Source organism: Coregonus clupeaformis, chromosome 13 (assembly GCF_020615455.1).
Source record: "Coregonus clupeaformis isolate EN_2021a chromosome 13, ASM2061545v1, whole genome shotgun sequence".
Lineage (NCBI taxonomy): Eukaryota > Metazoa > Chordata > Actinopteri > Salmoniformes > Salmonidae > Coregonus > Coregonus clupeaformis.
In genome coordinates, this window is record NC_059204.1 from 35,970,671 (window position 1) to 36,104,458 (window position 133,788).

Here is a 133,788-nt window from a genome sequence, read left to right on the forward strand (position 1 = left end):
CAAAGTAGATGTCCTAACCGGCTTGCCAAAACTATAGTTTGTTAACAAGAAATGTGTGGAGTGGTTGAAAAACGAGTTTTAATGACTCCAACCTAAGTGTATGTAAACTTCTGACTTCAACTGTACACGCACACACACACACCTGTTCTGAAAGGCCCCAGAGTCTGCAACACCACTAAGCAAGGGGCACCACCAAGCAAGCGGCACCATGAAGACCAAGTAGCTCACCAAACAGGTCAGTGACAAAGTTGTGGAGAAGTACAGATCAGGGTTGGGTTATAAAAAAAATATCTGAAACTTTGAAGATCCCACGGAGCACCATTAACTCCATGATTAACAAATGGAAAGAATATGGCACCACAACAAACCTGCCAAGAGAGGGCCACCCACCAAAACTCACAGCCCAGGCAAGGAGGGCATTAATCAGAGAGGCAACAAAGAGACCAAAGATAACCCTGAAGGAGCTGCAAAGCTCCACAGCGGAGATTGGAGTATCTGTCCCTAGTACCACTTTAAGTCGTACACTCCACAGAGCTGGGCTTTATGGAAGAGTGGCCAGAAAAAAGCAATTGCTTAACGAAAAAAATAAGCAAACATGTTTGGTGTTCGCCAAAAGCCATATGGAAGAAGGTACTCTGGTCAGATGAGACTAAAATTGAGCTTTTTGGCCATCAAGGAAAACCCTATGTCTGGCGCAAACCCAACACCTCTCATCACCCCGAGAACACAATCCCCACAGTGAAGCATGGTGGTGGCAGCATCATGCTGTGGGGATGTTTTCCCCCCCATTGGCAGGGACTGGGAAACTGGTCAGAATTAAAAGAATGATAGATGGCGCTAAATACAGGGAAATTCTTGAGGGAAACCTGTTTCAGTCTTCCAGAGATTTGAGACTGGGACGGAGGTTCACCTTCCAGCAGGACAATGACTCTAAGCATACTGCTAAAGCAACACTCGAGTGGTTTAAGGGGAAACGTTTAAACGTTCAAAGCCCAGACCTCAATCCAATTGAGAATCTGTGGGATGACTTAAAGATTGCTGTACACCAGCGGAACCCATCCAACTTGAAGGAGCTGGAGCAGTTTTGTCTTGAAGAATGGACAAAAACCCCAGTGGCTAGATGTGCCAAGCTTATAGAGATATACCCCAAGAGACTTGCAGCTGTAATTGCTGCAAAAAGTGGCTCTACAAAGTATTGACTTTGGGGGGGGGGTGAATAGTTATGCACGCTCAAGTTCAGTTTTTTTGTCTTATTTCTAGGCATGTTGTGTATATCAAATGATACAATCCCCCCAAAAAATCAATTTTAATTCCAGGTTGTAAGGCAACAAAATAGGAAAAATGCCAAGGGGGGGGTGAATACTTTCGCAAGCCACTGTAATTAACTGGATTGACAAATAAGCAGAGAAATAAATGTGTACAGTTTTATTAGATTAATTACTACTGTGACAACTTTTTGTTTTGTCTATTTTGTTTTGCGAGATTGGCTTCAACAGGATAAGTTAAATATAAAAAGTATTATTTATTTGATCTTTGTTGAATAAAATTAGTGAGCCATGGATGTATTTGTGTGTATTGGCCATACATACAGTATGTGGTATTTATTTTACTACAAGTAACCTTAGTTGTTTTTATCTAAACAAGTAGACAAGAGTTATGACAGAATTTTCCTGTTTTCAGTCCGTATAAGACGATGTAGCACACATTCACTACTCCTGCCCACTCCTCCCCTCAAACAACCTCAGCATGGCTCGTCAGGCTTCTATCAAGAGTTTCAAAAATACATTATGACAATCATCTTCCTACTTTACTTCAGGGCACGAAGGTGATCTGCTGATAGGTTTAAACTAAATAAGATTTGAGCTCAAATTTTAAATCATATCTAAAGAGTAATTGAGCTTTAAATAGTCCACTTACATTTAAAGCTCATTAGTGCCACTTGGCTGGTTGAAAGGGTTTTTCTCACATTTTTCAGACGTGTGTCACTTGAGGTAAGCAGGTCTAATGAATATGACTGCGAGAGTGCCCGACTGCCTATTCATGTCAGTAGATTTGTTTTGAAGAGGAATTTTATCAGGAAGTACTACCCATTCTTTATAAAGATGTGTCCCATTTTAGACGATGCAAAATAACTCCGATATCCTGGCCCAGAGAATGTTTATCCTTATATCGCATTAGGTCTACGTCACCATCAACCTCTCAGTGTTCCCACTATCTGAATCAATGCCAACTCTATTTATTGACCATTGTTATGGAATAGGTTAGGTAGTTTAGACAGCACACTACCACACTCCATTCCCCCGGTAAGGTTGCTGTCTCCCTGGGCACGGTCCTGATTTCTAGTATAAATGCACACATTCAGTCAGATTACAGACCATGTAACTAGGTCTAGGACCCCTAGACAAAGCAAGTGCAACAATATCCGTAGGCAGGACTGGGGAGTAACGGATTACATGTAACTGATTACAAAAAACTAACCTAATCCGTTACCAGCAAATATATTGTGATCAGATTACGGATACTTTTGAAAAACTAGATGATTACTTCAAGGATTACTTTTAAATTCAGAAAGGATGTTTACGAAAAAAAATAGGGCGTGTGCTGTGGATTTATTTAAGATACAATTTGAAGTGGTAGGGTTTCAGATGTTTTTGAAAGTTGGGCAGGGGCTCTGCTGTCCTAGCTTCAGGGGGAAGCTGGTTCCACCATTGGGGTGCCAGAACAGAGAAGCGCTTTGACTGGGCTGAGCGGAAGCTGTCCTCCTGTAGGGTTGGGAGAGCCAAGAGGTGGCAGAACTGAGTACTCGGGTTGGGGTGTAGGGTTTGAGCATAGCCTGAAGGTAGGGAGGGGCAGTTCTTCTTGCTGCTCCGTAGGCAAGTGCCATGGTCTTGTACTGGATGTGAGCTTTGACTGGAAGCCAGCGGAGTGTGCGTAGGAGCAGGGTGACATGGGACAACTTGCGAAGGTTGAACACCAGGCAGGCTGCGGCGTTCTGGATAAGTTGCAGGGATTTTATGGCACAAGCTGGGAGTCCAGCCTACAGCGAGTTGCAGTAGTCCAGATGGGAGATGACAAGTGCCTGGATTAGAACCTGCGCCGCTTCCTGTGTGAGGTAGGGTTGTACTCTACAGATGTTGTAAAGCATGAACCTGTAGGAGCAAGTCACTGGTTTGATGTTTGCAGAGAACGACAGGGTGTTGTCCAGGGTCACGCGAAGGTTCTTTGCACTCTGGGAGTGGGACACTGGAGTTGTCACCCGTGATGGAGAGGTCTTGGAGCGGGCAGGAAGAGCAGCCCCACCGTGTCAAGGTTGAGCTTAAGGTGGTGCGCCGACATCCAAGTTGAGATATCTGCCAGGCACGCACACATACGTGTCGCCACCTGGATGTCAGAATGGGGGAAGGAGAAAAGTAGTTGAGTGTCATCCGCATAGCAATGATAGGAGAGACCATGTGAGGATATGGCTGAGCCGAGTGACTTGGTGTATAGAGAGAAGAGGAGAGGGCCTAGAACCGAGCCCGGTGGACACCAGTAGTGAGTGTATGTGGTGTAGACAGATCCTCTCCACATCACCTGGTAGGAGTGGCCTGCCAGGTAGGATGCAATCCAAGAGTGTGCAGAGCCTAGGACGCCCAGCCCTGAGAGGGTGGAGAGGAGGATCTGATGGTTCACAGTGTCGAAGGCAATGGATAGATCTAGGAGGATGAGAATTGAGGAGATACAGCCCACTTTAGCAGTGCGGAGAGCCTCCGTGACAGAGGACAGCAGTCTCGATTGAGCAACAGTCTTGAAGCCTGACTGGTTAGGGTCAAGAAGATTGTTCTGAGATAGTGAGAGTTGGTCAGAGATGCTCTAGTTTTTGACGTCAGTGTTGGGAGGGGACTGGGAAAGGGTGAGGTCAAGAGGCAAGGAGGAGAAAGAAAGAGGTGGAAAGAAATTATTGAAGGCAGACATCGGGAGGTTGAAGTCACCCAGTATGTTGAGCAGTGAGCCATCGTCAGGAAATTAGCTTATCAAGGTGTCATTGGGGAACTCTAAGGGAACCTGGTGGGCGATAGATGACAACAATGTTAAGCTTGAGTGGACAAGTGACAGTAACGGCATGGAATTCAAATGACGAGATGGACAGGTGAGTGAGGGAGAAAAGAGAAAATGTCCACTTAGGAGAAACGAGTAGCCCTGTGCCACCACCGCGACGACCAGATGCTCTCGGACTATGAGAGAATACGTAGTCGGATTAAGAGCGAGCAGCTGGAGTAGCAGTGTTCTCTGGGGTGATCCATGTCTCCGTTAGGGCCAAAAGGTCTAGGGACTGAAGGGAAGCATAAGCTGAGATTCTTGACCGCAGATCGGCAGTTCCAAACACTGCCGGAGACCAGGAATTCCACATTGGTTGCAATCTCCATAGGCAAACATTGGCAGTAGAATGGCCTTACTGAAGAGCTCAGTGATTTTCAACGTGGCACCGTCATAGGATGCCACCTTTCCAACAAGTCAGTTCGTCAAATTTCTGCCCTGCTAGAGTTTCCCCGGTCAACTGTAAGTGCTGTTATTGTGAAGTGGAAATGTCTAGGAGTAACAACGGCTCAGCCGCGAAGTGGTAGACCACACAAGCTCACAGAACGGGACCGCCGAGTGATGAAGCGCGTAGCGAGTAAAAATAGTCTGTCATCGGTTGTAACACTCACTTCCGAGTTCCAAACTGCCTCTGGAAGCAACATCAGCACAATAACTGTTCTTTGGGAGCTTTGTGAAATGGATTTCCATGGCCGAGTAGCCGTACACACGCCTAAGATCAACATGCGCAATGCCTCTATCTATCCCTGTTCTCTCCTCTCCGCACAGGCTATACAAACGCCTCACACCGCGTGGCTGCTGCCTCTCTAACCTGGTGGTCCCTGCACGCACGACCCACGTGGAGTTCCAGGTCTCCGGCAGCCTCTGGAACTGCCGTTCTGCGGCCAACAAGGCAGAGTTCATCTCAGCCTATGCTACCCTCCAGCCCCTCGACTTCTTGGCGCTGACGGAAACATGGATTACCACTGAAAACACTGCTACTCCTACTGCTCTCTCCTCGTCTGACCATGTGTTCTCGCATACCCCAAGAGCATCTGGTCAGCGGGGTGGTGGCACAGAAATCCTCATCTCTCCCAAGTGGACATTCTCTCTTTTTCCGCTGACCCATCTGTCTATCTCCTCATTTGAATTCCATGCTGTCACAGTCACTAGCCCATTCAAGCTTAACATCATTGTCATTTATCACCCTCCAGGTTCCCTTGGAGAGTTCATCAATGAGCTTGACGCCTTGATAAGTTCCTTTCCTGAGGATGGCTCACCCCTCACAGTTCTGGGTGACTTCAACCTCCCTATGTCTACCTTTGACTAATTTCTCTCTGCCTCCTTCTTTCCACTCCTCTCCTCTTTTGACCTCACCCTCTCACCGTCCCCCCCTACTCACAAGGCAGGCAATACGCTTGACCTCATCTTTACTAGATGCTGTTCTTCTACTAATCTCACTGCAACTCCCCTCCATGTCTCCGACCACTACTTTGTATCCTTTTCTCTCTCGCTCTCCTCCAACACTACTCACTCTGCCCCTACTCAGATGGTAATGCGCCGTCGCAACCTTCGCTCTCTCTCTCCCGCTACTCTCTCCTCTTCCATCCTATCATCTCTTCCCTCTGCTCAATCCTTCTCCCTCCAATCTCCTGATTCTGCCTCCTCAACCCTCCTCTCTTTCTGCATCCTTTGACTCTCTATGTCCCCTATCCTCCCGGCCGGCTCGGTCCTCCCCTCCTGCTCCGTGGCTTGACAACTCATTGCGAGCTCACAGAACAGGGCTCCGGGCAGCCGAGCGGAAATGGAGGAAAACTAGACTCCCTGCGGACTTGGCATCTTTTCAATCCCTCCTCTCTACATTTTCTTCATCTGTTTCTGCAGCTAAAGCCACTTTCTACCACTCTAAATTCCAAGCATCTGCCTCTAACCCTAGGAAGCTCTTTGCCACCTTCTCCTCCCTGCTGAATCCTCATTCAACTGAGACTGCTCTTCTCTGTGTCACGGAGGCTCTCTGCACTGCTAAAGCTAACTCTCTCTCCTCTGCTCTTGTCCTTCTAGACCTGTCTGCTGCCTTTGATACTGTGAACCATCAGATCCTCCTCTCCACCCTCTCCGAGTTGGGCATCTCCGGCGCGGCTCACTCTTGGATTGCGTCCTACCTAACCGGTCGCTCCTACCAAGTGGCGTGGCGAGAATCTGTCTCCGCACCACGTGCTCTCACCACTGGTGTCCCCCAGAGCTCAGTTCTAGGCCCTCTCCTATTCTCGCTATACACCAAGTCACTTGGCTCTGTCATATCCTCACATGGCTTCTCCTATCATTGCTATGCAGACGACACACAACTAATCTTCTCCTTTCCCCCTTCTGATGACCAGGTGGCGAATCGCATCTCTGCATGTCTGGCAGACATATCAGTGTGGATGATGGATCACCACCTCAAGCTGAACCTCTGCAAGACGGAGCTGCTCTTCCTCCCGGGGAAGGACTGCTCCATGATCTCGCCATCACGGTTGACAACTCCGTTGTGTCCTCCTCCCAGAGTGCGAAGAGCCTTGGCGTGACCCTGGACAACACCCTGTCGTTCTCCGCTAACATCAAGGCGGTGACCCGATCCTGTAGGTTCATGCTCTACAACATTCGTAGAGTACGACCCTGCCTTACACAGGAAGCGGCACAGGTCCTAATCCAGGCACTTGTCATCTCCCGTCTGGATTACTGCAACTCGCTGTTGGCTGGGCTCCCTGCCTGTGCCATTTAACCCCTACAACTCATCCAGAATGCCGCAGCCCGTCTGGTGTTCAACCTTGCCAAGTTCTCTCACGTCACCCCGCTCCTCCACACACTCCAATGGCTTCCAGTTGAAGCTCGCATCTGCTACAAGACCATGGTGCTTGTGAAGGGAAATCTTAACACTACAGCATACAATGACATTCTAGACGATTCTGTGCTTCCAACTTTTTGGCAACAGTTTGAGAAAGGCCCTTTCCTTTTTCAGCATGACAATGTCCCCATGCACAAAGTGAGGTCCGTACAGAAATGGTTTGTCGAGATCACCCAACATCAGCGCCCGACCTCGCTAATGCTCTTATAGTTGAATGGAAGCATGTCCCCGCAGCAATGTTCCAACATCTAGTGGAAAGCCTTCCCAGAAGATTGGAGGCTGTTATAGCAGCCAAGGGGGGACCAACTCCATATTAATGCCCATGATTTTTGGAATGAGATGTTCGACGAGCAGATGTCCACATACCTTTGGTCATGTAGTGTATGTGTATCACACTGCTGCTCTCTCAATTATTCAAGCCTTAAGGATTGTGGTGGTTGTGGATGAATATTCACAAATGTATAGGTGTATTTTAACCCAATAATGTTTGAATTAAAGAAGTGTAGGCTACGCTGCCTATCAATCATGGTTTTTGCGACCAGTGGACAGCCAGTGAACATTGTGCTCTTGCAACAGCTGCATAGCGCAGATCCTAGCCTATAGAATACAAGTTGGAGGGAGTTCCATGGTGTTGTGCTCCATACATACTGTGAAAAACTCATTTAATTTAAGAAGACCATGAGTAAGGCTTTTTTTTTGCTAAATCTAATTCGTGCTGATTCACAAAAAATCAAAAATGTCTAACGGACAAAATCGTACACTTTTGATAGACAAATTATTGAGATATCAAAGTGTCACCCATAGAGATCCTATAAAATGTATTAAGTATTCTAATTCCTAATTCTATGGTGTCACAAACAAAAACATACACAATAGGCCTAAATGCAGCACATGGCATTCGTTTTTCACGTTTTACAAATAGCACTTTTCGGTAGTGCTCAAAGCATGCCATTCCATGAGAGCAGAATTTGTTCTCAATCATGTTTTGAAGCAATGAGCCCGATCAATCCTCTGTGACAACAAAAACATAAAACAACAGAGTAGACTAATAAGTCCTTCGTTTTTGGGTTTGCTCAGGTAAAACAATTTGACTAATCTACAGTATATTTCCATATTTCCAAGTCCTATTCTTGAAGATCAATGGGTATTTCATTAATTGGAATGACTGGAAATCTGACAGACTTTGGTTTTTAATGCAAATATCTTAATTGTTTTATTATCTGTATTGAAGTAGAAAGTAATGGGTTAGAAGCCTACATAATCCATAAAGTACAATTATACATCCATTTATGGCCAGCTATGTAAACTCTAACAATGATTTATCTTGCAATAGATGTCGTTCAATTAGTAATATTCATTTGTCTTCTTCTAATGCCTCTTAAGGAGAAAGTAATCTAAAGGTAACTGAAAGTAATCAGATTACATTACTGAGTTTGGGTAATCCAAAAGTTACATTACTGATTACAATTTGGGACAGGTAACTAGTAAGAGATTACATTTCGAATGTAACCTAACCAACCCTGTCCGTAGGCTAGTTATAGGTTTCGTAACATCATTATAAGTTATGTTGATGGTTTACTCTACCCTATTGGTAAACAATTGAAAAAACAAAGCATGTATGTATATGACCCCAATTTAGTTTCCTTTCCCATGGCAACCAATGTGTCCTATGCAGACTAGAATTGGCAGTGTTGAAAGAGTAGATTGTTTTGGTCATGGAATATGGCGGGAAGGTTGGATTCAAGTTCAGATAATTTTTTGGCTGGTTTGTTATTGTGCCGACATAGTGAGTGTTGATTGCTGTCCTAAAGCATTTCATTTGGTTGAAAGATTGTTGGAAGCTAGGGGGAAAACTTGGAAGATGTGTATTTTGCTCAGTGGATTAAAAAACAACTTCCTCCTCAATGTCTGTTGCAGTGCAGAAACACAGGGGTGCTTAGTACTTGGTGACCATGCACCACTCCTACCCATAATGATGTCTTTGTATCACAGAAAGTGCCTTTGGCTTTCTGTCCAAAACTCTGCTAGGACCATTTCAATGCACACACTTCTCCCCAAGCCGAAAGAGAGTTTCATTGTGCAAAAGTATGACAAGAATTGTAGCCCGGGTTAAAATAAACAACTCTATCCCCAAGCTATTAAACAAACACTTGTCGTGACAACATCAAGTTGCAAGTGAGGTTCAGACCAAGTCTCAAAGTTCTCCTCCCCCCAATGTTGTTCCTTCCCTTCTCTGGATATGCGTATAAAGTCTCAAGATTCCCCCAGACAAAAGTCCAAAGACTAAGAAAGGGCCCAAGTGTTTTGCTAGAAATCTAACAGGCACAAGCAGACATTTTCTAATTTTCCTCTGGTTCCTGACTGCTTAAATTACACAAAGTTATTCGTTTGGCCTTAGCAATCAAAGCAAATCAAGAGTCCACACTCTGAAAGACAATCTGTGTTTATTGGCCTTGGTAATGCCGACATTCCAGCTGGTGGCTCCATCCCGAATCCTGATCCTGCTCCACTGACTTTCCAGTATTAAAAGTGTATGCACTCACTAACTGTAAGTCGCTCTGGATAAGAGCGTCTGCTAAATGACTAAAATGTAAAATGTAATGAACTCAGCAATATGTCACGAGGGCCAACGGTGGAGACAACGTGCACCCAGAGTACTGCAAATGATCTATGAACTCGCCTTATATTACGGACCAACAATTCATCAAGCTAAGACCCCTCTTTCTACTTTCAAATCAATAAGTCTCATACTGTATATGGGCAGAAAGATCAATACACAATTAATTGCCGGTGTTTTCACACTCAACATCTGTAAAAACAAAAGGTGTTTAAAAAATGTTTTTAGGGGATGGGCAGTTGCTATGAATCACTCATCGTAGTCGGATCAAATGAAAAATTCTACTAGCTTTCACAAGAACACCTATTCCCTAGGACTACTCTTTTACATGAGCTAACAGGCCCTGTTGAAGTGAAATGCACTTAAAGTGAACATGTTGGCTAGTGTTACACGTCTCCAAGGTACAGTGGTTTCACAGTGAAGTTGGTTGCCTCAGCCTGGTCATGTTCAGGGTTTGGTCTTGGCAAGAAACGAGGCTCCTGGTTTTTAAAGTGCTGGATATCTTACATGAGAGAATGAGGAGACAGATCGAACCTGGCAAACAGGAACAAATTATCTGTAATTTTTTAAGGCTCTTTTTAAACCAAGCCATGGCCACACACACTCTGACAGCCCAGAAGGAATAGTCCTCTTCTCCTTACAAAGTGCCTGATGTTTAGGTGAGGTCCAACAGGGAAAGGAGAGACATTGAGCATCCGCTCAGCTATGGAAACTAAACATGACTCATCCAAATGCAAAAACAATGTTCAAGTGTGTGTCTGAGTGCGAATGTGCGTGCATGGCCGTGCATGCGTGTGCACGTATGTGTAAGTGTGACAGGTTAAAGGACATATTCATAGCCTGTTATACACTAAAAAGTATTAGTAAGTTCATGGTATGTAAGGATCTTAAAATATCTAAGGTTAAAAAGATTATGCATCCAGTACTAGTTCATAGAGATTGATAAAATGCATAAATGTGTTTAAAATCCGTCAAGAGTCAAAGGGTTAATATTGTAAGAGGAATGTGTAAATGTTATATTGACTACTTTAGTTTGTGGTGCCTAATTTAAGGGTAAAAGTGTTCATCTGTGATCTACTAAATGCTCTTAATCTATGAGCCTGAGATCGATTGCTCTGGTCTCCACCCAACTTCCTGGGGGAATCGCGGTCTTTTTCTCATTACACTAAATTTGTCAGTGAGGAACATAACTGCGTCACGTTCGTGATTATTTCTTCCCTTTTTCAGGTACGTTATTGATATGAAACGAGTTAATTTGAATGTAATAACTTGCTAACCTGTGAAGAGAGTTTAAGGTATGTGTTAGTAACATCTTGAGTAAGTTAGAGTTAAGTTGAAGAGAGTTATTAGGTGCGTGTGTGACTGTAATCTGCTTGGTTGCAGCGATATAGCCGTACTGAGAGTAGCTGCCATTTTATGCTAATTGTGAATGAATATGTGCGTTGTTAATAATATATTTGGGGTTATTTGTATAATGTGTTTCGAATACTTTGTTGACATGGTTGATAAATGTAGTTATGGGTTACTGAGCTAAAGCTACTTTGTGTTTGACAGTTATATTGAAACATTTGTATATGTTTTAGTGAATTACAGTTTAGTGCTGTTGTGACTTGAATAAGCTTTGTACCCTGCAAATCTCTGGTTCCTGTAGATCTGTTGTTCTGTATAATGTGGTATTTTTGTAAAAATTACACTAAATTTGTCAGTGAGGAAACATAACTGCGTCACGTTCGTGATTATTTCTTCCCCTTTTTCAGGGGTGTAACATTTTGGAGGCTCCACTGAGATTGCTGCTCAGATGTCCGGCTTCCACATCCTGGTCGCTGAATTCCGAGCCAGCTAAATCCCTACATAACAACCCAGGCAGGCTGCAGTGAGGAAAGTGTTGCTGTTCGAGGAGCTGGAAGTTGGGGGTTAAGTACGTGTCGACTCGAGGCCGTTGAGAGACCATCAGAGACAGTAAGGACCACCTAATTCAGAGTCAACTCCTGCACAGTAAAGGTTCCTCCTGTCCTGTCAACATGACAACCGCCTTGGAAGAACTACAGGAAGAGGTAGTAGGAGAATTGCAAACCCTGACTAAAGACAAGTTACTAGACGTATGTGATTTCCTTGACATATCAGGCGAACAGAGAAGAGATGTTCAAGACAAATCCCGCATATCACTGATGACTCACATTATGATGTTCCTTGAAAGAGAGGAAGTTGCAGAGTTAGAAGATGACGGCATGTCGGAATTATTGTTACTTAAAGACAAAATGACAGAGATGATCAGTGGCATAGATAGCAAGACAGGGCAAACTGACCATGATATTGAAACCGCCAGAACACATCACAGAATAGAGGGACTGAGAACTGTAACCCCACAACAAGGGGTGGGAACTGAGCAGAGTACTGCAGACCAAGCCAGTGATTCTCTGCGCCAGCCCCAACCCCTGCCCATCTTCAGAGGAGCATGCAGCTCTCACCCAGTGCACAGCCCGGCTCATACTGGCGCAAAGAGTTAAAAATTTCTGGTCAGATAGGTGAACCGGGCCAGAAAGATAAACTGACTTTTTCCAGCCTTGCCCATCAGATTGAGAATGGACTTAACAGAGGCTATCCTGAGGTAGAAATAGTAGACGCAGTAATCAGGGCTATTTCTCCAGGCTCACAGCTACGCAGCTACTTGGAAGGTAAACCCCAGCTAACTCTTCCCACACTTAGATGCATCCTGCGTTCCCACTTCCAAGAGAAGAGTGCAACAGAGCTTTACAAACAGCTAGCTTCAGAAGCACAGCATAGCAAGGAGACCCCTCAAAGCTTCCTGATGCGCGTCTTAGATTTGAGGCAGAAAGTACTATTTGCGTCCCAGGAGTCAGAATCAGGGCTTAAGTATGACCCTGCTCTAGTCCAGCGCATGTGTTTACACACAGTCCTTACAGGTCTCCAGAGTGACAGTATCAGGATAGACATGCAGCCTCTCCTGCTTGATAGCGAAACATCAGATGAGGTTTTGCTAGAGAAGCTAACATTGCTTGTGCTAATGAGATAGAAAGACGAAACAAAAAGCGTTTTAATGCCCACAGCCTGCTACAACTGTAAGTGTAGTTCAGTTAGAAGATACGCCATCTGCAAAGTGTCCTGTAAAGGAAGCCAAAGCTAAGATACCCGCAGAACTGTTAACAGAGTTAGCTGAACTTAAGACAGGTGTAGCTTCCTAAAAGGTCTCAGTGCAGAGATTGCTCAGATTAAGGAGACATTACAGCAGCCTATGTTTCAGTCATCGCTTATGCCCATGCCCCACTTCCAGTTAGGAGGCCAGATAGGGACCCCCAGCCACCTGTTTCCCAGCAACAGTATTACAGCAACTACAGTCAGCCCCATGCACCTGACCCTGCGCAGTATCAATATGCACCTAACCTGTATACCAACCGCTCTGCTCAAGCTCCAAGGAGGTGTTTTGTCTGCCAGCAGGCCAGAACAGATGCACGCTGCACACACTGCTTCCGATGTGGGAGTGGAGAACATTTTCAAGCTGGATGTAAAATCCGGGGAGTCAGACCATCCAAAGAGGCCCCTTTAAACGGGGAAGGGTTACCGCTGAGGGACAAGTGTTAACCATAGCTACCAAAAAGTCCCAGAAATGTGCAAATTGTGCCAGAGAAGAGTCATTTGAGAACCTGAAACAATGTTCATCATGTAAAGAGACACTGTACTGTTCCAAAGGATGTCAAAACCAACATTGGACTAAACATAAGGAAAAATGCACTCACCTGAAAATTGACTCTACCTGTGAAAAGCTTTCCTGTACAGAAGAAAATGCCCACTCTTTACCATCCCTAGCTCAAGGTTGCCACCCCATAAGGTCACCTCGCTAGTCGGTAGACAGTGCCTTGTTGAGTGTCACCTGAATCGCCACCACCTCCAAGCTCTATGGGACACAGGCTCTCAGGTATCGGTCATTGATGAACGATGGAAAGCGGAATCTCTCCCAAACGCAAGGCTGAGGGATGTTTCAGAAATTCTGGACTCACCTGATGATCTAAGATTGACGGCAGCAAATGGGACTGAAATGCCGTACCTGGGATGGATTGAAACAACTTTTCGGTTAGCCTCTGAAACTGACCAAACGAAGGAACTGATCATCCCAGTGCTGGTAATGAAAGGCTGTCACCTATCTCATCCCATCATAGGTTTCAATGTTATTGAGCACATCCTGACAAGGACCGAAAAGACTAAACGGTACAGTACAGTGAAAAAAGCTTTCCCAAGCCTCAAAAGAAATAAGGTTAGGGCTTTTATACAGGCTGTTAGCGCAGAACAGACAGATGAATACGCAGTGAAAACCAAGAAAGAGAAGGTTGCTGTACCAAAACACAGTAGCATTCAGATTGGAGTGCCGTGTAAGCTTCCCGAGCCTTTCAAAGACGACATGACAATGCTTTTCCAGCCAGACCTGAACCCGCAGTGGCCAGATGAACTTGAGTTCTTTGACACACTAGTCAGAGTTAAGAAAGGTGTTTTTCCAGTTGTCATGCTTGATGTCTCTAACCCCACTGACCACGACATTGCCCTACTAGGGCGCATTCCATAATCGGTACAGTACAAACCATTATGACTGTGTTACCTGCCCAAGTCTTTGAAAAAGCTGTCACCCCAGCCACAGTGAATCACACTAGTGTTCAAACTCCATGTACTGCTACTGAACAGTGGGATCCACCAGTAGGTTTAAGTCACCTAACCGAAGAACAGAGAGAGGTTGTTAGGAAAATGCTTAGAGAAGAGTGTCACTCCTTCTCCAGATCAGACAATGACATTGGCTGCATTGAACGATTGAAAATGACTATTTCTCTAAAGGACTCTGAACCAGTCAAGCGCACATACATGTCAGTGCCCAGGCCACTGTATCAGGAGATGAAGGGTTACCTTCATGACCTCATAGCCCAGGGTTGGGTTAGGAAGTCAAACTCTTCATATTCTTCACCTGTCGTGTGCGTTAGGAAGAAGGACGGGACCCTCCGGTTGTGTATAGATTACAGAGACCTGAACAGAAAGACACATCCCGACCGCCAGCCCATCCCTCGGGTCCAGGACATCATGGACAGTTTAGGTGGTAATTCCTGGTTCTCCCTTTTAGATCAGGGAAAAGCATATCACCAAGGGTTCATCTCTGAAGAAAGCAGATCACTGACAGCATTTGTGACCCCATGGGGACTCTATGAGTGGATACGTATGCCATTCGGCCTCATGAACGCTCCTGCAGCTTTTCAGCGTTGTATGGAGGAATGTTTGGAAGGGCTCCGGGACAACATCTGCATTCCTTATCTGGACGACACGCTAGTTTTCAGTAAAACTTTCGACAGCCATGTGAATGATGTGCAAAGGTTTTGCAGCGTCTCAGAGAGTATGGCATCAAACTCAAGCCAAGTAAGTGTGATCTCTTTAAACCCCAGGTCCGTTATTTGGGCAGAATAGTGTCTGCAGACGGCAGCAAAGTTGACCCAGCCGATTTTGAAGCAGTAAGAGCATTGAAAGAGATCAGACCACAGACTGTGGGCCAGCTCAGAAAAATGCTTGGTTTACTCACTTACTACAGACAGTACATCAAAGACTTTTCTAGGAGGGCCAGCTGTCTGTATGACCTCCTGAAAGCAGATTCAGAGAAATTACCTGACCACCCACGGAAAGCAAAAACAAAGAAAGTAAGTCATGTGGTGCCCTCAAACAAGCCAATCCTGTGGACTGACCAGCATCAACAGGCACTTGAACAGCTGATTGAGTGTCTGCTTCACCCACCAGTCTTAGGTTTCCCTGACTTCACTCAGCCATTTGTTGTACACACTGATGCGTCACACCAAGGCTTGGGAGCAGTTCTTTATCAAGAGCAAGATGGGAAGCTTAGGGTCATTGCTTATGGCTCTCGAACCTTAACAGCAGCTGAGAAGAACTATCACTACCACTCTGGCAAGCTAGAATTTCTAGCTCTAAAATGGGCAATCACTGATAAGTTCCATGATTATTTGTACTATGCTCCGACCTTCACTGTATACAGTGATAACAACCCAGCTGAGCTACATTCTGTCTACTGCAAAACTGAACGCAACCACTTCCAGGTGGGTTGCAGAATTGGCTGATTTCCACTTTACAATAAAGTACAGGCCAGGCAGAGAGAACGGTGATGCAGATGCTTTGTCAAGGATGCCACTGGATGTAGAGTCACTGATGAGAGAATGTTCTGAGGAGCTTCCACCAGACACCATTGCCGCCACTATACAAGCAGTAGAGGTACAGAAAGAGCCTTTTGTGCCTTGGTCAATTTCAGCTGCATCTATGTCAGTATCAGCTGAAGGTGAGACAACTACAGCAACAATCAGCTCGATCCCAAAAGAGGGGATAAGAGAGGCACAAGAGTCTGATCCGGTCATCCGTCCTGTGCTCGATTTCAAGCTGTCTGGTTCCAAACCGCCAGTTAAAGAGCAAAGGAATTCAGTCCAAAGACAAAATGCCTATTCAGAGAATGGGACAAATTGACAATCGACAGTGATGGTATTCTTTACAGAATCACTACAGCCCGCAAGCAGTTAGTTCTACCAGAGCAGTACAAAGGTAAAGTGATGGAAGAGTTGCACAATAACATGGGACACCAAGGTACTGACCGCACTGTATCACTAGTACGTGACCGCTTCTTCTGGCCTTATATGCAATCTGACATTGAGCACTATGTGACTAAAACTTGTAGCTGTGTCAAGCAGAAAAAGCCAGGCCATGAAACAAGAGCTCCTCTGACAAACATTGTGACAACACAGCCATTTGAACTGGTATGTATAGATTTCCTCCATCTCGACAGATGCAAAGGGGGATATGAGTACATCCTCGTGATTGTTGATCATTTTACACGTTACACTCAAGCCTACGCCACCACATCAAAGTCAGGAAAAACTGCTGCAAATCTCATCTTCAATGACTTTGCCCTGAAGTTTGGGTTCCCCTCCCGCATCCACCATGACCAAGGGGGAGAATTCCGAAAATCAGTTGTTCCATCAGTTAAAGAAACTCAGTGGCATGGCGGGGTCCAGAACAACACCCTATCACCCGATGGGGAACGGTCAAGTGGAACGAATGAACAGAACATTGTTGCAAATGCTAAAGACACTAACTGAGACACAAAAGTCAAACTGGAAGGAGTCTCTAAACAAACTGGTTTATGCCTATAACTGCACCCGTTGCGAAGTGACTGGCTATTCACCATTTTATCTTCTGTTTGGGAGATCACCCAGGCTTCCAGTTGATATGTTCTTTGGATTGTGCACAGAGGCAGGTTCCAGTAACCAGCGAGACTACGTGGAGAACTGGAAACGAGGAATGGAAGAAGCATACGCCATTGCAAAAGAAAATGCTCAGAAAGCTGCTGAAAGAAGTAAGAAGTACTATGACACTAAAGTTAGGAGTTCAGTGCTACAGCCTGGCGAGCGAGTTCTGATTAAAAACCTGACACCAAGAGGAGGACCAGGCAAACTCCGTAACTATTGGGAAGATCAAATTCACACAGTAGTGAGACAAATGGGTTCAGACCTGCCGATTTATGAGTTGAGACCAGAAAAGGGTAGGGGGACGCTCCAGGGTCCTGCACAGAAACCTGCTCATGTCCTGTGACTACTTACCTTTTGAGAGACAACCAGAAATGACTAAAGATGACAAAAGTAAGAAAAAGAGACATCAGCCTGGATCACAGCCTCTAGATTCTGATGAAGACAGCGGGGATGAATATGACCTTCATCATGAGCCGCTACAGGTCCCCACATTTCCTACAGTGCCTGAGAGGTATGCTGAACCAGCGAGAGAGTCGGAAAACAGGCCCCCCACCAGTGAAACAAACAGTTGCGGTGCCAGTTCCTGATATGCTACCAGCACAGCCGCTTGTTGAAAATCAGCTGGAGGAGAAAACAACAGTTAAAGAACTGCCTGCTGAGGAGATGAACTTGCCTGCTGAAAATGTGCTGGATGATCGTCCACTAAGTGCCTTTCCTTCATTAACTGCTGCTGCTGAACCGGAGGAACCAGCTTACCAGCTGCCACAAAGAGAGAGACACCCTCCAAGACGTATCACCTATGATCAGCTTGGTATCCCTTCCTGCTACAGTATCCAGCCACAGCCACAGTTGTTCCCTGTCTACCCTGCACCAGGACTGGTTCCATGGCTGCCATCACTACAGGGATATTACCTTCAGCCACCCTACATGTATGGACTTCAGCAAACTTGAGGCCACAGACAGAGTTGACATGTTTGACCATGGACTACTGACTGATTTCACAGACTTTCACAAGACAATTAGCAGACTATGCATATAGATCATTAAAACTGATGGACTGTTGACAATAGTATGAGAAAAGACTGCTTATGGACTGTTTATACAGCTGGTCAACAGATATGGACTGTGAATATAACTTCTTGGTTCTATTTGAACTGTGAACTTTGACCTCTGCTCAAGGACTATCTTACAGAAGAGGATTTTCTACGTCCAGTGCTTATAGACTGTTTAAGAAGACAATGTTGGTAATGTTGGGACAACATTTATTTTGTCGGGAGAGTGTGACAGGTTAAAGGACATATTCATAGCCTGTTATACACTAAAAAAGTATTAGTAAGTTCATGGTATGTAAGGATCTTAAAATATCTAAGGTTAAAAAGATTATGCATCCAGTACTAGTTCATAGAGATTGATAAAATGCATAAATGTGTTTAAAATCCGTCAAGAGTCAAAGGGTTAATATTGTAAGAGGAATGTGTAAATGTTATATTGACTACTTTAGTTTGTGGTGCCTAATTTAAGGGTAAAAGTGTTCATCTGTGATCTACTAAATGCTCTTAATCTATGAGCCTGAGATCGATTGCTCTGGTCTCCACCCAACTTCCTGGGGGAATCGCGGTCTTTTTCTCATTACACTAAATTTGTCAGTGAGGAAACATAACTGCGTCACGTTCGTGATTATTTCTTCCCTTTTTTCAGGTACGTTATTGATATGAAACGAGTTAATTTGAATGTAATAACTTGCTAACCTGTGAAGAGAGTTTAAGGTATGTGTTAGTAACATCTTGAGTAAGTTAGAGTTAAGTTGAAGAGAGTTATTAGGTGCGTGTGTGACTGTAATCTGCTTGGTTGCAGCGATATAGCTTCGTACTGAGAGTAGCTGCCATTTTATGCTAATTGTGAATGAATATGTGCGTTGTTAATAATATATTTGGGGTTATTTGTATAATGTGTTTCGAATACTTTGTTGACATGGTTGATAAATGTAGTTATGGGTTACTGAGCTAAAGCTACTTTGTGTTTGACAGTTATATTGAAACATTTGTATATGTTTTAGTGAATTACAGTTTATGCTGTTGTGACTTGAATAAGCTTTGTACCCTGCAAATCTCTGGTTCCTGTAGATCTGTTGTTCTGTATAATGTGGTATTTTTGTAAAAGATTACACTAAATTTGTCAGTGAGGAAACATAACTGCGTCACGTTCGTGATTATTTCTTCCCCTTTTTCAGGGGGTGTAACATAGGCGGAGGAGAGGACACAATGACTTTCAGAGACAGCAGCATTGCATGAGCCTTCTCTGCCGAAGGCCACCCATCATGGCTGTGACAGGTCCTGACTGTGATGTTGCTGCAGGTGTCTCCTCAGCAGTCCAGCGTCTGGGAGAGGAGCAGGAGGCCTGTCTCCCACGGCCACATATACAGCATGGAGCTGAGCAGGTCACAGCCTGACTGACTGTGTGCCAGCCAGCACCCCTCCTGCCTGACCTGCCTCCACCACATGCAGATGTAGGATCTTAATTTGATCACCCTATTGCAGGAGAACTGAGGCTTAAAAAGGCTTCTGAAGTTTGTAATTTCCACCATTAATTATAATTCGCATTTCCTGTTGCTGCAGGATTATTTTCCTGCTGTAGCAAACTGGCTCAAATTAAGACCCTACATCTGTACTGGCTGCAGGCGTTTCCTTCTATGGCAAAACTAAACAGCAGATATGAGAACGTGGACATCCTGAGGGTTGTGAGCGGAGTACAAATGGAGCCTGGACCAATAGGAGACTGGGAGTGGTTTTAAATTCATGCAACTATTCACATGATATGACTGACATGACTAGGATTTACAATGACAACATGACATACAAATATAAGACAAATCTATTTATGGACTTAGATTTCAGGAAGACTTTCTAGATCAAAATTGACTTTGTCACAGTCTGCAAGAGCCTATGGGTGTCCAACTTTACCCTCTGTGAAGCAATATAAATATCCAAAAACACAAACACCCAGTGCATAGAGGGATGACCTCACCCTGACAAGAAATGCATGCCTCTGGTCTAATTTTCTTTCAACAGGATGCACATGGAAGCAATGTTTTTTTGCCATTGAGTTTAAATGTCATTGCAAAATGTCCTTAAGCTCAGCTTTGGTATTTGCTCTGATACATATGAATAAAGATATTCCCCACCTGCCTTCCACCTGCGGAAAAAGTTAGCCTTTTCTTAGTAATATCATTGCACTAAACATCAACATGATGCAGTAGTGTCCAATGTGGAAGTAAGCAATTATGAGGCCATAATTAAATGTAAGCACAGTATAATGAGGCCTAATGGGCACAAAGGAAACTGTTTGTTTGGTTGCTGTAATCACAAAGACAGCCCTCCAGTTCTGCCTACAGGCTCTAAATCCCAAGGAGACCAGCCCACTGGCCCTCCCATTTCTAAGGCTCTGCGCCTCAAAAAGCAAACAGGCCTGAAATCACTGGTGTCACCACAGAGCCCTCCCTGGAAACCGACTCCAACAGCTCTGAGATCACTGATAATATCAAACAGAAAAATCGCCCCTTTGGAAAATTATCTAGGGGAATTCTGCAGTTGCAGGCAGCAGTTTTCTGTGTTCGCTGTACTTTCTAACAAAGCAGTTAACCATCCGAGGTAGTTTTTATTTTTATTTTTGTTTGCACCTGAACCGGTGGTTGTAAATCTCAATTACCTTACATGCCTGTGCACATGGAGGATAGCAGAACCAATAATACTGCCAATTTGTAATGAAAGTGAGAGTTGGTTTTATCATTTAGCCTTTATTCTTACTTAAACAGTTCAATGCACGCATGTGGAGTAACACCTGGGAAAGCATAATGAATAATACAAGGCTTTTTAGAGCATCTCTATACCCATGGATCCTTGCCTGCTAATGAGCAGCTCAGCCCTGAAGCAGGAAGAATACTAAAAATAGTTTACTGATAGTTTTACTGAAAGATGCTGATTTTACTTTTTACAATATTGATATTGGTTTTGCTTTGTGCAAGTTTAATAGATGAATCAGGCTTTTTCTTCTCAATTATTTCCAAGTTTTGAATGATCCATACTCTTCTTGATGAAAATATTTCCATCACATTCCACAAGACTCACATGAAAAAATACTACAGTTTACTATAGAATACTACAGTACTTACTATAGAATTCTGTAGTAAACTGTAGTATACTATACTACACACTGTAGTATCCCTCGATCATGTGTAGTACTTACTATAGAACAGCGGTCTCCAACAGGTCAATGGCAAGCTACCAGTAGCTTGCAGCCCACCTATGAGTAGCTTGCCAAACAATTCTGATAGTACATGTGTTGCACTGAAAACTGTCATAAACAAATCTCACAAGTATCAGACAACACAAGCTCCCAGCTACTATCTAATCAACACATTGGGTGTTTCTCAAAATGCATACTACCGTGCTCCGTGCACGCAAATTGGAGCACGGGAGGGTCAGAGTATGAGTCCAAATCAAAGTAGCTATGCGAAACGGAACACGGAGGGCACTTCTCGAATGCATACTCCGTTTCTACATATTTTGAAGCATGCATCGATGCAACCATCAGCGGAAAATATGCAAAGAAATATGACACAACCACGTAAAAATGACGCACATTTTCTTGAAATCAATGGCGGCCATTATTTGAGCTGAAGCTGTTTTTTGTTTTTTTATGGGGTAGATCAGCTTTAATATTGCAGATAGATTGTAACTTCCATCAATGTAATTGTCTGCATCACTTCCAATCCCCCATGTTTTTTTTTCTTTCACATATATATATACACACACACATGCATACATACATACATACATACATACATATCCTTTAAAAATATATATATTTCCCTTTATTACTTTCCAACCCCACCATCCCCTCCCTAATTGGAGTAAACTAATGAACAACAATGCTTAGGCCTCTACTTCATGCTTATACATACTATATACATTTTATGGACACAGTCACTAATTATATTGTGTTTGAAATGTTGCCTATTCACATCTCATATGTTGCCTGACTACAATATTTCATCTTGATACGTTAATAAATACATTCTGCTTACTAGGTTGTAAACCCATAGTAAGTCAATAGAGCTAACTGGCTAGCTACTATTGTTAGATAGCCAGATAGCCACAAAGAATTGTTAGCTAGCTACCCACGAAGAATTTACATCTACCTTGGATAACATTGGTTTTAGGTCATATTTGCCTGTTATACTATCTGGTTAGCTACATTATTATGATTCACATTACATTTTAGTCATTTAGTAGACGCTCTTATCCACATACATTATTTTATCGAACCCACAACCCTGGCGTTGCAAACGCCATGCTCTACCAACTGAGCTACATCCCCTGCCGGCCATTCCCTCCCCTACCCTGGACGACGCTGGGCCAATTGTGCGCCGCCCCATGGGTCTCCCAGTCGCAGCCGGCTACGACAGAGCCTGGATTCGAACCAGGATCTCTAGTGGCACAGCTAGCACTGCGATGCAGTGCCTTAGACCACTGCGCCACTCGGGAGCTAGCTGATAGTTATGAAGTAAAACGTTTGCTTTGTGTATATCTTGTTTAGTCTCTATTGTTGCCATTGTCCTGGCTGGAAGAAGGTTCAGTGAATGGGGAGATACAGCGGGAGTGTGAGTGCTTCTCAAATGAAATGTGTTATGCCTTCACCACACTCTCGGAGAATGCACTTGGAGCATGAGAGTGTGGAGCACGGTAATATGCATATTGAGAAACACCCAATATCACTCCATGTGTAGCCAGCTAGTTGACGTGATAACCATATTATGGGTTGACAGAAATACTTTTCTCAAAACCTTCTCAATTCAATGTTAACTGCAAAGTAGGCTTACCTGGCAGAAGTATATCATTTGTATCTATTATTTGTTATTTGCAAACTTTGCCATGAAATGAGCAGCACCAGTACAGAACCATCGCTAGACCGGCACATTAGACAGCACATTCCTCACTTGCTAGATGCGCAATTAAAGGGGAATTACACACACAAATTCAAATTTCTTAGTTTTCTTTCATACCTAAAATGTTTTCTTCTGATGTAATTTAAGCATTGACATGGACTCACAACATCCAATTTCGTTGTTTCTCCAGGAACAATTGTGTAATTGTTAAGAGTGAACCTAAAAACATCTAAAACCAGGAAAAGTAAAACTCAGAAAACATAATTTGGGAAAATATCCCAAATGAATCACAGATTTTATAGGGCCCCCCCTAAGAGTTTTTTATTAACCATTATTTTACCAGGTATGTTGACAGAAAACATAGTGCACTACTTTCTCTTGTACACTAAGGACTTGGGGAAGAGTTGCAGGGGAGAGGAGAAGAGAAGAATGTGCCTATTTGAAAGATATAAAAAAATGAGTAGCTAGCGACATGTCACATTTTTTTTAAGTAGCTCTCATGCTAGAAAAGGTTGTAGACTACTGCTATAGAATGTTGTAGTATATTGTAGAATATTATAGGGAAAAATCACTGTAGTAAATATTTCAGTAAGGTCCGCAAAAACACTACACTTTTTTAAATAATAGTAAATACTATGAAGTATTTAATTTGCATATACCCTGCCCATTCCCATCCCCCATATCCCAATTTGTGCCCTTCCCTTTTTACAGCCTTATTCTAAAATGTATTAAATTAAATGTTTTGCTCATCAATCTACACACAATACCTCATAATGACAAAGTGAAAACAGGTTTTTAGAATTTTTGCAAATGTATTAAAAATAAGAAACAGAAATACCTTATTTACATACATGTAAGTATTCAGACACTTTGCTATGAGACTCGAAATTGAGCTCAGGTGCATCCTGTTTCCATTGATAATCCTTGAGATGTTTCTACAACTTGATTGTAGTCCACCTGTGGTAAATTCAATTGGTTTGACATGATTTGGAAAGGCACACACCTGTCTATATAAGGTCCCACAGTTGACAGTGCATGTCAGAGCAAAAACCAAGCCATGAGGTCGAAGGAATTGTCTGTAGAACTCAGAGACAGGATTGTGTCGAGGCACAGATCTGGGGAAGGGTACCAAAAAATGTCTGCAGCATTGAAGGTCCCCAAGAACACAGTGGCCTCCATCTTTCTTAAATGGAAGAAGATTGGAACCACCAAGACTCTTCCTAGAGCTGGCCGCCTGGCCAAACTGAGTAATCGGGGGAGAAGGGCCTTGGTCAGGGAGGTGACCAAGAACCCAATGGTCACTCTGAAGGACAACCGTCTCTGCAGCACTCCACTAATCAGGCCTTTATGGTAGAGTGGCCAGACGGAAGCCACTCCTCAGTAAAAGGCACATGACAGTCCGCTTGGAGTTTGCCAAAAGGCACCTAAAGGACTCAGACCATGAGAAATAGGATTATCTGGTCTGATGAAACCAAGATTGAACTCTTTGGCCTCAATGCCAACCCTCATGTCTGGAGGAAACCTGGCACCATCCCTACGGTGAAGCATGGTGGTGGCAGTATCATGCTGTGGGGATGTCTTTCAGCGGCAGGGACTGGGAGACTAGTCAGGATCGACGGAAAGATGAACGGAGCAAAGTATAGAGAGATCCTTGATGAAAACCTGCTCCAGAGTGCTCAGGACCTCAGACTGGGGCGAAGATTCACCTTCCAACAGGACAACGACCCTAAGCACACAGCCAAGACAACGCAGGAGTGGCTTTGGGACATGTCTCAATGTCCTTGAGTGGCCCAGCCAGAGCCCGGACTTGAACCCGATCGAACATCTCTGCAGAGACCTGAAAATAGCTGTGCAGCGATGCTCCCCATCCAACCTGACAGAGCTTGAGAGGATCTGCAGAGAAGAATTGGAGAAACTCCCCAAATACAGGTGTGCCAAGATTGTAGCATCATACCGAAGAAGACTCAAGGCTCTAATTGCTGCCAAAGGTGCTTCAACAAAGTACTGAGTAAAGGGTCTGAATACTTATGTTAATGTGATATTTAAGTTTTTTATTTTTAATACATTTGCAAAAATTTCTAAAAACACATTTTTGCTTTGTCATTATAGGGTATTGTGTGTAGATTGATGAGAAAAACATTTAATTTAATACATTTTAGAATAAGGCTGTAAAAAGGGAAGGGCACAAATTGGGATATGGGATGGGAATGGGCAGGGTATATGCAAATTAAATACTTCATAGTATTTACTATTATTTAAAAAAGTGTAGTGTTTTTGCGGACCTTACCATTTTAGAATAAGGCTGTAACGTAACATATTTCTCCAGTAGGTTTCCTCAAGGAGAAAGCCTTTCACTACAGTATACTTCAGTCAGCAAAAACACCACAGTAAATACTACAGTATACTGCAATCTGCAAAACTACATTAATTACTATAGTATATACTACTTTTCTTTTACTACAGTATATATACTATCGATAACTGTAAATACCACAGTATACCACAGTAAATACTGCAGTATTCACTACAATAAAGTCCGCAAAAACACTACAGTGAATACTATAGTATTTATACCATTGTATACTATAGTATTTTTTTATGTGGGCATCGTGCCACAGTTACATTTCAAAGACCTCAAAGAGGGCAGTGTTTCATGTGAAACCCTCGTGCTATGTTCTTATTGTGTTTCAGAGCCGTGTAATGGAGGCTGCTCTGACTGAGCTAATGGTACAGACTTGGTGCTCTAGCTGCAGGCTTTTCTATTTCAATACTAACTACTCTGCAAAACACTGCTTTGCCATAGACTCTCTCTAAAGTGCATTTACTGTATTATGGCATTATGTGATTTTCACAAGTCTTTTAGGCCATAGATAGAGCCAGAAGAGCATTTTCTTTTCTTTTCTTTATTTTGAGCTTGTCGTCCTCTACCCATTGCACTCAAAATGATAAACGGCTCAGCCTCTGTTTTCCATTTTTCCAGAGAAGGACTGTGTCATTACTCTGTGTTGGCTGGGTGGTGGTGAGACCCTGTGAATTTTGTGCTGGCACATTAGTCATATGAGACAGGAAATGCAGTTTCTCATATTCTGTTGACGTGTCAAATGTACTTGCTTTTTCACATCCAATGAAGCTGAGCTCAAAAAAAGAAATGGATTTACACTGACATTCTGTTCAAAAATCCACAAACCGATATGACATGGTGCAGCAGCAGCACATACAGAAGTCCAGAACCTGCTCTGTCATTGACTAGACTAGTTCAGAAAGGAAAGACTGTTACTGCCATCTAATGGCTCAAAGAGAGAACTTTTCTTGGCCAGTTATTGCTTCAATTAGTTCTTATTTCTGAATATGTTTTATTTCAATGTTTAGTTGCCTCTAGTTTCACATTTAGCCTTTTGGTATCCGCAAATGCTTATTTTTTATATATCATGGTGTCTCAGGAGTCATTAAGATGGCCCCTTAAACTTCAGAATGACTTCAGGCAGTCACCCTCTGATTTTCTTTAGGAATGTAGTGGAGTAAAATTATAAAAAGTAAAGTAAAGTACAGATACCCCAAACAACTACTTAAGTAGTACTTCAAAGTATTTTTATTTTACACCACTGTATAAAACAATAAGTTACAATGGCCTTACATTAATTGAGAATAGTTGGAAATCATAATATTTTACAGACATTTTTTCTAAATATATATAACTATAAAAGCTCAGACCTTTTCTCTTTCTTAAGTGTCCACTCTTTCACTTCTGTTATGAGTGAAATATGGTCTCTATCAAAGGGCCGCTCTTGAAATTTGTACACTGACAGTTTATTTAGGGCAGGTTATCTCAGTGTGCAGCGACGTAATTCTTAATGGCACAGGGTTGTGTTGCGTGACCCAGGTCACTAGTCCACTCCAGACAGTGGGAAGAACTGATACAATTCTAGGAGGGGTAATGAATTACAGTTTAGGGCAGATGAGTGGCTGCTCTTATGATGTAATTCACCCTAAGTCCCCCCTACCTGACAGGCATGACTCATCCTGACCCCTGACCCCTGACCCTTCAACTCTGTTATTCCAGGTCCAGTCAGAGAGAATGTGCTGAGTTGCAGGAAGCCTTATCTGCTAAGCCTGTTGAGTGTTTGTTTAAAGGCATGTCAAGGATGATCCGGGAACAGCTAAATGAAAGTAAGAATGTATTGGGATAGTTCTAAAGGGATTTTTATTTTCCCTTAAACATGCAAATATTGTGTAGGCATATACAAGTTCCAATTAATTCATGTTTCAATATGTTAGTAAATTATTTCATTACCATAGGCATTTTATAACACAGTTACTGTAAATTCAAGTATCTAATGTGTTCTAGCTAGACTGTACTGAGTTGTACATTATGTGATACTATTTCCGATTGAGGGAATGAATGTGAATGTTGAGTTAGTTTTTCCTTGCTTCACCACAGCAAAGAAAAGGGTAGCTCTGTTATTCAACATCCTTTCCCACTTATAGAATGGCACTGGGTGGGGTGCAGCACTGGATAAAAAACTAAAACAATGGCTGCCCATGTTGTGGTTGGCAGGCGGAACACTATCATTATCAAATCATTTATGTGACAACCGCCTGCCATCGACCAACATAGGGAGTATGATGAAAGCTATCATTAATAGAAGACCACAAGATGGTTATTGTTGGCCTTTTTGATTACAGAGGGAGTCAGCTTGTCGTTGGAGTTGTTTTTGATGAAATGAGCTAAATCCTTGTTGGAGATGGAATAAGTAATGTTGCCAGTCATGATGGCTGATACTTTACATAAAAAGACAATGCATTAGATTGTCTATTTTATAGAATCTGCATTATTACAAAGTGCAAAAACATCCGTTTTGAGTTTTGATTAGAGCTTGTCTGCAATCATACATACAGTTTTAAAAATCTTCTGTGCACTGGCATCCATCTAACAATTCCCATAACTCTCATTAATGTAATAACTAGATGTTGGCTCCAGGTACTATGGCTGCTGGTCTGTCGAGAAGCAGCCTGGCAAACGATTCATTTTGCCAAGAGCAAGATAGTTCTGCTATTTTTCATGGGGCTGCTCCACACAGTATGTTCAAATGATATATAGGTTTACACTACAACTGTGATTGTATCTATTTGTCCATACATCTTAATTGTTGATAAATAGACATCTAGTTTCACAGATACAGTACATTTCTGAGTAGCATATTTCATCTCAGATATTTTAGTGTAGGGGCTTATGTGGATCACACCAGTATTTTCACAGGTGCGGTGTTATCACCTGAGACCTGGAGCTATCACAAATCAAACAGGCAGAGACTGAGAGCTTTGGCCCTCAGAGTATAAGGGCCTGAGGTGATTCACTCCATGGCTTAGCACTCTGGCCTATCACGTTACGCCAGCTCTCCAAACATACCAGGGCCATCTAGGCCTGCCAAAGGAAGTGTTATCTTACCTCACAGTTCAGCAAGTTTGGACTCCTCCACTTTCAGTACCCTCACCATCCCCTTAGCCTTCAGCAGTCTTTAAGGACTGAATCAGGATCAGCTTCTGAGGGACCTCTGGAAACACAAAACTCTGCGGCAGCTTAGACAATAATCAGGATCTGGGCTGAGACTGATACTAGCATTATGCCAGGCAGTAGTGGCTAACCCCTGACCTTGGAGTTTGAGACTGATCATTGGTGCTCTTGGGAGAGGCAGTGTATTATTCTAATTGAGGAGCAGAATACTGTTGATCTGTACATACAGGACAGTCATGAGTCTTCTTCTCGAGGGATGGATTACTCGGTCCTCCCAACTCAGGCAGTCACCCTCTCCATTACACTCAATCCGTGTCCTTCTGACACGCAGGGGGCAAATAACCAATCAATGTCCCCCATGATTTCGCCAGCAATGCTCTGCTGTAACCCAAAGCCTATTGACAAACATTAGAGGACTGAATGTTCTCGATATATCTATTGACTGGATGTTCTCAGTGACGTGGGGAAGTTATTGACTGTCCACTGATCTGATCCATTGCTATTGGCATTTTCTATTTTGGTTTCTGTCCGTTATTAACCAAATAAATATTTACTTGTTTGTCCAGTAATTTGGCCATGTGTGGTTGTGTTTGGGCCCGAGGTTTGTTATGAGTGAGACCCTTGAGTCTTTAAGAGCAACTTCCTGAGAGAGGGAGTCGACAGCCACACTGACGGCAGGATGCTGCAACAAAACACCCAGAGTCTTCCATCATCACCAACCCACTAACCACATCGCCACAGAAACCAATGAGCCCTTAGCGACAATCAATGGTATTATGGCGAATCAAAACATAGGCCGTCTTTCATCTGGAGTCGTATGCATAAATAAAGAAGTGCGTTCACCCGCTAGTATTCTCAACAGAGGAGGTTGGTGGCACCTTAATTGGGGAGAACAGGCTAATGGTAATGGCTGGCGCGGAATAGGTGGAATGGTATCAAATACATCAAACACATGGTTTCCATGTGTTTGATGCCATTCCATTTGCTCCGTTCAGGCCATTATTATGAGTCGTCCTCCCCTCAGCAGGCTCCTGTGACTTAAGTATGTTTATAATCTGGGTTAGATGACATATCTAATGGCAATGACTTAGCAGACCATTCCCACTGGGCACACACTGGTTGAATCAACGTTGTTTCCATGTCATTTCAATGAAATTACAATGAACCAACATGGAATAGACGTTGAATTGACATCTATGCCCAGTGGGTTTACTCTTTATTCCCCAACAACAAAATATGTAACACAACACCACATCTGACAATAGTGGAGGCATAAAAACGCTACATCATTGTCGCTGTCATTGTTTGATATGGAAGTAGTCTATAAAGAAATAAAAACTACCATAGTAACCTCTTTAAAGAGAAAGCACCTCTAAATCTAATCCACTCAAACATCTTAACTAGTGCAGCTAGAGGGTGCCTGGTTGAGTTTCATCTATATTAAGCTTTTACTCAGCAATTGAAGCAGTGGAAAGCAGATAATTACCGTCTCATTATTCCCCTTGTCCCCAGTCCAAAACATAAGGCTCAGTGATTGTGACTGATGATATAATGTGCCTGTCTTGTGGCCTTCTGGGAATGTGACGTGGAGTCTGTCTAAACTAAAGCACATCTCTATCTTTGAATTCCTTCCCCCTGCAGAACCGGATTCCTGACCTGCCTGGCTCTGATTTACGATGCTGGCCCTGAGGTTGAAGCAAGCCCAAACAGAACCCTTTTGTTCTGGACACATGGCCCCACACCATGCAGCTATCAGAGGTAAATATGTACACATTTCTCCGGGATCTGGTCGTGGTCTTCCAGACAGCTGATACCGCTGTGATATACTACGGAGCCCAATGGCATAGAGACATCTACAACACTCGGTGTCATAGGAAGGCCTCGAAGATCATCAAGGATCTCAGGCACCTGAGCCACGGTCTGATCTCCCTGCTACCATCTAGCAATCAGAGCCAGGACCGAGAGACCGAGAAACAACAATCTCCAGGCCATCAGACTGTTGAACAGCCATCACTAGTCGGCTACCTGCCCGATACTCTGCCCTGCACCTTGATACTAATGCCCCATGTACAGTATATACAGTCATTGAACACTGTTCACATCATTCTGTTTATCTACTGTTGTTTACTCACTGTGTATTTATATACTGTATTCTAGAAATAGCTCATCCTAATATGCCTACTACTGTACATACCATTTTATTTCCAAATGATATACTGCCTATACACACCACATATTTGTATTCTGGATACTGACACATGCTCACTCTACTCTGGATTGTGAATTGGACTCGTTCTGTCATTTCTTGATTTCTTGTTTTGATTATTTGTGTATTTGTATTGTATTTGTGTGACATTCTACTGCACTGTTGGAGCTAGTAACATAAGCATTTCGCTGCAGCTGCTATAACACCTGCAAATCTGTGTACGCGACCAATAAACTTTGATTTGATTTGACAAAGGAGCTGAGCACAACACATGCATTTGTTTTGTTTCCATTTCAAACAAACTGTGGTGTTTGAGCTGGTGCGAGGAGGGGAGTGAAGAACTGCCCAGCACACTGTGCTCATATCAAAGAGGACTTCCTTCACAACACACCTCCCACCCTGTCACACGCGCACACACACACACACACACACACACACACACACACACACACACACACACACACACACACACACACACACACACACACACACACACACACACCTCAGGTTGGTGGCACCTTAATTTGGGAGGACAGGCTTGTGGTAATGGCTGGGGCGGAATATTTGGAATGGTATCAAATACAGCAAACATGGTTTCCATGTGTTTGATGCCATTCCATTCGCTCCATTTCGGCCATTATTATGAGCCGTACTCCCCTCAGCAGCCTCCTGGGGCACACAGGCATGCACACACATGCACGCACACCAACAACAACCTCTGACTTTCTCATGCCCTCATCGTTTTGAGTGTGGGTTTAAGTGTCCAAAAAAGCAGCCATTACAGAGGAGTGAGAGTTTTCTATTTTATCATGTGGGCTAGGGTCAAAAATTAAATTGCATCAATGACAGACTTCAAAAACACACAACTAATTCACAAAAAAGGCTGTCAGACAACTTTCCCAACCCCCATTAGGTTCTAAAAGGTCAGAGTTTACGTTTTCAAAATATGTGCATTACAATGCATATATCTACAGTACTGTAACTGTCATCTTGGCTAAACAGAGAGCAGTTTCATTTTGTCTCATTTGGAATTATTAGAAACTGACAGCATCACCCACTGTAGAATATGAATGTGTATACTTATTTTGTCATAAAAAATAATAATCTTACCGTATAGAAAAGCTTGTTATTGTTTAAAAGAATAGTTTACTGTAAACAGAAATAGTTGATAACAAGCTAATTGTTACATTACTTTTAAACTTTTTCATAATTGAGCTGGTCTCTATTGCCCTCTATTGGCTATAAACATATTATAGAATTCCCTTACCAGCAGGGGGAACTGCAAAGCCATTTGTAGACCCTCTTCTGTGTTTGCAAACATTGCCTCACGAGGGCGATGTGCCCAAGTTGGTGGCAGAACAAGGGGGAGTTCTTATGGAACGGCAGCAAAAATAAAACTCTATTTACATGTTGCTTATGAGTGCATTTCACACTACTTTTGGATTATAATTGGATGTCAAGGCTCATATGAATGTCCTGCTTAATATAATATTTGTGTCATTATTGCAAATCAACTGCATTATACATCATGTTGAATGGGCGCAGATGGCGATGGCTTTCTTACTGACACCAAGAGTCGTGCGCATCTGTGCATGATATCAGTGTGTCTTGTACTGGAAAGGGGTCTATAGTACTGGCATGTATTCTGTCACCATATTGTCAATGGTTCCTTTCCTATGGTTGATTGAAATCATGTGGGATTGCAGGTGGCTTGTTAGTGAAAGGCAGCATGTGGGATTTCAGTACAGGCAGGCATTACATTTTCTTATAAATCATTGCATTGCATCAATTACAGATGTGCACAAACGTTTGGTCAACAGAAGCATATATATTCTGCCCTGTAGTTCCACTTTCTTTCCACTAATAGAGGTTGAAGTCAGGTGCTATACCATAACTGAATCAGGCATGTCTTGGCCATAGAAGATACAGAGACACCTGCTCAATGCAAAGCCATGGAAACTGAAGGTTTATAATCATTTATTTTGGTTACATTAAACTGATTATATGTGTGTGTGTGTGCGTGTGCGTGTGCGTGTGTGTGTGTGTGTGTGTGTGTGTGTGTGTGTGTGTGTGTGTGTGTGTGTGTGTGTGTGTGTGTGTGTGTGTGTGTGTGTGTGTGTGCCTGTGTGTATTGTAGAGACATGTTAATAATTCCCCTTTGAAACTGGCTAAATGAAAGGGGAACTAGAGTCTCAGATTTCACATGATGCATATGCATCATATTCCGCATCCATCACAGAAAAGTGCTGACATCATGGGAGAATAATTTTCTAATTCCATTTGGGCAATTGACCACAGATGCAGCCTTAAAAAGTACCATATTTCAATGGAGAGAAATGTACAGTATATCCACGCTTATTATATTTTAAAACACAAAATACTGTACTTTCATCTTCTGCCTTCCTTTATAATAATCCTATTAACTTTTCTGAGTGAGAAAAGTTAAGGGCAGGAGAGGTGTCCTCTGTAAAATGACTATGGCATGGCTTCATATACTCAATCTGTGGCCCAAATTATACGAGTGTATTTTTAAATAATCGAACCAAAACCGAACCAACCTCAAAAAGCATTAATCGCTCAAGACTACTACAGATAGTAGTGCACCACCATCATTCTGCATTCAAATGTATTATACGAGTGTATGCTTTAACGGCATGGGGACAATGTTAGAGCACATTCAACCGCCAAATTCATGTATCTTCTTTACACCAGTCATCTGTGGCCGACCATTTATTTAGAAATCACTACTGTGAAACCACAAGGGCAGGAGAGGTGTCCTCTGTAAAATGACTATGGCATGGCTTCATATACTCAATCTGTGGCCCAAAAAACTATTCCTGGATTTGTGAGGATTGATGGCTCTTTCACTAAGGAGGCAGGGGGGGAAATAATGTTTGAAAAAAATGTAATAAGGCATGGGCAACGTTTGAAGCTGCATGCTATGTTAAAACGACTAGGGTCTGTAGCTGGCAGGTTATCAGGGCAGATGGTTCTAATTGAACCTTTGATCTTGGTGCCAAGGTATGTCATAAAGAAAGCCCAAGGTCTCATCTTTAAAGCCTGTTTGACAGAGGAGAGGTGAGCCAAACTCCCCCCAACATTTTTGGGATGCATACCAGCAAAGCCACTACACAACAGAACACAACACTAAACAATATATTCATTGTACTATAACGGTGACAAACGTTGCCCACAAACTGTTAGAACCTACATAAAGCTGTCCCAACAGCAGAGTCCCAACAGCAGTCCCAACACCTTACCGCTGCTACACCTGGCTATCAGCGGAGCCTTGTCTGGCAGCGAAACAGTTCATTCAGCCTCATTTACTGCCTTTAAAAAAAACATTGCTGATATGGCTGACTTGCTTAAACAAATGTGGTTTCTACCGACAATTGAGATGTTGTCACGCCCTGACTCAGGGGACTCTTATATGTTGAGTCAGGGTGTGGTGTTCTATGTTGTGTTTTCTATGTTTCAGTCTAGGTGTTGTAGTTCTGTGTTTGGCCGGGTGTGATTCCCAATCAGAGACAGCTGTCGCTCGTTGTCTCTGATTGGGGATCATACTTAAGCAGCCTGTTGGCATGCATTAGTTGTGGGATCTTGTTCCGTGTGTAGGCTTGTTTTGTGTTAAGTCTTAGGGCTTCACGTTTCGTTTGGGTTGTTGTTTTGTTGTATGTTTATCGGTGAAATAAACATGTACGCATTTCACGCTGCGCCTTGGTCTGACCCGTCCTTAAACGAACGTGACAGATGTACAAACTATGGCATAAGGAGACGACGAGCAGATAAGAGGAAATCCGTAATTTTGATTAAGACATTAATGAGCGAGTTGGAACGTAGTCAATATAACTATTTGTTCAGCGCTTTTGAAATGTACAGCGACAGAATTCAGAACATGGACCGTTCTTACAGTATTCTCCCTGTACACCAAGTCAGAACCATAGGATAAATAAATAGGGCAGATAAGCAGACAGTGAAAGCTCTTACAATATTTGATGATTACATGTCTCTAAAACAGGCTATATGTGCCCCACCAAGTCAGAACAGTAGGCTAAATTATGAGGGGGAAATGGACCAAATTATTAGGCTAAGGCACATAGGCTACTAACAGCTTACTACACAACATACACTTAGTATTACTTTCTTAGCTACAGTATACATATCTCCCTGGCATATTACATCATTTATGCAGCAGCATACAAAACATTTTTTGACTCACCTTGTTGTGCTGTGCTCACTTTAACAGGAAGGTGTCGCGGTGGTACTTCGTGGGCAAATTTTGTCATCAAATTTGTCATCAAAGTCTGGCATTCTCTGGATTTATGGTGCTTTTAAGACAACTGGGAACTCTGAAAAAAACAAGGTTGAATCATGATGACATCAGTGATCTTCAGGTCGGAGCTCTAGAAAGAGACCTAAGTTCCTGACTTGCAATTCCGAGTTGGATGACCGTTCAAAACGTATTTTTCCAGTCGGAGCTCATTGTTGTCTAAGTTCCCAGTTGTCTTGAACTCACTGAAGTCAGAGATTTCCCAGTTCCGAGTTTCCAGTTGTTTTGAGCACAGCAGAAGTCATGCTGGATTGACAGCATGGCCAATGTTGAATGTTTATCCTTTTAAGCTTGGAAAATAAACCCTTAAACCCAGACTTTGACCACACACCCACTCCACTGAATAGCAGGCTAGTGATTGCTTTGCAATGCTTGCAGTTAGCCACTGATTCCTTGTGTAATGTTTATGTCCAATGGCCAATGAGCAACAATAAGTTTGATCTATAATTTCTCTTCATTATTTCTCTTCATATTGAAGGATTGAAACGGATTTTGTCAACATGATTCTTGATTCATGATGATGACTGCTAGCTTGCTAGCTAAGATTTTGAAAGTATGATGTTGACATGATCCGTCCAATCAAATCTATTGTAGATATAACGTGATTTGACGTCATTTTATCTGTGGCCAATGACCTTGAGCCTTCTTGGATGGGCACTTCTAATGTAACTCTATGGCAGCACCCAAGGGGCTTGAATTTTCTAGCTCTACCAGTAGATTTTGCGATGACGTAGTTTCCCCATGAGTGACAGAACACTGAGCAAATCACGGCGCAACTAGAGAACATTACCAACCCCTACGCGCCTTATTTTCTGCTGGCTGCCCCACCACCACAGAAAGCACTGAGCTAGGCTGAAACACCTGCATTTTGGAGCTGCCTTACTCAAGAAAGCAAAAAAGAGACCAAGTTTGTATGTGGCTTTATTAACTCAATGATTTTTAAATGTTGTAATATCATTTGCAAACTGATATGTGACATGTATTAATGCCAAAATAACATGCAAAACAGGTGGGGAAATGACGGGTCGCCACTGCTCCAATCAGAATGAGTTCCTATAGGGTAGAGACATGACCATTACTTTGTATGAACTGTTTCTGGATGAGGAAAGTGAGACTAAATAAATATCAGATACAAAACTTTGGGGAGCCTGTGTGAGATTCTGTACTTTTGCGTGAGATACTGCACCGTCAAAATGTCTGCTTGTTACTAGGTAGATGTGCTTTCTGAAAGCAAAGCACAAAACTGTTCATACTTCTAATTTGTATTATTCCGCTATCCTCGTTCCAAGCTCGAATTGCTGGCGCATAGAGCCTGGTAACACTGTGCAATCAAGTGGTACTCGAAAGGAGTGTGTTTAAATTCGAGGCAGGAGAGCGAGCGAGCCTGCTACAGCTGTATTAGATGGGACCATATGATTTTTGGGAAGCCCAATTGATTCTGAGTTCCAGCATATAAAGTCTGTGAAAACTATTTCTAAGATGACTACTTTCAGATTTTCCGAACTCATGTCCACTTTCGCTGCTCGTGCTTTGAAGTCCACAATTTAGGGGGGAGGTTGTACGGGTTATATGTTAGATGGTGATGGACTGAGAGATCAGCCAATTAAAACCAGTGGTTGTTTCGTCCGCTCCTGCCATAGACTTCCAGTCAAATGCCATTCTGAGGCGCAGTGAAACCAGACGGTTCGACAGAGAGCCGGCTGGTGAACTAGATTACGCCAAAACCGTTAAAGCTACCAACACCAAAACAACTTTAAAACGTCCAGACTACCACTGGTCAGTGTGCTTTAAAAAATATATATATATACTACTTAGACTTTTCACACCATAACCATTATTTGCATAAATTCCAATGCATTCCAGGTGGCATAGACTTGAACGGGAAAAATTCTGGTCACTACTAGTCTTCCACCATTTAATCTAGAAACACCATCAAACTTTAAAATGTGCAGACCGGTCTGGAATAGTGTGCTTGTATACAGCTTTTTCATACCATTTATAAACATTAAAAAAACTATGACCATTTTAAATGTGCATAAAAACTCAATAGGTTTGAATGGGAAGTATTTGAATTGCCACTGCTCTTGAACCGTTAAAGATACAAACACCAAACCGATGTTGACACATACAGACTGACTCAATTTAGATTGCTTGTCAAAAGATTGTTGATGATATTTATACGTTTTGATCTAGAATAGTTTTAAATTAGCATAAAAGCTCCATAGACTTCAAAAGGCACAATTTTAGTCAACACAGCTTTGTGCTACCATTCCTACTTCATTAACTATCAAGCTTGTCTTATCCCCATTCATTTCAATAGCGGAATGCAGGCTTCAACATTCTAAACTGAAATCACACAAAACTTTCAGAATGTTCAAACTAAAACATTTTGAGAGCTTCAAAACATATTATATGTCTTATGATGATATAGTATTAAGTCTCCCGAGTGGCGCAGTGGTCTAAGGCACTGCATTGCAGTGCTAGCTGTGCCACTAGAGATCCTGGTTCGAATCCAGGCTCTGCTGTAGCCGGCAGCAACCGGGAGACCAATGGAGCGGCGCACAATTGGCCTAGGGAAGGGAATGGCCGGCTGGGAGGTAGCTCAGTTGGTAGAGCATGGCGTTTGCAACGGCAGGGTTGTGGGTTCGATTCCCATGGGGTATAAAAAGAATAATGTATGCACTAACTGTAAGTCGCTCTGGATAAGAGCGTCTGTAAAATGTAAAAACAAATGTAGTACTCACTCTAGCCTACTATACTATCCACTATCATAACTCCACCCCAAAATAGGTCACTATAACTAACACATAGCCCATGAAAACCCTATTACTACCAGTACTACTACCGACACTACCACTACTATTTAACAACTATAAATACTTCAAGACTAGCAAACACACCACATTTACTTCAGTAAATGTCATTTTCTAGTTGTCTATTTGATCCACATCAATAACATTAATACACACCAAGTTATACAAAACATGTGCCTGTTAATTAGCTATACTGTTATTAAAAGCACTTTGCTAATACTAAGTTCATATGTAGTTTATGAGTCAGTTCTCTATATCAGTGATTTAAAGGGAGTCACTTTCATTATTTTCCCAACAGATGTCACTGTACTGCAAAAATAAGTGTGCTGAGTTAGGTCAAGGGTTGACAGTTACTGTATACCTGATTCACTATCTATATGCTACCAGTCAAAAGTTTGGACACACCTACTCATTCAAGGGTTTTTCTTTATTTTTACATTGTAGAATAATAGTGAAGACATCAAAACTATGAAATAACACATATGGAATCATGTAGTAACCAAAAAAGTGTTAAACAAATCAAAATTGATTTAATATTTGAGATTCTTCAAATAGTCACCCGTTGCCTTCATGACAGTTTTGCACACTCTTGGCATTCTCTCAACCAGCTTCATGAGGTAGTCACCTGGAATGCATTTCAATTAACAGTTGTGCCTTCTTAAAGGTTAATTTGTGGAATTTCTTTCCTTCATAATGCGTTTGAGCCAATCAGTTGTGTTGTGAAAAGGTAGGGGGGTATACAGAAGATAGCCCTATTTGGAAGAAGACCAAGTCCATATTATGGCAAGAACAGCTCAAATAAGCAAAGAGAAACGACAGTCCATCATTACTTTAAGATATGAAGGTCAGTCAATACGGAACATTTCAAGAACTTTGAAAGTTTCTTCAAGTGCAGTCACGAAAACCATCAAGCGCTATGATGAAACTGGCTCTCATGAGGACCGCCACAGGAATGGAAGACCTAGAGTTACCTCTGCTGCAGAGGATATGTTCATTAGAGTTACCAGCCTCAGAAATTGCTGTGTGGGTGATTGTGTGAGGGTGCTTTGCTGGTGACACTGTCTGTGATTTATTTAGAATTCAAGGCACACTTAACCAGCATGGCTAGCACAGCATTCTGCAGCGATACGCCATACCATCTGGTTTGGGCTTAGTGGGACTATCATTTGTTTTTCAACAGGACAATGACCCAACACACCTCCAGGCTGTGTAAGGTATATTTTACCAAGAAGGAGAGTGATGGAGTGCTGCATCAGATGACCAATCCCCCGACTTCAACCAAATTGAGATGGTTTGGGATGAGTCGGACGGCAGAGTTTAGGAAAAGCAGCCAACAAGTGCTCAGCATATGTGGGAACTCCTTCAAGACTGTTGGAAAAGCATTCCAGGTGAAGCTGGTTGAGAGAATGCCAAGAGTGTGCAAAGCTGTCATCAAGGCAAAGGGTGGCTATTTGAAGAATCTCAAATATAAAATATATTTTGATTTGTTTAACACTTTTTTGGTTACTAAATGATTCCATATGTGTTATTTCATAGTTTTGATGTCTTCACTATTATTCTACAATTTAGAAAATAGTTAAAAATAAAGAAAGAAAAACCCTTGAATGAGTTGCTCTGTCCAAACCTTTGACTGGTACTGTATATATACACACTTTTTTGCTTTTGTTGGACTATGGTGATATTCCTTTACATGAATGCCCCAGGCTTACACGCACACACTAGACACACTTTACCATGCTGCTCTAAGTTAAGTTTAAAAAACACAAGGCCTCTTCACTGTACCTTCTATCAGTTAGCAGCATGGCCATCTTTAAATATTAGGCCACAGACTAACTGGTACATGTTTGTCTATAAGCTCATTTTGGGCAGCTGCCAATATATAAGCACTTTACTCACCCTACAGAGTCATGGACATTACCGTCTGAGATCACAGAGATGTATTTTATATACTGTTCCCAAAACACAGGCACTAAGTTTGGTAAAGAGTGATTTTAGCTTTGCTGCCCATCATCTTGGAAAACTTTTGCAGAATGACTTAAAACTAGATCATTTTATTCTGACTGATGATTTTAAATCCCAGCTTGGAGGGCGGCTGACCACATATTGCAGATCTTTATATACATGCTCTTTAAGATCTCTTATGCACTTTGCCCTGTTTTAACTTCCATTCATTGTTATGTTTTACGTTGTGTTGTGTCTCATGTGTAAACTATATGTATGCTGCTTTCTTGGCCATGGCTCACTTGAAAAAGAAATGTAAATCTCAATGCAACTTCTCTGGTTAAATAAAGCATAAATAAAACATCTATAAAAATATAGGGCTGAGCCGAACCGGCTCTGATATTTTCTTTTAATATTGTCCTTTCCAGCATAGTTCCAGCAGCTAAGGTGGATGCATAACCAGGCCAGCTTAGGCCAGCACAGTTCAGCTCAGCATGGCTTGGCTCAGTTTGCCAAATAGTGTGAATCAGAGTGAAATCTACATGTATTATATGACATTTAAGCAAATGATTTCTGTTATTGCATGTGACAAATTATATACTAGCCCAGGATCAGTCTAAGACTGAGTAAAACAGATACTTGATACCTTTGGGACAAGAAACAGATTATATTATACTTAATTATAGAAACTGGTTGCAAGAATCTTATTTAATCCATTGATTTAGCTAATGAGGGAGTCATTTTGCTTGCATTATTATAGTATATAGTGAACAACAATTCTAAAACAATCTAATTTGTGCAGTAAAAATAAGCTTACTTTCTTGTGGACATAAGGATGTCTTTACAATGCAAACCTGTATTGCAGAGAAATTACATTTTTCCAGTGCCAACATAATTATGAGTGTCTATAGACATCATTAGTCCTTCTCAACTTGTTAATTAAAATGTAATATACATTTTTTAAATGTGTTTACAATACAATATAATGCTCGATCTACATAGTTGTTGTTTTTTGCAGAACCATAGAGATTAGGATTATTGTGAGGATTGATGAGGATGAGGATGATGAGGATGATGATGATGATGATGATGGTGATGATGATGATGATGATGATGATGATGATGATGATGATGATTATTATTATTATTATTATTATTATTATTATTATGCCAGACATATTATGGTTCGTTTTTTAAAATTGTTATTATTGTTATTGTTATAAACTTTAGTAGTAGTAGCCTAGCCAGGCAGTAGTAGTAGGACTACAGTAGTAGTTGATGACAAACAGTACCACTCTAAAATATTTTGAGGGTGGGTTTCTCTGTGGGGAAAACACCATCAAAGAAGTGTAAAATGAAATGAACTAACATCTAATGATCTTCTGACTTCACATTTTTGGGGTTTTAGCAACATCTAAATCCGTTTACCATGGAATATTATTATACAACATATGAATTGTCACAGTTATCTATAGTCACATTAAATATTTTCTTGCAAACCTTGCAAGTCAGATGAATAATGTGGTGTTTAATCTCTATGCTTAAATGCCTCCTTGGGTAAGGCTGCCCAGCGAAAGGAATGAATGAAAGTTGGGGAATGAATGGAGCTTGCGTTAATGGGGATGTGAGAGATGTGGAACCACAGAGGCGACCAAGAGCGCAGGCGCCCCAACCCCCTTCAATTAAAAAATCTCAAGGTTTTCTGTGCAAAACCGAAGATGGCGACAGACTAAACGAGACTATCAAGAGGAGGGAGAAGATGAGAGAGAAATTTCGCTTTTTTTTCATCAGAAACGGAAGAAGAAATAAATCAGATTGTCATGTTTGAGGGTGACAGATATAGAATAAAGATTTCGTTTTTGTACGTGCTATGCGTTTCTTGTGTGATGCTGCACCGGTGCTGGAGGTGTCAGTAGGATTTCGTAACATGTTACAATTTTGGGTGTATAGGGAATATTATGCCGGACGTTATCTATTTGCAATGGATCATTGTAAAAATTAGACGCCAGGGTTTGGAGCTGGATTGATTTCTTGACACAACAACTTGGGGAAAATGCTTCCCATCACCATGTTGCAAACGAGGTAGGTGACATTGTTTGGGGGATAGCCTATATTGCAGAGGTGAAAAACCCATCTGAGATCGCTTTTGTCTCCCCCCTAAAATATGATCAGGGGTGCTTGGACGTTTCGAAGGGAAGATGACGCCGTGTTAAAAATCTGTTGTGCACCCAAACAAAACGACAAACCCTGTGCCGATTCCGAGAGGGTACAGAAATGGCGAATGTCTTTGGCATCCCTATTATTTTTCACTGTCCTTCTCTCTGATCACCTCTGGCTGTGTGCTGGAGTTAAACTGAGGTCCAAGGATAGGAGCAACCGCAAAATCTGGAATAACGCGACTGACGGGGTCCACCCGGCTCTAAATGAGGAGACATTTGGTATTTTTCTAAGCAATTTCACCAAATCCGCTGCTCCAGGTCCTCATTGCACTGATTCTCAAAGCCACCACACACACCTGGAGTCAGCCTGCACCACATTGTATCGGCAAAAAACTGGCTTTGGGTCCTCTTTCTCAACTCCATCAACGTTCTCGTCACAGATGTTACTTGATTATTTTAGGAATTTCAGCCTTTCTTTTTGTGATTCTTACACCATCTCCGACTTACTATTGGGGATGTCAAGCCCAGACAGTTTGAATTGCAGTCTTCAGAACATGGTTTTGGATTTGTTTAGAGGCGGTGGGGATAACGAGGATGTCTGCAGCATCTGTATCCAGGCGTACATGCGGCTGGACCAACACGCTCAGGAAAAATATGAGGAGTTTGACTTCTTCTTTCTCAAGTATTTATCGGAGGATTATTCCGTCCGATCCCACACAGAAGACTGTAAGGTAAGATCAACTTGTACATCCTGTCATACACCTGTTCCTTGTAATGGCTGTTTTATTCAGCAGGGAGCAATGGGCGGAACGGTAAAAACTCCTTAGTCTTCATTAGCATGTGTAGGCTACAGACAACCCATTTACACACAATCAATTATTTAAGGTGACTAATTACACAGACAATGTACCATATGCCTACACAATACCTCTTATGAATGTTTTCCATTTGAAACAATGTATTTGCTCATTCATGAACAGGCCTACTGTATGTTAATATTTATACTGAATTCATGAATAGCCTATGAATATAAGAATACCTGTGGTTCATGGTTGTATAAGACCGCCGAAAATATCTACCTATAGCAGAGTTTCCTTATGCTTCTATAACAAAAATAATGTTCAAATTGTTTTGTTTTTCATGCCACTTCTCAGCTCTGGCATCTTGCCACCTGTGTGTCGAGCTGTGATGATGTCACCCTCTGTGCCCTCTCTGGGTTGTCTGGCAGAGCCTTTGATGTTCCACTACCTCACAGCACAGGGCTGTCTGTGGTGAGGGGTATTTATGAGTCATATTGGACCACAGTCAGACTCTTTGCGTTGATAGAGCCATGATGCCTTAGGTGTTGCCCAAGTCTCTAATGAGAGCTCGGGCAACCAGTATTTCCTAAGGCTTTGAAACTACTCGGTTTCCGGGTGGCACATGTGGAGAGAGGTGTCACTGAGCTGTAGCCTATTGACCCACAGCTGTAGGTTTAAGAACAGCCCTGATGATAAGAGAGACAGTGCTTCCAGCAAGAGGATGTCCGCTACATAGAGCAAAGGTAATGTTATCTGATGGTTGTCATAAGGTTTTGACCTAATATTATGATATGAATGTTCTAAAAACTTGGAAGGCTGAACTAACATCCATTCAAAAGTTTCCATGCAGAAACAACACAAGCAAAAAGGCAACAGGAGCACTCAGGGATTTTCAATGAGTGATGGATTTACCATATTAACCAACAGTTATTATAATGTTATTACACAGGTACACTACATTTAAAATATATCTAGTTGAGATTATCATATTTTGAAAACTTCAGATAACATCCACCTTTTCTTGTTGGCTGTCAAGCCATCCAACACCTTGCAAAGTAACAACTTCATGTAATGTTACCTTGTTATCAAATGAAAATGTTAGAAGTTATCTTTAGAGTACACTTCATCTCAACTTAATTACAACTTGATTAATCTATAAATGTGAAATTGATCCCACACATAGACTTAATGCACATATTTCTGCATATGCACACCCCAGGGGTAGAAGTTACCTAAGGCTACTAATTGGTTCCCAGGTGCTGCATTTCAAAAACAAGCAAGGCACGCTGTCTTCTTCTTAAACAAGACTGTCTTGAAAATGTGTCTCGAGGTCACCTATTGTAGAGCACATCGGTTGCCCTCCGAGTGTCAACTAAGAAACACCTGTCAACTAAGGAGACCTATCCACACAGCACTGTGCTGTGCTGAGGTGACACGTGTCAAAAGTTTACTCATGTCCCCTGCCCTGTTGTCCCAGCTTACACCCTCTATTATGGCATATTTGCTATCCTGCCCTGGTGTCAACCTCTTGGTGGGGTCAGCTACAGATAATTTTCAGTTATGTTTTAACATTGCTAGTGCCAACTCGTAGCTCCTCACTCTAGGATGTAATGTATCCCCTGGCTACTACTTTACACAAATTAATGGACACATTTCATAGGCGCAGTGGATTAGAGTGGGATTGTGTCTAATGCTTGACTCATACACATTTACTCGTAACATTACAACTGCTTTGTGTTTTGTAAAACTACTCTGTCCATACAACTATGAACTGTATAGTGCACATTTATCCAGTTCAGTTTAACCTGTAGGCCTATCCCAGTTGTTTTCCTATTACCAAATCATTATCGGAGTAGAGTGTAGGGCTTGAAGGGGATATTTGTTAGCTTTGATTCTACATACACTACCAGTCAAAAGTTTGGACACACCTACACATTCAAGGGTTTTCTTTATTTTTTACTATTTTTTACATTGTAGAATAATAGTGAAGACATCAAAACTATGAAATAACACATATGGAATCATGTAGTAACCAAAAAAGTGTTATACAAATCAAAATATATTTTATATTTGAGATTCTTCAAAGTAGCCACCCTTTGCCTTGATGACAGCTTTGCACACACTTGGCATTCTCTCAACCAGCTTAAAAGTTAATTTGTGGAATTTCTTTCCTTCTTAATGCGTTTGAGCCAATCAGTTGTGTTGTGAGAAGGTAGTGGGGGTATACAGAAGATAGCCCTATTTGGTAAAAGAACAAGTCCATATTATGGCAAGAACAGCTCAAATAAGCAAAGAGAAACGACAGTCCATCATTACTTTAAGACATGAAGGTCAGTCAATATGGAACATTTCAAGAACTTTGAAAGTTTCTTCAAGTGCAGTCGCAAAAACCATCAAGCGCTATGATGAAACTGGCTCTCATGAGGACCGCCACAGGAAAGGAAGACCCAGAGTTACCTCTGCTGCAGAGGATAAGTTCATTAGAGTTACCAGCCTCAGAAATTGCAGCCCAAATAAATGCTTCACAGAGTTCAAGTCACAGACACATCTCAACATCAACTGTTCAGAGGGGACTGTTTGAATGAGTCCTTCATGGTCGAATGGCTGCAAAGAAACCACTACTAAAAGACACCAATAAGAAGAATAGACCTGCTTGGGCCAAGAAACACGAGCAATTAGACCGGTGGAAATATGTCCTTTGATCTGGAGTCCAAATTGGAGATTTTTGGTTCCAATCGCTGTGTCTTTGTGAGACGCGGTGTGGGTGAACGGATGATCTCCGCATGTGCAGTTCCCACCGTAAAGCATGGAGGAGGAGGTGTTATGCTGTGGGGGTGCTTTGCTGGTGACACTGCCTGTGATTTATTTAGAATTCAAGGCACACTTAACCAGCATGGCTACCACAGCATTCTGCAGCGATACGCCATCCCATCTGGTTTGGGCTTAGTGGGACTATCATTTGTTTTTCAACAGGACAATGACCCAACACACCTCCAGTCTGTGTAACAGCTATTTTACCAAGAAAGAGAGTGATGGAGTGCTGCATCAGATGACCTGGCCTCCACAATCCCCCGACCTCAACCAAATTGAGATGGTTTGGGATGAGTCGGACGGCAGAGGGAAGGAAAAGCAGCCAACAAGTGCTCAGCATATATGGGAACTCCTTCAACACTTTTGGAAAAGCATTCCAGGTGAAGCTGTTTGAGAGAATGCCAAGAGTGTGCAAAGCTGTCATCAAGGCAAAGGTGTGGCTATTTGAAGAATCTCAAATATAAAATATATTTTGATATATTGACACTTGTTTGGTTACTACATGATTGCATATGTGTTATTTCATAGTTTTGATGTCTTCACTATTATTCTACAATGTAGAAAATAGTAAAAATAAAGACAAACCAAAACTTTTGACTGGTACTGTACATATTTGCTAAGACCAGTTCTCACTATTGAAAACATGACATGGTCAATTATTTATGATCCCCTTCTGCTGCTGCTACAAAAAGGCAGACAGTAAATACAGCCTAGCAGTGAGCAGTGTGTCTAATCAGAATCAATGTTTAACCTCTTAAGGATCGGACACTTTTTTTAAATTTTCGCCTAAAATGACATACCCAAATCTAACTGCCTGTAGCTCAGGACCTGAAGCAAGGATATGCTTATTCTTGATACCATTTGAAAGGAAACACTTTGAAGGTTGTGGAAATGTGAAATCACTGTAGGAGAATATAACATATTAGATCTGGTAAAGGATAATACAAACCAAAAAACATGCATTTTATTTTATCATCTTTGAAATGCAAGAGAAAGGCTACATTATAATATTGCCGTTTAGGCACAGTGTGTGTGCAAAGTTTCAGATTGATCCAGTGAAGCATTGCAATGCTGGACTGTTTTGTATCAAGTCTGCTCAAATGTGCCGAATTGGTCAATTGATACATTTTCAAGTACATGACTATAGAGAACATACAAAAATGATATGGTAATACAAAATGTAAGTTTACACACTCCCAGGAATGTCATACATGATGGATCATTAGCTTATACACCAACTTTTACACATCTAGATGGCCGGGCGGGGTGGGTGTGGAGCCAGAGACAGCAGGAACTTTCCCAGATAACCTATTTACCTAGATTCAACCAGTTGGCGTGATACGTTTTTTGTTGTTGTGCACTCTCCTCAAACAATAGCATGGTATTTTCTCACCGTAATAGCTACTGTAAATTGGACAGTGCAGTTAGATTAACAAGAATCTAAGCTTTCTGCCCATATAAGACATGTCTATGTCCTGTAAAGTTTGCTGTTACTTATAACAGTCATGCTAATCACATTAGCGCACGTTAGCTCAACCGTCCCGTATACGGGACACCGATCCCGCAGAGGTTAATCACTGTTTATGTTATGTAACATCAGCTTTCTTGTAGGAATAACAGGAGCAGCAGCTGTGCATTCTGCTTTTATATATGATAGTAGACTACGCTTGTACAGCCACCACACCAAGCTGCTTTGAAACCTATTTCCTATTCCAGAAAGTAGGGGAAATATTGTAGTCTTAAAGCTGCAATATATAACTTTTTGGGCGACCCAACCAAATTCACATAGAAATGTTACTTATAGATCTGTCATTCTCATTGAAAGCAAGTCTAAGAAGCAGTAGATCTGTTCTATGTTCTATTTGTATGCTTCCCGTTCTTAAGTTTAGTTTTTTTATCTTTTACTTTCGGTTGTGTACACCAGCTTCAAACAACTGAAAATACAATATTTTTGGTTATGGAAAATATATTTGACAGCGGTTTAGATGGTACAATGATTCTCTACACTATACTTGCTTGTTTTGTCACAAAAACTGAAATTAGGCGAACTATTAGAATTGTAGCAACCAGGAAATGGCGGAGCGATTCCTGCATAGTGCATCTTTAATGAGTACTGTTTATATTCGTATTCACCCCTTGACACTCAATTTTTTAACCCATATTAATCCCTTCAACACATTTTCACACGTTTTCAGCAAATTAATGTTTTCCGTTATTGGTGTGAATATGTGTACTTACTTATTGCATTATCAAATATACATCCTTTACATTGAAGTAAAATACTCCGAACAGCCACATGGTAATTTGTGGACCAGAGGGCTGTGTTTTGGAAGTAACACAGCTGGCTCAGAGAGAGTGTCAGAGTATAAAGCAGCTGACTCACAGCAGCCTAGAACATCAATGAGGCAAGCTGGAGCTTCCTGAAGGATTTACAACAGGGTTGTCACATACCCGCACCCCTAGTATTAGTCCAAACCATTGGCTGCTGATTGGCATCATCTGACCAATAAAATGGTGCTAACCTGGACCATCTCTTTCATAAGCATGCGGCCATCCTTCTTTACCCCATGCATTGAGTAACAAGCATACTGCATCACATCTGTGCTGTGGATACTTGCAGAATAAGTAGCGAGAACATCTTGCATTGAGCTACCATGAAATTTATCCTAAATGGAAGTCATCGTTGCCCTGATAGTTTTTTTCTATCTTCCTGAAAGCAGTGAAGCCTCCAGGGCCCTACTGCTGATGAGTGATTATGTGCTTGCCTTCATGGAAGGCCATGCTGTCTGCCTGCTTATCACCCTGGTGAATGGGCTCCATCAGCTTTGTAATGTGGCCTCCCTCCGTTGTCCTGGATGGCAATATTATAAATGTGCTCACAGAGGAAAGTGGCACCACAGGGAGAAAGACTGTTTCTAATGTAAACATAGGGATATTTTATTTATACAGTTATTCAATTCCGTGCCTAAAGTTTGAGGTTTTCAAGGAATATCTGATCTTGAGATTGTTTGTGTTTTTTGATTTTGGCTTTGCATTTATATTATTCATTACACTTAGTTTATTTATTTATATTATTCCATTAATTTGGTTGAATAATAATGTTTGACTGATGTCAATTTAAGAAGCTTTTTCCCCCTCATGATTAAGGTTGTAACAATCTTCAACAGTATATTGTGTCAACTTATAACTTAATATACACTATATATACAATGGTATGTGGACAACCCTTCAAATTAGTGGATTCGGCTATTTCAGCCACACCCATTGCTGACAGGTGTATAAAATCGAGCACACAGCCGTGCAATCTCCATAGACAAACATTGGCAGTAGAATGGCCTTACTGAAAAGCTCAGTGACTTTTAATGTGGCAACATTTCTGCCCTGCTAGAGCTGCCCTGGTCAACTGTAAGTGCTGTTATTGTGAAGTGTAAACGTCTAGGAGCAACAACGGCTCAGCCACAAAAGCTCACAGAACGGAACCGCCGAGTGCTGAAGCGCTTAAAAATCGTCTGTCCTCGGTTGCAATACTCACTACCAAGTTCCAAACTGCCTCTGGAAGCAACATCAGCACAAGAACTGTTCGTCGGGAGCTTCATAAAAATGGGTTTCCATGGCCGAGCAGTCGCACACAAGCCTAATATCACCATGTGCAATGCCAAGCGTCGGCTGGAGTGGTATAAAGCTCGCCGCCATTGGACTCTGGAGCAGTGGAAACGCGTGCTCTGGAGTGATGAATCATTCTTCACCATCAGGCAGTCCGACGGACGAATCCGGGTTTGGCGGATGCAAGGAGAACGCTACCTACCTCAATGCATAGTGCCAACTGTAAAGTTTGGTGGAGGAGGAATTATGGGGCTGTTTTTTATGGTTCGGGCTCGGCCCCTTAGTTCCAGTGAAGGGAAATCTTAACGCTAAAGCATACAATGACATTCTAGATGATTCTGTGCTTCCAACCTTGTGGCAACAGTTTGGGGAAGGCCCTTTCCTGTTTCAGCATGACAATTCCCCTGTGCACAAAGCAAGGTCCATACAGAAATGGTTTGTCGAAATCGGTGTGGAAGAACTTGACTGGCCTGCACAGAGCCCTGACCTCAACCCCATCTAACACCTTTGGGATTAATTGGAACGCCGACTGCGAGCCAGGCCTAATCGCCCAACATCAGTGCCCGACCTCACTAATGCTCGTGGCTGAATGGAAGCAAGTCCCTGCAGCATTGTTCCAACATCTAGTGGAAAGCCTTCCCAGAAGAGTGGAGGCTGTTATAGCAGCAAAGGGGGGACCAACTCCATATTAATGCCCATGATTTTGGAATGAGATGTTCGACGAGCTGGCGTCCACATACTTTTAGTCATGTAGTGTCATGTAGTATGAAAAAATTTATGCACTCACTAACTGTAAGTCGCTCTGGATAAGAGCGTCTGCTAAATGACTAAAATGTAAAAAAAAAATGTGTATTTAATAGTACAGTTTGAGGTGTCCATCTGAAAAATTATTTGTATATGCCAAAGGTAAATATTGTTAGTTATAAAAGTTTTATTACACTTTCATTACACTTGGGCATCATATAAAATCCCTTTTAAAAGACTGCAGAATTGGAGCAGTTTTATTTTCAGAAACAAAATCTCTCCATGAGCCAGTTTCAATAATTAGATAAGATGATGTCAAAAGGTTTTGGCATCAGCACTTCAAGTTTAAACAAACTCCAGAGAACACCTGATGACTCATTTACTGTAGAATACTGACACCTTGCATTTGAATTTGTTGCGCAAGGGCATTTTATTGAGTGAGATTGTATCCATCTCCGTTTATCTTAAGATTTGACACAAATAACTTTGTATCAAAGGGGCGAAGATACTTTGACAAATGGAATTATGTCACATTTTCACATTAGAGTGATTCCTCACGAAACCAGGACAAAAAGAGACCATGATTTTTTTCACAAGATTTAATACATAGAATTGTCTTTTTGAGGAAGGATTGTTGACATATATTTGACATTTGTATCTAAAAGCACAATTGAGAAATAATTAATCAAAGTTGGCATATTTATGACATTTTGGTCTTACCCAGGCCTCCTGCTACTTTTAGAGTTATGATCCTATTTGTAAGCATTACAAACAGAGTGAATGTGAAATTGGATTCGAAATGCCCTCTGCTGGTGATTTACAGAATGTGCAATAATACAAGTAAAATAAGGGATGTGATTGGTTACATTGTCTACTACGGGGTTCCCCAACTGGCATCTAGGTGATTTTATTTGGCCCCCCAAGTTTTCTGAGCAAAATAAGTAATAGTATATATTTTTAATGTTGGACATGAAAGACTATAAAAACACCAGCAAATCAGCTCCAAGTGATTTTAATTTTGGAATCTGTTCCAAAGTATTCCCACGCATAATAGAGAGATATATATGTGAACGTAAACAAATGTAAGCAATGTTTGAAATTATTATGTTTTAGTCAAATATTATATCTGTTTGTGCTTCTTGCGTTCAATTTGCAGTCTACAAATTATTTGTAATTATGTTCTGGCCCCCTGACCATCCGCTCAACAAAAAATAAATCGGCTGATGATCTCTGGCCTACTATGACAATTTATCAGTATAAAATGGGCCATAACTTTAAAACTAGCAGAGATCCCATTCTGGAACTTTCATATGCCAATAGAGTATATTATGTTCAACAATATATAGAAACATTTCACAAATCTAAAATTTTGTTTTGTCAATATTCATAAATTAATTTAAGAAAATTGTTATTGAAATCAAAATACTACTCATATTACAGAACAAGCGGTAAAGCTTCATATGGACCAAGTTTTGCATTGTAGTAACTACAGATGAAATATTATGGAGTCTTAAAGGAGGCCTGGGTAAGGCCAAAATGCCATAAATATGCCAACTTTGATGAACTATTTCTCAATTATGCTTTTAGATACAAATGTCAAATATATGCCACCACTATATCGTGAAAATCCCAAAAGAATCATGGTCTTTCTTTGTCCTGGTTTTGTGAGGAATCACTCATTGTCCAAGTCTAAGGGCAGTTTAAAAAAAGAATGGTGAGAGAGATGTATGTAAAGTGGTAGGCTACAAAGAAAGAGTGAGATATATTTATTTTAACTATTATTTTATTTAACCTTTATTTATACAGGTTTTTCAAGAGAGACCTGGTGCAACAGCAGCAGGAGGAACAACGTTTCAGACAAAACTACTTACATACACTAACACAACATTGAACAAAACTATAGACACACATACAGTACAATAATTACATATTACGTAAAGAAACACGAATGTCATAACTAAAAAACAGATGTTCTAAAGACAATTACACTTTATGATATTTACATCGATCAAGTGTTTAAACTCCACCAACAAGACTAGATCATCAAATTTTAAAATGTTCAGGAGAGAATTCCAGGACCACGGAGCTGAGTAACTAAAACTATTTATACCATGACCTGTTCTAATTCTTGTAAAAATATAACTAACTAACTAACTTAACCATTAGTTAGCCATGTTCACAGACGGTTTATTCTACTCTTTTCAAACTGAGAGGATTGTATCTTTAATCAGATCTCCATCTCAGGGTGCCTATCAGGGGAGGAGACGTGACTGTGGAACTTCTATCTGCAAGGATCTCACATTAAATGAAGACACCTCGCTCTGTTCCTCTTCCCCTAACTTTGCATGCACAAGATTTTCAGGATCATGACTCAATGAACCATCATCCTCCCTCCAGAGTTGGCATGTCCATTATGAGCTTTCAGTTAACACAGGGAAGTTCTTAATTCCCCATTCTCCAATTATCCTGTGTATCAGAGATACCTCTGCTGACTATTTAATGTAAACATGTTCCTATAGGGGTTCATTACACAGAATGCATCATGTTAACTGCCCAATCACACACCATTGTTCTTCCTCCAATGGTCTCTAGTTTCAAATGTCATGTTTGATTAGTCTTATGTACAGGATACACATGGTATACACCGTTCCTTCTCGACAATGCAACAACAATAAGAACTAATAAAAGATAAGAATACAAACGTAAAGTAAATGGCTCAGTAGAATAGAATACATTTTTTAGCATAAATATAATACAGGAAGGCACAATGTATAGTCCAATATTTACACGTGTTTTGGGGAACGGGGGTTTGGGGGGCAAGTGTTTAAATTGTGCAGTATTTAGCAATACTGATCAGTCTGGTAGCAGCAGTTGGGGTGTGTGTGTGTGCGTGTGCGTGTGTGTGTGTGGATGAGTGTATATCTGTATGGGTGTTTGTGTGAGTGAGTGCATGTGTGCTATGGTGCGGAGAGTCAGTGCAGGTGGTCAGTCCAGTTCAAGTATTCAGCAGTCTGATGGCTTGTAGATAGAAACCGTCTCTGAGCCTGTTGGTATCAGACCTCATGCTCCGATACTGTCTGCCGACCTCACTAAAGCCTTCCCAGAAGAGTGGAGGCTATTATAGCAGCAAAGAAGGGACCAACTCCATATTAAAGCCCAAGATTTTGGAATGAGATGTTCGACGTGCAGCTGTCCACATACTTTTGGTCATGTAGTATAGTTGACGGTATGAGTAGGCTACAGTATTGCTGTGCGATAGGAGCGCAACATCATTGTCTATTTAATCACAGTGCCTTTACCAAGGCAGGACATATAAACCCAATAATCTATTGATAAATGTATTTTGCATGCCGAGGCCTAATTATACAGCAAATAAAGGACGTTTTGTCACCATAAAAGGTGAATGGAGGTGTTTTCCATGCAGAGTTTTACGACAGATCTGATTTATAACGGGAAACATGCATACAGACTGTATGTATGGCGAGCGCCAAGTTTATTCATCTTAATATTTTTGTAAGTGCGCAGACTTTTCAGAAATGGCGCATGCAGAAATGTTGTGTGAAATCTACGCAACGGTTGCAAATGAGGCACCTCTGCTTTAAGGGACATAGTGATCCATCATCTGTCAAGATAATTTTGTTTACTCATCATTTTCTTGCCAAAGCCAATCAGTTTGTTTACAGTCGTGGTCAAAAGTTTTGAGAATGACACAAGTATTGGTCTTCACAAAGTTTGCTGCTTCAGTGTTTTTATATATTATTGTCAGATGTTACTATGGTATACTGAAGTATAATTACAAGCATTCCATAAGTGTCAAAGGCTTTTATTGACAATTACATTAAGTTTATGCAAAGAGTCAATATTTGCAGTGTTGACCCTTCTTTTTCAAGACCTCTGCAATCCGCCCTGGCATGCGGTCAATTAACTTCTGGGCCACATCCTGACTGATGGCAGCCCATTCTTGCATAATCAACGCTTGGAGTTTGTCAGAATGTGTGGGTTTTTGTTTGTCCACCCGCGTCTTGAGGATTGACCACAAGTTCTCAATGGGATTAAGGTCTGGGGAGTTTCCTGGCCATGGACCCAAAATGTCGATGTTTTGTTTCCCGAGCCACTTAGTTATCACTTTTGCCTTATGGTAAGAAGCTCAATTATGCTGGAAAAGGCATTATTCGTCACCAAACTGTTCTTGGATGGTTGGGAGAAGTTGCTCTCGGAGGATGTGTTGGTACCATTCTTTATTTATGGCTGTGATCTTAGGCAAAATTGTGAGTGAGCCTACTCCCTTGGCTGAGAAGCAACCCCACACATGAATGATCTCAGGATGCTTTACTGTTGGCATGACACAGGACTGATGGTAACACTCACCTTGTCTTCTCCGGACAAGCTTTTTTCCGGATGCCCCAAACAATCGGAAAGGGGATTCATCAGAGAATATGACTTTACCCCAGTCCTCAGCAGTCCAATCCCTGTACCTTTTGCAGAATATCAGTCTGTCCCTGATGTTCTGGAGAGAAGTGGCTTCCTCGCTGCCCTTCTTGACACCAGGCCATCCTCCAAAAGTCTTCGCCTCACTGTGCGTGCAGATGCACTCACACCTGCCTGCTGCCATTCCTGAGCAAGCTCTGCACTGGTGGTGCCCCGATCCCGCAGCTGAATCAACATTAGGAGACGGTCCTGGCGCTTGCTGGACTTTCTTGGGCGCCCTGAAGCCTTCTTCACAACAATTGAACCTCTCTCCTTTAAGTTTTTGATGATCCGATAAATGGTTGATTTAGGTGCAATCTTACTAGCAGCAATATCCTTGCCTGTGAAGCCCTTTTTGTGCAAAGCAATGATGACGGCACGTGTTTCCTTGCAGGTAACCATGGTTAACAGAGGAAGAACAATGATTTCAAGCACCACCCTCCTTTTAAAGCTTCCAGTCTGTTATTCTAACTCGATCAGCATGACAGAGTGATCTCCAGCCTTGTCCTCGTCAACACTCTCACCTGTGTTAACGAGAGAATCACTGACATGATGTCAGCTGGTCCTTTTGTGGCAGGGCTGAAATGCAATGGAAATGTTTTTTTGGGATTAAGTTCATTTTCATGGTAAAGAGGGACTTTACAATTAAGTGCAATTCATCTGATCACTATTCATAACATTCTGGAGTATATGCAAATTGCCATCATAAAAACTGAGGCAGCAGACTTTGTGAAAATTAATATTTGTGTCATTCTCAAAACTTTTGACCACGACTGTACAGCTTAAAAACACTTGCAACACTTAATTCTTATGAAGCTACTATTTGTAACTTGAAGCAGTATACTATTACTTCTATGCTGCAACTATTCTGTATAGCAACTAGGGGAATGGACTGAACATGATCCTTTACTATCTAATTACAATAACCTTTACCAGATTTCATACATTTCATTCTGATTGCAATCAAAACTTTTGTCATCAGCAGGTAGTAGAATATTAACCTCTGGAAGCTGGATCAACACCTTTGGGGCTCCTGCCCTCTAAACCAGTACTGATAGGAATGTACTGTGGTGGTGGCATAATGCATGTCAGGAAAGGACTCACATTTCGCTGATCAATGTAAGCTGTTAATGAATCTAATCAGAGGGATGTTTGATGAGATCTATGGGGACTTCAGCATTACAGGTTGACCTGTCATGCTTTAATGTCTTCAAATGGCAGCATTTACATTAGACTGCTTCCTCAGATATGAAATTCTGTGATATTCTTCCCCAGAGCAGTAACGGTCTGATATTCAGACCACTAGTTCCACCACTGAGGACGTCTGTGTGGGTGCATGTGTGTGTGTGTTGTTTCTCTGCTACATGGATATTCCAAAGATCTTGACAATAGTTATATAACAGTGTAGCTGTGTTAATTTACATGCAAATGTAATTCCCATTACCATTGTCCGGACACCCTGTCTCACATGTCACTGTAGGCAATGTGTGGCCTGTGCTCAGCTGCTCCATTCAATGTGCATGGCCCTGGGTATGGTCTGTCTATGAAATGTCTGCAGTCAGTCAGTGTTGTTATTGTATTCTGTGATGTGTGGGTTGAAACTGCTTGCATGATCTGTTTCCTCTGTCTTTATTTAGCTGTCCAGGCAGCTGAATGTGTCCAAAGGAAGGGTTGGCAGTTCACAAGATCCTAGCCTTCCCTCGGCACTCCCGTTGAGGGGAGTCTGCAGTTACCATAGATACCACAGTCCGTGTCTAGCAACCTTCCTCTCTGTATGGCTTAGAGAATAATCGCAATTAGAAAGGATTTGTTTAAATTTAAACTAGCCTATGAAGGGTTTACCAGTAATGCCCATTTTCAGATATTTAGATACCTCGACCTTGTGAAGCTGAGATTAGTGGTGAATGGTGATAGGATTGTTCAATTTATTGTCAAGAATTTCCAGAATTGACATATATATTACTGTCACATTGATTAGATTGGCACCACTCAATCTGCAATAGTTTTTATCTGGAAAATGTCTTGGTTGCATTGAGCTTGAAGTTCTATCATGGAGTGTAACACATTTGATTTCCCTCTTTAGACGTAAAGTAGAGTCAATATTAAACATCATCTCACAGTTAAAGGGATACTTCTGGATTTTGGCAATGATGCCCTTTATCTACTTCCCCAGTCAGATGAACTACTGGATACCATTTTTATGTCTCTGTGTCCAGTATGAAGGAAGTTAGAGGTACAGTAGTTTTGTGAGCCAATGCTAACTAGCATTAGCACAATGACTGGAAGTCTATGGGTATCTGCTAGCATGATAGTCAAATCAAATTGTATTTGTCACATGCTTTGTAAACAAGCAGTGAAATACTTACGGGCCCTTCCCAACAATGCAGAGAAAAATAATATAGAGAATTAATAGAAAAGTAATAAGATTTAATAATACAAGTAATAATAAATACACAATGAGTAATGATAACTTGGCTATATACACCAGTACCGAGGTGAATTGCTGGGGTACGAGGTAATTGAGGTAGATATGTACATATAACTAGGAATAGAGTGACTAGGCAATAGGATCGATCGTAAACAGTAGCAGCAGCATATGTGATGAGTCAAAACAATTAGTGCAAAAAGGGTAAATGCAAATAGTCCGGGTAGCTATTTGGTTAACTATTTAATGAATTATTTAGCAGGCTTGGGGGTAGAAGCTGTTCAGGGTCCTGTATGTTCCAGACTTGGTGATAAGTATCACTTGCCGTGCGGTAGCAGAGAGAACAGTCTATGACTTGGGTGGCTGGAGTCTTTGACAATTTTTAGGACCTTCCTCTGACACCGCCTGGTATAGAGGTCCTGGATGGCAGGGAGCTCGGCCCCAGTGATGTACTGGGCCGTACGCATTACCCTCTGTAGTGCCTTGCGGTTGGATGCCAAGCAGTTGCCATACCAAGCAGTGATGCAGCCAGTCAAGATGCTCTCAATGGTACAGCTGTAGAACTTTTTGAGGATCTCAGGGCCCATGCCAAATCTTTTCAGCCTCATGAGGGGGAAGAGCCGTTGTCGTGCCCTCTTCATGACTTTGTTGGTGTGTTTGGACCATGACAGATCCTTAGTGATGTGCACACTGAGGAACATGAAGCTCTCGATCCACTACACTACAGCCCCGTCGATGTGAATGGGGGTGTGCTCAGCCCTCCATTTCCTGTAGTCCGCGAACACCACACTGCTAGGTCTCTGACCTCCTCCCTATAGGCTGTCGCATCATCGTCGGTGATCAGACCTACCACCGTCGCGTTTTGTCAGCAAACTTAATGATGGTGTTGGAGTCGTGCGCGGCCACGCAATTGTGGGTGAACAGGGAGTACAGGAGGGAGGGGACTAAGCACGCACCCCTGAGGGGCCCCTGTGTTGAGGGTTGTGTAGTTGCCTACCCTCACCACCTGGGGGCGGCCCGTCAGTAAGTCCAGGATCCAGTTTCAGAGGGAGGTGTTCAGTCCCAGGGTCCTTAGCTTAGTGATGAGCTTGGAGTGTACTATGGTGTTGAACGCTGAGCTGTAGTCAATGAACAACATTCTCACATAGGTGTTCCTCTTGACCAGTTGGGAGAGGGCAGTGTGGAGTGTAATAGAGATTGCATCATCTGTGGATCTGTTGGGGCAGAATGCGAATTGGAGTGGGTCCAGGGTGTCTGGGATGATGGTTGATGTGAGCCATGACCAGTTTTTCAAAGCATTTCATGGCTACATATGTGAGTGCTATGGGGCGATAGTCATTTAGACATGTTACCTTGGCATTCTTGGGCACAGGGACTATGGTAGTCGGCTTGAAACATGTAGTTATTACAGACTGGATCAGGGAAAGGTTGAAAATGTCAGTGAAGACATTTGCCAGCTGGTCAGCGCATGCTCTGAGTACGCGTCCTGGTAATCTGTCTGGCCCTGCAGCCTTGGGATTGTTAACCTGTTTAAATGTCTTACTCACATCGGCTACGGAGAGCGTGATCACACAGGCATCCTGAACAGCTGGTGCTCTCATGCATGGTTCAGTGTTGCTTGCCTCGAAGCGAGCATAGAAGGCATTTAGCTCATCTGGTAGGCTTGAATCACTGGGCAGCTCGCGGCTGGCTTTCCCTTTGTAATCCGTGATAGTTTGCTCTGGATGAGCATTTTCTTGTTTGCTTATGGCCCTGTACAGCTTGTTGATTGCCAGCATCAGTTTGTGATGGTAAATAGACAGCTACAAAAAATATAGATGAAAACTCTCTTGGTAAATAGTATGGTCTACAGCTTATCATGAGGTATTCTAACTCAGGCGAGCAGAACCTCGAGATTTCCTTATTATTAGAGGTCACAAAGCAAGGTTAGGTTGTCACCTAAATAAAACCCAGGGCAGAGTTGCAGACACAAGTGATGAACTGTAAACCTACTGTTCAATCACTCTCCTTGCGGAGGTCAGGGCTAGTTGCAAGCAGAATTGAAAGAGAGGACTCTCCTATCAACGCTTTCCAGCGGCTACAGAGCTGCTGTGAAAAGTCTCAGGCACAGTAGACAGTTCACAAGGTGGGACTAAAGGCTTGGACACTGGGGGTAAGCGATGCGCACCCTCCATAAACGACACAACAGAGGAGTTATTCCTCTGTATAACTGTTGAAGCCTAAGATAGGCAGGGATGGTAGCTACTTAACAGCGGAAAAGGCGCAGCCTTTGTTCAGCGTATCCAGTAATAAAGTTTGACACTTTGGATACAGAGCACTGATAAGGAATGATCTGTTTCAGATCGCATCATCGCTTAGAACACGGGCCACTTACTGTAAAAGAAGGTGGACCTGGCACTTGTCACATCCAGATTCATCCTTTCACAGACCAGGCCTAGAGGCCTAGCATCTCCGGATGAGGATGGAAAATCTTTCTGTTCGCTTGTGACAACCGGTCTCTGCTTAATGGCAGCTGCCAGGGTTGGTCGTAAAGGAGTAGGATTATCTCTGCTAACCAAAGTCTGCCAGGTCAACGTGGGGCTATCAATAAAAGGGACAAGTCTTCATCCCTTGCAAATCAAATCAAATTGTATTTGTCACATGCGCCGAATAAAACAGGTAAAACCTCACCGTGAAATGCTTACTTACAAGCCCTTAAACAACAATGCAGTTCAAGAAATAGTTAAGAAATATTTACTAAATAAGATAAAGTAAAAAATAAAATACAAAAAGGAACACAATAAAATAACAATACCGAGGCTATATACAGGGGGTACCGGTACCGAGTCAATGTGTGGGGGTACAGGTTAGTCGAGATAATTTGTACCTGTAGGTCGGGGTAAAGTGATTATGCATAGATAATAAACAGCGAGTAGCAGCAGTGTAAAAAGAAGGGGGGTGTAAATAGTCCGGGTGGCCATTTGATTAATTGTTCAGCAGTCTTATGGCTTGGGGGTAGAAGCTATTAATGAGCCTTTTGGACCTATACTTGGTGCTCCGGTACCGCTTGCCATGCGGTAGCAGAGAAAACAGTCTATGACTTGGGTGACTGGAGTCTTTGACAATTTTTTGGGCCTTCCTCTGACACGGCTTAGTATATACAGTTGAAGTCGGAAGTTTACATACACTTAGGTTGGAGTCAATAAAACTTGTTTTTCAACCACTCCACAAATTTCTTGTTAACAAACTATAGTTTTGGTAAGTCGGTTAGGACATCTACTTTGTGCATGACACAAGTCATTTTTCGAACAATTGTTTACAGACAGATTATTTCACTTATAATTCACTGTATCACAATTCCAGTGGGTCAGAACTTGACCAACACTAAGTTGACTGTGCCATTAAACAGCTTGGAAAAATTCCAGAAAATGATTTAATGGCTTTAGAAGCTCCTGATAGGCTAATTGACATCATTTGAGTCAATTGGAGGTGTACCTGTGGATGTATTTCAAGGGCTACCTTCAAATTCAGTACCTCTTTGCTTGACATCATGGGAAAATCTAAAGAAATCAGCCAAAAGTCTGGTTCATCCTTGGGAGCAATTTCTAAACGCCTGAAGGTACCACGTTTATCTGTACAAACAATAGTACACAAGTATAAACACCATGGAACCACGCAGCTGTCATACTGCTCAGGAAGGAGACGTGTTCTGTCTCCTAGAGATGAACGTACTTTGATGCGAAAAGTGTAAATCAATCCCAGAACACCAGCAAAGGACCTTGTGAAGATGCTGGAGGAAACAGGTACAAAAGTATCTATATCCACAGTACAACGAGTCCTATATCGACATAACCTGAAAGGCCGCTCAGCAACATGTCAAGACATCAATCAGGAAGTTAAAGCTTGGTCGCAAATGGGTCTTCCAAATGGACAATGACCCCAAGCATACTTCCAAAGTTGTGGCAAAATGGCTAAGGACAACAAAGTCAAGGTATTGGAGCGGCCATCACAAAGCCCTGACCTCAATCCTATAGAACATTTGTGGGCAGAACTGAAAATGCGTGTGCGAGCAAGGAGGCCTACAAACCTGTCTCAGTTACACCAGCTCTGTCAGGAGGAATGGGCCAAAATTCACCCAACTTATTGTGGGAAGCTTGTGGAAGGCTACCCGAAATGTTTGACACAAGTTAAACAATTTAAAGGCAATGCTACCAAATACTAATTTAGTGTATATAAACTTCTGACCCACTGGGAATGTGATGAAAGAAATAAAAGCTGAAATAAATCATTCTCTCTACTATTATTCTGACATTTCACATTCTTAAAATAAAGTGGTGATCCTAACTGACCTAAGACAGGGAATTTTTACTAGGATTAAATGTCAGGAATTGTGAAAAACTGAGTTTAAATTTATTTGGCTAAGGTGTATGTAAACTTCCGACTTCAACTGTAGGTCCTGGATGGCAGGAAGCTTGGCCCCAGTGATGTACTGGGCCGTACGCACTACCCTCTGTAGCGCCTTATGGTCAGATGCCGAGCAGTTGCCATACCAGGCAGGACACTGGCTAGAGTGGGGGGTATCAGGTAGAGGGGAGGAAATGCATAAAGCAACACTCTCTGCCCAATGTGAGCTAGTGCATCCACCCCTAGTGGTGCGTCACCGCTTGCCAGTGCAAAGAACAGAGTGCAATGTGCGTTTTTGCGCGATGCGAAGAGATCAACAGTAGCTTTATCCTTTGACCTGTGGATGGAGCTTTGACCTGGACAGAAAGTCTGCTCCCTCATTTATTATGCCTGGGACGGGAGTCGCGCGTAATGAAAGGAGATGCTACTCCACATAACTAATCTGGCCGCGCGTGCCATAATCCGTTCACTGCTCTCCCCTCATGAACCCCACCCTGTGAGTGATGCATCTGTCATCACTACCTTTCTCACAGACACTGTCCCCAGGGGTGTGCCTGTGGTTAAAACTGACGCGTCTCTCCAATGACGGAGAGCCGAGATACAGTTTGTGGATACCGTTATCCTTTGATTGAGGTGACGGTGGGGATACAGACGTAGGGCTGACACCCAACGCTGAAAGTCCAAGTGGGACTACTGAAAGAGTAGAGGCCATCAACCCTTGCAAACGGAGACATGTTTTGAGTGTCACTGAAAGCCCTATCCGGAATAGGGAGAGGCACTGACGGAGCGATGTGACTTGTCTATCCGATAAAGTAGTACGAAAATAAATAGAATCAAGTCTGACACCCAGATATTCTATGCTTTGCATGGGCAATAAACAGCTTTTAGTGTGATTGATCTTGAATCCTAGCTCCGTGAGATGGGTTTCAAGAGTCCTAGTGTCTGTTGTTGCTTGCTCTTGTGACGTAGCGTAAAGCAAGTAATCCTCAATGTAGACAGAGATTCTGAGTCCCCTGTTCCTTAGTGGAGTCAGAGCCACCTCCACACATTTGCTGAAAGTTCAGGGAGCTAGTGATAGCCCGAAAGGGACAACGTAGTAGGCGTAGGCTATGCCCTCATAGGGAAACCTGAGAAACCTTCTGTGTGCTGGCAGGATGCTTATGTGGACATAGGCATCCTGCAGGTTGACTGTAGTAAACCAGTCGCCTGGACAAATAAAGCGAGACAGCACATTGTGCGTGAGCACACGAAACATGTATTTTCTCAAATAACTGTTGAGGACCCTTAGATCCAGAATGGGACGCTTTCTTTGGGACCGGGAAATACCATGAGTAGAACAATAGTTGGCTCTCTCAACTCGGTTTTTCCCCTGATAGCCACTTTGCTCAATAGAGAGTTCTCGTTCTCTAGTATTTGAGCTGAGACGCCACTGGCTATTAAAACCCCAATTTAAATGGAGTGGTTTTATAGCGAATTGAAGCCAGTAATCCCTTGTGACTGTGGACAAGATGTAGGGATGAACTGTGCATGCGAGACAGTTTTCTGCTTTTGAGGCAAGTTTTTCCACAGGTTTGATGACTCACAATCATCAGAGGTGCCATAATGCTAGGGCTGGGCAATATATATAATTAATTCAAATAATTTGAATATACAGTACCAGTCAAAAGTTAATTTTACTATTTACTACATTGTATGAAATAACACATATGGAATCATGTATTAACCAAAAAAGTGTTAAACAAATCAAAGAGATTCTTCAAATAGCCACCCTTTGCCTTGATGACAGCTTTGCACACTCTTGGCATTCTCTCAACCAGCTTCATGAGGTAGTCACCTGGAATGCATTTCAATTAACAGGTGTGCCTTCTTAATGCGTTTGAGCCAATCAGTTGTGTTGTGACAAGGTAGGGGGGGTATACAGAAGATAGCCCTATTTGGTAAAAGACCAAGTCCATATTATGGCAAGAACAGCTCCAATAAGCAAAGAGAAACGACAGTCCCTCATTACTTTAAGACATGAAGGTCAGTCAATCCGGAAAATGTCAAGAACTTTGAAAGTTTCTTCAAGTGCAGTCACAAAAACCTTCAAGCGCTATGATGAAACTGGCTCTCATGAGGACCGCCACAGGATTGGAAGACCCAGAGTTACCTCTGCTGCAGAGGATAAGTTCATTAGAGTTACCAGCCTCAGAAATTGCAGCCTGAATAATTGCTTCACAGAGTTCAAGTAACAGACACATCTCAACATCAACTGTTCAAAGGAGACTGTGTGAATCAGGCCTTCATGGTCGAATTGCTGCAAAGAAACCACTACTAAAGGACACCAGTAAGAAGAAAAGACTGGCTTGGGCCAAGAAACACGAGCAATGGACATTAGACCAGTGGAAATTTGTCCAAATTTGAGATTTTTGGTTCCAACCGCCGTGTCTTTATGAGACGCGGTGTGGGTGAACGGATGATCTCCGCGTGTGTATTTCCCACCGTAAAGCGTGGAGGAGGAGGTGTTATGGTGTGGGGTACAAAATGTTCTCAAATTTATTTAAAAAAAAATACTTAAATACCTTATTTACATAAGTATTCAGACCCTTGGCTATGAGACGCAAAATTGAGCTCAGGTGCATCCTGTTTCCATTGATCATCTTTGAGATGTTTCTACAACTTGATTGGAGTCCACCTGTGGTAAATTCAATTGATTGGACATGATTTTGAAAGGCACACACCTGTCTATATAAAGGTCCCACGGTTGACAGTGCATGTCAGAGCAAAAACCAAGCCATGAGGTCAAAGGAATTGTCAGTAGAGCTCCGAGAAAGGTTTGTGTCGAGGCACAGATCTGGGGAAGGGTACCAAAACATTTCTGCAGCATTGACAGTCCCCAAGAACACAGTGGCCTCAATCATTCTTAAATGAAAGAAGTTTGGAACCACCAATACTCTTCCTAGAGCTGGCCGCCTGGCCAAACTGAGCAATCGGGGGAGAAGGGCCTTGGTCAGGGAGGTGACAAAGAACCCGATGGTTACTCTGAGAGAGCTCCAGAGTTCCTCTGTGGAGATGGGAGAACCTTCCAGAAGGACAATTATCTCTGCAGCACTCCACCAATCAGGCCTTTACAGTAGAGTGGCCAGACAGAAGCCATTCCTCAGTAAAAGGCACATGACAGCCCAATTGGAGACTCTCAGACCATGAGAAACAAGATTCTCTGGTCTGATGAAACCAAGATTGAAGTCATTGGCCTGAATGCCAATTGTCACGTCTGGAGGAAACCTGCCACCATCTCTACGGTGAAGCATGGTGGTGGCAGCATCCTGATGTGGGGATGTTCTTCAGCGGCAGGGACTGGGAGACTAGTCAGGATCAAGGGAAAGATGAACCCGATCGAACATCTCTGGAGAGACCTGAAAATAGCTGTGCAGCAACGCTCCCCATCCAACCTGACAGAGCTTGAGAGGATCTGCAGAGAAAAATGGGAGAAACTCCACAAATACAGGTGTGCCAAGCTTGTAGCGTCATATCCAAGAAGACTCGAGGCTGTAATCACTGCCAAAGGTGCTTCAACAAAATACTGAGTAAAGTGTCTGAATATTTATGTAAATGTGATATTACCGTTTTCTTTTTTTTTATACATTTATAAAAACCTGTTTTTGCTTTGTCATTATGGGGTATTGTGTGTAGATTGATGAGGGGAAACAAATATTTAATCCATTTTAGAATAAGGCTGTAACAAAATGTGGAAAAAGTCAAGGGGTCTGAATACTTTCCGAATGCACTGTGTATAGAGAATTAATAGTACAGATTATTGTATGGGACAATATACAAACGTTTTTGAAAAATAATTTGAGTGAAGAAAAATATAAACGCACCATGTAAAGTGTTGGTACCATGTTTCATGAGCTGAAATAAAAGATCCCAGAAATGTTCAATACGCACGAAAATGGTATTTCTCTTAAATTTTTGGCACAAATTTGTTTACATCCTTGTTAGTTAGCATTTCTCCTTTGCCAAGATAATCCATCCACCTGACAGGTGTGGCATATCAAGAAGCTGATTAAACAGCATGATCATTACACAGGTGCACCTTGTGCAGGAGGTTGCAACTTTGGTTTTTATAAGTGGGGGAGGGGGGGGGGGAGCTAATTTCCTGCATTTTTACTAGGCCTTTCCCCGACTAAAAAAAGTATTGGTCCACCAAGCGTAGTCTTTTCTTTTGACCAATTGATTGGTTGAAATGTTAAAACAACTATTTCTCCATTGACCTATATAGACACACCCTATGTGTTTGAACTTTTACTGAACTTGTCTGATGCTTTAAGCACGCTGTTTGATTAAATAATAAAGACACACTAATGACTCGAGGGAGCCAGAGATCAAGATAGCCTATCCAGAAGAAAAAACCTGTTCCCGACCCTTCTTTTCTCACTGCTGCTGGCCTGCCATTATGCTCCTGAAGTTGCTACACCAGCGGTCGGCAATCTTTTCCATTTGGAGTGCCAATTTATCTTACCATTTCTACCAATCTGCATGCCAGTAATGATTTTCATATGCACATTTTCATTGAACAGTTTCATTTCATTTGTAGAAATCTTTGTATGTCTCAAAATCATTGTCTGTGGTTAATCTACATTCTATCTAAATCTAAATGAAAATTATACAAATCTAAAAGTAACTTGTATTGCCATTGCCAACTATGAAATAATATCCTACATAAAGCCAACACAAAAACATTGCAGCCTGCAGGTAGAAAATATCCTGATAAAAATAAATATCCTATAAATCACATTGGCTACGCATGGCCTGTCTGCAACGATCTTGAAACATTGTATCAACTATCAACTGGGTCGCCCCAAAACTTGCGCTAGCAAACTTGAAACATTGTATTGAATATTCTGTGGAAGGGATAAGAAGTAATGAGGTATTTTATGACGTTTCCACTGGATCAGAGCATTACATTTTTCCCTTTCATGCCGAGTGGTTATCGAAAGGGAGAGAGCTGGAAATGTTGTTCAAATACTTTGAGGAACTATTATAATTCTTAATTGATTCTAAAAACAGACTTTGTTTACTTGATGTTTGAGGTGAAGATGAATTACTTTGAGAAGCTCAACAGCTCATTAGTGGTGGTGAGTTAAGACAATCAGAAATACTATCAGACATCCCCAAATGGGGACATTTCATAGGCCTACATTTGCGCGCAGACCAGGTAGACTAGTCCTGCTTCTGTATGCGTAATCAGGTGCGCATCCTTACTCAACATCGACAGGAGCGTTTAAAACAAAAGACGATCAATAAATTAATAAAACTCTGACATAACTCGTAAATGGAATGAAATAAAAAACAATTTGTTTTTCACAAGTGTAGCATAGGTTGTGAGTTCTGCAAAACACATGTCCACTCTGACAATGAGAATGGTCAATTATTGTAATAATAATATATTGAATGCATTAACAGAAATTACCATAACCAAACAAACATTGCAGATTAGAAATTATGGGAATTAATGGGTAAATGTAGGCTACTACTGGTGATACAGTTGAAGTCGGAAGTTTCCATACACCTTAACCAAATACATTTAAACTCAGTTTTTCACAATTCCTGACATTTAATCCTAGTAATAATTCCCTGTTTTAGGTCAGTTAGGATCACCACTTTATTTTAAGAATGTGAAATGTCAGAATAATAGTAGAGAGAATTATTTATTTCAGCTTTTATTTCTTTCATCACATTCCCAGTGGGTCAGAAGTTTACATACACTCAATTAGTATTTGGTAGCATTGCCTTTAAATTGTTTAACTTGGGTCAAACGTTTCGGGTAACCTTCCACAAGCTTCCCACAATAAGTTGGGTGAATTTTGGCCCATTCCTCCTGACATAGCTAGTGTAACTGAATCAGGTTTGTAGGCCTCCTTTCTCGGACACACTTTTTCAGTTCTGCCCACACATTTTCTATAGGATTGAGGTCAGGGCTTTGTGATGGCCGCTCCAATACCTTGACTTTGTTGTCCTTAGCCATTTTGCCACAACTTTGGAAGTATGCTTGGGGATATTGTCCATTTGGAAGACCCATTTGCAACCAAGCTTTAACTTCCTCACTGATGTCTTGAGATGTTGCTTCAATATATCCACATAATTTTCCTTCCTCATGATGCCATCTATTGTGTGAAGTGCACCAGTCCCTCCTGCAGCAAAGCACCCCCACAGCATGATGCTGCCACCTCCGTTCTTCACGGTTGGGATGGTGTTCTTTGGCTTGCAAGCAACCCCCTTTTTCCTCCAAACATAACGATGGTCATTATGGCCAAACAGTTCTATTTTTGTTTAATCAGACCAGAGGACATTTCTCCAAAAAGTACGATCTTTGTCCCCATGTGCAGTTGCAAACCGTAGTCTGGCTTTTTTATGGCGGTTTTGGAGCAGTGGCTTCTTCCTTGCTGAGCGGCCTTTCAGGTTATGTCGATATAGGACTTGTTTTACTGTGGATATAGATACTTTTGTACCTGTTTCCTCCAGCATCTTCACAAGGTCCTTTGCTTTTGTTCTGGGATTGATTTGCACTTTTCGCACCAAAGTACGTTCATCTCTAGGAGACAGAATGTGTCTCCTTCCTTAGTGGTATGACGGCTGTGTGGTCCCATGGTGTTTATACTTGCGTACTATTGTTTGTACAGATGAACGTGGTACCTTCAGGCGTTTGGAAATTGCTCCCAAGGATGAACCAGACTTGTGGAGGTCTACAATCTTTTTTCTGAGGTCTTGGCTGATATATTTTGATTTTCCCATGATGTCAAGCAAAGAGGCACTGAGTTTGAAGGTAGGCCTTGAAATACATCCACCATTACACCTTCAATTGACTAAAATGATGTCAATTAGCCGTGACATCATTTTCTGGAATTTTCCAAGCTGTTTAAAGGCACAGTCAACTTAGTGTATGTAAACTTCTGACCCACTGGAATTGTGATACAGTGAATTATAAGTGAAATAATCTGTCTTTAAACAATTGTTGGAAAAATTACTTGTGTCATGCAAAAAGTAGATGTCTTAACTGACTTGCCAAAACTATAGTTTGTTAACAAGAAATTTGTGGAGTGGTTGAAAAACGAGTTTTAATGACTCCAACCTAAGTGTATGTAAACTTCCAACTTCAACTGTATCTAATGGGGAATTGATAGACACAGTAAACAAACACACAATGAAGTTATGAAACAATGAATACACACAAAATGGCGGGAGAGAGCGCATTCTGGAGAGAGACGTGCCTTATGCATCTGAGCCACAATCCCCATATTTTTGGACCATGGCACCCCACGGCCTCCTCAATGGATTAGTCCACTGAGACAGGCGCAAATCACACAGGTGTCTCGTGTGCCATGAAAAAAAAAAAAATTCTACATTGCGCTGTCAAAATATATCTGTTTTCATCGTTTGATTCAGGTCTACTGTAGTGTGATTGAGGCAAAAATAATACCTAAAGTTAGTGAGCTAGCTAGCTAACGTTAGCCAACTTTTGGCTAGCTCTAATGGTAGGTACATCAACTGGCGAAAACTAGCCAAGTTAATTTACTTCTGTTGAAATGGGATGAAAAGGCTACAAAACATTTCCATACACACAACAGCTGTTAGATACTGCTATCTGACAGATAGCTAGAGCTGAACTGGCTGTGGTAGCTAGTAGCTAGCTAGCTAGTTCATTCTCATCAGACAGAACTTCAGTTGAGAGGAGATTAAACATTAGTTAACGTTACATGTCAGTTACACTACTAGCTCAGCACTGGGAATAAATATTATTTTTTCTGTTAAGTCAAACAGCAGTTACCTTGCCAGCTACATCAGTCAAATAAAGAGTAGCCAGAAAGATATGGCATATAGAAGCAAACCGGATGGACATCATGAAAATGATCTGAGAGGTTGAGTGTAGAAGAAGTTCAGGAGAAAGAACAAACAAAATGTAATTACTGTAAAATTGACTGTGTCCAAAATGTAGATAGTGGGTATGGGCTGGAAGTAGAGGCCTAGGCGTTGTTGTTCACTAGTTTACTCCAAGTGAGGAAATGGTGGCGGGGTTGGAAAGTAATAAAGGGGAATATATATATATTTTCAAAGGATATGTATGTGTGTATATGTGTGTATGTGTATGTATATATATATATATATATATATATATATATAAAACATGGGGGATTGGAAGTGATGCAGACAATTACATTGATGGAAGTTACAATCTATCTGCAATATTAAGCTGATCTACAGACAACAGCTGCAGACAGCAGCACCGTGCTGGTCAGAAGCTTTGCCTTCACACAGCCTGTCCGCATGCTCTGTAGTGTCCCAGCAGTCCTAAATCCAGCCGGCTGAAACCACCAAACAGCCTACCCGACCGCTTTGAGGCGTCCGCATGGACCTAAAGCACACCGATGCTGCTTTTTTTGTATCACAGTGCAATTATAAAACTGGTGGGGACAAAAATGCAATTTAGAATGTGGGGGGGTCATGTCCTCCCCGTCTCCAGTGAAAGTTGAGCCCCTGAAAAAAGTTAACTTCTCTACCATAAGCCGCCTCCAACGTCGTTTTAGAGAATTTGGGAGTATGTCCAACTGGCCTCACAACGGCAGACCATGTGTAACAATGCCAGCCCTGGACCGCTGGAGAAGTGTGCTCTTCACAAATCAACTGCACCGGGCAGATGGCAGACAGCATGCATGGCATCATGTGCGGAAGCAGTTTGCTGATGTCAACGTTGCGAACAGAGCACCCCATGGTGGCGGTGGGGTTATGGTACGGACAACGAACACAATTGCATTTTATCGATGGCAATTAGAATGCACAGAGATACCGTGGCGAGATCCTGAGGCCCATTGTTTTGCCATTCATCCGCCGCCATCACCTCATGTTTCAGTATGATAATGCACAGCCCCATGTCGCAAGGATCTGTACACAATTCCTGGTAGCTGAAAATGTCCCAGTTCTTCCATGGCCTGCATACTCACCAGACATGTCACCCATTGAGCATGTTCGGGATGCTCTGGATCGACGTGTACGACAGCATGTTCCAGTATCCAGCGACTTCGCACAGCCATTGAAGAAGAGTGGGACAACATTCCACAGGCCACAATCAATAGCCTGATCAACTCTATGCGAAGGAGATGTGTAGCGCTGCATGAGGTAAATGGTGGTCACACCAGATACTGACTGGTTTTCTGATCCACGCCCCTACTTCTTTTAAGGTGTCTGTGACCAACAGATGCATATCTGTATTCCCAGTCATGTGAAATCCATAGATTTGGGCTGATTGATTGATTTCCTTATATGAACTGTTACTCAGTAAAATCTTTGAAATTGTTATGTTTTGTTCAGTGTCTTCATTGGTTTCTTTTCACTTTGATAAGAGATTAAAATGTTATTTGTTGATGTAAAAATCGAAATGTACTGATTTTAAGGTTCTGTCATTAGATGTGGGGTGGGGTTGCATGAAATTCTTGGGGAAAAAATTGGGTCCCCAGAAATTCTGACGAAAAACATGGGGTCCCCGTGGGAAAAGTATGAATACCACTGGTGTAAGAGCTTTTTGAAAACAAAACCTTGAATTTGAGCCTGTTCTGGTGGGGGGTTTTGGCATGACAGAACCTGATCTGATTATACTGAACATTAACCAATCACCTTTTATTTGCATATGTATCCTCCTACTTTGAAGGGGTAAGTGGGGTAGGCTCTAGAGTCTAGATTATCCTATCCGCCAATCAGGGCTGTGTATGTATATATATTTACATTTGTATCAACACGCCCACACAATCAGACTGAGTATTTCAATGGCAAAAGGAGGCTCGGAAATAAATGATACAAATATATTTGGAGTTATTTTCATGAAATAAACACACACACTGATTTATTAGACATACTGTGATGATTTCAAAATACAATTAAAAAGACTGCATGGGGGCTTTAACAAGAACTTCCTACAACAACAGCTGTTTAGTGGACTTGATGCACCATGTTGTTATCAACATCAGGGCTTTTCCTGAAACCTAGCTATCTCCCTCTCTAGCTACATGTTATTGTGCATGGAAATATCTGATGAAAGCCTATTTTGAAATAACACTGATACTTCTAAAGCACATTAATTACCAGTTCATTACAAACAATACACTTTGAAGAAAATATTATTTTCCTGGAAGCACTGTAAAAAGGGATAGCACTATTGCAAGCAGACAAAAGAGAAAGCAGAGAAACGACCCCTGTCTCTGTGTTCACACTTCTGCCCATCACTCTGAGTGAGTCATCTATTGGCAACTGACAAACCAACAAGGAAGAGACAGGGCAAAACTAAGGCATCTGTTGCTCTTAATCTTATCTGTCTCTCTACTCTGGCTGCTGACTGGAAACCTCTCAATCAGGAACTGTAGTATGCTATGGTCTCTCTTCTCAGACCGACACACAGATACCTGTGTGTCACATTCCTGTTTTAATATGCCATTGTGCAAAGCACTGCATTATCCTGTAAGACTACTCAGGTAGTATAGTCATGCAGAGGGTGGGAATGTATCACCTAATGTTATAATGTTCAAGATCATCTAAATGCCACACAACATGATCTTGTGATCATTTAAATCAGAGAAGTTGACCCATCAGAAGGTCCTGATCAATTGTTCTGGCTCATGCCAGTTATTCGCTTTTCAACAATAAGGTGTTCCTTGGTCCAAGACTCCAGTGAGACTTGGTCTCTCTGATTAAGCAGATGTGAAATGTTTAAGACAGCTGTATACTGGGCCATTTCCACCCCATTTATACATGGTTAATTGCTTCACCTCACTATTACTCAGAAGGAGCCCTGCAGTTGCAAAAGAGCTGCAGGGTAGGCCCATTGTCACCTCACCCCTTTAGCCATGAGAATAGATTTGAGAGAGAGAGAGTGAGAGAGAGAGAGAGCTCTTATAGCAGGACCTTCTATCCCCCCCAGTGATGAGAACGTATTTGGGAAAGAGAGAGCTCTTATAGTCTTCAATAATATATTACTATATCATACAGTATAGCCTTTTGTCCCAAAAGGGACTATATGGGGTAGCTAAGTGGATTCTAGATTCACTATAGGTCAGAAATACTGGAAAACAGATCTACTAAAGCTACTGCTGGACAATACTGCGCCATAATATACTTGACGATATCGCTTGTCGATGTCTCAACTGTGTTGGACTGAAACTGGACTGTATTTTGTATCAACTGAGTGTGATCTGAGGAATTTATTTTACTTATCTGTGGTTCAGATAAGCAACCTCCCCTTAGCAACAAGCTATACCTATTGCTTTCCACCTGGCTACCCCTACCCCGGCCACCAGCTCTGCACCCTCCGCTGCAACTTGCCCATGCCCCCCCCCCCGCTTCTCCTTCACCCAAATTCAGACAGCTGATGTTCTGAAAGAGCTGCAAAATCTGGACCCCTACAAATCAGCTGGGCTAGACAATCTGGACCCTTTCTTTTTAAAATTAGCCGCCGAAATTGTCGCAATCCTATTACTAGCCTGTTCAACCTCTCTTTCGTATCGTCTGAGATCCCCAGAGATTTGAAAGCTTCCGCGGTCATCCCTCTCTTCAAAGGGTGTGACACTCTAGATTCAAACTGTTACAGACCTATATCCATCCTGCCCTGCCTTTCGAAAGTATTTGAAAGCAAAGTTAACAAACAGATCACCGACCATTTCGAATCCCACCGTACCTTCTCTGCTATGCAATCTGGTTTCCGAGCTGGTCATGGGTGCACCTCAGCCACGCTCAAGGTCCTAAACGATATTATAACCGTGATCGATAAAAGACAGTACTGTGCAGCCGTCTTCATCGACCTGGCCAAGGCTTTCGACTCTGTCAATCACCGCATTCTTATTGGCAGACTAAATAGCCTTGGTTTCTCAAATGACTGCCTCGCCTGGTTCACCAACTACTTCTCAGATAGAGTTCAATGTGTCAAATCGGAGGGCCTGTTGTCTGGACCTCTGGCAGTCTCTATGGGGGTGCCACAGGGTTCAATTATCGGGCCGACTCTATTCTCTGTGTATATCAATGATGTCGCTCTTTCTGCTGGTGACTCTCAGATCCACCTCTACGCAGACGACACCATTTTGTATACATCTGGCCCTTCATTGGACACTGTGTTAACAAACCTCCAAACGAGCTTCAATGCCAAACAACACTCCTTCCGTAGCCTCCAACTGCTCTTAAACACTAGTAAAACTAAATGCATGCTCTTCAATCGAACGCTGCTTGCACTCGCCCGCCCGACTAGAATCACTACTCTCGGGGGTCTGACTTAGAGTATGTGGACAACTACAAATACCTAGGTGTCTGGTTAGACCGTAAACTCTCCTTCCAGACTCACATTAAGCATTACCAATCCAAAGTTAAATCTAGAATCGGCTTCCTATTTCGCAACAAAGCCTCCTTCACTCATGCTGCCAAACATGCCCTTGTAAAACTGACTATCCTACCGATGTCATTTACAAAATAGCCTCCAACACTCTACTCAGCAAATTGGATGTAGTCTATCACAGTGCCATTCGTTTTGTCACCAAAGCCCCATATACTACCCACCATTGTGACCTGTACGCCATAGTCCCGTGTAGCTCAGTTGGTAGAGCATGGCGATTGCAACGCCAGGGTTGTGGGTTCGATTCCACGGGGGGCCAGTATGAAAATGTATGCACTCACTAGCTGTAAGTCGCTCTGGATAAGAGCGTCTGCTAAATGACTAAAATGTAAATGTACGCTCTCGTTGGCTGGCCCTCACTACACTACATAGCAACACCCACCCGTAGTATGCGCTCCAGCAGGTATATCTCACTGGTCATCCCCAAAGCCAACACCTCCATTGGCCGCCATTCCTTCCAGTTCTCTGCTGCCAATGACTGGAATGAACTGCAAATATCTCTGAAGCTGGAGACTCTTATCTCCCTCACTAACTTCAAGCATCAGTTGTCAGAGCAGCTTACCGATCACTGCACCTGTACACAGCCCATCTGTAATTAGCCCACCCAACTACCTCATCCCCATATTGTTATTTATTTTTCTCATTTGCACCCCAGTATCTCTATTTGCACATCATCTTCTGCACATCTATCACTCCAGTGTTAATACTAAATTGTAATTATTTTGCACTATGGTCTATTTATTGCCTTACCTCCATAACTTACTACATTTGCACACACTGTATATAGATTTTCTATTGTGTTATTGACTGTACGTTTTGTTTATCCCATATGTAACTCTGTGTTGTTGTTGTTTTTATCGCACTGCTTTGCTTTATCTTGGCCAGGTCACAGTTGTAAATGAGAACTTGTTCTCAACTGGCCTACCTGGTTAAATAAAGGTTAAATAAAATAAATAAATTCAAAATAAGCAACCTCCCCTTAGCAACAAGCTATACCTATTGATTAAACAGCAAGCTAGGTGCACCACAGCATTTTTTTCTCATAGCTAAAAGGATAGGAAAAATAAAATAGTAGAAGATTGAATAGGCAATACTATAATAAGCTGTATGTAACTTGAATACAACACACTCACAATGCTAGGAATTTCAAAACTTGTTTCGGCAACTCCAAGCAAACCTTTGAGGCTTATGCTGTTAACTTGCTCTCTGCTCTTTTCCTGAGCTGTGCATAATGACAGGTTTTACTGTGTAGTGGCGGGAGTGGAGAGGAGAGGCACTCATACTGGTTCTTTCACAGAGATGAATAAGCATGACCACTGCATATGTTTGAAGAAAATAAATTAGTCATGAGTTGTATGATTGAAATTGACTAAATTAAAAACCCCTAGAGTAAATTTCCACTCCCGTGCGGAAACTAATTAGCATAATAAAAAAATCCCCATCAAAATCCATCTGTTTAAGCTATAGATGTATGTTTGCTACAGCGGTGTTTGTCAGACCAGAAAACATCTGTAGCGTCTGAACAGTTTGGGCTACACACTAATTGTCACGTTCGTTGAATGACAGGTCAGACCAAGGCGCAGCGTGATAAGCATACATGTTTATTTTAACTATTAAACACCACGACAAAACAATAAACGAAACGTGAAGTCCAAGGTAGCACACACAACATACCTTACAAGGAACAAGATCCCACAACTAGACAGTGCCAATAGGCTGCTTAAGTATGGTCCCCAATCAGAGACAACGAGCGACAGCTGCCTCTGATTGGGAACCACACCGGCCAACATAGAACTTGACATAGTAGATCTTAAACATAGACAAAGCACAACAAGGAATATACACACCCTGACTCAACATATAAGCTTCCCCTGAGTCAGGGCTGACCGAAGCTGGATCAGGCACTGGTGGAGCGGACTGCTCTGGCTCCGGAGTGGAGCAGCTGACCGGAGCTGGATCAGGCACTGGTGGAGCGGACTGCTCTGGCTCCGGAGTGGAGCAGCTGACCGGAGCTGGATCAGGCACCGGTGGAGCGGACTGCTCTGGCTCTGGAGTGGAACAGCTGACCGGCGCTGGATCAGGCACCGGTGGAGTGGACTGCTCTGGCTCCGGAGTGGAGCAGCTGACCGGTGCCGGACCAGGCACCGGTGGAACGGGCACGGGCCGGACTGGACAAACGCACCACTGGTCTGGTGCGAGGAGCAGGCACGGGCCGGACCGGACTGGCGACGCGCACCACTGGCTTGGTGCGAGGAGCAGGAACAGGCCGGGCCGGACTGGCGCGCGCACCACTGGCTTGTGCAGATCAGAACAGGCCGGGCCGGGCTGGCGACGCGCACCACTGGCTTGGTGCGAGGAGCAGGAACAGGCCGGGCCGGGCTGGCGACGCGCACCACTGGCTTGGTGCGAGGAGCAGGAACGGCCGGGCCGGGCTGGCGACGCGCACCACTGGCTTGGTGCGAGGAGCAGGAACGGCCGGGCTGGGCTGGCGACGCGACCAGGCTTGGTGCGAGGGGCACCCGACTGGGAACACGCACCACTGGCTTGGTGCGGGGAGCAGGAACGGGACGGACCGGACTGGCGACACGCACCACTTACTTGGTGCGAGGAGCAGGACTGGGTTCCTTTATTAACCCCCGCTCCTTCTGCTGCCTAACCAGCTCCTCTCGCCGTGCCTCTTTCCTTGTCCCTTTTAGCCTCCTGTAACGCCTCCCTCTGACCGAATAACTCCTGCTCCCTCTGAACCAATAGCCCCCGTAACATGGTGGCCTCCTCTCCTAACCTGCAGATCCGCCCTTTAACGGCCTCCTGCTGCCTCGTCGTCCACACCGTGTGCCCCCCCAAAAAAAAATGTTATTGGGGTTGCCTCTCGGGTCTCCGTTTCACCTCTCCTGCCTGGGCTTCCTCATTCGCCCAGGGTCCGCTATCGGCTAATCTCACCTCCTTCTCCCTCATCCCTTTCAGGGCCTCCATATGCTTGGCCAGATCCTCTCTTATCTCCTCCCAAGTCCATGATCTCTGCTCCACTACCTGTGTCTAGGGTGTCTGCTGCTCCTGGGCACGCTGCTTGGTCCGTGTTGGGTGGGATCTTCTGTCACGTTCGTTGAATGACGGGTCAGACCAAGGCGCAGCCTGATAAGCATACATGTTTATTTTAACTATTAAACACCACGACAAAGTGGTCCAAGGTAGCACACACAACATACCTTACAAGGAACAAGATCCCACAACTAGACCGTGCCAATAGGCTGCTTAAGTATGGTCCCCAATCAGAGACAATGAGCGACAGCTGCCTCTGATTGGGAACCACACCGGCCAACATAGAACTAGACATACTAGATCCTAAACATAGACAAAGCACAACAAGGAATATACACACCCTGACTCAACATATAAGCGTCCCCTGAATCAGGGCGTGACACTAATATCGAAAGGTGAGACTCTAACAAACACATACATGTCGGTTGTTTCGCTCTAGGACGCCCACAAGCCTCACAAGACTTGTCTGAAAGTAGCCCGGTAAATTTTTTAAAAAATATGGAAGTATGCACCGAGTGTACAAAACATTAAGAACACCTTCCTATTTTCAGTTGCACCCCTCCTTTTGCCCTCAGAACAGCCCCAATTAATCAGCGCATGGACTCTACAAAGTGTCGAAAGTATTCCACAGTGCTGTTGGCCCATGTTGACTCCAATGCTTCCCACAGTTGTGTCAAGTTGGCTGGATGTCCTTTGGGTGGTGGGCCATTCTTGATAAACACAGGAAACTGTTGAGCTGAATGTGAAAGGGTGTCACGCCCTGGCTCTGGGGACTTTTATATGTTGAGCCAGGGTGTTAGTTTCTATGTGTTAGTTTCTGGGTGTTAGGTTCTATGTTTCGTTTTCTATGTTCTTGTTCTAGTTTATGTGTTTCTATGTTGGCCGGGGTGGTTCCCAATTAGAGACAGCTGTGGCTCGTTGTCTCTGATTGGGAACCATACTTAGGCAGCCTGTTGTGCACTTGTCTTTTGTGGGATCTTGTTCCGTGTAGGTTTGTGTTTATGACCGAGGACTTCACGTTTCGTTTTGTTGTTTTGTATTTGTGTAAGTACTCATTAAAAGATGTACGCATTTCACGCTGCGCCTTGGTCCACTCATTACGACAATCGTGACAGAAGATCCCACCATACAAGGACCAAGCAGCGTGTGCAGGAGCAAACGCCAGGTAAGGAGCTGGAGAGGTTGGCGATGGCCCAGGTGGGCCAATGGTGGTCCTGGGAGGACATGTTCGCGGGCAAAGGGCCATGGGCTAAAGTTAAAGCCCTGGCGAGAGAGGAGGTACGGCGCCAACAGTGTCGTCGTCGGACAGGCGAGAGGCAACCCCAATACATTTTTTGGGGGGCACACGGCATGGACGACGGGGCTGCTGGAGGCAGCTACAGGGCGAGATTGTGGACTAGGAGAGAAGGCCACCAGGTTACGGGGGCCATTGGTCATTAGAGGGAAGGAGAGTGTAGAGGCACGGCGAGAGGTACTGGGATGTGTTACCAGTCTGGTCCGGCCCGTTCCTGATCCCCGCACAAGGCCAGTGGTGTGTGTTCCCAGTATGGTCCGGCCTGTTCCTGTCCCTCGCACCAAGCCTGTGATGCGCGTCGCCAGCCCGGCCCGGCCTGTTCCTGCCCCTCGCACCAAGCCTGTGGTGCGCGTCGCCAGCCCGGCCCGGCCTGTTCCTGCCCCTCGCACCAAGCCTGGGGTGCGCGTCGCCAGCCCGGCCCGGCCTGTTCCTGCCCCTCGCACCAAGCCTGGGGTGCGCGTCGCCTGCCCGGCCTGTTCCTGCCCCTCGCACCAAGCCTTGGGTGCGCATCGCCAGCCCGGCCCGGCCTGTTCCTGCCCCTCGCACCAAGCCTGTGGTGCGCGTCGCCAGCCCGGCCCAGCCTGTTCCTGCCCCTCGCACCAAGCCTGTGGTGCGCGTCGCCTGCCCGGCCTGTTCCTCCCCCTCGCACCAAGCCTGTGGTGCGCGTCGCCAGCCCGGCCCGGCCTGTTCCTGTCCCTCGCACCAAGCCTGTGGTGCGCGTCGTCAGCCCGGTCCGGCCTGTTCCTGCTCCCCGCACCAAGCCAGTGGTGCGCGTCGCCAGCCCGGTCCGGCCTGTTCCTGCTCCCGCACCAAGCCAGTGGTGCGCGTAGTCAGCCCGGTCCGGCCCGTTCCTGCTCCCCGCACCAAGCCAGTGGTGCGCGTCGTCAGCCCGGTCCGGCCCATTCCTGCTCCCCGCACCAAGCCAGTGGTGCGGCGTCGTCAGCCCGGTCCGGCCCGTTCCTGCTACCCGCACCAAGCCAGTGGTGCGCGTCGTCAGCCCGGTCCGGCCCGTTCCTGCTCCCCGCACCAAGCCAGTGGTGCGCGTCGCCAGCCCGGTCCGGCCTGTTCCTGCTCCCCGCACCAAGCCAGTGGTGCGGCGTCGCCAGTCCGGCACAGCCGTGCCTGCTCCACCGGTGCCTGGTCATGCACCGGTCAGCTGCTCCACACCGAAGCCTGAGCAATCCGCTCCACCGGTGTCCAGTCCAGCTCCGGCCAGCGGGGTCCGGACCAGACCAGGGGCGCTACGGGGGGTTAGTTAGAGGGTGGTGGTCACGCCCGGAGCCGGATCCGCCTCCGAGGCGAAATGCCCACCCGGCCCCTCCCCTGTTGGGTTTAGTTGGCGCGGTCGCAGTCCGCGCCTTTGGGGGGTACTGTCACGCCCTGGCTCTGGGGACTTTTAGATGTTGAGCCAGGGTGTTAGTTTCTATGTGTTAGTTTCTGGGTGTTAGGTTCTATGTTTCGTTTTCTATGTTCTTGTTCTAGTTTGTGTTTCTATGTTGGCCGGGGTGGTTCCCAATTAGAGACAGCTGTGGCTCGTTGTCTCTGATTGGGAACCATACTTAGGCAGCCTGTTGTGCACTTGTCTTTTGTGGGATCTTGTTCCGTGTAGGTTTGTGTTTATGACCGAGGACTTCACGTTTCGTTTTGTTGTTTTGTATTTGTGTAAGTACTCATTAAAAGATGTACGCATTTCACGCTGCGCCTTGATCCACTCATTACGACGATCGTGACAAAGGGCATGTTTTGCTTTGCCTTGCTGTGACCTGTTTATTCCAGCATTGAGGTATAGTTGTGGTCTTATCTTGGGAAGAAATTATTGCAAATCACATCTGCTCTGAGAGATGTTAAGGCTGGCTGCTGACTGTATTTATTTGTATTTAATGGATCCCCATTAGCTGCTGCCAAGGCAGCAGCTACTCTTCCTGGGGTCCAGCAACATTAAAGCAGTTATACAATTTAAAATATTACATTACATTTCATAACACTTTTCACAACACATTGTGTGTGCCCTCAGGCCACTACTCTTCTATCACATATTTACAATACAACATCCATGTGTACGTGTGTGTGGAGTGGTTGTTTTACCATGTGTATGTGTGTCTGTGTGTGTGTCTCTTCACAGACCCCGCTGTTCCATAAGGTGTATTTTTTATCAGTTTTTCTTATCTGATTCTACTGCTTGCATCAGTTACCTGATGTGGAATAAAGTTCCATGTAGCCATGGCTCTATGTAGTACTGTGCGCCTCCCATAGTCTGTTCTTAACTTGGGGATTGTGAAGAGACCTCTGGTGGCATGTCTTGTGGGGTATGCATGGGTGTCCGAGCTGTGTGCTAGTAGTTTAAACAGACACCTCGGTACATTCAGCATGTCAACACTTCTTACAAAAACAAGTAGTGATGAAGTCAATCTCTCCTCCACTTTAAGCCATGAGAGATTTACATGCATATTATTAATGTTAGCTCTCAGTGTACATTTAAGGGCCAGCCGTGCTACCCTGTTCTGAGCCAATTGTAATTTTCCAAGGTCCCTCCACCATAGACTGGCTCCACCATAGAACTAACTCTAAGGCTGCGTTTACACAGGCAGCCCAATTCTGATCTTTTTTTCCCCATTGGTCTTTTGACCAATCTGATCAGCTCTGAAAAATATCTGCTGTGATTTGTCAAAAGACCAATTAGTGGAAAAAATATCAGAATTTGGCTGTCTGTGTAAATGCAGCCTAAAAGGTTCATGGTTAGATACCTGCTTAACACCATACTTAACGAGGTGATTAAAACAGTGCAGACATACACTATATATACAAAAGTATGTGGACACCCCTTCAAATTAGTGGATTTGGCTATTTCAGCCACACCTGTTGCTGACAGGTGTATAAAATCGAGCACACAGCCATGCAATCTCCATAGACAAAAATTGGTAGTAGAATGGCCTTACTGAAGAGCTTAGTGACTTTCAATGTGGCACCGTCATAGGATGCCACCTTTCCAACAAGTCAGTTCGTCAAATTTCTGCCCTGCTAGAGCTGCGCCGGTCAACTGTAAGTGCTGTTATTGTGAAATGGAAATGTCTCGGAACAACAACGGCTCAGCCGCAAAGTGGTAGGCCACACAAGCTCACAGAACGGGACCGCCAAGTGCTGAAGCGCGTAGCACATAAAAATCGTCTGTCCTCTGTTGCAACACTCACTACCAAGTTCCGAACTGCCTCTGGAAGCAATGTCAGCACAAGAACGGTTAGTCGGGAGCTTCATGAAATGGGTTTCCATGGCCGAGCAGCCGCACACAATCCTAAAATCACCATGTGCAATGCCAAGCATCGGCTGGAGTGGTGTAAAGCTCGCCACCATTGGACTCTGGAGCAGTGGAACTCATTCTCTGGAGTGGTGAATCACGCTTCACCATCTGGCAGTCCGACGGACGAATCTGGGTTTGGCGGATGCCAGGAGAACGCCACCTGCCCGAATGCATAGTGCTAGTATAGTGCCAACTGTAAAGTTTTGTGGAGGAGGAATAATGGTCTGGGGCTGTTTTTCATGGTTCGGGCTAGGCCCCTTAGTTCCAGTGAAGGGACATCTTAGCGCTACAGCATACAATGACATTCTAGACGATTCTGTGCTTCTAACTTTGTGGCAACAGTTTGGGGAAGGCCCTTTCCTGTTTCAGCATGACAATGCCCCCGTGCACAAAGCGAGGTCCATACAGAAATGCTTTGTCGAGATTGGTGTGGAAGAACTTGACTGGCCTGCGCAGAGCCCTGACCTTAACCCCATCCCCATGGGATGAATTGAACACAGACTGCGAGCCAGGCCTAATCGCCCAACATCAGTGCCCGTCCTCACTAATGCTCTTGTGGCTGAATGGAAGCAAGTCCCCTCAGTTATGTCCCGACATCTAGTGGAAAGCCTTCCCAGAAGAGTGGAGGCTGTTATAGCAGCAAAGAGGGGACCAACTCCATATTAATGCCCATGATTTTGGAACGAGATGTTCGACTAGTAGGTGTCCACATACTTTTGGTCCTGTTGTGTATTTTGCTTTAATTTAATCTGCTCTGGATGCTTTCCTCCAGCATCACTTTAAGTCCTGGCCGAATATAGGACCTGCAGCAGACAGCGTCAATATGACTCATTACATTCTACCTCCACCTTTACATACTAGAAGCTTGCTGCATACGCAAGACCGCCATGACACATTCTTAATGGGCTAACATTAAACACTATGTACATGTACAGGAAGCATACTACGACATCATGAGAAGTACTGTAGGACTGGTAGAGGGCTTCTTTTCACTGTGTCTCTTATGACTTTCTATTGCGCACTTGAAGCATCAGTGATCTCATGCAGTTGACTGTCTCCAGCCTGTTCAAGTTGCCCTGTGCTGTACTGTGCTGTGTGTCTGTCTGCGGGGCCGGGCATCGAGCCAACTCATTGGTTAGCAGGCCCACATTCAGAGCCAGGCAAGCAGCTAACACTCCTTAGTCTGAGACCCACACAAAGCCAGGTTGTCAGGTTAGCACACTCTGCTCTCCTTGAGTCTTTCACAGAGCACATTCAAAGCCAAGCTAGCGTTTAGCACTTCTAGTAGACAGGCTATCACCTATATGTAGAACAGAATTGTATGATTTGGGCTTTGGGTTTGTGGATCATAATGTACTCAATGTCTATTTGACCAAGAATTCAATCAATCTGATGCTGTCACTCGGAAAGCCCTCTCAATTAATTACACTGCTCTATAACATTACTGATTGCTTTCTGACTATTACAACTGCTCACATCAAACTCACTAAAGATGGAGGTTGAAGAAAGTTTTATTTAAGGTAATTTATTATGATTAGAGAAAAAACATATGGATTTGTGATTCTTCTCATTTCTAGGAATTATTTTAAATGATTGGATTGTAAACAGGAAATTATTTTTTATTGTCCTGAGACCCAGCAATTCATTTTTCTCCACTCTTATGGACATTGGTTTTTGGTCCGTATCTTTTGAAGCCATTCATGCCACTGTGGTAATTAATTCCTGTTGTGCCTTTGAGAGGACATTCTGGGCTTTTCAATGATATCATGTTTGAGGGTGTGACCTGGATAACTTTCTCTTCCTGGTTTTTCAGAATGGCTGCCAAACACAATTAGTACATTTTATAGTATGAGAAATGTTAGTGTGTGTAATTGTGTAATTATAATTTTTGTTAGTTTGATATTCAAATTGCTTCTAGTAAGTAAATATCTCAGGAATAGTTTGGTGAGTTGTCAGATCAGTGTAATAATTTTTTCACATTAAATAAATAAGAACTTGTTTATAAATGTCCTCTGTAGTGGACATTAGGATGCGCCAACTATGGTTTTTACCTACTGAACCCATTTATTGTGATGTTATATTAAATGTTTCATATTTACTATCAACCGATTCCTACATACAATAAAAAATGTATACAAATATTTGTTCACATGTTTTTCTTTGTAAAATGTTTTTTTCACCCCAAACACTTAAGTGATGTAAAACAAAGTAGTTACTTTTTTTTACTGGGTCTCAGGAGGATATGACAACTAACAGCCATGCTGTATGCCAGGGTTCTTCAATTCCGGTCCTGGAGGGCCGAAACACTTCTGTTTTTTATTTATACCTGGTAGTTAATTGCACTCACCTGGTGTCCCAGGTCTGAATTAGCCCCTGATTAGAAGGAGATGATGAAAAACAGAGGTGTCTCGGCCCTCCAGGACCGGAATTGAAGAACCCTGCTGTATGCGATTTATGGAGACGCAAAACATGGTTTCAGTGTAGCAGTGAGGACATCTGCCGGTGAAAAGAATACTACAGACAACTTTTGCTTTGACTAAAAGACTACTGCAGTGTGTCCAACTACAGTGTGCCTAAAGCAGTGCCCAAAGAAGTCAAATCAAAACACACATTTTATAGAACTTCCCATGTCACACCGTGTGGTCTCTAACTGTGGAGAGGATAGCCGTGTGGAAGACAGGCTCGGTTTTAACTGTGTTGTCGACTGACTGGGGATGCCCAGGGCTGACTTTTTAATAGGCCTCATGAAAGGAAGACAGACCCATGATGTCATGAGAAAATCCATGGAAAGGTCGTTAAAAAGCAGGCATTTCCTTTGTCTTCTCTGCATCATTATACCCATATTCCTACAGAAGAGTAAAGATATTAGCTAGAAAAGTAGACTTCATCCAACTGTGTGCAGCACTTAAAGTTGATTCTGTTGTGTTTTTGTTCTCTGTGCAGTTTGTTTGGAGCCCACTGAAAATAGGTCTATGGCGGCAAAAAAATCAAACTGGCCTAGACACAGTGTTGGCAGTGATCTCAGTGGTGGACATAGGTGGCCTTTAAAGTTTACTGTATGTCTCAGTTTATCATTGTGAAGTCAACTTACCCTTGCTAGATTGAAGTTTTCCAGATGCATCATCCAACATCTCCAAGTGCTAAAATGCTCCAGACGTTTATCCACGTTGAAAAGATAAATGTGTCTTGCGGTCGGGGAGGCAGGCATGGATAGGCTAAGGATAAGAAGAGGAAAAATGTGATTTCATTCACAAATCAAATTGATGGTAGAGGTGGTTAGAATAAATATAATGTCAGCAAAATAAATCAAATCAAATTGTATTGGTCACGTACACATATTTTGCAGATGTTATCGCAGGTGCAGTGAAATGCTTATGTTTCTAGCTCCAACAGTGGAGTAATACCTAACAGTACAAAACAACAGAAATCCAAAAACAATAAAAATTAAGAATTTAAGAAATAAGCTAAAGTACTTATAAAAACAAACAAACGATGAACCCCATTTGACAGGATCAAAGATATCAAAATCGAATCTAAAATAATCCATACTGATTGCTGTATTTTATTTTGGGTAAAACAATTTGTACAGTTTAAAGGTAGAGTCAGCGAAATTACGTTGCATGAGCAGCACCACAGATATTGCGATGAGTAAGATGCAAGACTTCGCTCTCACACGGTCACACATAGTATCTGCGCATGTGCATGGGTTCGCTTCATGCTCTTGCAATGTGGTAGCCACGGAACCAAAACAGTGGAGAAGTTTAGCCTCGCGCTCCAACGCTCTTAGTTGTTGCGGAAATTGACCCTCTATGCTGTTTACTTTTGCATTTAAGTCAGAGGTACTCAACTACTATTTGAGAAGGTCCGGTCACACACATTTCCTAGGTGGCAAATGTCCGGAGGGATATTGTCATTTATCAGCATAGTACATAGAGATAGATAGAGAACTCATCTTTGTATCTGTGCCATTATAGCATCTGTGACAGCCTCAATGGCGCTCTTGTACCGCTTGCGTGCGGTAGCAAAGAGAACAGTCTATGACTAGGGTGGTTGGAGTCTGACAATTTTTAGGGCCTTCCTCTGACACCGCCTGGTATAGAGGTCCTGGATGGCAGGAAGCTTGGCCCCAGTGATGTACTGGGCCGTACGCACTACCCTCTGTAGTGCTTTGCGGTCGGAGGCCGAGCAGTTGCCATACCAGGCGGTGATGCAACCAGTCAGGATGCTCTCGATGGTGCAGCTGTAGAACTTTTTGAAGATCTGAGGACCCATGCCAAATCTTTTCAGTCTCCTGAGGGGGAATAGGCTTTGTCGTGCCCTCTTCACGACTGTCTTGGTGTGTTTGGACCATGATAGTTTGTTGGTGATGTGGACACCAAGGAACTTGAAGTGCTCAACCTATTCCACTACAGCCCCGTCGATGAGAATGGGGGCGTGCTCAGTCCTCTTTTTTTTCCTGTAGTCCACAATCATCTCCTTTGTCTTGATCACGTTGAGGGAGAGGTTGTTATCCTGGTACCACACGGCCAGGTCTCTGACCTCCTCCCTTAGGCTGTCTCATCGTTGTCGGTGATCAGGCCTACCACTGTTGTGTCGTCGGCAAACTTAATGATGGTGTTGGAGTCGTGCCTGGCCATGCAGTCATGGGTGAACAGGGAGTACAGGAGGGGACTGAGCACGCACCCGAGGGAGCCCCGTGTTGAGGATCAGCGTGGCAGATGTGTTGTTACCTACCCTTACCACCTGGGGGCGACCCGTCAGGAAGTCCAGGATCCAGTTGCAGAGGGAGGTGTTTAGTCCCAGGGTCCTTAGCTTAGTGATGAGCTTTGAGGGCACTATGGTGTTGAACGCTGAGCTGTAGTCAATGAATAGCATTCTCACGTAGGTGTTCCTCTTGTCCAGGTGGGAAAGGGCAGTGTGGAGTGCAATAGAGATTGCATCATCTGTGGATCTGTTGGGGCGGTATGCAAATTGGAGTGGGTCTAGGGTTTCTGGGATAATGGTGTTGATGTGAGCCATGACCAAACTTTCAAAGCACTTCATGGCTACAGACGTGAGTGCTACGGGTCGGTAAAGGTGGTCTAGAGTTTTTTTCCTCTGGTTGTACATTTAACATGCTGGTAGAAATTAGGTAAAACTGATTTAAGTTTCCCTGCGTTAAAGTCCCCAGCCACTAGGAGTGCTGCCTCTGGATGAGCGTTTTCCTGTTTGCTTATGGCCTTAAACAGCTCACTGAGTGCAATCTTAGTGTCTGCATCGGTTTGTGGTGGTAAATAGACAGCTACGAAAAATATAGATGAAAACTCTCTTGGTAAATAGTGTGGTCTACAGCTTATCATGAGATACTCTACCTCAGGCGAGCAAAACTTTGAGACTTCTTTAGTATTAGATTTCGTGCACCAGCTGTTGTTTACAAATGTACACAGACCGCCACCCCTTGTCTTACCGGAGTCAGCCGTTCTTTCCTGCCGATGTAGCGTATATCCCGCCAGCTGTATGTTATCCATGTCATCATTCAGCCACGACTCAGTGAAACATAAGATATTACAGTTTTTAATATCCCGTTGGTAGGATATTCTTGATCTTAGGTTGTCCATTTTGTTTTCCAATGATTGTACGTTGGCTAATAAGATTGATGGAAGAGGCAGATTACTCACTCGCCGTCGGATCCTTACAAGGCACCCCGACCTACGTCCACGATACATCCGTCTCTTTCTTATACGAATGATGGGGATTTGGGCCTTGTCGGGTGTCTGTAGAATGTTCTTCGCGTCTGACTCGTTGAAGAAAAAATCTTTGTTCAATACGAGGTGAGTAATCGCTGTCCTGATATCCAGAAGCTCTTTTTGGTCATAGGAGACGGTGGCAGAAACATTATGTACAGAATAAATGACAAATAATGTGAAAAAACACACATAATAGCACAATTGGTTAGGGGGCCGTAAAACGGCAGCCATCTCCTCCGGTGCCATTTTCTATACAATTTGTATACATTTTTTTATTTCACCTTTATTTAACCAGGTAAGCCAGTTGAGAACAAGTTCTCATTTACAACTGCGACCTGGCCAAGATAAAGCAAAGCAGTGCGATAAAAAACAACAACACAGAGTTACATATGGGGTAAAACAAAACATAGATTTTTGCAATTCGTTCCAGTCATTGGCAGCAGAGAACTGGAAGGAATGGCGGCCTAAGGAGGTGTTGGCTTTGGGGATGACCAGTGAGAGATACCTGCTGGAACGCATACTACGGGTGGGTGTTGCAATGGTGACCAATGAGCTAAAATAAGGCGGGGATTTGCCTAGCAGTGATTTATAGATGGCCTGGAGCCAGTGGGTTTGGCGACGAATATGTAGTGAGGACCAGCCAACAAGAGCGTACAGATCACAGTGTTGGGTAGTATATGGGGCTTTGGTGACAAAATGGATGGCACTGTGATGGACTACATCCAATTTGCTGAGTAGAGTGTTGGAGGCTATTTTGTAAATGACATCGCCGAAGTCAAGGATCGGTAGGATAGTCAGTTTTACGAGGGCATGTTTGGCAGCATGAGTGAAGGAGGCTTTGTTGCGAAATAGGAAGCCGATTCTAGATTTAACTTTGGATTGGAGATGCTTAATGTAAGTCTGGAAGGAGAGTTTACAGTCTAACCAGACACCTAGGTATTTGTAGTTGTCCACATACTCTAGGTCAGACCCGTCGAGAGTAGTGATTGTAGTCGGGTGGGCGGGTGCCAGCAGCGTTCGATTGAAGCATTATGTTTGGTACAAATTCGACACCACACATCACTGAGTACCACTCTTCATATTTTAATCCATGGTGGTGACTGCGTTATGTCAGGGGTATGCTTGTCATCTACAAGGACTAGGGGGAGTTTTTTAAATAATAAAAATAAACAGAATAGAGCTAAGCACAGGCTAAATCCTAGAGGAAAACCTGGTTCAGTCTGCTTTCCAACAGACACTGCGAGACAAATACATCTTCCAGCAGGACAATAACCTAAAACACAAGGTCAAATATACACTGGAATTGCTTACCAAGACGACATTGAATGTTCTTGAGTGGCGTAATTACAGTTTTGACTTAAATCGGCTTGAGAATCTATGGCAAGACTTGAAAATGGTTGTCTAGCAATGATCAACAACCAACTTGACAGAGCTTGTGCAAATATTGTACATTCCAGATTTGCAAAGTTCTTAGACTTACCCAGGAAGACTCACCCCTGTAATCGCTGCCAAAGGTGATTCTAACATGTATTGACTCAGGGGGTTGAATACTTATGTAATCAAGATATATTAGTGTTTTATTTTTCATAATTTTTCACAAACTTTAGAAATTCTCTTCACTTTGACATTAAATAGTATTTTGTGTAGACCATTGACAAAAAATTACAATTAAATTCATTTGAATCCCACTTTGTACCACAACAAAATGTGGAAAAAGTCAAGGGGTGTGAATACTTTCTGAAGGAAATGTAGCAGACTCTTTTCCAAAGTGATTTACAGTCATGTGTGCATACATTTTACTTACGGGTGGTCCCAAGGATCAAACCTACTATCCTGCCGTTGCAAGCGCCATGCTCTACCAACTGAGCTACAGAGGACTACTACATGCACACTGTTACCCTGTGCTTTTTAGTAACATTCCATGCTAAACATGTCAGATACTAATGTTGGAATATTATTCATGATTTCTTCCTTAGAGGAAGAAAGTAGGCCTACTGTTGAAAATTGGGTAAGAATGGATTAGATATCTTGTGCAGTAGGCTACACCATTATTATTCTATTCACTGATCTAATCGCCTCATCTCTTTCAAGTATTTTATTTTGTATTGCAGGATTAATATTGTGTTGCAATAGGTTGTACATACAAAACAGCCTCTAGCTCTTTTTTATTTTCTTACTCTGCTCAAGTGTCTTGTAAAACATGATGTTTGATAACATCTTATGTTACAGAGTCACCTTCTGTGGTTTTAAGTTATTTAATCAGATGGGTTCAGTTCTCTAAGGCCCCTTGTTCATGTGGATGTTGCTGAGTTCCTTGATGGACTTTGTCATTCTGGAAACACAATTCCAGCAACATACTGCAGGTTAATGTGTATGGAAATGTAGTCAGGGAGTTCCTCTCTCATCTCTGTCTCTCTCAGGAGTGAGTGAGGTTTGTAATTGAAAGGTGAACAGAGAAAGCACGCAGAGGGAGACACAGAACATTGGACAAAGTTGTAATATACTGTAGTGTGTAATGTAGTGTGTTGTAATTGTGCAAGAAAATAATTGAGTATCTGTACTTGTTGCAGCAGACATCCTCCTTCTTTACAATGTTTACTTTTGGTGGGGCTGACTAGTTTTTAGAATTGTATTATCATTATTATGTTTTACGATGTAAGTTGATTGAGAACACATTCTCATTTACAGCAACGACCTGGGGAATAGTTACAGAGGAGAGGAGGGGGATGAATGAGCTAATTAGAAACTGGTGATAGTTAGGTGGCCATGATGGTATGAGGGACAGAAATTTAGCCAGGACATCAGGTTTAACACTCTTACTCATACGATAAGTGCCATGGGATCTTTAGTGACAACAGAGTCAGGACACCCGTTTTAACGTCCCATCCGAAAGACGCCACCCTACACAGGGTAATGTCTCCCATCACTGCCCTGGGGCATTGGGATATTTCTTTTAGAGCAGAGGAAAGAGTGCCTCCTACTAGCCCTCCAACACTACTCCCAGCAGCATCTAGTCTCCCATCCAGGGACCGACCAGTACCTACCCTTATCCTGTTGTGAATAGAGCAAAGACGGGTTGTAGTGTTGTGTGTAGTGATGGGAGGCTGACCACATGATAAATCTAATGGCTGTGAAAGGCTCTGGCTCATCCTGCTGCCATGACAGCAGTAGCCTTTGGCTCCACAGCAGAGCGAGGTGAAGAAACTGCTGTGTTCCTCTGTCTACATCACTGCTGCCCTGTTTCCTGTGCCTCTGTCTGTGGAGGGCTGCTGCTGCTGCCTTGCTCATATTAACAGCTATATTTATCTCTCTTACTTAATCAAACACAGGGCCTGGTGGAGAGCTTCCTGAGTAGGATGAAGATATAGTCCCGTGTAGCTCAGTTGGTAGAGCATGGCACTTGCAACGCCAGGGTTGTGGGTTTGATTCCCACGGGGGACCAGTATGAAAAAATGTATGCACTCACTAACTGTAAGTCGCTCTGGATATGAGCGTCTGCTAAATGACTAAAATGTCAATGTAAGATATACCCTGGCTCTCCTTTCGCTACATTGTACTGTACTCCAGTTCACTGGTCCCAGTGCTTGTCTTACAGTGATTTATTGTGCATTACCACAGTGGCTGACTCAGTCAATTTTACTATAGGGTTCCATGGCTATAGCCCTGAATAAAATCTAAGTTTATTGGTTGCATACAGATTTGCAGGTGTTATAGCAGCTGCAGTGAAATACTTGTTACTAGCTCCAACAGTGCAGTAGAGTGTCTCGCAAATAAAATACAAATACACAATAATCAAAACAAGAAATCAAGAAATGACAGAACGAGTCCAGGTAACAATCCAGAGTAGATTGTATTAGTAAGCATGTGTCAGAAAGAATCCAGAATATAAATATGTGGTGTGTATAGACAGTATATAATTTGGAAAGAAAATTGTATGTACAGTATTAGGTACCCTACCAGTCAAAAGTTTGGACACACCTACTCATTCAAGGGTTTTTCTTAATTTTTACTATTTTCTACATTGTAGAATAATAGTGAAGACATCAAAACTATGAAATAACACATATGGAATCATGTAGTAACCAAAAAAGTGTTAAACAAATCAAAATATATTTTATATTTGAGATTCTTCAAATAGCCACCCTTTGCCTTGATGACAGCTTTGCACACTCTTGGCATTCTCTCAACCAGCTTCATGAGGTAGTCATCTAGAATGCATTTCAATTAACAGGTGTGCCTTCTTAAAAGTTAATGTGTTTGAGCCAATCAGTTGTGTTGTGACAAGGTAGGGGGGTATACAGAAGATAGCCCTATTTGGTAGAAGACCAAGTCCATATTATGGCAAGAACAGCTCAAATAAGCAAAGAGAAACAACAGTCCATCATTACTTTTAAGACATGAAGGTCAGTCAATCCGGAAAATGTCAACAACTTTGAACGTTTCAAGTGCTGTCGCAAAAACCATCAAGCCCTGTGATGACACTGGCTCTCATGAGGACCGCCACAGGAAAGGAAGACCCAGAGTTACCTCTGCTGCTGAGGATAAGTTCATTAGAGTTACCAGCCTCAGAAATTGCAGCCCAAATAAATGATTCACAGAGTTCAAGTAACAGACACATCTCAACATCAACTGTTCAGAGGTGACTACGTGAATCAGGCCTTCATGGACAAATTGCTGCAAAGAAACCACTCCTAAAGGACACCAATAAGAAGAAGAGACTTGCTTGGGCCAAGAAACATGAGCAATGGACATTAGACTGGTGGAAATCTGTCCTTTGGTCTGAGGAGTCCAAATTTGAGATGTTTGGTTCCAACCCGTGTCTTTGTGAGACGCAGAGTAGGTGAGCGGATGATCTCCGCATGTGTGGTTCCCACCGTCAGTCAATACAGAAAAGTTCAAGAACCATCAAGCGCTATAATGAAACTGGCTCTCATTAGGACCGCCACAGGAATGGAAGACCCAGAGTTACCTCTGCTGCAGAGGATAAGTTCATTAGAGTTACCAGCTTCAGTTTCTTGCCAATTTCTCGCATTGAATAGCCTTCATTTCTCAGAACAAGAATAGACTGACAAGTTTTAGAAGAAAGTTATTTGTTTCTGGCCATTTTGAGCCTGTAATCAAACCCACAATTGCTGATGCTCCAGATACTCAACTAGTCTCAAGAAAGCCAGTTGTATTGCTTTTTTAATCAGCACAACAGTTTTCAGCTGTGCTAACATAATTGCAAAAGGGTTTTCTAATGATCAATTAGCCTTTTAAAATGATAAACTTGGATTAGCAAACACAACGTGCCATTGAAACACAGGACTGATGGTTGCTGATAATGGGTCTCTGTACGCTTATATACAATAGCCATTTACAACAATAACAATGTCTACACTGTATTTCTGAACAATTTGATGTTATTTTAATGGACAACAAAAGTGCTTTTCTTTCGAAAACAAGGACATTTCTAAGTGACCCCAAACTTTTGAACGTTAGTGTATATTTATATTAGGATGAGCTATCTCGAGAATACAGTATATACATACATACATACGGTGAGTAAACAACAGTATATAAACAGAATATGAGGTGACCAGCGTTCAATGACTCTATATACATGGGGCATTAGTATCAAGGCGTAGGACTTTGTTTTGACAAAGTTTTCTATCACTGTAGTAAGCCCAATTTGTATCATCTGTCTCCTTATAGAGTATTCACTATAGCTACCTATTGCCACCTCAGCAGAAAATAGTAGATGTCTGTAGTAGCTGCTGCCCTAATACTGTAGAAATTGTGTTAATGTCCATCAATTAGCCTCAATTACAGCAACTATCACCTCTGACACTGCAATGACAAAAACCTGCTGTGTGTGAAAGCCTCCAGGCGCTGTGCTCTTGTCTTGCAGTCAGTCTACAAAGCCTGGTTATGCTCAGAATACTTCAACGCCACCCAGAGCCAGTGTCACCACAGGATTCCCTGCAAGCAATATTGTCTGGAGGTCCAGACCATGTGCCCCTTTGTGTTACCAGACAATGATGACTTGGTCTACGGAGGACTATCCAGTTTCATCTGTACAGGTACAGTATGATTGGTGCCTTGAGTGACATTTAGTTGTTTTTGTTGTCACCGTTTTTCTCTCAAGCTCATGTATTTTCACAGAAACTGTGGGGCGATTCCACGCCAGGAAGGCCCGAAATTATTTAGGATATCTCAGATATTGGCAATTCTCACATAGAAACTTCATTGGGAGGAAGGATGTTTGATATGCTTTATTTTTTTTATAAAATCATGACGAAAGTAGCCATTTTAGGCACTTTTTAGACCTATACATGCCTCATGTAAGACCCTATGATGCGCAAACCGTTCATGATACAGACAACATCTTGATGTCATTATACTCCGTATAGTGTGCTCCAAAATATGGAGTATGTCACATGAATCTATTCAACATAAAAAATATGAATATGAATATCTCAAAAGTACCCTTTTTGATTGTGTTTTAGACATATTGTTTTAACAGTGGCTATTGGACCTAAGCCTTCAATGGGGGGAAAATGTCTTCCAAAACGTTGTACCAAACTCAAAAATCAAGAAAAACACAGAGACAGTACCCGCACTAATGTTACCAGCAACAACAAACACACTGCTTACACAACCTATGGTAGCCTAACGCCATCACTATCACACTATCACCAAAAGTGACACATCAAAGGATGTGAGTTTGACAGGCTCTTGATGTTGAAAGGACAGCGACCGTAATACCTGCACTCTCCATGTAGGAGAGCAGACTTCGTAAAACACATAGGCCGATAGAAAGACAGCAGTCACACACAGCATGATATTAAAGAATAAGCAGCCCTAATAAACCTGTAGGACCCAATCATAAGAATACAAAAACAACACCATTAGGCTAAGAATGTCCTAATCGAAATGTACAACTATTACTTCCCATTGCAAACATTGTTATCACATTCAGCACACAAAGTAACCAGTGATCGACAGTTTAAATGCAACAATGTTTCACATGCATAATGCATTATTTTCATATATAGAAAAGATAGTGAACAACAGCAAGCAAGCTGCAATAAAAAAAAACAGTTCCACTCACCAGATGATGATCATTTGAAACATAACTTCTTGTCGAAAGTTAATCTTGAAAAGGGCGAAGTTAACAAATTAGCATCCTCTTCCATAACATCTGCTACTGCAGCCGCCACCTACAACAAAAACGAATTTGCGTAGACCGTGGGAAAACTACATCTCGCTATAGGCCTTCTTCTTCTATGGTATATTGGCGATCACACAACATTCCGCCACCTACTGTGTGGGAAGGAAACATGATTCCCCAAAATGGAACAAAATACCAAGAAAACTACCAAACTACCCCCCAAAAAAATTAAAATAAAAAAATCTAACAACCTTTCTTTAAGAAAAAATAGATATAAATAAATCTGATCCCTACACAGGTTCTAAGGGAACCTGGGAGGGCTGGTCTTCCGGCGCCAGTACCCCTTGCAAGTCTTCAGATGTAAAATCCTTCAGTCCCGAAAACGTTTCTGCCGCAGCCACAATAATGTCCAGTTTCTTAGATTTCTTTGAGACTTGAGCCGTACAGTTTATAACTGTGGCAATGAACGCCACAAAATCCAACTTTTTAACACACAGGGTATCTTTTGACTGGCAGCAAACATTTACTACAGGCTGTGGTGCGTCCACTACCATATTTTCACTAGCATACAGTGGGGAGAACAAGTATTTGATACACTGCCGATTTTGCAGGTTTTCCTACTTACAAAGCATGTAGAGGTCTGTAATTTTTATCATAGGTACACTTCAACTGTGAGAGACGGAATCTAAAACAAAAATCCAGAAAATCACATTGCATGATTTTTAAGTAATTCATTTGCATTTTATTGCATGACATAAGTATTTGATACATCAGAAAAGCAGAACTTAATATTTGGTACAGAAACCTTTGTTTGCAATTACAGAGATCATACGTTTCCTGTAGGTCTTGACCAGGTTTGCACACACCGCAGCAGGGATTTTGGCCCACTCCTCCATACAGACCTTCTCCAGATCCTTCAGATTTCGGGGCTGTCGCTGGGCAATACGGACTTTCAGCTCCCTCCAAACATTTTCTATTGGGTTCAGGTCTGGAGACTGGCTAGGTCACTCCAGGACCTTGAGATGCTTCTTACGGAGCCACTCCTTAGTTGCCCTGGCTGTGTGTTTCGGGTCGTTGTCATGCTGGAAGACCCAGCCACGACCCATCTTCAATGCTCTTACTGAGGGAAGGAGGTTGTTGGCCAAGGTCTCGCGATACATGGCCCCATCCATCCTCCCCCTCAATACGGTGCAGTCGTCCTGTCCCCTTTGCAGAAAAGCATCCCCAAAGAATGATGTTTCCACCTCCATGCTTCACGGTTGGGATGGTGTTCTTGGGGTTGTACTCATCCTTCTTCTTCCTCCAAACACGGCGAGTGGAGTTTAGACCAAAAAGCTCTATTTTTGTCTCATCAGACCACATGACCTTCTCCCATTCCTCCTCTGGATCATCCAGATGGTCATTGGCAAACTTCAGACGGACCTGGACATGCGCTGGCTTGAGCAGGGGGACCTTGCGTGCGCTGCAGGATTTTAATCCATGACGGCGTAGTGTGTTACTAATGGTTTTCTTTGAGACTGTGGTCCCAGCTCTCTTCAGGTCATTGACCAGGTCCTGCTGTGTAGTTATGGGCTGATCCCTCACCTTCCTCATGATCATTGATGCCCCATGAGGTGAGATCTTGCATGAAGCCCCAGACCGAGGGTTATTGACCGTCATCTTGAACTTCTTCCATTTTCTAATAATTGCGCCAACAGTTGTTGCCTTCTCACCAAGCTGCTTGCCTATTGTCCTGTAGCCCATCCCAGCCTTGTGCAGGTCTACAATTGTATCCCTGATGTCCTTACACAGCTCTCTGGTCTTGGCCATTGTGGAGAGGTTGGAGTCTGTTTGATTGAGTGTGTGGACAGGTGTATTTTATACAGGTAACGAGTTCAAACAGGTGCAGTTAATACAGGAGGGCTTCTTAAAGAAAAACGAACAGGTCTGTGAGAGCCGGAATACTTACTGGTTGATAGGCGATCAAATACTTATGTCATGCAATAAAATGCAAATTAATTACTTAAAAATCATACAATGTGATTTTCTGGATTTTCTGGATTTTTTTTTTAGATTCCGTCTCTCACAGTTGAAGTGTACCTATTATGAAAAGTACAGACCTCTACATGCTTTGTAAGTAGGAAAACCTGCAAAATCGGCAGTGTATCAAATACTTGTTCTCCCCACTGTAACTTGTTTTCTCAATTATTTTAATCGCCTCCACATATGAGATTTGATTGACCGCTCTAACTTTTGCCACCTCAATCTCCTTCACCCGTACAGGGCACTCCAGGAACTCGGGATCATGATCCCCACCACAATTACAACACTGTCGTTCTTCTACACACCGTTCTTCAATATACTCTGTCCGTCTGCACACACTTGAAACATGGCCAAATCCTTTACAATTTTTACACTGCAATGGTTTGGGGATGAAAGCTCTTACAGCGTATCTTACATAACCAAGCTTCACATGCGTAGGTATTTGCTCTTTATCAAAAAACAACTGGACTGACAGACTTTCTTATTTTTCTCCATTCGCTCAGCGGGTCAGACGCCGGGCACCAACCACACCAGGAATTTTCTTCAGGGATTCAACCTGAACATCCGTCGTCACCCCTGAGATGACTCCTTTGACGGGTGCTGTACTCCGAAGTTCAAAACACAAAACTTCTGTTATCCAGATTATTTTGAGGCTCACTGCAATCTTCCTCTGTTCTTCAGAAATACAATTAATCAAAATAAGACCACTCCTGGTCACTCTGACAGACTCCACTTTTCCCAGTGCATACTTCTCAATTTTCGACACCTCAAATGGGTCTCCCACATATGCATCCTTACTCAACAAACGCATCCCAACAAGAAGTATCCTCCACTCCAATTTTAGACAATTTCCTTTTTGTTCCAGTTTTCGATACTACTGTTGTCCATTCAGAACATTTGTCTTCACCAACTTTGCTCGACGCGCTGCTTGATTCAAACTCATCATCCACTTCCACCATCTTTCCCAAGCACCACCCCGCTATAGACATTTCTCTCACGTGTGGGGGAAGTAATGGCAGCTGCTGTCCACTACGGGCACAGATAGAACAAGGAGCTAGTTATAAAAATCTTTGCTACAGGTGCATCAAAAGTAATTATCCGGTAAAAAATAAACGTAAGTCTTTCTTCTAGATTAAGCTAGAGCTGTTTTTACGGCCATTTTTCTATTGCCTACACGATGCTAGCTAGCTAACCTAACGTTTGCAAAGCTAGCTAGTTAGGTAGGTAGCTAAATATTATAACTAAAAAAGCTTAGCTGCTGCCAAAGAGCTTGCTAAGACTATGTATTTACAGTTGAAGTCGGAAGTTTAGATACACTTAGGTTGGAGTCATTAAAACTCGTTTTTTCAACCACTCCACAAATTTATTGTTAACAAACTATAGTTTTGGCAAGTCAGTTAGGACATCTACTTTGTGCATGACACAAGTAATTTTTCCAACAATTGTTTACAGACAGATTATTTCACTTATAATTCACTGTATCACAATTCCAGTGGGTCAGAAGTTGACCAACACCTAGTTGACTGTGCATTTAAACAGCTTGGAAAATTCCAGACAATGATGTCATGGCTTTAGAAGCTTCTGATAGGCTAATTGACATCATTTGAGTCAATTGGAGGTGTATCTGTGGATGTATTTCAAGGCCTACCTTCAAACTCAGTGCCTCTTTGCTTGACATCATGGGAAAATCATCTCAGAAAAGAAATTGTAGACCTCCACACGCCTGAAGGTACCACGTTCATCTGTACAAACAATAGTACGCAAGTATAAACACCATGGGACCACGCAGCCGTCATACCACTCAGGAAGGAGACGCATTCTGTCTCCTGGAGATGAACGTACTTTGGTGCGAAAAGTGCAAATCAATCCCCCCAATCCATGTGAAGATGCTGGAGGAAACAGATACAGAAATATCTATACCACAGTAAAACGAGTCCTATATCGGCATAACCTGAAAGGCCGCTCAGCAAGGAAGAAGCCACTGCTCCAAAACCGCCATAAAAAAGCCAGACTACAGTTTGCAACAGCACATGGGGACAAAGATCGTACTTTTTGCAGAAATGTCCTCTGGTCTGATGAAACAAACATAGAACTGTTTGGCCATAATGACCATCGTTATGTTTGGAGGAAAAAGGGGAAGGCTTGCAAGCCTAAGAACACCATCCCAACCGTGAAGCACGGGGGTGGGAGCATCATGCTGTGGGGGTGCTTTGCTGCAGGAGGGACTGGTGCACTTCACAAAATAGATGGCATCATGAGGAAGGAAAATTATGTGGATATATTGAAGCAACATCTCAAGACATCAGTCAGGAAGTTAATGCTTGGTCGCAAATGGGTCTTCCAAATGGAAAATGACCCCAAGCATATTTCCAAACTTGTGGCAAAATGGCTTAAGGACAACAAAGTCAAGGTATTGGAGTGGCCATCACAAAGCCCTGACCTCAACCCTATAGAAAATTTGTGGGCAGAACTGAAAAGCTTGTGTGAGCAAGGAGGCCTACAAACCTGACGCAGTTACACCAGCTCTGTCAGGAGGAATGGGCCAAAATTCACCCAACTTATTGTGGGAAGCTTGAGGAAGGCTACCCAAAATGTTTGACCCAAGTTAAACAATTTAAAGGCAATGCTACCAAATACTAATTGAGTGTATGTAAACTTCTGGCCCGCTGGGAATGTGATGAAGGAAATAAAAGCTGAAATAAATAATTCTCTCTACTATTATTCTGACATTTCACATTCTTAAAATGAAGTGGTGATCCTAACTGACCTAAGACAGGGATTTTTTACTAGGATTAAATGTCAGAAATTGTGAAAAACTGAGTTTAATTGTGTTTGGCTAAGGTGTATGTAAACTTCCGACTTCAACTGTAAGTGATAATGCCAGAGAAGTTGGTGTTTCAAATCAAATAAAATGTTATTTGTCACATGCGTCGAATACAACAAGCCCTTAACCAACAATGTCGTTTTAAGAAAAATAAGTGTTAAGTAAAAAATAGATAAGTAAAAAAGAAAAAGAAAAAACAAATAATTAAAGAGCAACAGTAAAATAACAGTAGCCAGGCTATATACAGGGGGCACCGTTACAGAGTCAATGTGCGGGGGCACAGGTTAGTTGAGAGGTTGTTATCCTGGCACCACACGGCCAGGTCTCTGACCTCCTCCCTATAGGCTGTCTCATCGTTGTCGGTGATCAGGCCTACCACTGTTGTGTCGTCGGCAAACTTAATGATAGTGTTGGAGTCGTGCCTGGCCATGCAGTCATGGGTGAACAGGGAGTACAGGAGGGGACTGAGAAAGTACATTTACATTACATTTACGTCATTTAGCAGACGCTCTTATCCAGAGCGACTTACAGTTAGTGCATACATTATTATTTTCATACTGGCCCCCTGTGGGAAACGAACCCACAACCCTGGCGTTGCAAACGCCATGCTCTATCAACTGAGCTACCTCCCTGCCTGCCATTCCCTCCCCTACCCTGGACGACGCTGGGCCAATTGTGCGCCGCCCCATTGGTCTCCCGGTTGCGGCCGGCTACAGCAGAGCCTGTACCCCTGAGGGGCCCCCGTGTTGAAGATCAGCGTGGCAGATGTGTTGTTACCTACCCTTACCACCTGTGGGCGACCCGCCAGGAAGACCAGGATCCAGTTGCAGAGGGAGGTGTTTAGTCCCAGGGTCCTTAGCTTAGTGATGAGCTTTGATGGCACTATGGTGTTGAACGCTGAGCTGTAGTCAATGAATAGCATTCTCACGTAGATGTTATTTTTGTCCAGGTGGGAAAGGGCAGTGTGGAGTTCAATAGAGATTGCAGATCTGTGGATCTGTTGGGGCGGTATGCAAATTGGAGTGGGTCTAGGGTTTCTGGGATAATGGTGTTGATGTGAGCCATGACCAGCCTTTCAAAGCACTTCATGGCTACAGACGTGAGTGCTACGGGTCTGTAGTCATTTAGGCAGGTTACCTTAGTGCTCTTGGGCACAGGGACTATGGTGGTCTGCTTGAAACATGTTGGTATTACATCCTCAGTCAGGGACAGGTTGAAAATGTCAGTGAAGACACTTGCAAGTTGGTCAGTGCATGCTCAGAGTACACGTCCTGGTAATCCGTCTGTCCCTGCGGCCTTGTGAATGTTGACCTGTTTTTAAAGGTCTTACTCACAACGGCTATGGAGAGCGTGATCACACAGTCGTCCAGAACAGCTCATGCTCTCATGCATGCTTCAGTGTTGCTTGCCTCGAAGCGAGAATATAAGTAATTTAGCTTGTTTGGTAGGCTCGTGTCACTGGGCAGCTCGCGGCTGTGCTTCCCTTTGTAGTCTGTAATAGTTTGCAAGCCCTGCCACATCTGACGAGCGTCGGAGCCGGTGTAGTACGATTCAATCTTAGTCTTGTGTTGACGCTTTGCCTGTTTGATGGTTCATGAGCTGAAATAAAAGATCCCAGAAATGTCCATACACACAAAAATCGTATTTTTGTCAAATGTTGTGCACAGATTAATTTACATCCCTGTTAGTGACCATTTCTCCTTTGCCAAGATAATCCATCGACCTGACAGGTGTGGCATATCAAGAAGCTGATTAAACAGCATGATCATTACACAGGTGCACCTTGTGCTGGGGACAATAAAAGGCCACTCTAAAATGTGCAGTTTTGTCACACAACACAATGCTACAGATGTGCAATTGAAATGCTGACTGCAGTAATGTCCACCAGAGCTGTTGCCAGAGAATGTTCATTTCTCTACCATAAGCCGCCTCCAGCGTTGTTTTAGAGAATTTGGCAGTACGTCCAACCTGCCTCACAAACGCAGACCACGTGCATGGTGTTGTGTGGGCGAGCGGTTTTGTCAGGGTGTCAAATGTGCAGCGGTAGGACGGAGTCAGGCACAGGACACAGAACTGAGTACACAACGTACTTTACTCAGAAAAAACAAACACTAATTTCCACGCAGGGAAAACACACCAGCTCACAAAAGCGTATGACACAACACAACAAACAAACACGCACAAAACCATGTGGGAACCAGAGGGTTAAATAGGGAAATAATCATCATACAATGGGAACCAGGTGTGTACAAACAAGACAAAACAAATGGAAAACAGAAACGTAGATCAGTGGGATCTAGAAAGCCGGTGACGACGACCGCCGATAGCCGCCCGCACAGGGAGAAGCACAAACTTCGGCGGAAGTCATGACAGGTTTGCTGATGTCAACATTGTGAACAGAGTGACGCACGGTGGCGGTGGGGTTATGATATGGGCAGGCATAAGCTACTGACAACGAACACAATTGCATTTTATCGATGGCAATTTGAATGCACAGAAATACTGTGACGAGATCCTGAGGCCCATTGTGAGGCCCATTTTCTTAAGGTATCTGTGACCAACATATTCATATCTGGATTCCCAGTCATGTGAAATCCAAAGATTAGGGCCTAATTTACTTATTTCAATTGACTGATTTCCTCATATGAACTGTAACTCAGTAAAATATTTGAAGTTGTTGTATGTTGCATTTATATTTTTGTTCAGCATACATTAAGGTATAGCCTACAAATAGCTATTCCACGTAGTCGTAGGCCTATAGGCTATAGGCCTACTGCAAATTATTGTTGTTTATTCCTGAACTGGCCGAATTGCAGAGCTATCCTTCAGCACCACAAGTTGGTTCAACTTCTTTAACATCATTGCATGGTCCTGGCGCTGTCCTTTCAGCGCCACGAAGTGTGCTCAAATCATTTAAAATGACATCTCATCAAAATCTGTTGCCTACGCCTAATAGTCATACTCATCACATATTATTGTTATTACAAATAGAAGATTACTAAACAAGCACCCTTGTGAGATGTGATGAAGTTAGATCAAAGCGGAATCAATGTCTCGCAAGATCACATAATGATTCATTTGCATATTACATAACAGAACTGAATATAGTACCATAGCATAGTAGGCCTATAACGTTACTGTTAATCAAAAACACTTCCTCATTTCTAATGAGACTTTAGGATGCTTAGCTGGTTAGTCAAAAAAATATGATAACGCGCTAAAACTCAACAGAGCGCGCCACTAGGCAGGATATATGCTTTGATTGAAACACAATACAAGAAAAGCTAATAGTTTGTTAACATCATCTGGTCTAATTCGCTCACGAAACAGTAATTCAAGAAGATCTAAATGCATACAGTGGCTTGCGAAAGTATTCACCCCCCTTGGCATTTTTACTATTTTGTTGCCTTACAACCTGGAATTGCAATTTTTGGGGGGTTTGTATCATTTGATTTACACAACATGCCTACCACTTTGAAGATGCAAAATATTTTTTATTGTGAAACAAACAAGAAATAAGACAAAAAAACAGAAAACTTTAGCGTGCATAACTATTCACCCCCCCAAAGTCAATACTTTGTAGAGCCACCTTTTGCAGCAATTACAGCTGCAAGTCTCTTGGAATATGTCTCTATAAACTTGGCACATCTAGCCACTGGGATTATTGCCCATTCTTCAAGGCAAAACTGCTCCAGCTCCTTCAAGTTGGATGGGTTCCGCTGGTGTACAGCAATCTTTAAGTCATACCACAGATTCTCAATTGGATTGAGGTCTGGGCTTTGACTAGGCCATTCCAAGACATTTCCCCTTAAACCACTCAAGTGTTGCTTTAGCAGTATGCTTAGGGTCATTGTCCTGCTGGAAAGTGAACCTCCGTCCCAGTCTCAAATCTCTGGAAGACTGAAACAGGTTTCCCCTCAAGAATTTCCCTGTATTTAGCGCCATCCATCATTCCTTCAATTCTGACCAGTTTCCCAGTCCCTGCCGATGAAAAACATCCCCACAGCATGATGCTGCCACCACCATGCTTCACTGTGGGGATGGTGTTCTCGGGGTGATAAGAGGTGTTGGGTTTGCGCCAGACATAGCGTTTTCCTTAATGGCCAAAAAGCTCAATTTTAGTCTCATCTGACCAGAGTACCTTCTTCCATATGTTTGGGGAGTCCACATGCCTTTTGGCGAACACCAAACGTGTTTGCTTATTTTTTTCTCTAAGCAATGGCTTTTTTCTGGCCACTCTTCCGTAAAGCCCAGCTCTGTGGAGTGTACGGCTTAAAGTGGTCCTATGGACAGATACTCCAATCTCTGCTGTGGAGCTTTGCAGCTCCTTCAGGGTTATCTTCGGTATCTTTGTTGCCTCTCTGATTAATGCCCTCCTTGCCTGGTCCGTGTGTTTTGGTGGGCGGCCCTCTCTTGGCAGGTTGGTTGTGGTGCCATATTCTTTCCATTTTCTAATAATGGATTTAATGGTGCTCTGTGGGATGTTCAAAGTTTCTGATATTCTTTTATAACCCAATCCTGATCTGTACTTCTCCACAACTTTGTTCCTGACCTGTTTGGAGAGCTCCTTGATCTTCATGGTGCCGCTTGCTTGGTGGTGCCCCTTGCTTAGTGGTGTTGCAGACTCTGGGGCCTTTCAGAACAGGTGTATATATACTCATGTGACACTTAAAATGCACACAGGTGGAATTTATTTGACTAATTATGTGACTTCTGAAGGTAATTGGTTGCACCAGATCTTATGTAGGGGCTTCATAGCAAAGGGGGTGAATATTTTTTATTTTTTATAATTTTTTGAAAAAAGTTTTTTTTTTAATTTCACTTCACCAATTTGGACCATTACATTAAATCCAAATAAAAATCAATTTAAATTACAGGTTGTAATGCAACAAAATAGGAAAAACGCCAAGGGGGATGAATACTTTTGCAAGGCACTGTATTCCCATGAAAATTATTCAGATCAATCAAATGATTAGCATGGAGATGCAGTTTGGACGTTTCACCAGAAAAACATGAAAAATGATGAATAAGAATGATGATGGCCTATTTTGAATTTAGGTAGACTACTTTTTAAGTTATGATCAATTTTATGAGCACCACCAACACAATTAATGGAAAAATGGATTCAAAGGTAACTCCCTCTGCTGGTGATTTGCTGAATGTGCAATTCTAAAGTAGGGCTATATTATGATTGGTTAATGACCTATAATGTCAATGTACACTGAGTGTACAAAACATTAAGGACACCTTCCTAATATTGAGTTGCACCCCCCCTTTTGACCTCAGAACAGCCTCAATTCGTCGGGACATGGACTCTATAAGGTGTCGAAAGCATTCCACAGGGATGCTGGCCCATGTTGTCTCCAATGCTTCCCACATTGTGTCAAGTTGGCTGGATGTCCTTTGGGTGGTGGACCATTCTTTATACACATGGGAAACTGTTGAGCTTGAAAAACCCAGCAGCGTTGCAGTTCTTGACCCAATCCAGTGTGCCTGAAACCTACTACCATACCCCATTCAAAGGCACTTAAATATTTTGTCATGCCCATTCACCCACTGAATGGCCCACATACACAATCCATGTCTCAATTGTCTCAAGGCTTAAAAATCCTTCTTTAACACGTCTCCTCCCCTTCATCTACACTGATTGAAGTGGATTTAACTATTTAAATCAATAAGGGATCATAGCTTTCACCTGGAATCGCCTGGTCAGTCTGTCATGGAAAGCGCAGGTGTCCTTAATGTTTTGGGCGCTTAGTGTATATGTATAAAATGGGTAATATCTTCAAAAGTACCACTCAAAAAATGTGACGTGATTGAAGAGTATTGTTTTCCAAACTAAAAATAAGCTAAATCCTTTTGAGATATTCATATTCATATTTGTAATGTTGAATAAATTCATGTGAAAAATTGTGTTTCAGAATCTAGACATACTTTAGAAACCAATATGTTTCTGTATGACGTACGGAACGTAGGTTCTTAGGCCTACAGGAGGCATGTACAGTGCCTTCAAAAAGTGTTCACACCCCTTGACTTTTGGCAGATTTTTTTTGCCGTTACAACCAGAATTTAAAATGTATTAATTTATATTTTTTGGCACTGGCCGCCACACAATACCTCATAATGTCAAAGTGGAATTACAGTTGAAGTCGGAAGTTTACATACACTTAGGTTGGAGTCATTAAAACTCGTTTTTCAACCACTCCACAAATGTATTGTTAACAAACTATAGTTTTGGCAAGTCGGTTAGGACATCTACTTTGTGCATGACACAAGTAATTTTTCCAACAATTTCTTTCAGACAGATTATTTCACTTATAATTCACTGTATCACAATTCCAGTGGGTCAGAAGTTTACATAAACTATGTTGACTGTGCCTTTAAACAGCTTGGAAAATTCCAGAAAATGATGTTATGGCTTTAGAAGCTTCTGATAGGCTAATTGACATAATTTGAGTCAATTGGAGGTGTACCTGTGGATGTATTTCAAGGCCTACCTTCAAACTCAGTGCTTCTTTGCTTGACAAAATTGTAGACCTCCACAAGTCTGCTTCATCCTTGGGAGCAATTTCCAAACGCCTGAAGGTACCACGTTCATCTGTACAAACAATAGTACACAAGTATAAACACCATGGGACCACGCAGCCGTCATACCGCTCAGGAAGGAGACGCGTACTATGGTGCGAAAAGTGCAAATCAATTCCAGAACAACAGCAAGGCACCATGTGAAGTTGCTGGAGGAAACAGGTACAAAGGTATCTATATCCAGAGTAAAACGAGTCCTATATCGACATAACCTGAAAGGCCACTCAGCAAGGAAGAAGCCACTGCTCCAAAACCGCCATAAAAAAGCCAGACTAAGGTTTGCAACTGCACATGGTGACAAAGATCGTAATTTTTGGAGAAATGTCTTCTGGTCTGATGAAACAAAAACAGAACGGTTTGGCCATAATGACCATCGTTATGTTTGGAGGAAAAAGTGGAAGGCTTGCAAGCCGAAGAACACCATCCCAACCGTGAAGCACGGGGGTGGCAGCATCATGCTGTGGGGGTGCTTTGCTGCAGGAGGGACTGGTGCACTTCACAAAATAGATGGCATCATGAGGAAGGAAAATTATGTGGATATATTGAAGCAACATCTCAAGACATCAGTCAGGAAGTTAAAGCTTGGTCGCAAATGGGTCTTCCAAATGGACAATGACCCCAAGCATACTTCCAAACTTGTGGCAAAATGGCTTAAGGACAACAAAGTCAAGGTATTGGAGTGGCCATCACAAATCCCTGACCTCAATCCTATAGAAAATGTGTGGGCAGAACTGAAAAAACGTGTGCGAGCAAGGAGGCCTACAAACCTGACTCAGTTACACCAGCTCTGTCAGGAGGAATGGGCCAAAATTCAGCCTACTTATTGTGGGAAGCTTGTGGGAGACTACCTGAAACGTTTGCCCCAAGTTAAACAATTTAAAGGCAATGCTACCAAATACTAATTGAGTGTATGTAAACTTCTGACCCACTGGAAATGTGATGAAAGAAATAAAAGCAGAAAATAAATCATTCTCTCTACTATTATTCTGACATTTCATCAAATAAAGTGGTGATCCTAACTGACCTAAGACAGGGAATTTTTCTAGGATTAAATGTCAGGAATTGTGAAAAACTGAGTTTAAATGTATTTGGCTAAGGTGTATGTAAACTTCCGACTTCAACTGTATGTTTTTCTAAATGTTTACTGATTAAAAAGCTGAAATGTCTTGAGTCAATAAGTATTCGACTCCTTTGTTATGGCAAGCCTAAATAAGTTCAGAAATACACATTTGCTTAATAAGTCACATAATAAGTTGCATGGACTCACTATGTGTGCAATAATTGTGATGAACATGATTTTTGAATGACTACCCGATCTCTGTGCACCACACAAACAATTATCTGTAAGGTCCCTCAGTCGGGCAGTGAATTTCAAACATACAGTTCATTACGAAAGTATTCAGACCCCTTGACTTTTTCCACATTTTGTTACGTTACAGCCTTATTCTAAAATTGATCAAATACCCCATAATGACAAAGCAAAAACAGGTTTGTAGAATATTGTGCAAATTTATAAAATAAAATAAAACTGAAATATCACATTTACATAAGTATTCAGACCCTTTACTCAGAACTTTGTTGAAGCACCTTTTTGCAGCGATTACAGCCTAGAGTCTTCTTGGGTATGACACTACAAGCTTGGCACACCTGTATTTGGGGAGTTTCTCCCATTCTCCTCTGCAGATACTCTCAAGCTCTGTCAGGTTGGATGGGGAGCATCGCTGCACAGTTATTCTCAGGTCTCTCCAGAGATGTTCGATCGGGTTCAAGTCCGGGCTCTGGCTGGGCCACTCAAGGACATTCAGAGACTTGTCCCAAAGACACTCCTGTGTTGTCTTGGCTGTGTGCTTAGGGTCATTGTCTTGTTGGAAGGTGAACCTTCGCCCCAGTCTGAGGTCCTGAGAGCTCTGGAGCAGTTTTTCATCAAGGTTCTCTCTGTACTGTTAATCTTTCCCTCGATCCTGACTAGTCTCCCAGTCCCTGCCGCTGAAAAACATCCCTGCTCTGACATACACTGTCAACTGTGGGATCTTATATAGACAGGTGTGTGCCTTTCCAAATCATGTCCAATCAATTGAATTTACCACAGGTGGACTCCAATCAAGTTGTAAAAACATCTCAAGGATGATCAATGGAAACAGGATGCACATGAGCTCAATTTCGGGTCTCATAGCAAAGGGTCTTAATACTTATGTAATTAAGGTATATTTTAATTTTACATTTGCAAACATTTCTACAAACCTGTTTTCGCTTTGACATTATGGTATATTGTGTGTAGATGGGTGAGATTTTTTATTTTATTTAATCAGTTTGGAATTCAGGCTGTAAAACAACAAAATGTGGAATAAGTCAAGGGGTATGAATACTTTCTGAAGGCCCTGTATAGGTCTAGAAAGGGCCTAAAATGGCCACTTTCATCATTATTTTCAACAACAAAAAATTGTGATACAAATGTGAAAAGCAGGTCAAACATCCTTCCTCCCAATGAAGTGTCTATGTGAGAATTTCCAGAACAATCTGAGATACCCAAAATACTTTTGGGCCTTCCTGGGGTGGTGTCTTGTTGTTTGTTGTCATCTGATAAACTAATCTGGATCTGAAATCAGTTTGTTCTCTGTGTGTGATGCAGGGCTACTAGAAAACCATTTAACCAATGCAGACCCAGAGTGTTGTGATGTCAGATGGAGTGGCTGCGACCCCTCTGTGGGGGCGGCGTGTGCCCTGACCCAGCTTCCAGCGTCATCGTCGTGGCAGCGGCACAGCTCCCCGCCCATGTCAGCTGCATCGCGGTTGTGCAGCAGCAGACTAAGACTGTGTGTTCTGGTCCTCATCCTGCTGCACACTGTCGTCTCCTTCTCCACCATCCAGAGCAGTGGCGCTGTGGGCCTGGAGGCCATGGTACCCCTGCCCCTGGAGGAGAGCTCTGCCCGAGAGGAGTGACTGATTATGAACAAGAGGTTCTACTGTTCCCTGCCTCCAGTCTACAGAGACCCCCTTCCTTCACAGTACCTGAGGAGTGAGGCGTTTATAACCCTCTCTCTCCATCCAGTCCCGTCCACAGGACATCAGGAATGAGGAGGTTATACACCGCTCCAGGGTAGGCTACAGGTCGGTATACCTCCTCACCCTCCACCACACTGGAGGAGTGGAGAAGCACGGGCAATCCCCTACCTCGACACAGAGAGGTATGGAGGTAGATGAAGCTTTGAAACTGAGAACCAGACATGTAAGGAGGACATGAAAGGGCATAGGGAAAGAGAGGCGGGTCTCCCATCATGCCGGAGCCCAGAGGAAGGGTCGATTTTATAACTGAAAGAGGTACTGTATGCTGTTTCTGAGAAGGGTTTGGGTACAAATGGCCTTTTTCAGATTTTATCACTACTCTATTTAATGAGTTATGTGATGGTTTTGGGGATTTACGTACGAGGTTGGGTGTTGAGTTTATGTGAACTGCACAGTGGGGAAAAGTAGGAGTTGCAAGCTCATATGCTATTTTTTTGTATTATTATTTTGGATCAGGTGTGTGTGTGTGTGTGTGTGTGTGTGTGTGTGTGTGTGTGTGTGTGTGTGTGTGTGTGTGTGTGAATACAGTGTACAAGTCAGCAATATAATGTATATGACCCAACACAAATCAGATGATCGTTACATCTTCCAAGCTAACAGTATACGCACAAGAAATACTTTGTTTGGCTTAGAGTAAATATTATTCTTATTCTCAGTATTACTACCCTCATTATCATACACCAAGTAGAATTAGTTCATGCAAGTATTGTATTACAGAACCTAATCGAAGGTAAACCATGTTGTTTTTTATAGATGTCAGAAGTACACTACTAATGCTTTGGAGGAACATGTGTTTATGCAAAGCTGATTGAAACAAGTTGAAACCCCCACTGGGTCTCTAATCGCTTACAGAAGGCACATGATTGTGCCATGGAAGACTGTCTGGATTATAACTACACCAATCCTTTCTTACTCATAAAACAGACAATTTACCACATATTACATATAACAAAAACCCAAAGTGCTAATCGGAGCAGAACGTTATCATGGCTGAATGTTTAAGAAATGTTCAAGATGTGAATGCATCGCGTCATCAAAAAACTATTCCTGCCACAGTAGAGATTTAGGGCGTGTCTATGCCCTCTATGTCTCCTTGTGTGTTCATTACATTCATGGAGAAATACAGTGATGACATTATTTGGAAAGCACCAAAAAGTTATAAATATACTTCTAAATATCAGAGATATAGAAAAAGATCCACCTTGATTTATTCATAGGCCATCTGTTGGCAAAAGGTGGTATTGTTATGTGTGAAGACAAGCTAGAACATGATTATATAAATGGTTCTCATGTGTTTCTGGTTTCTTGGATTTAATTCTTCTGACCTCTCTTTTCCTGGCATAATTTGTGTATTATTCTTAAAAATAGTTGGTTAAATTTAGGCTTGTCTTTGGGAAGCTGAAATAAAATAACTGTCTTCCAATGTGACAAATTGATTCACAAATAGGAATTGTGTCAGATATATTAATATTATATAATTTTTTATCTTACAAAGTATCCCTGGGTTCACCTCCCAAACACATACTGTATGTGACCTTGGTCTACCACAATACAGGCATATTGTTTATGTCCTAACAAAACTATCTTAACTATTTTACTATTGAAAAACGATATCATAGCACAGGTTTTTACAGAGTATAGTATACAGTATGTATATGAATTTAACTTGGATTTGGATATCTGAGCATTTAAATAATATAAACAAATCAGAGATATATGAGATGCATGAGATTCAGATTATTTATTTATCTAAAATGAAATATATTATAAACAGGGTGGTTCGAGCCCTGAATGCTGATTGTCTGAAAGCCGTGGTATATCAGACCGTATACCACAGGTATGCCCCAAAGAATATTTCTACTGTTCTAATTACGTTGGTAACCTGTTTATAATAGCAATAAGGCAACTCTGGGGTTTGTGGTATATGGCCAATGTACCATGGCTAACGGCTGTATCCAGGCATTCTGTGTTGTGTTGTGCTTTAGAACAGCCCTTAGCTGTGGTATATTGGCTATATACCACACCCCCTCATGCCTTATTGCTTAATTATATCACTGTAGCCTTTAATGCCCACAACGAATTAGTAAGAACTAATCTCATGTCGGTCTGATGAACTGCTAGTTTCTTTAGTTTATTTTGCTAAAAGTGAAATGTTTTGTTACGACAGCCTGTGTTGTTTCATCTAATATCTAACGGACATTGTTGATATGCTGATTATAAACTGGTTTAAGATGCCAAACACTGTAAAAGAGACAACCATGTTGATAACTGCAATTTGGGATTGGAAATATTGCCTGCCTTATATGACTAACGTGTGTAACATTCCAAAAAGGTCACTTGTACCCTTCTCTTTCCTATGTCAGTCATGGCTGTTGCTCATCCTATAGAATGTAAAGGAATCGTACCTCAATCAGAGAAGGGAAAAGGGGTATAAATCTACACTTGTGTCCTAAGCCTGTATGCTGTGAGGAGAATACTTCTTATGCCATTTTATACACTGTGCTTTAATGTTTAGAACTTTTTGCACTCGTTCTAATAACATTTTTTTTCTGAGATTTGTTTTAAAACTGTGCTTACTAATTCTGTTCTAAAACAAATATTATCCCATATCTGTGTTTCTAGTTGTATATGTATATGTAATCTGTTTTCTGTTTCTATTGTATTTTGGGCGGAGCAGTGCCTGCTCACTGTTAAAGCCCAATAAAGTAATAGAATTGTTCATTAACAGACTCTCTTTTTGTGAGGGGTAAATAAAATATTTAGCTGTTTGTCATTTTACAATATTATGCATCCCGAATGTATTTTCAGTTAGACACATTTAGAATGAAGGTGAGCACTACCCTTGTAATCATGCAGAGAAATATATCAGTTGGGAGGTCACATAACAAGTCATAGAATCTGTGTTACTCTGTATCACCAGTAGGGAGAGCCATTGTTAAGTGAGAAGTGTGAGAGAAAGTATGCTGTATATTTGTGAGAGAACTGTCTGCAGCACCATACTATTCCTACATCAAAATCAGTGAAAAGGTTTTATACTGATTACTGTGAAACAAAATTATTTAACTTCCATGTTATATGATCAGAGTCCCAAATTCCTGGAACAACAACAAATAGACACCAACTTGGATTTGCAGTCGGCCCTAATCACATTTTAAATTTGATGTGTATCAATATTCATTAACAAGCAAATTGCCTAAGAAAACTAAATCTGATGTGTGTATAAGTATGTGACCTATGTTCTTAACAAAGCAACCTATTTTAACATTTATATTTTCATTTCACTTTCAAACACTGGAGTGAGCAACTACATTAGGATGGTCAAGTGTTACATAAATGGTATGCCTTTTGAATATTCATGTCCTTGTGAATTATGCATAGTATCTGCTGAAGTAGTCTCCAACATTATTTGGTGGTACTGTATACAGCATATCCACTTTGGCAGCAGTTGTGTCTGATTGATTTAGCAATAATGTTGTTCTATTTCTCTTCAAACAGTACAGTATGTGGGCCTGGTCTCTCTAGTACATCTGTTCTGTTGACGTCTGTCAGATGTTGAGAGAATTAATGGATCACAGCAAATTTTCACATCAGAACGGGGCAGCGGCCCAGTGCTCTGTTGTATTGATGTTCAAAACTCATTCTGAACATTGGATCTAATAAAGTTACTCTAAAAGCATGATCCATTCCCAATGCTGGAAAGTGATGAAAGGCACATTTATATTAAGCTTGTTTTAATGCTCTTTGAATGGTGCTGCTGCTACAGAAAGTCCTCTCTAAAGTTAATACTTTCAGAAAAAGACATGGCCCATGGAATATATAGGGGTACATCTGTGGGACAGCCCCCTTCGTTCTGGGACAGGGACAAAGGAGCTAATTTAAAGTATTTTCCCCACTGTTTTACTTTGTCACTGTATTACCTATTTTTACATTTACATTTTAGTCATTTAGCAGACACTCTTATCCAGAGCGCCTTACAGTTAGTGAGTGCATACATTTTCATACCTTCCCATCTGCCACTGTCATGTCTACAAATATGGATCACTATGTAGAAACATGAAAACATCTAGTTAACACTGGAGTTATTCTTGGGCACATTGAATAGAAAGATTCTGGGTCAGTGATGGCTTTGCCTGGATTTACAGTTGACGTCGGAAGTTTACATACACTTAGGTTGGGGTCATTAAAACTCGTTTTTCAACCACTCCACAAATTTCTTGTTAACAAACTATAGTTTTGGCAAGTCGGTTAGGACATCTACTTTGTGCATGACACAAGTAATTTTTCCAACAATTGTTTACAGACAGATTATTTCACTTATAATTCACAATTCCAGTGGGTCAGAAGTTTACATACACTAAGTTGACTGTGCCTTTAAACAGCTTAGAAAATTCCAGAAAATGATGTCATGGCTTTAGAAGCTTCTGATAGGCTAATTGACATAATTTGAGTCAATTGGAGGTGTACCTGTGGATGTATTTCAAGGCCTACCTTCAAACACAGTGCCTCTTTGATTGACATCATGGGAAAATCAAAAGAAATCAGCCAAGAATTGTAGACCTCCACAAGTCTGGTTCATCCTTGGGAGCAATTTCCAAACGCCTGAAGGTACCACGTTCATCTGTACAAACAATAGTACACAAGTATAAACACCATGGGACCACGCAGCCGTCATACCGCTCAGGAAGGAGACGCGTTCTGTCTCCTAGAGATGAACGTACTTTGGTGCGAAAAGTGTAAATTAATCCCAGAACAACAGCAAAGGACCTTGTGAAGATGCTGGAGGAAACAGGTACAAAAGTATCGATATCCACAGTAAAACGAGTCCTATATCCACATAACCTGAAAGGCCGCTCAGCAAGGAAGAAGCCACTGCTCCAAAACCCCCATAAAAAAAGCCAGACTACGGTTTGCAACTGCACATGAGGACAAAAATCGTACTTTTTGGAGAAATGTCCTCTGGTCTGATAACAAAAATAGAATGGTTTGGCCATAATGATCATCGTTATGTTTTGAGGAAAAAGGGGGACAGCTTGCAAGCCGAAGAATACCATCCCAACCGTGAAGCACGGGGGTGGCAGCATCATGCTGTGGGGGTGCTTTGCTGCAGGAGGGACTGGTGCACTTCACAAAATAGATGGCATCATGAGGAAGGAAAATTATGTGGATATATTGAAGTAACATCTCAAGACATCAGTCAGGAAGTTAAAGCTTGGTCGCAAATGGGTCTTCCAAATGGACAATGACCCCAAGCATACTTCCAAACTTGTGGCAAAATGGCTTAAGGAGAACAAAGTCAAGGTATTGGAGTGGCCATCACAAAGCCCTGACCTCAATCCTATAGAACATTTGTGGGCAGAACTGAAAAAGCGTGTGCGAGCAAGGAGGCCTACAAACCTGACTCAGTTACACCAGCTCTGTCAGGCGGAATGAGCCAAAATTCAACCAATTTATTGTGGGAAGCTTGTGGAAGGCTACCCGAAACGTTTGACCCAAGTTAAACAATTTAAAGACAATGCTACCAAATACTAATTGAGTGTATGTAAACTTCTGACCCACTGGTAATGTGATGAAAGAACTAAAAGCTTAAATAAATCATTCTCTCTACTATTATTCTGACATTTCACATTCTTAAAATAAAGTGGTGATCCTAACTGACCTAAGACAGGACATTTTTACTTGGATTAAATGTCAGGAATTGTGAAAAACAGAGTTTAAATGTATTTGGCTAAGGTGTATGTAAACTTCCGACTTCAACTGTACATAGCACCACTGAATGTTAGTGGGTGATAGACAAGGGTTGTCTATGGGATTCTATGCTGGAATCACTGCTTTACTATTTTATGACAGTGATGGGCAATCCTTACCCTTAGGGGCCTTGGTGTCTGCATGCTCATGAGGTTGCCTACAAATCCACAACAGATCTAGACTTGGAAAACCAGATGGAGTCACTTACTGCCTATTGTGCCGAAACAATGACAAAACAGAAACCAGCTAATCCTGAAGCTTTCCTGTGGTTTTCCAGGTTGGCCAACTACAGTGCCTTGCAAAAGTATTCATCCCCCTTGGCATTTTTCCTATTTTGTTGCATTACAACATGTAATTTAACTGGATTTTTATTTGGATGTTATGTAATGGACATACACAAAATAGTCCAAATTGGTGAAGTGAAATTTAAAAAATAACTTGTTTCAAACAATTCAAAATAATAAATAACGGAAAAGTGGTGCGTGCATATGTATTCACCCCCTTTGCTATGAAGCCCCTAAATAAGATCTGGTGCAACCAATTACCTTCAGAAGTCACATAATTAGTTAAATAAAGTTTACCTGTGCGCAATCTAAGTGTCACATGATCTGTCACATGATCTCAGTATATATACACCTGTTCTGAAAGGCCCCAGAGTATGCAACACCACTAAGCAAGGGGCACCACCAAGCAAGCGGCACCATGAAGACCAAGGAGCTCTCCAAACAGGTCAGGGACAAAGTTGTGGAGAAGTACAGATCAGGGTTGGGTTATAAAAAAATATCTGAAACTTTCAACATCCCACGGAGCACCATTAAATCCATTATAAAAAAATTGAAAGAATATGGCACCACAACAAACCTGCCAAGAGTGGGCCGCCCACCAAACCTCACGGACCAGGCAAGGAGGGCATTAATCAGAGAGGCAACAAAGAGACCAAAGATAACCCTGAAGGAGCTGCAAAGCTCCACAGCGGGGAGTATCTGTCTATAGGACCACTTTAAGCCGTACACTCCACAGAGCTGGGCTTTACGGAAGAGTGGCCAGAAAAAAGCCATTGCTTAAAGAAAAAAATAAGCAAACACGTTTGGTGTTCGCCAAAAGGCATGTGGGAGACTCCCCAAACATATGGAAGAAGGTACTCTGGTCAGATGAGACTAAAATTGAGCTTTTTGGCCATCAAGGAAAACGCTATGTCTGGCGCAAACCCAACACCTCTCATCACCCCGAGAACACCATCCCCACAGCATGGAGGTGGCAGCATCATGCTGTGGTGATGTTTTTCATCGGCAGGGACTGGGAAATTGGTCAGAATTGAAGGAATGATGGATGGTGCTAAATACAGGGAAATTCTTGAGGAAAACTTGTTTCAGTCTTCCAGAGATTTGAGACTGGGACAGAGGTTCACATTCCAGCAGGACAAAGCATACTGCTAAAGCAACACTCGAGTGGTTTAAGGGGAAACATTTAAATGTCTTGGAATGGCCTAGTCAAAGCCCAGACCTCAGTCCATTTGAGAATCTGTGGTATAACTTGAAGATTGCTGTACACCAGCGGAACCCATCCAACTTGAAGGAGCTGGAGCAGTTTTGCCTTGAAGAATGAGCAAAAATCCCAGTGGCTAGATGTGCCAAGCCCAATAGACTTGCAGCTGTAATTGCTGCAAAAGGTGGCTCTACAAACTATTGACTTTGGGGGGCTGAATAGTTATGCACGCTCAAGATTTCTTTCACAATAAAAAATATTTTGCATCATCAAAGTGGTAGGCATGTTGTGTCAATTAAATTATACAAACCCCAAAAATATCAATTTTAATTCCAGGTTGTAAGGCAACAAAATAGGAAAAATGCCAAGGGGGGTGAATACTTTCGCAAGCCACTGTATTCGGTTTAAATTTGTAACTAAGGAAAAAGTGTTTTAAGTATTTTACACAAATAACAGTGTTTAGAAGGAGCAATTGATAGGAAGCCATCATGGCTTTCCATTGCCATTTTTACATAAATGATCATCACTACAGTATATCTAACTGTATCCCACATCAACATAAGCAGTGCCCTGTCATGGAACCGACATGTATACCTCTATCCAATACGTACATACAGTAGATGAATAAGGTCATAGATCTAGTCATAGAACCTCATGGCTGTTGACAGGATGTGCTTCACGTGACAATGGGCAATGGCCATCAGTCACAGTGAAAAAATTGCTGAATTTATTGGCAGATAAACAGAATTGTATTACATTTAAGTCATTTAGCAGACTCTCTTATCCAGTGTGACTTACAGTCAGTGAGTGCATACATCATTTTTATTATTTTTTCGAACCCACAACCCTGGCGTTGCAAACGCCAGGCTCTACCAACTGAGCTACATCCCTGCCATGGGTCTCCCGGTCGCGGCCGGCTACGACAGAGCCTGGATTCGAACCAGGATCTCTAGTGGCACAGCTAGCACTGCGATGCAGTGCCTTAGACCACTGCGCCGAGTGGGTATGAGTATGTTTATTATTCAAATGTATTTGACATATGAATCTCACAAGTCCTTTCCTTCTAAGTACCAGGCTTGAAGGGATGGAAATATATTGCTCTACATATTTACTATTACGCCTTTTTTTCTAACATGTTAAAGAGGTTAGCTCCATGCTTTGAGAAGGCCTGGTATTTCTTCAGCTGTTGATATTGTCATAATGTTGGGGTTATGAGTAAACAATAAGGCTGTGGGCATATGCTCAGAATAGAGATGTCAGCAATATAATTGACATTGCATGACTCCAAGGTTGTTGAAACACCAGTAGTGTGACAGCATAAGATCCATAGTTTTGGTCCATATTTCTTAGGGGACCCTAATTAGTAGCGAACATGTGAAATGTATAAAAGCATCCCTTAGTCATTTTCAAATGAGAGCCTTTGTCCAGAAGGTCCATACTGTACGACAGGAGGTTGGTGGCACCTTAATTGGGGAGAACGGGCTCATGGTAATGACTGGAGCGGAATCGTGGAATGGCATCAAATAGATCAAACATATGGTTTCCAGGTGTTTGATGCCATTCCATTTGCGTCGTTCCGGACATTATTATGAGCCGTTCTCCCCTCAGCAGCCTCCACTGTACTGTACGTAGTGAAACGTATGATTATGGATCGTGGTTAAGCATTCAGAATGTGTCTTTGAAATACACGTATTATGTGTGGTCTCAGGTAAGCCATAATATTGACCTCTAACAGGTTACATTATAATGAACAGATAGCTCTCTCTCTCCCTTCTCTCTCTCTCTCTCTCTGTCTCTCTCTGCAGCATGTAAAAAGATACATCCCACCGGGCATGTAGGTTGTTTCAACGTAATTTGTCAACGTATTGTGAAGTGGAATCTACGTGGATTTAAAAAAAGTAATCAACGTAAACTGTTGTTTTGAGGGTGAAATTTCAACCACAGGATTATGTCATCATGGCAACCAATTATTGTATGAAATATGTTGAATTTATACCTTTGAAACAACTTCAGATCTTCAACGTTATATCCACTATCAGAAAATAACTATAGGCTGGGCAGCACCTCCTACTGGAGAGTTGATCTATCTACAACTATACATTTGGTCATCCAGGGTTTTACCAGGCCCTGCTTAGCTTTGATATTTGTCACTACCAATGTGCTATCGTGACAATGATTATTGACTGATCTCTTAACTGTTGCTATCGAAGTCATTCCAAAGGGTAGGTTTAACAGAGCAAGAACCCGATGGTCACTCTGACAGAGCTCCAGAGTTCCTCTGTGGAGATGGGAGAACCTTCCAGAAGGACAACCATCTCTGTGGCACTCCACCATCAGGCCTTTATGGTTGAGTGGCCAGACGGAAGCCACTCCTCAGTAAAAGGCACGACAGCCCAATTGGAGTTTGCCAAAAGGCACCTAAAGACTCTCAGACCATGAGAAACAAGATTCTCTGGTCTGATGAAACCAAGATTGAACTCTTTGGCTTGAATGCCAAGCGTCACGTCCGGAGGAAATCTGGAACCATCCCTACGGTGAAGCATGGTGGTGGCAGCATCATGCTTTGGGGATGTTTTTCAGCGGCAGGGACTGGGAGACTAGTCAGGATCGAGGTGCATTCACGGTAAATGCTGCATATGTCGGCTCAATTGGAAATTACCTTTACATTCATATTGAGCAATCTGTAACACTTCAGCTATACAGATTGAATAGAGCCCTAAATTGTTGTATAAATACAAAATATAAGGCATATTCCCATTTGAACTTTGTTGTGCTTTTAAATGGTTGAAAGCACAGTGATAACACATTTAGATGACAACTAAACCAAAAATCTGACATTGTTTTTCCATTGGAATGTGTTTGCGCTTTTAGATGGTTGAAAGCATAGTGATAAAACATTAGGAATTCAACAAACTTATGTCTGTCCTTTATGAGTGTAAAATAAAGGTTGAAATCACATTGATCAACATCTCAACCAAATATTACCCACATGTCCACGTTGAAATGACGTGGTGTGGCCAGTGGGATGTTCTGGTTTTGGCTGATCTATCAAGCCATACGACCTGGACACCATTCATCACTGGAGTTAGATCTTCGAGGAGGTTTTCAATGGAGTGACGCGTAATACGCGCAGCCCAATCAGATACAAGAGGGGCGGATCTTTCGAACAGGACTGCTTTATGTTACGTTATCAGCGTGGGTTACCGTACCGTCCCCCTGACTAGATGTGGATGGAGAAAACTGTCGATGTGCAAACGTGTGTGCATCAGACAGCTCAGGTTAGGGCCATACTATCATAGACAAACGCCTAGTATGCTGAAATAGCAACGACTGGAAGTATTTAGACATGGCACCTAAATCTATGTCTGAAAAGTTTGCATACTTAGAGGAGAGTGACTTAAAAGAATCTACCTGCATTTGCAGGAAGCATTGTAATAACTGTACAATCTTCCTGGGATTCTTCGTCTTATCCCTTTCATTGCATCTAGTAACGCTTTTCTGTTATTTGGACCTGAGATCCGAGGTGAAACGCGAGATTCTCCAGAAGAACAGAGAGAAGACAGTGTCATCGGCCGCAGACGATATGAGTGACCGATATTATCCAGTATTCCAGATGTTGGATATCAGCTACCCAACTGATCTACAGCCACAGGTAGGTTCATTATCGTCACTTTAATAGCGTAATAACACTAAACATATATTTACGTTTTGTAAAAAAATATTTTAAATACACATAAGAGGACCAAGGTGTCGCCTACACCAAATGATTTGAGAAATAATATTAATAACTTGTTATAATTAGAAATAACTGTATTTATAGGCCTAAGTTCAATATTGACATAACGTTTGGTCATAAAAAATCTTTCAAATCCTTGCATTTCTGTTTTTTTATTCTGTGTAACCTAATTGTGAATTGAACCTAAATGAACAGACCAGATGAAGAAATGGCCCACTGATGATACATTATATGATGTCTAGAACGTGGGGGAGCTCATGCAGAGATATTTTCCTACCAGGGTGTTTTGCATAAAGTGCCTGGAATGATCACATGGTTAACATATTTTTTAACTTGTGGGATGTTGAAACAACATGTGGCGATTTCTGTCAATTCCGATGAATGGATGTGTATGATGAATATTTACTGTCATCAGTTAGAACCTTTAATTTGTCCTTGATCAGATACAATAATACAGTATATTGGTCAGTGGTTCTCAGATAAGGACTACTTAGGCTTTGTTTTATTATGATACATTCTAGTTGCATGTTGGCAGTATAGCTATAGAGAGCATAGTGTCACAGTTGAGGTGCCCAATGGTTTATTGTTGCTTGAGATTGATAATGCTTAATAATGCTTTTGGTAAAAGTATTTTTTCGAAAGTGGTTTGGTGAGGATTTGAATAGTGAGTGTATGGTTTAAGTGACCTGATGGTGCATGTTGAGACGAGCAGACATCTACAATAGAGAATACTGCCTGCATGCCATCAGCATGTGGCACAGTAAGATTCCACCCATCCCCTCCAAGTATTAACAAGCCACTCTCACATTTTTATGCATTGGCATATTATAATGGCCTACGATTTCGTCATGAGTGCAGAAAAAACCTGGGGCCATTTGAGTTGTTACTGGAATCAAATCATAAAAGGCGCTAAAGTTCTCTTGTCAGCTATTCTTTAAGCCTGTGGATTGACAGCATGGGAGAGAGAATGCCCCCACCTGTCTGTGAGGCTGGCGTGTAAGATGGCTCTGCCAAATGTGCTTGGTTTAGAAAATATCCTTTCACAGAATCATGGTCAGCCATGTTAAAAATACTACTGCACAGAAACATAATGGAAGTAAGATGAGACTAAGTGGATGCCTTTCAATTACACATAAATTACACAGAAACTTCTGCAATGTTAAGATCCATCTATGTTATAATCAGATAAAATGAGAAATCCAGAATCCACATTGTTGTCTTTGACTTTGCTACGAGCTGCAAAAGTACTACACAGCGCAACTGGTTGCTCATATCTAAAGATTACCATAGTACAAAAAAAAATCCTCAGCTTTTAAGTTCAGTCAATATGTTTTTTGTAGGCCTATGGGTGGTTTGTTCATAGAGGTTTATTTTGAGAAAAACACTTCAGAAAGCCCAAATGTGACTGTAAATTAACTAAAGCAGGTAAATGACCCCCCGCGTCGTCATTTCAACTTCCCCAGGCATTGTGGCTTGTCTCCAGAGCTCAGTGTGAAATATCTGACTAGCACAGTTAGCTCCACAAAAAGTTCCGGTGCCAACCCTCAACATCACTATTAAATCAGACTGTGTGCTCTGTTGGAGTATGAGATTTCTTACAGGATATCACCTTAATAGCAACATTGTGCATGCAAGTAATAACATCGACACAATTACTAAACTCCATTAAAACGTAGCATTGTGGGAGAATGTACACATGGCAGTAAATGTTAATTGATACAGGCAAATATTTGAAGTGAGAGACCTTTAGAGTTGATTTAGGCACCATATTTGGAAATATCTGTGAAAGATGTGATTATTGTTTCTGTTGTTTCTATCTGTCTGTAGTGTAAATTGCATTGGGTCCTTATTACCATAGATTCAAGCAAAGTCCCAACCTGAACCAAATAACCTTCCAGAGGGGATATGGTCAGGGTTCAATCTGAGGGCTGTAGTTATAGAGGTTAGGGTTAGGGACTGTCATTTTACATAATATTTTGTAATAACCATCATTCAAGCTCATAAAACATAAGTAAACATCCTTGATGATGAACTGTAGATGTGTGGTCAAGAACGATGTGCTTATTTTAGCTGTAGGTTTTAATAGATTTATTTGGAATGATTTCAAAGGAACAGTGGGCCTCAGGCCATATTTGTTACTGGGGACAGGTGTCAAGACTATTACAAGTTTTGTTCGGCATGCATTGTCGATGATGTTTGCCATGATATGCACCAGCTTCTATTTAGATTAACTTGAGGGTGTAGCTTGTGGTTACACAAATGTTCTTTTTTGTCTTATGGGAAGCAATCCATACAAACAAAACACTGTGTCTTTCGGTATGTTTAGAAAACAGAGGAGAGACTAAGAGTTACTGCTAACTAAATAAATAAGTCAAGAAAACCTAAAAAGTTTCCTGTTGAGGATAATTTTGAAGGTGAAAGCTTTTTATATCATAAAGGGATTTACCTCTTGCATGAGACTGGACACAATAACTAATGTTCATTGCTTCTCCCTCTTGGAGCTACTAATTAGTTAGACCAATCAGTTTCTAACCAGAGTCGTGACTCAAGACCATGTTAGCCCACAGAGCTAAAGTCTAGGCAATCGTATTAGCTTTGGGAACTAACACAAGTCTCCAGGTCTCAGGCAAGGTTACTCATCATATCAGGGTAATTCACAGAACCACCACTGCAACACTTCAACCCCATTCGATCTCCTTCTCCTCTCCACCAGCAGCTAATATACATCAACTGTGTGTTCCAAATCAGATGCAATTATTTTCGAAGGAGACAAATATTGAACAATCATATAGCAGTGAATGGATGGCTTTCTCATAGAATTCTATTCAACATTTTGGGACAATGTAGCCTCCCTATTTACACAAATGACAACACATGTCACTCAGTTCAGTACTTCCTAGTTCCATGTATCAAACAGTTATTTCAGTTATATTAAAACCAGAAAAATCTGGAGAGTCCCCTGCTAATTATAGACCCATAGGTTTAATAAATTGTGACAATAAAATAATAACAAAGCTTATAAGCAATAGAATGGCAAAAGTCTTACCAGATTTGATACATATCAATGAAACAGGGTTTATTAAAAATAGACACTTACAAACAAATACCAGAATATGTTTCAGTTTAATACAATACGCAAAAAAAAACAAGATATAGATTAATCAATAATGGCTGTTAATGCCGAAAAGGCTTTTGACCGTCATGAATGGCCTTTTCTATTCAAAACATTGGAAGCTTTCAACTTTTCAGCTGAAATAATAAATGTAATACAAATATTGTATACAGTGCATTCGGAAAGTATTCAGACCCCTTGACATTTTCCACATTTTGTTATGTTACAGCCTTATTCTGAAATGGATTAAATCGTTTTTTTTCCTCTCATCAATCTACACACAATACTCCATAATGACAAAGCTAAAACAGGTTTTTCGAAATTTTTGCAAATGTCTATTTAAAAAATACCCAGAAATATCACATTTACATAACTATTCAGACCCTTTACTGAGTGCTTTGTTGAAGCACCTTTGGCAGCGATTACAGCCTCGAGTCTTCTTGGGTATGACGCTACAAGCCTGGCACACCTGTATTTGGGGAGTTTAACCCATTCTTCTCTGCAGATCCTCTCAAGCTCTATCAGGTTGGATGGGGAGTGTCGCTGCACAGCTATTTTCAGGTCTCTCCAGAGATGTTAGATCGGGTTCAAGTCCGGGCTCTGGCTGGGCCACTCAAGGACATTCAGAGACTTGTCCTGAAGCCACTTCTGCATTGTCTTGGCTGTGTGCTTAGGGTCGTTGTCCTGTTGGAAGGTAAACCTTCGCCCCAGTCTGAGATCCTGAGCGCTCTGGAGCAGGTTTTCATCAAGGATCTCTCTTTGCTCCGTTCATCTTTCCCTCGATCCTGACTAGTCTCTCAGTCCCTGCAGCTGAAAAACATGCCCACAGCATGATGCTGCCACCACCATGCGTCACTATGGAGATGGTGACAGGTTTCCTCCAGACGTGACGCTTGGCATTCAGGCCAAAGAGTTCAATCTTGGTTTCATCAGACCAGAGAATCTTGTTTCTCATGGTCTGAGAGTCTATAGGTGTCTTTTGGCAAACTCCAAGCTTTTACTGAGGAGTGGCTTCCGTCTGGCCACTCTACCATAAAGTCCTGATTGGTGGAGTGCTGCAGAGATGGTTGTCCTTCTGAAACATTCTCCGATCTCCACAGAGGAACTCTGGAGCTCTGTCAGAGTAACCATCGGGTTCTTGGTCACCTCCCTGACCAAGGCCCTTCTCCCCCGATTGCTCAGTTTGGCCGGGCGGCCAGCTCTAGGAAGAGTCTTGGTGGTTCCAAACTTCTTCCATTTAAGAATGATGCCACTGTGTTCTTGGGGACCTTCAATACTGCAGAAATGTTTTGGTACCCTTCCCCAGATCTGTGCCTCGACACAATCCTGTCTCTGAGCTCTACGGACAATTCCTTTGAGCTCATGCCTTGGTTTTTGCTCTGACATGCACTTTCAACTGATGGACCTTATATAGACAGGTGTGTGCCATTCCAAATCATGTCCAATTAATTGAATTTACCACAGGTGGACTCCAATCAAGTTGTAGAATCATCTCAAGGATGATCAATGGAAACAGGATGCACCTGAGCTCAATTTCGAGTCTCATAGTAAAGGGTCTGAATACTGAAAATAAGGTATTTCTGTTTTTTACTTTTAATACATTTGCGAACATTTCTAAAAACCTGTTTTTGCTTTGTCATTATGGGGTATTGTGTGTAAATTGATGAGGGAAACAAATAATTTAATCAATTTTAGAGTAAGGCTGTAACGTAACAAAATGTGGAAAAGGTCAAGGGGTCTGAATACTTTATATCTTGAGATGTTTTACTTTTATGAAAATAGTTTTAGCAAAGGGGGCATTGAGTTTTCAATATTGGCCAGGTATATCAGGTATATAAGCAAAAAATATACATTATCTGATGAAATTGCTTTAGAGTACAAGACAGGGATGTCCCCTCTCCTGTTTGCACTGGCAGTTGAACCCATACGTAACATTTTAGTCATTTAGCAGATGCTCTTATCCAGAGCGACTTACATGAGCAATTAGGGTTAAGTGCCTTGCTCAAGGGCACATCGACAGATTTTTCCCCTAATCGGCTCGGGGATTAGAACCAGCGACCTTTCGGTTACTGCCACAACGCTCTTAACCACTAAGCTACCTGCCGCCCGTAACAGGTATCAGTATTGGTAAACATTAATATAAACTAAACTTATTTATAGATGCTCTCCTGATATACCTGGCCAATATTGAAAACTCAATGCCCCCTTTGCTAAAACTATTTTCATAAAAGTAAAACATCTCAAGATATAAAAAAAGGAAAAAAAGGAAATAATGGCAATAGGAAAAAGAAAGAGAATAACTCATGATCTTCAGCAATCCTTTAAGTGGACCACAAAAAAATATGAAATACTTAGGATGCTTAATAAGTGACAACAATCAACAATATGAAAGTACATCTAATTAAATTTAATAATCTTCCCATAAATCTTACAGGTAGAATAAACCTCTTTAGAATGGCATGGCTGACAAAGCTTTTGTATTTATTTTCGGTAATAGCAATTACCCCACAGAAAACATTCTTTAAAAAAGTAAACTCAGTCATATCAGACTTTATATGGGCAAATAAAAAATAGAATAAAAAGGAAAGTTTTAACATCTTCTTAAGTCTGAGGGTGGGTTTAACCTTCCAGACATGGAATTGTATCAACTCGCTACCCAAGGCTTTTACTTACGACATGTAGTTAAATGCATTAAAGAGGAACAATGGGTGCGTATTGAAGATGCATATGCTTATCCCCAGAACCTTTTTAGGTGTCTATTTTCAAAGGATAAATCTAAGAACATTAACAACTTCATAGTTAAGAACACTATAACAATATGGAAGAAAATTAAACATATTCTACAATACCAATATCACTCCCTAAAAACACAACCTTATGGAACAATCCTTGGATAGCTTTTCAGAATTCACCGATAAATTGGCCCACATGGAAGACTAAAGGCATAGAAACCGTAAATGACTTGGTAACAGGAAATAAAGGTATTTCCATGACAGAATAAAAAAGTAATTTTGTACTGACCAATGTAGATAGTTTCAAATACATGCAACTTAAAAGTTACATATCATGACATTTTGATTTTAAATCTTTTGGACATCAGAGCAACATTGAGGGAATCTTATTTGAGTCAAAAAATATGTTTATATGATAGGTAAGATATACAAAACCTTGCAGAGAGCCTATCCAACAGACATACTCTTAGAAAAAAATATAAACTATTGGAACCAAGACTTAAAAAGAACTGATGTTGGCACAAGATGGAGGGAAAGTATAACTAACGAAATTACAGTTAACGAAAATATACACTTAATCCAGTATAAACTAATGTATAGAATGTATTATACAAGAGACAAAATTCACAAATTCTACAACACAATGGCAGATTCTTGTCTAAAGTGTAAAACTAATAACGACTCAATAATCCATGCTTTCTGGGAATGCTATAAAGTCCGGAGGTTTTGGGCGGAGCTAGAAAGTTGGCTGTCAGAAGTATTAGAATGTAAACTTCATTTTAATCCGTCTGTCTGCATATTTCAAGACATGGCATAAGGGGGTGTAGTGAGATACCCAATGGGCTGGACGATTCTCTTCTCATCACTCATCTTGAAAAAACGTACAGTGGGGAAAAAAAGTATTTAGTCAGCCACCAGTTGTGCAAGTTCTCCCACTTAAAAAGATGAGAGAGGCCTGTAATTTTCATCATAGGTACACGTCAACTATGACAGACAAAATGAGGAAAAAAATTCCAGAAAATCACATTGTAGGATTTTTAATGAATGTATTTGCAAATTATGGTGGAAAATAAGTATTTGGTCAATAACAAAAGTTTCTCAATACTTTGTTATATACCCTTTGTTGGCAATGACACAGGTCAAACGTTTTCTGTAAGTCTTCACAAGGTTTTCACACACTTTTGCTGGTATTTTGGCCCATTCCTCCATGCATATCTCCTCTAGAGCAGTGATGTTTTGGGGCTGTCCCTCCAAAGATTTTCTATGGGGGTTGAGATCTGGAGACTGGCTAGGCCACTCCAGGACCTTGAAGTGCTTCTTACGAAGCCACTCCTTCGTTGCCCGGGCGGTGTGTTTGGGATCATTGTCATGCTGAAAGACCCAGCCACGTTTCATCTTCAATGCCCTTGCTGATGGAAGGAGGTTTTCACTCAAAATCTCACGATACATGGCCCCATTCATTCTTTCCTTTACACGGATCAGTCGTCCTGGTCCCTTTGCAGAAAAACAGCCCCAAAGCATGATGTTTCCACCCCCATGCTTCACAGTAGATATGGTGTTCTTTGGATGCAACTCAGCATTCTTTGTCCTCCAAACACGACGAGTTGAGTTTTTACCAAAAAGTTATATTTTGGTTTCATCTGACCATATGACATTCTCCCAATCCTCTTCTGGATCATCCAAATGCACTCTAGCAAACTTCAGATGGGCCTGGACATGTAATGGCTTAAGCAGGGGGACACGTCTTGCACTGCAGGATTTGAGTGCCTGGCGGCGTAGTGTGTTACTGATGGTAGGCTTTGTTACTTTGGTCCCAGCTCTCTGCAGGTCATTCACTGGGTCCCCCCGTGTGGTTCTGGGATTTTTGCTCACCGTTCTTGTGATCATTTTGACCCCACGGGGTGAGATCTTGCGTGGAGCCCCAGATCGAGGGAGATTATCAGTGGTCTTGAATGTCTTCCATTTCCTAATAATTGCTCCCACAGTTGATTTCTTCAAACCAAGCTGCTTACCTATTGCAGATTCAGTCTTCCCAGCCTGGTGCAGGTCTACAATTTTGTTTCTGGTGTCCTTTGACAGCTCTTTGGTCTTGGCCATAGTGGAGTTTGGAGTGTGACTGTTTGAGGTTGTGGACAGGTGTCTTTTATACTGATAACAAGTTCAAACAGGTGCCATTAATACAGGTAACGAGTGGAGGACAGAGGAGCCTCTTAAAGAAGAAGTTACAGGTCTGTGAGAGCCAGAAATCTTGCTTGTTTGTAGGTGACCAAATACTTATTTTCCACCATCATTTGCAAATAAATTCATAAAGAATCCTACAATGTGATTTTCTGGATTTTTTTTCTCAATTTGTCTGTCATAGTTGACGTGTACCTATGATGAAAATTACAGGCCTCTCTCATCTTTTTAAGTGGGAGAACTTGCACAATTGGTGGCTGACTAAATACTATTTTTCCCCACCGTATACTAAAAATGTGGAAATCAATCAATCCGCCATCATTAACACAATGGAAAAATCGGATGCTTTATTATTGAAATATTGAAATAGCATGGACGACCGAGAAAAACAAATTGATACAATTGAAGGACAAGTGGCAAACAATAATGCAGGCACTAGGGATGGAGGTGTGAGTATGTGGGCACTAGGGATGGAGGTGTGAGCATGCGGGCACTAGGGATGGAGATGTGAGCATGCGGGCACTAGGGATGGAGGTGTGAGCCTGCGGGTTTGGGAAGATGAGATGTAGTCATTGTTTGTGTGTGTCTGTAAGTTGTTTTTCGTATAAATTTGTATATGGAATGAATAAATATATAAAAATATTATTTTAAAAATATATAGCAGTGAATTAACAGTTTAACAATATCTACACTGAACAAAAAATATAAACGCAACATGCAACAATTTCAAAGGTTTTACTGAGCTACAGTTCATATAAGGAAATCAGTCAATTGAAATGAATTCATTAGACCCTAATCTATGGATTTCACATGAGTGGGAATACAGATATGCATCTATTGGTCACAGATACCTTTTTTTAAAATGGTAGGGGCGTGGATCAGAAAACCAGTCAGTATCTGATGTGACCGCCATTTGCCTCATGCAACACGACACAGCTCCTTCGCATAGAGTTGATCAGGCTGTTGATTGTGGCCTGTGGAATGTTGTCCCACTCCTCTTCAATGACTGTGCGAAGTTGCTGGATATTGGCGGGAACTAGAACATGCAGTGGTACACGTCGATCCAGAGCATCCAAAACGTAGTCATTGGGTGACATGTCTGGTGAGTATGCAGGCCATGGAAGAACTGAGACATTTTCAGCTTCCAGGAATTGTGCACAGATCCTTGCAACATGGGGCCGTGCATTATGCTGAAACATGAGGTGATGGCGGCGGATGAATGGCACGACAATAGGCCTCATGATCTCGTCACGGTATCTCTGTGCATTCAAATGCCATCGATAAAATGCATTTGTGTTAGTTGTCCGTAGCTTATGCCTGTCCATACCATAACCCCACCGCCCCCATGGGGCACTCTGTTCACAATGTTGACATCAGCAAACTGCTCGCCCACACAACGCTATACACGCTGTCTGCTATCTGCCCGGTACAGTTGAAACCGGGATTTAGCCGTGAAGAGCACACTTCTCCAGCATGCCAGTGGTCATCGAAGGTGAGCATTTGCCCACTGAAGTTGGTTACGACGCCAAACTGCAGTCAGGTCAAGACCCTGGTGAGGACGACGAGCGCGCAGATGAGACGGTTTCTGACAGTTTGTGTAGAAATTATTCGGTTGTGCAAACCCACAGTTTCATCAGCTGCCCAGGTGGCTGGTCTCAGATGATCCCGCAGGTGAAGAAGCTGGACGTGGGAGTCCTGGGCTGGCGTGGTTACACGTAGTCTGTGGTTGTGAGGCCGGTTGGACGTACTGCCAAATTCTCTAAAACGACGTTGGAGGCAGCTTATGGTAGAGAAATGAACATTCAATTATTTGGCAACAGCTCTGAAGGACATTCCTGCAGTCAGCATGCCAATTGCATGCTCCCTCAAAAACGGAGGCATCTGTGGCATTGTGTTGTGTGACAAAACGGCACATTTTAGAGTGGCCTTTAATTGTCCCCAGCACAAGGTGCACCTGTGTAATGATCATGCTGTTTAATCAGGTTCTTGATATACCACACCTGTCAGGGGGATGGATTATCTTGGCAAAGGAGAAATGCTCACTAACAGGGATGTAAACTAATTTGTGCACAGAATTTGAGAGAAATAAGATTTTTGTGCATATGGAACATTTCTGGGATCTTTCATTCAGCTCATGAAACATGGGACCAACACTTTACATGTTGCGTTTATATTTCTGTTCAGTGTATTTACTTATGTACCAGAATTAATGTATTGTCTTGACCACTAATATGTAAGGTAAACCACTACCCTGAAGTGACCTTGACACACACTGTATGTCCATATGATATTACCTATTATATAGTCTTTAGTCAGATTTTGCAGAAATATGGTGCTCAGTTGTGGAGCCAAAGTACTTTGGAGTGGTTTATTTCAAAGAAAAATCTGAGAGATCAGTAATCACACAACTGTTCAACCCCTTCACTATGAAACCCAAGACAGCATTTGTTTGAGGTTCACAAAAAGATGTGTCTTCAAAGTAACCTCAATTCCCAGTTATATTATCTGTGACTCTACAAGTTTGTCATTTAAACTTAGAGAGGTATGTTAACTTGAGTACTATATTGAACATAGACCTATTGCGCCATATTGTAGGTTATCAAAGAGGGCTGCATGCGCCAGTGACCTTTTCACTCATCCAGTCGTTACATAAGATCAGGCTTCATAATGATAGTGATAGTAGCTCAGTTACTATTAGATAGTTAGAACATTTGACCTTCATTTCCTAGTAGTCCTGGAGGGCTATGAACCTCCATTACATAGAACAGTTAGAGACCAAGGTGCAGCAGCTTTCTACATGAATTGTGGCGCCTGCAGATAGACCAGCCAAGAGGGAGTTACAGTTCAGTTTAGGAAGTACTAAGCTTTGACACAAACTCGTTCAACTAAAAATAATTAATTGTCAATTTGTCATATTATCAACAGGCAAACAGTAGAACAGTATAGTAGTGTTTGTGGTTTATGGCTAGCCACAATTTGTCCTTTATTTTCACACTTGTATTTTCAGACCATGCATTAATGTTTTATTATTGCTCTTCTCTGTGAAGTTCCATTTGTGTGGGTAATCCCAGACATTTTTGGTGGAGCAGTTTGTGCAATTACTTGAGAGAGGAATTCTCGTAAAACTGTTGTCTCTTTGTCCTCTGAACAGAGACCACAGCCCCTTTATGACAGTGTTTGTACAAAAGGCAGGATTACATTTCCTTAAGTTTAGAAGAGCAATAGGATGGCATTCTGGATTTTGTCCTTTTGGTGGGTAAATCAATTTGTTGGCTAACTAGAACACATCCTTCAAAATAATCTCCTTAAGTATTATGGCAGGACTGTGCATTATAAACTAATACCACCTGAGAGATACAAATGTGAGCCTTATACTGACTTGAGGTCTGTGCATGTACACTCTTAGAAAAAAGGTTACGGTTAGGGTACAGTATTGTTCCCTGGGGTACAGAAATATCAAAATACACATACTGTAATGTACCTTCAGAGTTACACATACAGGATGATCTCACATGGTATTGTTCAGTACCTTTTAGGATACATGTGCGGATAATCTATATTTTAAACCAAAATGTTGAATATAAAGGTAAAATCATTGGAGGCGTGGCTTAGTGGCTTTCAGATAGTTATTTTTTGCTACCCGTGAGTGGAAGTGTTGTACCAGTTTAAGTGGTCTATGGTTATGTTAATTCAAGTTTGAGCATGTCCACTACCAGTTCTGAAGTCTTTATAAAGGCTTACATAAGAGCATGTGCCAATTAAGAGCTGTAATTAATATTGTAGCAACCTTAACCCAACCCTACATGTGAGGGACATGGTATAGAGAAGTGGTACATTTTGGCCACTTAAAAGAAAAACGTCTGTCACTGGTGGTACCCTAAAAAGGCACAGTTGTACATTTTGGCTATTTTAAGGTACAAACTGCAAGGGTACAATCAACGTACCTTACAGGGTACGACTGGTCAATCTCCAAGGCAATCCTAGTTGATCACCAAACATTTCTGTAAAAAAACACAATGATAAAGCCTTGCGTTCCTATTTCTATTTATTCATCTCATACTGTTGGTGGTAGGTGCACCCAATTCAGCTGCCCTGCGTGCCGGGTAGGCAAAGTTTTCCCATTTTGAACCATTTCATATGTCTGAAGGTACAAACTCTGCCTTCCCGGCAGGTCCGTAGAGCAAATCAAGTGCATTATAGGCCTACCGCTGGCCAATCGAATGGCTCAGATTACCATGTCTGCAGTTACGTAGCAGGCATAAAAGAAAGCTAAAGCAAAGTTGATACTGTGAGATTTCTAAACTTTTAAAACCATGACTAGCGAGACTGTCAACGAATACAGCAAAGAGCTGCTGTTTTTATGAGTGAGTTCATGTTTAAGTTTTTACTCAGCACTGTCAACACTTTTTATTAAACACTTTTATAAGCCATAAAATGCGCGTTCTTACTTCCACTCGCACTACAACCAGCACTGCAGCTGTAATGAATGAGTAGGAAAGTGTATCGATAGGCTTGTGTTGTTATTATTAGCGGCTTGGGTCTTTTTTAATATCAAAGAATATTTCACTTTCTCTGTTCATAGGAGTACGAAAATGAATTTGTGCATGAGGCAGAAATAATGTGGTGCGACTCGAGTTTTGCTGTCAGCTGTCGCTTTTTGGTCAGTGTCAGTGGAGGAAAGGGAGAGCGGAGGGACTTTGAGAGGTGGACCCTCAGTCTGCTGCTCTCTCCCTCCGCTGAGACTGACCATCAGATGCAGGCACCATCAACCCAGTAAAATAAAATAAAAAGCTAATTATTTAAATGTATGCTTACTCAGCTGTCCCTCCCAAGTAATACAACAACTCATCTATTACCGGTGTGATCATATGGCCTACCTCAAATACTGAAATATATATTTTTTAAATGGGCCGAACAACAATGCATTGGAAGGGCAATTTAAGTAAAGCCAACATGCGGTGATAATGTATTGGGCCTATAGCCTACTGCACAAACCTTATTGCTACACTACTGTCTTTTATAGGCTCATGTTGCTTAAGGTTTTTAAGTAATGTTCCAAAATATGAATCTGAGCGATAGATCTCGGCTTGCATTTTGATTCAGAAAGTGATCTTGACTCAGAAAAGGTTGGTGACCACTGCACTACAGTGACAAGCATTTGCACCGCTTTAAGTACAATTCGGTACCTATTTTTCTGAGACTGTTGCCTAGTCTGAGACTGTTGCCTAGTCTGAGCCGAAGGAAATTAGAAAGTGATTATACAGTATTTTCTCTGAAAGGCCTTATTTTTCTGGACGTTCACGTGTATGAGCCTCCCAAATTCTTAACAATATTATGGAGGTGATTGTTCAAAACAAAATGTATCTCATTCTCACAAGACCATCACGAATATGTAATACATTAATTATTTGTAATTAGTTAAAACATTTCCTCAATTTCTCCCCTTCTACCCTCCCTCCACATCCCTCTCAGATAGTGATCATAGCTGGACCTACATCCAACCTACGGCACTGTATAGCATGTATTATAAACCTGAACTGCACTTTAATGTCTATTAGCGTATTAATTGCATTACCCATTGATGCTCATGTAATGGAAAACATTGAATGGCCCCAACACTTATTACAAACGCTAAAGTTTATCTTTGATTAATATATATTTGCATACATTAAATAACAATGTACTAAAGCCAAAATTTTAATTATGAACACTGATATTAGATCAATCAAATAAATAATATACATATTGTCTACTATTTCTCAGCATAGATCGTTGTGGTGGTTTGAGTTTGGAAAGAGACTACAGATGTAGGATCTTAATTTGCTACAGCTGGAAAATAATCCTATAGCAACAGGAAATGTGAATTATTATGTGGATTATAATTAATGGACATTTTTGTAGGGGTTAATACATTTTTCTGAAAATCAAGTCTGACATTTCTAAGTGGAACTTACAAACTTCAGAAGCCTTTTTAAACCTCAAATTCAGTCCTGCATTGCAGGAAGGTTCTCTGTCACGACTTCGGCCGAGGCTGCCTCCCCTCCTTGTTCAGGCAGGCTTCCGCGTTCGTCATCACCGGAGTACTAACCACTGCCGCCCCAATCATCATCACAATTGTCTTGTCTCGTTATCACACACACCTGGTTCTAATCCCCTAATTAGTCTGTGTATACGTGTTCCCTCTGCCCCCTTGTCCTTGTGGGTGATTGTTTATTGTGAAGATTAGTGAAGCTCGGTGGAGCTCGTGTATTTTGTTCGACGAGAGTATTTTCCTGTGTGCCTTGTATTTTCCAGTGCACCTGTTTTGTGCCCTGGAGTGTGTTTGACGCAGTTCTGCGTAAACCTGTATTTTGCGGATTAAAGCCTGTTTTTCTGTGATTTACCCTCCTGCGCCTGACTCCTTCAACAC

At 42.2% G+C, this 133,788-nt stretch overlaps 1 protein-coding gene across 1 annotated transcript; it reads left to right on the forward strand.

Annotated features, from left to right (window-relative positions):
* Positions 1–41,314: 41,314 nt before the first annotated feature.
* LOC121579929 (transmembrane protein FAM155B) lies at positions 41,315–110,198 on the forward strand. Its single transcript, XM_041894933.2, has 3 exons — positions 41,315–42,485; positions 92,635–92,806; positions 107,958–110,198. The coding sequence occupies exons 1-3, from the start codon at positions 41,760–41,762 to the stop codon at positions 108,266–108,268; spliced, it is 1,209 nt and encodes a 402-aa protein (XP_041750867.1). The 5' UTR covers positions 41,315–41,759; the 3' UTR covers positions 108,269–110,198.
* The last annotated feature ends 23,590 nt before the right edge of the window (positions 110,199–133,788 follow it).

What these genes read in the sequence shown, in the direction of transcription:
- LOC121579929 (XM_041894933.2), top strand. Translation starts at nt 41,760, where the DNA reads ATGATCAGGGGTGCTTGGACGTTTCGAAGGGAAGATGACGCCGTGTTA. An exon ending in CCCACACAGAAGACTGTAAG is followed by an intron (nt 42,486 to 92,634) that starts GTAAGATCAACT and finishes CTTGTCTTGCAG; the next exon opens with TCAGTCTACAAAGCCTGGTT. An exon ending in ATCCAGTTTCATCTGTACAG is followed by an intron (nt 92,807 to 107,957) that starts GTACAGTATGAT and finishes TGTGTGATGCAG; the next exon opens with GGCTACTAGAAAACCATTTA.